Below are 144179 nucleotides of genomic sequence, written 5' to 3'. Positions count from 1 at the left end.
TTTGGGCGTGAAAAGATCATTTTTGTGGAAAAAATATGATTTTTTTTATTTTCATGGCTCTACATTATAAACTTCTGTGAAGCAGTTGGGGGTTCATAGTGCTCACCACACATCTAGATAAGCTCTTTGGGGGGTCTAGTTTCCAAAATGGGGTCACTTGTGGGGGGTTTCTACTGTTTAGGTACATCAGGAGCTCCGCAAATGCAACATGACGCCCGCAGACCATCCCAAAGTCTGCATTCCAAGCGGCGCTCCTTCCCTTCTGAGCCCCGATGGGTGCCCAAACAGTGCCCCCCCCCCCACATATGGGGTATCAGCGTACTCAGGACAAACTGGTCAACAGATTTTGGGGTCCAATGTCTCCTGTTACCCTTGAGAAAATAAAAAATTGCAGGCTAAAAAATCATTTGTGAGGGAATAAAAAGAATTTTTTATTTTCACAGCTCTACTTTATAAATTTCTGTGAAGCACTTGGGGGTTTAAAGTGCTCACCACACATCTAGATAAGTTCCTTATGGGGTCTAGTTTCCAAAACGGGGTCACTTGTGGGGGGTTTCTACTGTTTATGTACATCAGGGGCTCTCCAAACGCGACATGGTGTCCGATCTCAATTCCAGCCAATTCTACATTGAAAAAGTAAAACGGCACTCCTTCTCTTCCAAGCTCTGTGGTGCGCGCAAACAGTGGTTTACCCCCACATATGGGGTATCGACGTACTCAGGAGAAATTGCACAACAACTTTTGTGGTCTAATTCCTCCTGTTACTCTTGTCAAAATAAAAATTTGGGGGCAAAAAATCATTTTTGTAGAAAAAATGCGATTTTTTATTTTCACGGCTCTACGTTATAAACTTCCGTGAAGCACCTGGGGATTTAAAGTGCTCACCACACATCTATATTAAAGTTCCTTAAGGGGTCTAGTTTCCAAAATGGTGTCACTTGTGGGGGGTTTCTACTGTTTAGGCACATCAGGGGCTCTCCAAACGCGACATGGCATCCGATCTCAATTCCAGCCAATTCTACATTGAAAAAGTAAAACGGCGCTCCTTCTCTTCCAAGCTCTGCAGTGCGCGCAAACAGTGGTTTATCCCCACATATGGGGTATCAACGTACTCAGGAGAAATTGCACAACAAAATTTATGGTTAAATTTCTGTTTTTACACTTGTGAAAATAAAAATTTGGGGGCAAAAAGATCATTTTTGTGTAAACAAATGCGATTTTTTATTTTCACGGCTCTACTTTATAAACTTCTGTGAAGCACTTGGGGGCTCAAAGTGCTCACGGCACATCTAGTTAAGTTCCTTAAGGGGTCTAGTTTCCAAAGTGGTGTCACTTGTGGAGCGTTTCCACTGTTTAGGCACAATAGGGGCTCTCTAAACGTGACATGGCATCCGATCTCAATTCCAGCCAATTCTGCATTAAAAAAGTCAAACTGCGCTCCTTCTCTTCCAAGCTCTGCAGTGCACCCAAACAGTGGTTTACCCCCCACATATGGGGTATCGGCGTATTCAGAAGAAATTGCACAACAAAATTTATGGTTAAATTTCTGTTTTTACACTTGTGAAAATAAAAAAAAATGGTTCTGAAGTAAAATGTTTGCAAAAAAAGTTAAATGTTCATTTTTTCCTTCCACATTGTTTCAGTTCCTGTGAAGCACGTAAAGGGTTAATAAACTTCTTGAATGTGGTTTTGAGCACCTTGAGGGGTGCCGTTTTTAGAATGGTGTCACACTTGGTTACTTTCTATCATATAGACCCCTCAAAATGACTTCAAATGTGATGTGGTCCCTAAAAAAAAATGGTGTTGTAAAAATGAGAAATTGCTGGTCAACTTTTAACCCTTATAACTCCCTAACAAAAAACAATTTTGTTTCCAAAATTGTGCTGATGTAAAGTAGACATATGGGAAATGTTATTTATTAACTATTTTTTGTGACACAGCTCTCTGATTTAAGGGCATTAAAATACAAAGTTTGAAAATTGCTAAATTTTAAAAATTTTCGCCATATTTCTGCTTTTTTCATAAATAATCTCAAGTAATGTCGAAGAAATGTTACCACTAACATGAAGTACAATATGTCATGAAAAAAAATCAATCTCAGAATCAGCAGGATCTGTTAAAGCGTTCCAGAGTTATAACCTCATAAAGTGACAGTGGTCAGAATTGTAAAAATTGGCTCGGTCATTAAGTACCAAATTGGCTCTGTCACTAAGGGGTTAAACAATAAAAAAAAATGTATTGTTTAAATCAAGATTTCATTTTTTCTTTTTTACATTTTTATCAAATTTCTTTTATTTTTTATATCATTATCTATAAATAAAAAATATTCTTGCACGTTTCAGACTGGTCACTCAGCCTAATACTAGTCTCTCAGTTCTTGTTGGGGACATGGTTATGGTGGAATCTCATGCATATTGTTGTTACTGGATTCAAGATTCAAGATTCAAAGAAGCTTTATTGGCAGGACCAAATACACATCAGTTTTGCCAAAGCAAGTGTATAAAGGCAATAGGGATAGGGACTGTGGGGATGTTGGGTAGGAGTTGTAGGGGAGGTGGATGGGGGCAGATCCAGGGTGGGGGCTATAGTCCATGGCATAGGGAAGGTGGGTGGGGACAGATCCATTGTGGGGGCTATAGTCCATGGCATAGGGGAGGTGGATGGGGGCAGATCCAGGGTGGGGGCTATAGTCCATGGCATAGGGGAGGTGGATGGGGGCAGATCCAGGGTGGGGGCTATAGTCCATGGCATAGGAGAGGTGGATGGGGGCAGATCCATTGTGGGGGCTATAGTCCATGGCATAGGGGAGGTGGATGGGGGCAGATCCAGGGTGGGGGCTATAGTCCATGGCATCATAGTTCTCTTTCCCGCAGTCTATGACATTCGCTCACATACCACGCTGCTATCTCCACTGCTCTCTCTTCTTCTCCCAGCAGGATATATGTCTTCTCTTCCTCCTTCATGGTGATGAAGTCCGGGAAGAGATGTGAGAGTCTCCTGAAGTGAGTGTCCCTCACTGCTGAGTATTTGGAGCAGTGTAGCAGGAAGTGGGTTTCGTCCTCTATGGCCTCCTGATCACAGTGTTGGCACAGTCTTTCCTCCCTGGGCTTGTAGTTCTGCCTGTGTCGGCCACATTTGATGGCCAGACTGTGGGCACTGAGTCTATATCAGCTCAAGATCTTGCGATCTCTGGGGTCCGGGAGTTTCTCCAGATATGGGGCCAGTCTGTAGTCTCTCTGTAGACTCCGGTACATGATCAGTTTCTGTGAGTTGTTGATATCATTCTTCCAGTCACTGACATACCTCTCCTGGCCTTCGTCTGCCATCTTCCTGATTCCGGCTTTTGTCAGGTTGTTGTGATTGGTGTTCTGGTCTGGTTGGGTTTGGCTGGGCTGTTCCGAGGGTTCTGGTTTTTCTGTTTCACCTACATGTATCAGGGCTTTATGGTGATGGGAGCTTGGATTGCTCCTATGCAGGTGAGCCCGGAATGACAGTGCCCTCTTTAGAACTGTTAGGTGTAGAGGGAATCTGCCCAGCTCGCACTGTTGGAGGTGCTCCGATGGACCTGGAGAAGGTGCTTGCAGAATTCCAGGTGGAATATTTCTGTTGGACTGGAATCCCACCTTGACCAGTCTGGGTAGGTGTGAGGACCCCAGAAATTTCGCTGCCATACAGGAGGATTGGGGCGATGATGGAGTCGAAGATTTTAAGCCAGACCCTCACTGGTGGCTTCAGATGGTAGAGTTTCCTTTGGATGGCATAGAAGGTTTTGCAGGCCTTGTCTTTCAGGGTCTCTATGGCTTGTTTGAAGCTCCCTGACCGGTGAATCTCTAGGCCCAGGTAGGTATATTTGTCCGTTCCTGTGAGGTCGCAGTTGTTGAGGACAAATGATGGGTGCTGGTCTGATCTTCTCTTTCTCCTCTGGAACACCATGGTGTTGGTTTTCTTTAGGTTGACCGGTAGAGCCCAGGTGGAGCTGAATTTCTTTAGGATTTTCAGGTTGTCCTGGAGGCCTTTCTCGGTTGGTGACAGCAGCAGCAGGTCATCTGCATACAGCAGGAATTTCACCTGAGCGTCATGGAGGGTGAGACCTGGTGCTGAGGAGGATTCCAGGGTGGTAGCCAGCTCGTTGATGTAAATGTTGAAGAGCGTTGGACTTAGGCTGCAGCCTTGTCTGACCCCGCGGCTCTGCTGGAAATAAGCCGTTCTTCTGCCGTTCACACTCACGCTGCAGCGGTTCTCGGTGTAGGAGCTTTTGATGACATTGTAGGTCTTTCCTCCTATTCCGCTCTCCAGCAGTTTCAGGAATAAGCCTGGGTGCCACACTGAATCAAAGGCCTTTTTAAAGTCCACAAAGCAGGCGTATATCTTCCCATTCTTTGTATTGTAGACGTGTCTCTGAATGAGGCTGTGCAGAGTATAGATGTGGTCAGTGGTGCGGTGGTTCGGCATGAACCCTGCTTGGCTCTTGCTGAGGACGTTGTGCTCGGTGAGGATCCTCTTGCTCAGGATACTGTTGAACAGTTTTCCCAGGTTGCTGCTGACACATATGCCTCTGTAGTTGGCTGGGTCATACCTGTCCCCACTCTTGTGGATGGGAGTGATGAGGCCTTGGTTCCAGGTACGAGGGAAGTAGCCGGCACTCAGCACAATATTGAAGAGTTTAACCATTGCAGCCTGTATTTCTGGTGGGCTGTACTTCAGCATTTCTGGTAGGATTCCATCCAGGCCACCGGCTTTTCTACATCTTATGGAGGAGAGTCTCTCGGCTACTTCCTGTAGTGTTATAGGTGTATCCACCGGGTTTTGGAAGTTTTTGATTTTTTCCTCCATTGCTTTTAGTTTCGCCATTATGTTTTCCTGTTTTTGGCTTAGTTCTTCCTTTGGAATGTCTTTATAGAGGTCTCTGAAGTATTGGAGCCAGAGGTTGCCATTTTGGATATGGGTGTTGTTTTTCTTGTCTTTGGTGCCCATGTGGTTCCATAGTTCCCAGAAGGAGTTGTCTTGGAGGGCGTCTTGGAGTTGGTTAAGCTTGGTAGAGATGTAACTCTGCTTCTTCCTCCTGAGGATGGTTTTGTACTGCCTTTGTATGGAGTCATAGGCTTCTGTTATGTTGGGCTGGTGGTTAGGAGCACTAGAAATGACCAGATGAGCAAACTAGCAATACAGGACGAGCTCTGGGAAGTGGGAGCTCTGCTGACCGCAACCCCTAATCCTATCACAACAACTAGAAATAGCCGTGGAGCGTTCCTGACTCTGCCTAGACGCCTCTTCACAGCCTAAGAGCTAACTACCCCTAAAGATAGAAAATACAGCCTACCTTGCCTCAGAGAAATTCCCCAAAGAAATAGGCAGCCCCCACATATATTGACTGTGAGTTAAGATGGAAGTCACAAACACAGGAATGAAATAGGTTTCAGCATAGGAGGCCAGACTGAACTAAACAGACTGAGGATAGAAAAGGTATCTTTGCGGTCAGCATAAAAAACTAACAAAAACCACGCAGAGTGTGCAAAAGAAACCACCGCACCGACTCACGGCGCGGTGGTGCCACTCTGCATCCCAGCTAACAAGATTAAATATGATAGCAAGCTGGACAAAAACACAGTGGTAACAAATAAGCTAGCAGGGACTTAGCTTTTGCTGAAGTAGACAGGTCATCTGAAAGATCCAAGAGAACTGAACCAGTACTACGACATTGTCAGCTGGCATCAAGTAACGATCTGAGTGGAGTTAAATAGAGCAGCCAGCCAAGGGCTGAACGAGATCAGCTGGAGAAGGAATCTCAGAACCAGCAGCTCCACTCACAGCCACCAGAGGGAGTCCATGAACAGAACTCGCCGAAGTACCATTCATAACCACAGGAGGGAGCTCGAGAACAGAATTCACAACAGGCTTCCCTCAGACCCAGGTGGTTGGGGTCTCTGAATCACTGTAATCAGAAAAATCAGAAGCATATCCTCGCTGTTAGGGCGCAGTCAGATGACCATATAAATCAGACCAAGATCAGACTGCAATGCATGACTGGCCGGTGGCTCTCCTGACCCGAGCGTCAGAACTTCATGTATTTCTATGCCGCTGTCACGTTGAGGTCAGTAGAGCCGCCTGCCAATCAGAGCACTGCTACTTTTTCTCTTCCAGATACAATGTCACTCTTACCCACGTTGTGTTTGGTTTTGCACCATCACATGAATTGGAATAAGTTGCAATGCTGTATACATCAGCTTATTGAGAAGGCCGAACTTTTAAATTCCTATTTTGCATCTGTTTTCTCTCAAAAAGGAAATGTAACATCAACTGATCTTCACTGTCCTATTAAAGGAATATGTAACAAATGGAAACAGAGGCACTAATGTAGAAGTTCACATTCGTATTTATTAAGGTTTGATGTGGAAACACTAGACCACAGTCCGGGGGGCTCCGAAGGGGGCGTTACTGCGTGAGCCCCAGACACCCGTAGTAAGTCCCCTCCAACAGGGACAGAATGGAATGCCTGGAGGACACGGGTGCTACCTTCAGTTAGAGCCTGTACTCGTGGCGGCTGTCCCAGCGAAACAGACGGACCAGCAAGGTTAGCAGATGTTGCAGAGCTGACTGGAGGATACCGGGTGTATGAGTAGAAGCTAGCACCGGGAGTACTGGCGTGGTCCGGAAGTGAGGCTGGCGGACTGGCAGGACTAGACGGGTCCAGCGTAGATACTGCGGATGCAGTCCAGAATAACCGGGTAAATGGTAGCAGAAGATCTGTGGAGACAGACAGAATGAGCGGAGTTCCTTGCATATACTTCAGAAACAGAAGCGCATGATAACAGGAACCGGAAGTTAGCAACAGTAGATACTTGTTGCCTTGGCGCCTTCCCTATGGTGGAAGGGCTAGAAATAGTAGATAAACACATGCCATTGGTTAGAGACAACATTTGGAAAATGCACACTGTCTCTGTAAGAGACCGGGAGCGAGCGCGCGTGCGACCTAAGAACCCTGCCAGGGAACCTGCTGGCCGCACGCCAGGAAGCAGGAGAGGAAGGAGGGGTAGGGGCTGTGTCCAGACAGCGTGTAGCCGGCACAGAGCGAGAGTCCCGACGGCGACCCACTGGAGGTACAGTAAACAGACCGGGTGTAACAGAATAGAAGAATCCAGGATATTTATAAACAGAAAGATAGTGAGGAAAACTTAGCTAACATAAATGAATTCAAGTCTCCAGGTCCAGATGAATTACACCCCAGAGAACTGAAGGAGATAGCAGAAGAAATTTTTGAACCACTCTCCATACTCTTTGAAAATTCTTGGAGCACAGGAGAAGTCCCAGAAGACTGGAGAAGAGCAAATATTGTTCCTATCTTCAAAAAGGGAAAGATAGTGGGCCCAGGGAACTATAGGCCGGTGAGTCTGACTTCTATACCAGGAAAGATCTTTGACCAAATTATTAAACAACATGTATGTAAGTACCTGGATAAGAATTAAGTCATTAACCAGAATCAGCATGGGTTTGTAACTAATAAGTCATGTCAGACTAACTTAATTTCTTTCTATGACAGAATCACTGACTGGGTGGATCAGGGAAATGCTGTAGATATAGTATACTGTATATTTACTTCAGCAAAGCATTTGACAAAGTATCTCACATAATGCTTATTGAAAAAATGACTAAGTATGGAATTGACAAGGCAACTGTTAGGTGGATTCATAACTGGCTTAGTGATCGGACCCAAAGAGTCATCGTAAATGGCTGCACATCCAGTTGGAAGAATGTCACAAGTGGGGTACCACAGGGTACTGTCCTGGGTCCTGTATTGTTCAACATTTTTATCATTAATTTAGATGAAGGAATTGAGGGTATACTGATTAAATTTGCTGATGACACAAAGCTAGGGGGATAGCTAATACTAGAGAAGAGAGAGAGAGTATTCAAAAATATATAAATTAACTGGAGCAGTGGGCAGCAACTAACAGAATGGTTTTTAACAGAGAAAAATGCAAAGTACTACATCTGGGCAAAAAAAATGAAAAAAGCATATACAGAATGGATGGAATAGGCCTAAGCAACAGCACATGTGAAAAAGACTTTTTTTTCTATACTAATAGATCATAAACCGAACATGAGTCAACAGTGTGATGCAGCAGCAAAAAAGGCAAATGCAATTCTGGGATGTATTTACAGAAGCATACAGTCTAAATCACGATGTCATTATTGCCCTCTACTCCTCTCTGGTCAGACCTCATCTGGAATACTGTGTCCAGTTTTGGGCAACACATTTTAAAAAAGACATCAACAAACTTGAGCAAGTTCAGAGAAGAGCGACCAGAATGGTGACTGTTCTGCAAATCATGTCCTATCAGGAACGGTTTCAGGATTTGGGAATGTTTAGCTTGCAAAAAAGAAGACTGAGAGGAGACTTAATAGCTGTCTACAAATATCTCAAGGGCTGTCACATTGTATAAGGATCATCTTTATTTTCATTTGCACAAGGAAAGACTAGAAGCAATGGGATGAAACTGAATGGGAGGAGACACAGATTAGATATTAGAAAAATCTTTTTGACAGTTAGGGTGATCAATGAGTTAAACAGGCTGCCACAAGAGGTGGTGAGTTCTCCTTCCATGGAAGTCTTCAAACAGAGGATAGACAGACATCTGTCTGGGATGATTTAGTGAATCCTGCTTTGAGCAGGGGGTTGGACCAGATGACCCAGGAGGTCCCTTCTAACTCTACCATTCTATGATTCTATGATTCTATATCATCTGTAGAAGTTAATGGTGCTGTTTCTGGAAGACAGTCAAGAACAGAAGCTCTTAGTGACAGATATCAGGATGTACATCTGGCAGAGAGGAAATCTGTACATACTTCGGTGTGAGCCAAAAATATTTTTATACTTCATACTTTATAGCGGGGAAAAAAAAAAAATCTTTATCTCGGCGCACAACTGAAGGGCTTCCCCCTTCATTTTGGAGGAAATTAAAAGAAATCTGTCACCTCATTTTGGCCCTATAAACTGCGGCCACCGCCATCAGGGGCTTATCTACAGCTTTCTGTATTGTTGTAGATAAGCCCCCGATGTAACCTGAAAGATAATAAAAACAAGTTAGATTATTCTCTCCCGGGGGTGGTCCGGTTTGGTTTGGGTCCGATGGGAGTCACAGGTCCGGGTCCTCCCATCTTCGTAAGATGTCGTCATCCTCCTTACTTCAGGCGCCGGGCCTCTCTGACCTTTCCCGGCACCTGCCCACTGCAGTACTTTGCGCTGCCCTCAACAGGGCAGATAAGTACGCCTGCGCAGCAGCCGCGATAGGAGCAAAGAAGAGAACGTCTTCGCATGAAGATGGGAGGTCCCGGACCCTGACCTGTGGTGCCCATCGGACCGGACCGCATCGGACCGGACCGCATCGGACCGGACCGCATCGGACCGCCCCTGGGTGAGTATAATCTAACTTGTTTTTCTTATCTTTCAGGTTACATTGGAGGCTTATCTACAGCATTACAGAATTCTGTAGATAAGCCCCTGATGGCGGTGGCAGCAGTTTATAGGGCTAAAATTAGGTGACAGATTCCCTTTAGGAACAGATCACTGAATCCATTTTTTTTAAAGTTCAACATTGAAATTGTGGAACCCCAGGAGTCCAGTTGCCACGGTGGCATTGCCTTCCTCGGGGGAAGAGGGGGGGTGATGCCATGCCTGGAAGCAAGAGGGATCCCCTTAGCAGGTAATAGTCAGCGTGCAACACCTTTCCTGACTCCAGACCAGAAGGGGGAGCTCTAACCCAGTTTTCAGGGGAACTTTCCTATAAGTTCTGGTCTGGAGGTGGGGTTAGTTAACGTGTGTGTGTGTGAGAGAGCAGACAGTGAAGGAGGAAGAGGCAAGTGAGGAGAATCTGTGGGATAGGAGCTGCGACTGAGCTCACCCTGAGCGCCAAAGACCGGACACCGGAGTCCGTGGTTGTGTGGGAACTGCAGGCCAAGCAATTAAATCTGGAGGGCAGGAGATTGCAGGTCTCCTGGCCCCAGCTGACACCCGAAGGCACAGCAGCAAACTAGAGCCTGGAGTCACCACAAGGGAGTGACACCTAGAATAGGCTCAAGCTGCCTGCCATGCGGGTAGTGTTTCACTTAGTGGACAGACAGAGAGGAACTTGAGGGGAACTAAAAGTACCAAGCACCCAGAGAACAGCGCAGTAGGGAGGCCCCCAACCCCACCTGGCTAGGAGGATCCTGAATTGCTTCCAGGCTGCCCGGATCTCCATCACAGCTGTGACTTGTGCCCGGCCGGATGGCACCTGCAACCTGGGATTAAAGGTAAAGGAAACTGCAATCCTTGAGTCTTCTAGTTATTTCTGCACCCTCATTCCTGCACTCCAACGTCCAAAATCCCTCATAAACTGTTCTGGTAGCCCTGGGGCCCCGCTCCACCTGTGGGGAGCAGAACCATCCCAGCTGCTTCACCATCATCCCCAGCGTCCCTTTAAGCAGCGTCGGCCATCCCTGGCCGAGTACCACAGGTGGCGTCACAAATAATCCCCTTTTCCTATATAAACTTTATCCCTTTCCATCATCCATTGCATGCCCAGGGCCACGGCTTGGGTCACCGGTGCTGTGACCACCCCTTTAAGAACCGTCCAACCCGGTTCCAAGTACCCCACGGCCCTAGCGGGTGTTGCACACATAATCCCGCCCCCCAACACATCACCACAGATAATCCCACCCCCCACCACATTACCACACATAACCCCACCCCCACCACATCACCACACATAATCCCACCCCCCCACATCACCACACATAATCCAGCCCCCCCACCACATTACCACACATAATCCAGCCCCCCCACCACATTACCACATATAATCCAGCCCCCCCACCACATTACCACACATAATCCCGCCCCCCACCACATCACCACACATAATCCAGGCCCCCCTCCACATCACCACACATAATCCCGCCTCCCACCACATCACCACACATAATCCAGGCCCCCCTCCACATCACCACACATAATCCCGCCTCCCACCACATCACCACACATAATCCCGCCCCCCCACCCCATCACCACACATAATTCCCCACCCCATCAGCACACATAATCCCGCCCCTCACCCCATCACCACACATAATCCCGCCCCCCACCCCATCACCACACATAATCCCGCCCCCACCACATTACCACACATAATCCCGCCCTGACCACATCACCACAGATAATCCCGCCCCCCTGCCCCCCACCACATCACCACACTATTGTTATTAACTTCATTTTAAGTTAATTTACCACCTGTGTAACCGCTATTGAATGTTGTCATTATTTACTTTAGTTTAATCACCAGCAGCGTTAATTAGATAGCAATGAGCGTGCCGAGCGTTAGCTGGCTGGAAACATCTACTATATATATATGTATATATATATATATATATATATATATATATATATATATATATATATATATATATATATATATATATATATATATATATACTGTGTATATAGCAAGATTTGTCAGAGGATGCACATGAAATGTATGTGAGACGCTGGGTGACTGTGCGCGGACTCCGCAGCCTGTGTGTGACTGTGACTGACTCTCATGTCTCCTCTTTATTAAGGACAAGTGTTTGTTTCCCTTCCCTCTCGCGAGAGCTTTACTGTAAGGCGAGGAATGTAGGAGTTCACGCGAGACCACAAAAGTTCCCACGCCTGTTGTGTCTGAGACTATGAGAATCCTGCGGCCTTCCCCCACCTCTCCTCCCAGTTTGCTTGCTGCAGGCCAGCAGAGCAGTAGTGTAGACACCCGCTGTCTGTCCTCGGCTCCTCTGCAGCAACACAGCATGAAACCAATAGGTTGAACTTGATGGACACAGCCGCGTTGTGCAGACATAGCCGTGTTATCCACACATAGCCGTGTTATCCAGGCACAGCCTTGTTATCCAGACATAGCCGTGTTATCCAGGCATAGCCGTGTTATCCAGACATAGCCGTGTTATCCAGACATAGCCGTGTTATCCAGACATAGCCGTGTTATCCACACATAGCCGTGTTATCCACACATAGCCGTGTTATCCAGGCACAGCCTTGTTATCCAGGCATAGCCGTGTTATCCAGACATAGCCGTGTTATCCAGACATAGCCGTGTTATCCAGACATAGCCGTGTTATCCAGACATAGCCGTGTTATCCACACATAGCCGTGTTATCCACACATAGCCGTGTTATCCAGGCATAGCCTTGTTATCCAGGCACAGCCTTGTTATCCAGGCATAGCCGTGTTATCCAGACATAGCCGTGTTATCCAGACATAGCCGTGTTATCCAGACATAGCCGTGTTATCCAGACATAGCCGTGTTATCCAGACATAGCCGTGTTATCCAGACATAGCTGGGTTGTACTAGCATAGATAATCAGCCACAGCTTAGAATAGCCAAACTGTTGCACAACTCTCAGGGTAAACAGTATATAGCAGCTAGAAGAGTTTTTCCCAATTATTAAAACATAACCTTTACTAATTAGATTAAAATGGACAAACTAAACACATACAATAAAGAAAAATAAGTGCTCATGCCGAAAACTGTGCTCTAGTAAAAAAATTTGGCTTGATCTCACCAATTATGGACGAATGGGTACCCACACTGGTTATACGGGGTTCACGGAGGGTCGAAGAAGGCAGGGTGGGGTCGAGGATACGGGAACATTTCCCTACACCCCAGTCGTGCCCCTGCAGTAGCTCCTGTCCTCACAAGGACAGGCCCCAAGTGAGCCCTACTATGGGCACCCCCAACAAGAATAAGAAATACAATCGCCTCCCTACGCGTTTCCTCTCCAATCCCGGAGATTCATCAGGGGAGTTTTCAATGGCCAGAAGGCCTAAATCTTAGCTCAAATGTCCATAAATATCGGGTATTAGCAGTGGCTAAATAGTCCCAGAAGTAAGCGATCATGTGTGACCGTGTGTCACTCTTTGTGACTACGTAGGGAGGCGTTTGTATTTCTTATTCTTGTTGGGGGTGCCCATAGTAGGGCTCACTTGGGGCCTGTCCTTGTGAGGACAGGAGCTACTGCAGGGGCACGACAGGGGTGTAGGGAAAGGTTCCCGTATCCTCGACCCCACCCTGCCTTCTTCGACCCTCTGTGGACCCCTTATAACCAGTGTGGGTACCCATTTGTCCATAATTGGTGAGATCAAGCCACATTTTTTTACTAGAGCACAGTTTTCGGCATGAGCACTTATTTTTGTTTACTGTATGTGTTTAGTTTGTCCATTTTAATCTAATTAGTAAAGGTTATGTTTTAATAATTGGGAAAAACTCTTCTAGCTGCTATATGTTGTACTAGCATAGCCACGTTCTGCAGGCATAGCTGTGTTCTCCAGACATGGCCGTATTCAGCAGACATAGCCGCATTCTGCAAACATAGCTGCGTTCTGCAGGCATAGTTCTGTTCTACTGGAATACCCACATTCTCCAGACACAGCCATGTTATCCAGGCATAGCCGTGTTGTCCAGACATAGCCGTGTTGTCCAGACATAGCCGTGTTATCCAGACATAGCCGTGTTATCCAGACATAGCCGTGTTATCCAGACATAGCCGTGTTATCCAGGCATAGCCGTGTTATCCAGGCATAGCCGTGTTATCCAGGCATAGCTGTGTTATCCAGACATAGCCGTGTTCTGATGCAGACATAGCCATGTTATCCAGACATAGCCATGTTCTGACATAGCTGTGTTATCCAGGCATAGCCGTGTTATCCAGGCATCTGTTGCTATGCCTGCAACAAAACATGGCTATGTCTGCAACAGAACATGGCTATGTCTGCAACTGTTGCAGACATAGCCATGTTAGGCTACGTTCACATTTGCGTTGTGCGCCGCAGCGTCGGTGCCGCAACGCACAACGCAAACAAAAACGCAGCAAAACGCATGCACAACGCTGCGTTTTGCGCCGCATGCGTCCTTTTTTTGATTGATTTTGGACGCAGCAAAAATGCAACTTGCTGCGTCCTCTGCGCCCGGACGCGTGCGCCGCAGTGACGCATGCGGCGCAAAACGCAAGTGCGACGCATGTCCATGCGCCCCCATGTTAAATATAGGGGCGCATGACGCATGCGGCGACGCTGCGGCGCCCGACGCTGCGGCGCAGACCGCAAATGTGAACGTAGACTTATCCAGGCATAGCCGTGTTCTGACATAGCCGTGTTCTGCAGTCATAGCCGTGTTCTGTTGCAGACATAGCCGTGTTCTGCAGGCATAGCCATGTTCTTTAGCAGACATAGCCCTGTTCTGTTGCAGGCATAGCCGTGTTCTGTTGCAGGCATAGCCGTGTTCTGTTGCAGGCATTGCCGTGTTCTGTTGCAGGCATAGCCGTGTTCTGTTGCAGACATAGCCGTGTTCTGTTGCAGACGTAGCCGTGTTCTGTTGCAGGTGCAGCGCCCCAGAGTCCTGGTCGTTGCAGTAATGTCGTTCTTCCACCAGGGGGAGTGATGTTACGTCTGAAGGCAATAAAGAAGATCTCTTTACCAGGTATCACAAACCATACAACACACTTCACACTCCAGTCCACCAGGGGGAGCTATGCTCCTATCTATTAGGGCACTCTTCACAATTAGGTAAAACTGGTGGTCTGGATAGGAAGGTAGGCAGAAGTTGACTGGGCTTCACCCAGGCAGCACCTGTCAGGCAGCCAGAGGGGAAGGAGGAACATCTAAGAGCTGCAGACAGAGAGGTCCCTGACAGGGCTGGGATCCTGTCAGAGGCCTAGCCAGAAGGCCACGGAGCTGCGCCTGCCCGACATGCAGCAGCATCCTAAGGAAGGACACAAAAGAGAATTGCATTGTAGAGGGTGAGAAATGAAGTCATAGCAAAAGGAGAGGAAACCAGAAGGAGTTCTGCCCTGCAAAAGGCTGCCTCCTTTCTGAGGCGCAGGATCCGGTAGCCGGAGCACCGAGGGAGCAATCGTCTCCAAGCCTTGCACCAAAGACCGGCAGGACAGATAATTCCACGTTACCTGCCCGACCTATACCCAGGAGGCACAGTGGCAACTTGTGGGGGCTGGGGCGTGCTAGAGTCCCTGTAAAAAGCCTCAGGCCATCAGTCATACGGGTTGTTCCTATCCATCTGGGGGACAGAGAGAAAGACATAACATCTAGAACGTCTACAACAGTTGTGAGGACCTTATGAGAGGCTCAGCAGTAAGGTACTACAACACCTACGCGCTAGAGGAAGGCTACTGATTTCCACCTGGATAAGGGGACTCTGGATTTGCCTTCAGACCGGCCGGACTCTGCCTACCCTGTGGTCTGCACTCTGGACTGTGGATGCTGAAGCCTTCAGTAAAGGTAAAGAGACTGCAACCCTGTGTCCTCGTTCTTCACTGCGCCTCACACCATCCACCATCTACACTCTGGGAAGCCCTGGGGATACACTTCACCTGTGGGAAGGTATACCATCTAGCTGCCATAACATCACCCCAGCGAACCCCTCACAGCAGCGTCGGTCACCCTGACCGAGTACCACAGGTGGCGTCACGAACATTATCCCTTTAAAGACCTTTCCCCCATTTACAACGGACGTCCCTAGGACCACAGACCGGGTCAGCCACTGTGACATCCCCCTTGAGAACCGAAGGGCCCGGTACCGAGTACCCCATAGCCCTACTGGGGGCGCTCCACAGGCATAGCCGTGTTCTGCAGGCATAGCCGTGTTCTGTTACAGATATAGCCGTGTTCTACAGGCATAGCCGTGTTCTGTTGCAGGCATAGCCGTGTTCTGTTGCAGACATAGCCGTGTTTTGTTGCAGGCATAGCCTTGTTCCGCAGGCATAGCCGTGTTCTGTTGCAGACATAGCCGTGTTCTGTTGCAGACATAGCCGTGTTCTGCAGGCATAGCCGTGTTCTGTTGCAGGCATAGCCGTGTTCTGTTGCAGGCATAGCCGTGTTCTGCAGGCATAGCCGTGTTCTACGGGCATAGCCGTGTTCTACGGGCATAGCCGTGTTCTACGGGCATAGCCGTGTTCTACGGACATAGCCGTGTTCTTCGGACATAGCCGTGTTCTGTAGGCCTATATAGCTGTGTTCTGCAGACATAGTTGGGTTGTACTAGCATACCTACGTTCTGCCGGCATAGTTGTGTTCTAAAGACATGGCCGTATTCTGCAGACATAGCCACATTCTGCAAACATAGCCGCGTTCTGCAGGCATAGCTCTGTACTACTGGAATACCCACATTCTCCAGACACAGCCATGTTCTGCAGGCATAGCCATGTTCTGTTGCAGACATAGCCGTGTTCTGCAGGCATAGCCGTGTTCTGCAGGCATAGCCGTGTTCTGCAGGCATAGCCGTGTGTTCTGTTGCAGGCATAGCCGTGTTATCCAGACATAGCCGTGTTCTGTTGCAGACATAGCCATGTTATCCAGACATAGCCGTGTTATCCAGACATAGCCGTGTTCTGTTGCAGACATAGCCATGTTATCCAGACATAGCCGTGTTCTGTTGCAGACATAGCCATGTTATCCAGGCATAGCCATGTTCTGCAGGGTTAGCCGTGTTCTGTTGCAGACATAGCCGTGTTCTGACATAGCCGTGTTATCCAGGCATAGCCGTGTCTGACATAGCCGTGTTCTGTTGCAGACATAGCCGTGTTCTGCAGGCATAGCCGTGTTCTGTTGCAGACATAGCTGTGTTCTGTTGCAGACATAGCCGTGTTCTGTTGCAGACATAGCCGTGTTCTGTTGCAGACATAGCCGTGTTCTGTTGCAGACATAGCCGTGTTCTGCAGACATAGCCGTGTTCTGTTGCAGACATAGCCATGTTATCCAGGCATAGCCATGTTCTGCAGGGTTAGCCGTGTTCTGTTGCAGACATAGCCGTGTTCTGACATAGCCGTGTTATCCAGGCATAGCCGTGTCTGACATAGCCGTGTTCTGTTGCAGACATAGCCGTGTTCTGCAGGCATAGCCGTGTTCTGTTGCAGATATAGCTGTGTTCTGTTGCAGACATAGCCGTGTTCTGTTGCAGACATAGCCGTGTTCTGTTGCAGACATAGCCGTGTTCTGTTGCAGACATAGCCGTGTTCTGCAGACATAGCCGTGTTCTGTTGCAGACATAGCTGTGTTCTGCAGGCATAGCCATGTTCTGCAGGCATAGCCGTGTTCTGTTGCAGGCATAGCCGTGTTCTGTTGCAGGCATAGCCGTGTTCTGTTGCAGGCATAGCCGTGTTCTGTTGCAGGCATAGCCGTGCTCTGTTGCAGACATAGCCGTGTTCTGCAGGAATAGCCGTGTTCTGCAGACAGCCATGTTCTGTTGCAGACATAGCCGTGTTCTGTTGCAGACATAGCCGTGTTCTGTTGCAGACATAGCCGTGTTCTGTTGCAGACATAGCCGTGTTCTGCAGGAATAGCCGTGTTCTGCAGACAGCCGTGTTCTGTTGCAGACATAGCCGTGTTCTGCAGGCATAGCCGTGTTCTGTTGCAGGCATAGCCGTGTTCTGTTGCAGGCATAGCCGTGTTCTGCAGGCATAGCCGTGTTCTACGGACATAGCCATGTTCTGTAGGCCTAGATAGCTGTGTTCTGCAGTCATAGCTGGGTTCTACTAGCATACCCACGTTCTGCAGGCATAGCCGTATTCTCCAGACATGGCCGTATTCTGCAGAAATAGCCGCATTCTGCAAGCAGAGCCGCGTTCTGCAGGCATAGCTCTGTTCTACTGGAATACCCACGTTCTCCAGACACAGCCATGTTGTGCAGACTTAGCCGCTCTGACTTCTCCAGTGGTGATTTGCATCCGGTGCATTGGCCAGAACTGTGCACACAAGAGACTTCAGCTTGGAGAAGGTTATAAAATGCTTTACAAGGACTGTACACATTCTTAGTCAGTTTTGAGGGGGTAAGAGAGAAAACGAGAGCTCTGCGGGTGATAAATCCATTCCAGGGATCACTCTGCAGAGAGGACTGGATATGTAACACATGAGCATGGCGACACTCACCTACCAGCACTCACCTGGACCCTGTGCAGGCCGCTCTGGGGCAGGAAGCAGTGATGTCACTGTCCAACCACCCTGTGATTGGCTGCCACAGTCAGATGACCTGTGCAAAGCGTCATCGGATATTTTATGATGGAGTGCTGCTCAAAGTCACCTGACCGCTGCAGCCAATCACAGGCCACATAAGTCTAACGGTTGGTGGAGCGGTGACATCGCCGCATTTTGTCTCTGCACAGACTACGGAGCAGTCGGCGCTTGATACAGGTGGATGACCGTAATTATCACCGAGTTTGTTATTTTTTACATATCCAGTCCCCTCTGGAAAGTTTTGTTTCGCCCGGACAATCCCTTTAATGCATTTGTCACTAGCCAGTGTTCTATTTTTCCCTCTCAGAGGTGACTTTGTTCTAGTTTATCAGGATTATGGATGAGATTTGCCCATTTAAATCTAAAGGTGGGCAAAAAATAACCCAGATCCCGTACAAATCAACTATTTATCATCCGATTTTTACGGATACACTGCAATTCTTACCAGAGGGAACTGTATTTGTTCTTGTAAATGTTAATAATTGCTGATGTAAAACACGGAGTGCATTCTGACCACCACATTGATGAAAATGGGCTGTTTTTTCTGGATGTGTGAACTTAGCAGAAGTTATTATTATTATTATTATTTATTGTTATAGCGCCATTTATTCCATGGCGCTTTACATGTGAGGAGGGGTATACATAATAAAAACAAGTACAATAATCTTAAACAATACAAGTCATAACTGGTACAGGAAGAGTGAGGACCCTGCCCGCGAAGGCTCACAATCTACAAGAAGTTGTAGAGCATTGGTTCCAGCCATGACCAGAGATCAGCCATGGTGGCATCACTGACATTGAAGTCAATGAGAGAACTTTCCATTTAGTGACCTCCAAGGAACAATGTCCTTCCCTTCACTTATAGAAACATTTTCCGTTTCCCTCACCAAGATTTTCCAACGGTTTGAAGAGATTTTCCAGCACGTTGCATAATCTTGACGAATTCAATATCTGCCTTGAAAATGGCTTTTCTCCATGTTCCATCTTATCACTCAGACTGGTGAAGATCTCCTGTGTTGTGCAGATGTGCCACTATAAAGGACAGAGAAAACCTTCACATTAGAGTGTGTTCCCACCAGTCCTTATTTCTTGCTGTATTCTACTGGTAACATCTAAAAAATCTAAAATCATGTACCTGCACATTTTTCTGGTGCTTTTTTGGATTTTGCAATTTGCAGAGCTTTTTTTTTACAGCCATTTTTATGTGCATTTTAGCAGGCAATTTTATAGTCTTAGGCCGGCGTCACACTCAGCGTAGGAAATACGGTCCGTATTTTACATGCGTAATACGCAGAAATGATCCCAAAATAGTGATCCATTTGTCATCCGTAGGCAAGGTGTGGCAGCGTATTTTGCGCTTGTAAACCTCCATATTTAATTCGTATCGCATCCGTACAGCGAGATTTTCTCGCTGGCTTGCAAAACGGACATACAATGGATCCATGGGCTGAAATATTCATGAAAAAATATATATAGTCTTTATATATATTTATATATATATATTTCAGTGAGACACATATATATATATATATATATATATATATATATATATATATATATATTTATATATAATACAGCGCTAGATAGCTTAAAAGCCGGTAATTCAATTGCCGGCTTTTGCTATCTCCTTCCAAAACCCGACAGGATATGAGATATGGTTTACATACAGTAAACCATCTCATATCCCTTATTTTTTTACATATTCCTCACTAATAATGTTCCAAGTGTCTGTGTGCAAAATTTAGGGGCTCTAGCTGTTAAAATAAAGGGTTAAATCACGGAAAAAAATGGCGTGGGGAGTATAATAAACTATTACAACACCCTGTGTCTTTATTTCAATAAAATATTTTTTTCCTAATGTGTGTGTTTTGTTAACCATTTACTACTATTGGATTAATAATGGATAGGTGTCATAATTGACGCCTCTCCATTATTAACCTGGCTTAATGTCACCTTACAATAGCAAGGTGACATTAGCCCTTTATTACTCCATATCCCACCGCTACAGGGGAGTGGGAAGAGAGAGGCTAAGTGCCAGAATAGGCGCATCTTACAGATGTGCCTTTTCTGGGGTGGCTGGGGGCAGATGTTTTTAGCCTGGGGGGTCCTATAACCATGGTCCGTCTCTAGGCTATTAATATCTGCCCTCAGTCACTGGCTTTCCCACTCTGGCGGAGAAAATTGCGCGGGAGCCCACACCAATTTTTTCAGTGATTTAACCCTTTATTTTAACAGCTAGAGCCCCCAAATTTTGCACACAGACACTTGGAACATTACTAATGAGGAATATGTAAAAAAATAAGGGATATGAAATGGTTTACTGTATGTAAACCATGTCTCATATCCTGTCGGGTTTAGGAAGGAGATAGCAAAAGCCGGCAATTGAATTACTGGCTTTTCTGCTATCTAGCGCTGTATGAAATATATATATATATATATATATATATATATATATATATATATATATATATATGTGTGTGTCTCACTGACATTATATATATGTCAGTGAGACACACACACACACACACATATATATATATATATATATATATACCCCTATACTATGTGTAGACATTTATTTTAGCTATTCTATTCTAACCTGTCAGTGTGATTTTACTGTACACCGCGCTGAATTGCCGGCTTTTCTATAGAACACCACTGCGTATTTCTCGCAAGTCACACTGCTGGTCCGTGTGTAATCCGTATTTTTCTCGCCCCCATAGACTTTCATTGGCGGATTTTTTGCGCAATACGCTGACAAACGCAGCATGCTGCGATTTTCTACGGCCGTACAAGACCGTATATTACGGATACGTAATATACGGCAGATAGGAGCTGCCCCATAGAGAATCATTGTACCGTGTGCAATGCGTATTTTCTGTGCCTCTCATATGTCCGTAAAACTCGCTAGTGTGACGCCGGCTTTACAGAAAAGCCTATGAGATATTGCAAACCTAAGACGCGCTGCTTTTTTTTTTTATAGAAAGATGACATTGACACAAAACAATACACCAACAGCTGTTTCATTATTGCATTTGAGCCTTTTTTTTCGTCTCCTTTTTTGGTGTTTTTCATTTGCGCTTTATTTTTCTTTTAATTTGCACCTTTGTTAAAGTCTATTTTACATGTTTTCGCCTGTTGTTTTTTTGTGTTATATTTTATGTTCATCAGTGCTCGTGGGGTTTGTGGTTTCCAGTCGTTTTTGGCTGACTTAGCAATTGTGGCTTTTAAAAAAGTTGCTTAATATGAATTTTTTGCACAAATGTACTCTGCACACCCCGGAGTGTTCACACGTTGCACTTTTGCATTGTTTTTTTTTTATTGCGGCTTTTTAATGCAAATTTTAAGCTGCCTTTCACAGTAGCGGCAAAGTCTATGAGATTTCAGAAATGTCATGCACACACATTGGTTTTAATTTCCCGACTGTTTTGTAAAACTGCTTCGTTTTTGCAAACTGCCACGTCACTTCTTTTCAGCGTATTTGCAGCGTTTTTTTCACCCATAGGAAACAATGGGTAAGTGCAAAAACGCAGCAAAAAAGCAGGTATCAGTGTTTGCTGCATTTGTGGTGCACAAACCTAAGGTAGTTAAATCAGGATTTTTTTGTGGGGGACAGTAAACTTTATCAACATGCAAAAGAGACAATAAAAACGCAGCAATAAAAATGCAGTAAAAACTAAGCAAAACCTGCTTTTTGTAAGCAGCTTAAATTTTGCAAGAAAAATATATATATACAGCAAAAACGCAACATGTGCACATAAGTCATATTGTGGAGCCTGCAGTTTTGGCGGCATACCCTTTACTACCTGCATTTATTACAGTCACCTCATGTTTGTAAGAGCCGACCAATGCAGATTGAGCAGGATCACTCTTGTACAAATAGAAAAAGCAGAGGATTTGCCGACACTTCTAAACAAGTAGCTGGTTACTAAAACCTTATCAGCTGGTTGGGATTCTCGTTTTTTGATCCCAGACTAAACAGTAGGAAGTTAGATAAGTCGTCATTGTCCATGTGACATCTCAGTGCTCATGGTCAGGTCATATAATCATGGTCCGGGCATGCACAGGAGATATATATAGAAAGGATGTGTACCAGACACCATGTGATTGTACACATGGGCGCGATTGTTACGAGGTCCCTTGAAAACTTTCTGGCTTTGAATCATTGGCCAAAATTGAAATTTGTTTTACAGTAGTCAGTTCCCTTTTTATTGAAGTAGGTCCACTGGCCGGGGGCCCAAGGTTATAATGATGTGGTCGCTACTCGGACTACCCCTTTTCAATCCCTATGTTGATCCCAGAAAAATTACAAAACTTAGGCCGGAGTCACACTGGAGAGGAATACGGACGAGTGCTATGCGAGAAAAAATCGCATAGCACTCGGACCAATGCTAATCTATGGGGCAGCTCCCATCATCCGTTGTTTTCTCGGCCGTATTATACGTGCGAGTGAAATTGCAGCATGCTGTGATTTGCAGCGTATATGGGCCGAGACTCACCAATGCAAGTCTATGGGTGTGAGAAAAACTCGCACACCACACGGACCATCAGTATGACTTGCGAGAAAAACGCACCAGTGTCCTTTAGAAAAGCCGGCAATTCAGTGCGGTGTAATGTAAAATCACACTGACAGGTTAGAATACAATAGATAAATGTCTACACATAGAATAGATATATATATATATATACAGTATATATATATGTATATGTATATCAGTGAGAGACATATATATATATATATACATATATATATATTTATATATATAAATAGGATATGAGACATGGTGTACATACAGTAAACCTTTGCATATCCATTAGATTTTTTATTTGTCCCTCACTAATAATGTTAGTAGTGTGTGTGTGTGTGTGTAAAATTTTGGAGATGTAGGTGTTAAAGGATTAATTCATGGAAAAAACTGGCGTGGGCTCCGGCGCAATTTTCTCTGCCAGAGAGGGAAAGCCTGTGAGTGAGGGCAGATATTAATAGCCTAGAGAGGGACCATGGTTATTGGCCCCCTGGCTAAAAACATCTGCCCCCAGCCACCCCAGAAAAGGCACATCTGTAAGATGCGCCTATTCCGGCACTTATCCACTCTGTTCCCATTGCCCTGTAGCATTGGAATATGGGGTAATAAGGGGTTAATGTCACCTTGCTATTGTAAGGTGACATTAAGCCCGGTTAATAATGGAGAGGTGTCAATAAGACACCTATCCATTACTAATCCTATAGTATGAATAGGTTAAAAAAATACACACATTAAGAATAAATTCTTTTAATGAAATAATTAAACACACATGTTTTCCATCTTTATTACACTCTCAATCCAAGCAAAGCCCTCGTTCTTCTGTAAAAAATCCAAAATAAAAAAGCAACAATATCCCATACCTGTCCGCCGTACAGTCAAGTTCCAAGCTGTAAATCCATCTCAAGGGGTTAAATAGTTTACAACCCGGAGCGGTGCTAATGCTACCGCCTCGACTGTAAACCACTGTTTAATGAATGAAAAGCTGCCTGCGCTGCCTCCCCGCCTGACCTGACATGAAATCTGTAGCGTGGGAAAGTTTCTGAACATTTTCCCACGCTATCACGTTCACCGCGGGTCAGGCTCCGCTGATGTCACTGAGGCTGGTTTCACACGTCAGTGATTCCGGTACGTGAGGTGACAGTTTCCTCACGTACCGGAGACACTGACACACGTAGACCCATAAAAATCAATGCATCTGTTCAGATGTCATTGATTTTTTGCGGACCGTGTCTCCGTGTGCCAAACACGGAGACATGTCAGTGTTCGTGGGAGCGCACGTTTTACACGGACCCAATAGAGTCAATGGGTCCGCGTAAAACACGGACCTCACACGGACATTCTCCGTCTGGGGTCCGTGTGCGTGCAGGAGACAGCGCTACAGTAAGCGCTGTCCCCCCCACATGGTGCTGAAGCCGCGATTCATATCTTCCCTGCAGCAGCGTTTGCTGTAGAGAAAATATGAAGAATAGTGTTAAAAATAAAGATTTAGGTGTCCGCCGCCCCCCCACCCCCTGTGCGCCCCCCCGCTGGTCAGAAAATACTTACCCGCTCCCTCGCTCCTTCCCGGTCTGGCTGCGCCTCCTACTGTATGCGGTCACGTGGGGCCGATCATTTACAATCATGAATAGTCGGCTCCGCCCCTATGGGAGGTGGAGCCACATATTCATGACTGTAAATGATCGGCCCCACGTGACTGCATGCAGGAGAAGCCGCGGCCAGACCAGGAAGGAGCGGGTAAGTATTTTCAGACCAGCGGGGGGGCGCACAGGGGGTGGGGGGGCGGCGGACACCTAAATCTTTATTTTTAACACTATTCTTCATATTTTCTCTACAGCAAACGCTGCTGCAGGGAAGATATGAATCGCAGCTTCAGCACCATGCAGAGTGGGTACCACACGCTCCGTGTGGTACCCACTCGCCATACGGGCGGCACACGTGTGCCGCACGTATGGCCTCCGTGAGTTCCCAGGCACACGGACACGGATAACTCCGGTACCGATTTATTCCGGTACCGGAATTATCTGGACGTGTGGGACAGCCCTGAGGCTGCGCAGACTCTCCGCCTGACCCACGGTGAACTTGACAGCGTGCTGGAATAGGCGCATCTTACAGATGTGCCTTTTCTGGGGTGGCTGGGGGCAGATATTTTTAGTCGGGGGGGGGGTCCAATAACCATGGTCCCTCTCTAGGCTTTTAATCCCTTTCTGCCAGCTGACAGAATAGTACGTCAGCTGGCAGATCCCCTGCTTTAAGGTGGGCTCCGGTGGTGAGCCCACCTTAAAGCCACGACATGTCAGCTGTTTTGTACAGCTGACATGTGCGCGCAATGAGCGCAAGCAGAATCGCGATCCGCCCGCGCCCATTAACTAGTTAAATGCCGCCGTCAAGCGCTGACAGCGGCATTTAACTAGCGCTCCCGGCCGCGCGGCCGGAAGTGCTCACACTGCTGACCCCCGTCACATGATCGGGGGTCAGCGGTGCATTGCCATAACAACTAGAGGTCTCCTTGAGACCTCTATGGTTGTTGATGGCCGATTGCTTTGAGCGCCACCCTGTGGTCGGCGCTCAAAGTACACCTGCCTTTCTGCTACATAGAGGTGATCTGTATTTCACCTCTATGTAGCAGAGCCGATCGAGTAGTGCATGCTTCTAGCCTCCTATGGAAGCTATTGAAGCATGCCAAAAATAAAAAAAAAGTGTTTAAAAATATAAAAAAATATATAAAAGTTCAAATCACCCCCCTTTCGCCCCAATCAAAATAAAACAATTAAAAAAAAATTAAACATACACATATTTGGTATCGCCGCGTTCAGAATCGCCCGATCTATCAATAAAAACAAAGGATTAACCTGACCGCTAAATGGCGTAGCGAGAAAAAAAATCAAAACGCCAAAATTACGTTTTTTTGGTCGCCGCAACATTGCATTAAAATGCAATAATGGGCGATCAAAAGAATGTATCTACACGAAAATGGTATCATTAAAAACGCCAGCTTGGCACGCAAAAAATAAGCCCTCACCCGACCCCAGATCATGATAATTGGAGACACTACAGGTATCGGAAAATCGCGCAATTTTTTTTTTTTTTTTTAGCAAACTTTGGAATTTTTTTTCACCACTTAGATAAAAAATAACCTAGTCATGTTAGGTGTCTATGAACTCGTAATGACCTGGAGAATCATAACGGCAGGTTAGTTTTAGCATTTGGTGAACCTAGCAAAAAAGCCAAACAAAAAACAAGTGTGAGATTGCACTTTTTTTTGCAATTTCATCACACTTGGAATTTTTTTCCCGTTTTCTGTTACACGGCATGGTAAAACCAATGATATCGTTCAAAAGTACATCTCGTCCCGCAAAAAATAAGCCCTCACATGGCCATATTGACGGACATATAAAAAAGTTATGGTTCTGGGAAGGAGGGGAGCGAAAAACGAAAACGAAAAAACGGAAAAAGCTCCGGGGGTGAAGGGGTTAATATCTGCCTCAGTCATTGGCTTTCCCTCTCTGGTGGAGAAAATTGCGCTAGAGCCCGCGCCAGTTTTTCCGTAAATTCATTCTTTAATTTAACACCTACAACTCCAAACTTTTATACACACACACGCTGCTAACATTATTAGTCAAGGACAAATAAAAATCTAACGGATATACAATGGTTTACTGTACGTAAACCATGTCTCATATCCTGTCAGGCTCTGTAATGATTTTACCAAACCCGACAACTGCATTATCGGCTATTCTGCTATCTAGCTCTGTGTGAAATATATATATATATATATATATATATATATATATATATATATATATATATATATATATATATACACTCACTGGCCACTTTATTAGGTACACCTGTCCAACTTCTTGTTAACACTTAATTTCTAATCAGCCAATCACATGGCGGCAACTCAGTGCATTTAGGCATGTAGACATGGTCAAGACAATCTCCTGCAGTTCAAACGGAGCATCAGTATGGGGAAGAAAGGTGATTTGAGTGCCTTTGAACGTGGCATGGTTGTTGGTGCCAGAAGGGATGGTCTGAGTATTTCAGAAACTGCTGATCTACTGGGATTTTCACGCACAACCATCTCTAGGGTTTACAGAGAATGGTCCGAAAAAGAAAAAAAATCCAGTGAGCGGCAGTTCTGTGGGCGGAAATGCCTTGTTGATGCCAGAGGTCAGAGGAGAATGGGCAGACTGGTTCGAGCTGATAGAAAGGCAACAGTGACTCAAATCGCCACCCGTTACAACCAAGGTAGGCCTAAGAGCATCTCTGAACGCACAGTGCGTCGAACTTTGAGGCAGATGGGCTACAGCAGCAGAAGACCACACCGGGTACCACTCCTTTCAGCTAAGAACAGGAAACTGAGGCTACAATTTGTACAAGCTCATCGAAATTGGACAGTAGAAGATTGGAAAAACGTTGCTTGGTCTGATGAGTCTCGATTTCTGCTGCGACATTCGGATGGTAGGGTCAGAATTTGGCGTAAACAACATGAAAGCATGGATCCATCCTGCCTTGTATGGAGCATCTTTGGGATGTGCAGCCGACAAATCTGCGGCAACTGTGTGATGCCATCATGTCAATATGGACCAAAATCTCTGAGGAATGCTTCCAGCACCTTGTTGAATCTATGCCAGGAAGAATTGAGGCAGTTCTGAAGGCAAAAGGGGGTCCAACCCGTTACTAGCATGGTGTACCTAATAAAGTGGCCGGTGAGTGTATATATATATATATATATATATATATATATATATATATATATATATATATATATATATATATATATATATATACACTGCTCAATAAAATAAAGGGAACACTTAAACCACATAATATAACTCCCCAAGTAAATCAAACTTCTGTGAAATCAAACTGTCCACTTAGGAAGCAACACTGGTTGACAATCAATTTCACATGCTGTTGTGTAGAGTTGAGCGACTTTTACTTTTTTCGGATCGAGTCGGGTCGGGTGAAATCGGCCAATTATTGCGAAAAGTCGGGGGCCGACTGAAACACGAAACCCAATGCAAGTTAATGGGGAATCAAAGTCAGCAGTGAGTGGAGGACAGGAAAACACCTACAGAGCCCATTTTAATGCCAGAAACATCAATTCTTATTACTTAAGCTTGTCAATCTTAATTTACTTTATAATAATAGTTAGGCATTGAAAACTGGGGGTCATTTGGCTAAAGTTGTGGGGGGTAGGGCTGGCTCAAGATTTTCGTGGGCCCAGGAAACGCGGAATACGTCACGGCGGTGGAGCAGGGAGAGGTAAGTATTTCAACTTTGCAAGTGCTGTGATCCTGAGCAAGCAGGGGGGGGCCCACTCGTTGACACTGGCACAGGGCCCCTCATAGTACGGCGGTGTGTTTGACGGCGGGTGGCGCCTCCCACTGACAGAGACACTTTTGCGTACTATGAGGGGCCCTGTGCCAGTGACGTCGCCAACGAGTATGCCCCCCCACCTGATGAAGGAACCTGCACTTTCATCTGCACCTTCCTCTTTGTCCCCGTGTAAGGTGGTATACTATGCGGGAAGGGGAACCTGACTTTCAGCAGGGTCAGATTCTGGCTGTGTAGAGTGCAAGGGGAATGTAGTGGTCTGGGTCAATGTACCAGCAGACTCATCTAGCAGTGGCTGGGCAATGGGCAGGATGAGGAGGAAACACAGATATAGGCCCAAATAATAAAGTGGGCTAAATGCAGTTCAAAATTGGTAACAGGACTAAACAGGCGGCATTGCTTTGTTCAGTGGAGGAAAACTGTAATGAGTGGCAGACACAGTTAGTAGGCCCAAATAATAAAGTAGGCTAAATGCAGTTCAAATGTGGTAACAGGACTAAACAGGCGGCTTTGCTTTGTTCAGTGGAGGAAAACTGTAATGAATGGCAGACACAGTTAGTAGGCCCAAATAATAAAGTAAGCTAAATGCAGTTCAAATGTGGTAACAGGACTAAACAGGCGGCATTGCTTTGTTCAGTGGAGGAAAACTAATGAGTGGCAGACACAGTTAGTAGGCCCAAATAATAAAGTGGGCTAAATGTCTGCCAAAAAATTGTTCATAAATAAACAGGTGGCATAGCTAGGTACAGGGGTGGGCTCCTCTGCTGAGTAGCAGACAGTGGTAGTAGGCGCAAAGTATTAACTGGTCTATATTGAGGCCAGGGCCCCTGTATATTTTAACTATCATCTATCATTTCAACAAATTTGTATTGGCAGTGCCATTGAAGGATTTAACAGCACAGACTACACAGTGGTGGAGCAGGGAGAGGTAAGTATTGCAAGTGGTAGAGCACTGTTCGAGCTGGGGGGGAACACTCTCTCGTGGGTACTGGCATAGGGCCCCTCATATTACGACGGTGTGTCTGACGTTGGTTGTGCACCACCACCGTCAGAGACACTTCATTGTACTATGAGGGACCCTGTGCCAGTGCCGTCGCCCAAGAGTGGGCCCACCCACCTGTCCAGGCAAACGGCACTCGCACGGGTGCTTGCGCCAGGTGGTGACCACGCCCCTGTGGGGGGAGTCAGCCCATTTAGGGAGGTATAAAAATGGCCTGTGAATGGCAGTGAATAGCCAGGCTTTTTTTTTTTGGGAGACTGAACCAAAACTCAGGCCCAGTGTATAAAACAACACAATGTAAGTGGCAGAAAGTGGCTGGAAGATATATGAGAAAATCCAAGGACTGTAGTACAATTTCAATCTCCCTACAATGATCTCAGGACAAGTATGGCAGCAATAAAAAGGACTGCTGCCCCCAAAAGTGCACTGTGGACAAATACACAAGATAACTGTGCAGAAAGGAGCAACAGGATTTTTGCTTTTAAAAAAGCAGTTGGTTTGCACAGCAGTGTGCAAACAGCAATGCAGCTATCAGGGAGCCTTATAAGGCAGCCTCATTAGCTACAGAGCTGATGCACAAAAAAATAGCCTCCACTGTCCCTGCAAAAAAAAGGTGGTGTTGGACAGTGGAAATCGCTACAGCACAAGCAGTTTGGGGGTTAATCTTCCCTCCCTAACTATATCCCTTCTTCTGATGAAGCTGCAGCAACCTCTCCCTATGCTAAGATCGGCAGAAGTAAGATGGCGGTCGGCGTGCACGCCCCTTTATAGCCCCTGTGACCCCGCAGAAAGCAAGCCAATCACTGTCATGCCCTTCTCTAAGATGGTGGGGACCGAGACCTATGTCATCACGCTGCCCACACTCTGCGTCCTCCTTCATTGGCTGAAAAATGGGGCTGAAAGCGTCATATGAAACGCGACTTTTGCGCGCAGGTCGCCGACCTCATGGCCGACCCCACACTAGGATCGGGTCGGGTTTCATGAAACCCGACTTTGCCGAAAGTCGGCGATTTTTTAATTTGTCCGATCCGTTTCGCTCAACCCTACTGTTGTGCAAATGGATGTTTTGGTCACTTTTGAATGCTGGTTGTGCTTTAACACTCGTGGTTGCATGAGACGGACTCTACAACCCACACAAGTGGCTCTGGTAGTGCAGCTCATCCAGGATGACACATCAATGCGGGCTGTGGCAAGAAGGTTTGCTGTGTCTGTCGGCGTAGTGTCCAGAGGCTTGAGGCGCTACCAGGAGACAGGGCAGTACACCAGGAGACGTGGAGGAGGCCGTAGGAGAGCAACAACCCAGCAGCAGGACCGCTACCTCAGCATTTGTGCAAGGAGGAACAGGAGGAGCACTGCCAGAGCCCTGCAAATTGACCTCCAGCAGGCCACAAATGTGTATGTTAGAAACTGACTCCATGAGGATGGACTGAGTGCCCGACGTCCATAGATGGGGTTTGTGCTCTCAGCCCAACACCGTGCAGGATGCTTGGCATTTGCAACAGAACACCAGGATTGGCAAATTCGCCACTGGCGCCCTCTGTGTTGTGAATTTGGTTTTTGGGCTCCCCCGGTGGTCACTGGTGGTACTGGACTTGTGTGCTTCACTTTCTCTGTTCACCTGTTTCCATCAGGATATGGGAGTATCCTATTTAGCCTTGCTGCTCAGTTATTCTAGTGCCGGCCATCAATGTAACCAGAGCCTTTCTGTTGCATGTTCCTGCTTCTAGACTACTATCAGCTAAGTTGGACTCTTAGTCCTAAGTTTGTTTTGCATTTTTGTTCCAGTTCACAGTTATGTTATTTTTCTGTAGCTGGAAGCTCTTGTGGGCCAAAATTGCCACTCCGGTGTCATGAGTTGACACATGAGTCTTAAAGTAATTTCGGGATGGTATTTTAATAGGGTTTTCAGCTGACCGTGAAGTTCCTTATTGTATCTTCTTGCTATCTAGTAAGCGGACCTCGCTTTGCTGAACCTACCTTCATACTGCGTATGTCTTTTCCTCTGAACTCACCGTCAATATATGTGGGGGGCTTCTGTCTCCTTTTTGGGGGAATTTCCCTAGAGGTAAGCCAGGTCTGTCTTTTCCTCTATTAGGGTTAGTTAGTCCTCCGGCTGGCGCTAGGCGTCTAGGGATAAAACGTAGGTACGTCACCCGGCCACTGTTAGTTGTGTGGTAGGTTTAGCTCACGGTCAGCTCGAGATTCCATCACCCAAGAGCTAGTCTGTTATTTAAGTTCTCTGACGTTCCCTTGCCATTGGGAACCATGACAGTATGGCCGGCCAAGGGTTAAAACCGTTGGCAGAAGAAAGGAGAGAAAAAGAAGTCTGCAGATTTTTTTTTTTTTTTTCCCTCTGAGCTTGCTCTATAGTTGACTTAGTTGCATTTCTGCTCTAATTGCAGCCTTTGTCTCTCTCTCTCTCTCTCTCTCTCTCTCTCTCTCTCTCTCTCCTTCTAATCCTTGAATGGCTCTGATCTCACCTGATTAAAATGGATCCTCAGAGTTTGGCTACAGGTTTGAATAATCTTGCTACGAAGGTTCAAAATTTACAGGATTTTGTTATTCATGCTCCTATATCTGAACCTAGAATTCCTATACCAGAATTTTTCTCCGGGGATAGATCTCGTTTCCTGAATTTCAAAAATAATTGTAAATTATTTCTTTCCCTGAGATCTCGCTCCGCTGGAGATCCCACACAGCAGGTTAGGATAGTAATTTCCTTGCTGCGGGGCGACCCTCAAGACTGGGCATTTGCATTGGCACCCGGGGATCCTGCGTTGCTCAATGTGGATGCGTTTTTTCTGGCTTTGGGGTTGCTTTATGAGGAACCTAACTTAGAGATTCAGGCTGAAAAAGCCTTGATGGCCCTATCTCAAGGGCAAGATGAAGCTGAAATATACTGCCAAAAATTTCGTAAATGGTCTGTGCTTACTCAGTGGAATGAGTGCGCCCTGGCGGCGAATTTCAGAGAGGGTCTCTCTGATGCCATTAAAGATGTTATGGTGGGGTTCCCTGCACCTACAGGTCTGAACGAGTCCATGACAATGGCTATTCAGATTGATCGGCATTTGCGGGAGCGCAAACCTGTGCACCATTTGGCGGTGTCTTCTGAGAAGGCTCCAGAAAATATGCAATGTGATAGAATTCTGTCCAGAAGCGAACGGCAGAATTTTAGGCGAAAAAATGGGTTGTGCTTCTATTGTGGTGATTCAACTCATGTTATATCAGCATGCTCTAAACGTACAAAAAAGGTTGATAAGTCTATTTCAATTGGCACCTTACAGTCTAAGTTTATTCTGTCTGTGACCTTGATTTGTTCATTATCGTCAATTACCGCGGATGCCTATGTCGACTCTGGCGCCGCTTAGAGTCTAATGGATTGGTCCTTTGCCAGGCGCTGTGGGTTTGATCTAGAGCCTCTGGAAGTTCCTATACCTCTGAAGGGTATTGACTCTACACCATTGGCTAGTAATAAACCACAATACTGGACACAAGTGACTATGCGTATGAATCCAGACCATCAGGAGATGATTCGCTTCCTTGTGTTGTACAATCTACATGACGTTTTGGTGCTCGGATTACCATGGTTACAATCTCATAACCCAGTCCTTGACTGGAAAGCAATGTCTGTGTTAAGCTGGGGATGTCAGGGGGCTCATGGGGACGTACCTTTGGTTTCCATTTCGTCATCTATTCCCTCTGAGATTCCGGAATTTTTATCTGATTATCGTGATGTTTTTGAGGAGCCTAAGCTTGGTTCACTACCTCCTCACAGAGATTGCGATTGTGCCATAGATCTGATTCCGGGCAGTAAATTTCCAAAGGGTCGTTTATTTAATCTATCTGTACCTGAACATGCTGCTATGCGAGAATATATTAAGGAGTCCCTGGAAAAGGGACATATTCGTCCTTCTTCATCTCCCTTAGGAGCCGGTTTTTTCTTTGTATCTAAAAAAGATGGCTCTTTGAGGCCGTGTATTGATTATCGACTCTTGAATAAAATTACAGTCAAATATCAGTATCCTCTGCCACTGCTTACTGATTTGTTTGCTCGAATAAAAGGGGCTAAGTGGTTCTCTAAGATTGATCTCCGTGGGGCGTATAATTTGGTGCGAATTAAGCAGGGGGATGAGTGGAAAACCGCATTTAATACGCCCGAGGGCCATTTTGAGTATTTAGTAATGCCTTTTGGTCTTTCAAATGCCCCTTCAGTCTTTCAGTCCTTTATGCATGACATTTTCCGTGAATATTTGGATAAATTTATGATCGTGTATCTGGATGATATTTTGATTTTTTCGGATGACTGGGATTCTCATGTCCAACAGGTCAGGAGGGTTTTTCAGGTTTTGCGGGCTAATTCCTTGTGTGTGAAGGGTTCTAAGTGTATTTTTGGGGTTCAAAAGATTTCTTTTTTGGGGTACATTTTTCCCCCTCTTCCATTGAGATGGATCCTGTCAAGGTTCGGGCTATTTGTGATTGGACGCAACCTTCTTCTCTTAAGAGCCTTCAGAAATTTTTGGGCTTTGCTAATTTTTATCGTCGATTTATAACTGGTTTTTCTGATGTTGCTAAACCTTTGACTGATTTGACCAAAAAGGGTGCTGATGTTGCTGATTGGTCCCCTGCTGCTGTGGAGGCCTTTCGGGAGCTTAAGCGCCGCTTTTCTTCCGCCCCTGTGTTGCGTCAGCCTGATGTTACTCTTCCTTTTCAGGTTGAGGTCGATGCTTCCGAGATCGGAGCTGGGGCGGTCTTGTCGCAGAAAAGTTCCGACTGCTCCGTGATGAGACCTTGTGCGTTCTTTTCTCGAAAATTTTCGCCCGCCGAGCGAAATTATGATATTGGTAATCGGGAGCTTTTGGCTATGAAGTGAGCTTTTGAGGAGTGGCGTCATTGGCTTGAGGGGGCTAGACATCAGGTGGTGGTATTGACCGATCACAAGAATTTGATTTATCTTGAGTCTGCCAGGCGCCTGAATCCTAGACAGGCGCGCTGGTCGTTGTTTTTCTCTCGGTTTAATTTTGTGGTCTCATACTTACCAGGTTCTAAAAATGTGAAGGCGGATGCCCTTTCTAGGAGTTTTGAGCCTGATTCCCCTGGTGATTCTGAACCTACAGGTATCCTTAAGGATGGGGTGATATTATCTGCTGTTTCCCCAGACCTGCGACGGGCTTTGCAGGAGTTTCAGGCGGATAGACCTGATCGTTGCCCGCCTGGTAGACTGTTTGTTCCTGATGATTGGACCAGTAGAGTCATCTCGGAGGTTCATTCTTCTGTGTTGGCAGGTCATCCCGGGATCTTTGGTACCAGGGATTTGGTGGCTAGGTCCTTCTGGTGGCCTTCCCTGTCTCGAGATGTACGAGTTTTTGTGCAGTCTTGTGATGTTTGTGCTCGGGCCAAACCTTGTTGTTCTCGGGCTAGCGGATTGTTGTTATCTTTGCCTATTCCGAAGAGGCCTTGGACTCACATCTCTATGGATTTTATTTCTGATCTCCCTGTTTCTCAGAAAATGTCTGTCATCTGGGTGGTGTGTGACCGTTTTTCAAAGATGGTTCATTTGGTGCCCTTGCCTAAGTTGCCTTCTTCATCCGAGTTGGTTCCTCTGTTTTTTCAAAATGTGGTTCGCTTGCATGGTATTCCGGAGAATATAGTTTCTGACAGGGGGACCCAGTTCGTGTCTAGATTTTGGCGGGCGTTCTGTGCTAGGATGGGCATTGATTTGTCTTTTTCGTCTGCGTTCCATCCTCAGACTAATGGCCAGACTGAGCGAACTAATCAGACCTTGGAGACTTATTTGAGGTGTTTTGTGTCTGCGGATCAGGATGACTGGGTTGCCTTTTTGCCGTTGGCGGAGTTTGCCCTCAATAATCGGGCTAGTTCTGCCACTTTGGTTTCTCCTTTCTTTTGCAATTCGGGGTTTCATCCTCGTTTTTCTTCCGGTCAGGTGGAGTCTTCGGATTGTCCTGGAGTGGATACTGTGGTGGATAGGTTGCATCGGATTTGGGGACAGGTGGTGGACAATTTGGAGTTGTCCCAGGAAAAGACTCGGCATTTTGCTAACCGCCGTCGTCGTGTTGGTCCTCGTCTTCGTGTTGGGGACTTGGTGTGGTTGTCTTCTCGTTCTGTCCCTATGAGGGTTTCTTCTCCTAAGTTTAAGCCTCGGTTCATCGGCCCGTATAAGATTTTGGAGATTCTTAACCCCGTGTCCTTTCGATTGGACCTCCCAGCATCTTTTTCTATCCATAATGTCTTCCATCGGTCATTATTGCGCAGGTATGAGGTACCGGTTGTGCCTTCCGTTGAGCCTCCCGCTCCGGTGTTGGTTGAGGGTGAATTGGTCAAGTGGAAGGGCTACGGTCAGGAGGATAATTCTTGGGTGACAGCCTCTGATGTTCATGCCTCTGATTTGGTCCGTGCCTTTCATAGGGCTCATCCTGATCGCCCTGGTGGTTCTTGTGAGGGTTCGGTGCCCCCTCCTTGAGGGGGGGGGTACTGTTGTGAATTTGGTTTTTGGGCTCCCCCGGTGGTCACTGGTGGTACTGGACTTGTGTGCTTCACTTTCTCTGTTCACCTGTTTCCATCAGGATATGGGAGTATCCTATTTAGCCTTGCTGCTCAGTTATTCTAGTGCCGGCCATCAATGTAACCAGAGCCTTTCTGTTGCATGTTCCTGCTTCTAGACTACTATCAGCTAAGTTGGACTCTTAGTCCTAAGTTTGTTTTGCATTTTTGTTCCAGTTCACAGTTATGTTATTTTTCTGTAGCTGGAAGCTCTTGTGGGCCGAAATTGCCACTCCGGTGTCATGAGTTGACACATGAGTCTTAAAGTAATTTCGGGATGGTATTTTAATAGGGTTTTCAGCTGACCGTGAAGTTCCCTATTGTATCTTCTTGCTATCTAGTAAGCGGACCTCGCTTTGCTGAACCTACCTTCATACTGCGTATGTCTTTTCCTCTGAACTCACCGTCAATATATGTGGGGGGCTTCTGTCTCCTTTTTGGGGGAATTTCCCTAGAGGTAAGCCAGGTCTGTCTTTTCCTCTATTAGGGTTAGTTAGTCCTCCGGCTGGCGCTAGGCGTCTAGGGATAAAACGTAGGTACGTCACCCGGCCACTGTTAGTTGTGTGGTAGGTTTAGCTCACGGTCAGCTCGAGATTCCATCACCCAAGAGCTAGTCTGTTATTTAAGTTCTCTGACGTTCCCTTGCCATTGGGAACCATGACACCTCTGCTCTTCACAGATGAAAGCAGGTTCACACTGAGCACATGTGACAGATGTGACAGAGTCTGGAGATGCCGTAGAGAGCGATCTGCTGCCTGCAACATCCTTCAGCATGACCGGTTTGGCAGTGGGTCAGTAATGATGTGGGGTGGCATTTCTTTGGAGGGCCGCACAGCCCTCCATGTGCTCACCAGAGGTAGCCTGACTGTCATTAGGTTCCGAGATGAGATCCTCAGACCCCTTGTGAGTCCATATGCTGGTGTAGTTGGCACTGAGTGTGTCAGCAGTTCTTGCAAGATGAAGGCATTGAAGCTATGGACTGGCCCACCCGTTCCCCAGACCTGAATCTGATTGAATTCATCTGGGACATCATGTCTCGCACCATCCAGCAACGTCACGTTGCACCACAGACTGTCCAGGAGTTGGCGGATGCTTAAGTCCAGGTCTGGGAGGAGATCCCTCGGGAGACCATCCGCCGCCTTATCTGGGGCATGCCCAGGCATTGTAAATTTGGGGGCTCTAGCTATTAAATTAAAGGTTTAAATCCCGGAGAAAATTGGCGTGGGCTCCCGCGCAATTTTCTCCGCCAGAGTGGGAAAGCCAGTGACTGAGGGCAGATATTAATAACCTAGAGAGGGACCATGGTTATAGGACCCCCCCTGGCTAAAAACATCTGCCCCCAGCCACCCCAGAAAAGGCACATCTGTAAGATGCGCCTATTCTGGCACTTAGCCTCTCTCTTCCCACTCCCGTGTAGCAGTGGGATACTCATATGAACTCGAGCCTGGGAACTTTTCAGAATATTTTCTCACGCTCGAGTTCATATGAGTTCATCCAGCAGAGGGCGCATCACCGCGAATCGAGGTAACTACAGTACATTCCCTTGCATTCCATTCATTCACCAAGTTTTACAGACAGGAGTACAGCTGCATTAGCAGAGCTCTTGGGTGTAAAATGATTTAACCCCTTCAGGTGGATTTACAGCGTGGGGCAAGACTGAATGACGGAAGGTATGGAATATTGTTGTTTGTTTTTTTTTAGCTTTGTTTCAGGTGACAAGTGTCTTCAGGTGGATTAAGAGTATAATAAAATATTAAAACACCATGTGTCTTTATTTCATTAAAATACTTTTTAATAATGTGTGTGTGTTTTATTAACCATTTCGTACTATTGGATTAATAATGGATAGGTATCATAATTGACGCCTCTCCATTATTAACCTGGCTTAATGTCACCTTACAATAGCAAGGTGACATAAACCCTTCATTACCCCATATCCCACTGCTACACGGGAGTGGGAAGAGAGAGGCTAAGTGCCAGAATAGGCGCATCTTACAGATGTGCCTTTTCTGGGGTGGCTGGGGGCAGATGTTTTTAGCCAGGGGAGGTCCTATAACCATGGTCCCTCTCTAGGCTATTAATATCTACCCTTAGTCACTGGCTTTCCCACTCTGGCGGAGAAAATTGCGCGGGAGCCCACGCCAATTTTTTCCGGGATGTAACCCTTTAATTTATTAGCTAGAGCCCTCAAATTTTACACAGAGACACTTCTTACATTAGCAAAGAGGAATATGTAATAAAAGAAGGGATATGAGATGGTTTACTGTATGTAAACCATGTCTCATATCCTGTCGGGTTTGTTAAGGAGATAGGAAAAGCCGGCAATTGAATCACCGGCTTTTCTGCTATCTAGCGCTGAATTAAATATATATATAATAATAATCTTTATTTTTATATAGCGCTAACATATTCCGCAGCGCTTTACAGTTTGCACACATTATCATCGCTGTCCCCGATGGGGCTCACAATCTAAATTCCCTATCAGTATGTCTTTGGAATGTGGGAGGAAACCGGAGTACCCGGAGGAAACCCATGCATACACGGAGAGAACATACAAACTCTTTGCAGATGTTGTCCTGAGTGGGATTAGAACCCAGGACTAGGGTTGAGCGAAACGGGTCGTTCATTTTCATAAGTCGCCGACTTTTGGCAAAGTCGGCGTCTCATGAAACCCGATCCGATCCCAGTGTGGGTCGGCCACGTGGAACGCGAACTTGGCGCCAAAGTCGCGTTTCGAATGACGCCTTCCCCGCCATTTTTTTGAGCCAATTAATTGTGGGCAGCGTGATGACATAGGTTCCGGCTCCTGTGAGAGAGAGAGAGAGAGAGAGAGAGAGAGAGAGAGAATAAAAAAAATAATTTCATTGACATACATTGGGTTTCGTGTTCCGGGTCCGGAACCCGACTTTACAGTAGAATCGGCCGATTCCATACGATCCGACATCCGAGAAGGTCGGGTTTCACAAAACCCACCTCGATCCTAAAAAAGCTAAGGTCGCTCAACCCTACCCAGGACTCCAGCGCTGCAAGGCTAACCACTGCTCCACTGTGATATATATATATATATATCTCACTGACATATATATATATATGTAGACTGTATATATGTTTGTAAGATTATTTGAGCCGATGGATCCATGATATGTCCATTTTGCAAGCCTGCGAGAAAAAAACGCCGTACGGAAGCCGTACGGATGACACACGGATAAATTTGTGCGTAAAAATCGCATCCTCGCATTGAATACAGAAGTGTTTTGGGACAATTAAGGCGTATTACGGCTGTAAAAAACGGACTGTATTTCCCTACGCTGAGTGTGACCCGGCCTAACTGTGAAAAATCTACAGACATCTACAATCTATGTAGGTGGAAAACCTGCAAAATCGGCGGCAGAGTATCACATACTTATTATCCCCACTGTATAGACCGGATGTATACAGTATACACCCCGTGTACTCCCCTGTATACAGTATACACCCCGTGCACTCCCCTGTATACATTATACACTCCGTGTACTCCCCCGGAAGAAGGCATATAGCGCCGAAACGCGCGTTGGGGACGGTGGCATCACAGATTTCCAGCACCCACTCAGGTATTATACTTTTATACTCAATACCTCTACGGTTCCAGTCTGCTTTCACTTTAGGTTTGGTTTACAGCCTCCCTTATATATTTTCACTACATGTGAACATGCACTACTACTTGGAGCTTATGAGCGTTTCTTTTTCTCTATTATAGTTTATGTCTGGCTGGGTTCTGGTTTCTGTGGTGCCATCCACTACTGGTTCACTTTGTCATATCCCTATTTTACTTCTTTGTTGTTGGTATATTGTTTTCAATAAACTTTTTGCTATTTTAATACTTATTGTGGTGTCTAGTTTCTATATGATTATCTACTAATTTCTGGCACTTTTAGTGATTTTCTCTGCATCACCATTTGACCCTCTTGGGGTGCAGGCCTTGTGTTTCTGATTAATCCCCTATATACAGTATACACCCCGTGCACTCCCCTGTATACAGTACACCCCATGTACTCCCCTGTATACAGTATACACCCCGTGTACTCCCCTGTATACAGTACACCCCATGTACTCCCCTGTATACAGTATACACCCCCGTGTACTCCCCTGTATACAGTATACACCCCGTGTACTCCCCTATATACAGTATACACCCCGTGCACTCCCCTGTATACAGTCTACACCCAGTGTACTCCCCTATATACAGTATACACCAAATGTACTAGCCCTGTATACATTATACACCCGGTGTACTCCCCTATATACAGTATAGACCCAGTGTATTCCCATGTATACAGTATACACCCGTCCTCCCCTGTATAGAGTATACACCCGGTGTACTCCCCTGTATACAGTATACACCCCATGTACTAGCCCTGTATACAGTATACACCCGGTGTACTCCCCTGTATACAGTATACACCCCATGTACTAGCCCTGTATACAGTATACACCCGGTGTACTCCCCTGTATACAGTATACACCCCATGTACTAGCCCTGAATACAGTATACTCCCAGTGTACTCCCCTGTATACAGTATACACCCCATGTACTAGCCCTGTATACACCCGGTGTACACCCCTGTATACAGTATAGACCCAGTGTATTCCCCTGTATACAGTATATACCCGTCCTCCCCTGTATACAGTATACACCCAGTGTACTCCCCTGTACACAGTATACACCCCATGTACTAGCCCTGTATACACCCGGTGTACACCCCTGTATACAGTATACACCCCATGTACTAGCCCTGTATACATTATACACCCGGTGTACTCCCCTGTATACAGTATAGACCCAGTGTATTCCCCTGTATACAGTATATACCCGTCCTCCCCTGTATACAGTATAAACCCAGTGCACTCCCCTGTATGTCGTATACACCCCACGTACTCCTGTATACACCCCGTGTATTCCCCTGTATGTCGTATACACCTGTCCTCCGCTGTATACACCCCGTGTACTCCCCTGTATGTCGTATAGACCCAGTGTATTCCCCTGTATACAGTATACACCCCATGTACTAGCCCTGTATACACCCGGTGTACACCCCTGTATACAGTATACACCCCATGTACTAGCCCTGTATACATTATACACCCGGTGTACTCCCCTGTATACAGTATAGACCCAGTGTATTCCCCTGTATACAGTATATACCCGTCCTCCCCTGTATACAGTATACACCCAGTGTACTCCCCTGTACACAGTATACACCCCATGTACTAGCCCTGTATACACCCGGTGTACACCCCTGTATACAGTATACACCCCATGTACTAGCCCTGTATACATTATACACCCGGTGTACTCCCCTGTATACAGTATAGACCCAGTGTATTCCCCTGTATACAGTATATACCCGTCCTCCCCTGTATACAGTATAAACCCAGTGCACTCCCCTGTATGTTGTATACACCCCACGTACTCCTGTATACACCCCGTGTATTCCCCTGTATGTCGTATACACCTGTCCTCCGCTGTATACACCCCGTGTACTCCCCTGTATGTCGTATAGACCCAGTGTATTCCCCTGTATACAGTATACACCCCATGTACTAGCCCTGTATACACCCGGTGTACACCCCTGTATACAGTATACACCCCATGTACTAGCCCTGTATACATTATACACCCGGTGTACTCCCCTGTATACAGTATAGACCCAGTGTATTCCCCTGTATACAGTATATACCCGTCCTCCCCTGTATACAGTATACACCCAGTGTACTCCCCTGTACACAGTATACACCCCATGTACTAGCCCTGTATACACCCGGTGTACACCCCTGTATACAGTATACACCCCATGTACTAGCCCTGTATACATTATACACCCGGTGTACTCCCCTGTATATAGACCCAGTGTATTCCCCTGTATACAGTATGTACCCGTCCTCCCCTGTATACAGTATAAACCCAGTGCACTCCCCTGTATGTCGTATACACCCCACATACTCCTGTATACACCCCGTGTATTCCCCTGTATGTCGTATACACCTGTCCTCCGCTGTATACACCCCGTGTACTCCCCTGTATGTCGTATAGACCCAGTGTATTCCCCTGTATACAGTATACACCCCATGTACTAGCCCTGTATACACCCGGTGTACACCCCTGTATACAGTATACACCCCATGTACTAGCCCTGTATACATTATACACCCGGTGTACTCCCCTGTATACAGTATAGACCCAGTGTATTCCCCTGTATACAGTATATACCCGTCCTCCCTTGTATACAGTACAAACCCAGTGCACTCCCCTGTATGTCGTATACACCCCACGTACTCCCCTGTATACACCCCGTGTACTCCCCTGTATGTCGTATAGACCCAGTGTATTCCCCTGTATACAGTATACGCCCCTTGTACTCCCCTATATACAGTATACACCCCGTGTACTCCCCTGTATACAGTATACACCCCTTGTACTCCCCTATATACAGTATACAGGTCCTTCTCAAAAAATTAGCATATAGTGTTAAATTTCATTATTTACCATAATGTAATGATTACAATTAAACTTTCATATATTATAGATTCATTATCCACCAACTGAAATTTGTCAGGTCTTTTATTGTTTTAATACTGATGATTTTGGCATACAACTCCTGATAACCCAAAAAACCTGTCTCAATAAATTAGCATATTTCACCCGTCCAATCAAATAAAAGTGTTTTTTAATAACAAACAAAAAAACCATCAAATAATAATGTTCAGTTATGCACTCAATACTTGGTCGGGAATCCTTTGGCAGAAATGACTGCTTCAATGCGGCGTGGCATGGAGGCAATCAGCCTGTGACACTGCTGAGATGTTATGGAGGCCCAGGATGCTTCAATAGCGGCCTTAAGCTCATCCAGAGTGTTGGGTCTTGCGTCTCTCAACTTTCTCTTCACAATATCCCACAGATTCTCTATGGGGTTCAGGTCAGGAGAGTTGGCAGGCCAATTGAGCACAGTAATACCATGGTCAGTAAACCATTTACCAGTGGTTTTGGCACTGTGAGCAGGTGCCAGGTCGTGCTGAAAAATGAAATCTTCATCTCCATAAAGCATTTCAGCCGATGGAAGCATGAAGTGCTCCAAAATCTCCTGATAGCTAGCTGCATTGACCCTGCCCTTGATGAAACACAGTGGACCAACACCAGCAGCTGACATGGCACCCCACACCATCACTGACTGTGGGTACTTGACACTGGACTTCAGGCATTTTGGCATTTCCTTCTCCCCAGTCTTCCTCCAGACTCTGGCACCTTGATTTCCGAATGACATGCAAAATTTGCTTTCATCAGAAAAAAGTACTTGGGACCACTTAGCAACAGTCCAGTGCTGCTTCTCTGTAGCCCAGGTCAGGCGCTTCTGCCGCTGTTTATGGTTCAAAAGTGGCTTTACCTGGGGAATGCGGCACCTGTAGCCCATTTCCTGCACACGCCTGTGCACGGTGGCTCTGGATGTTTCCACACCAGACTCAGTCCACTGCTTCCTCAGGTTCCCCAAGGTCTGGAATCGGTCCTTCTCCACAATCTTCCTCAGGGTCCGGTCACCTCTTCTCGTTGTACAGCGTTTTCTGCCACATTGTTTCCTTCCAACAGACTTACCATTGAGGTGCCTTGATACAGCACTCTGGGAACAGCCTATTTGTTGAGAAATTTCTTTCTGGGTCTTACCCTCTTGCTTGAGGGTGTCAATGATGGCCTTCTTGACATCTGTCAGGTCGCTAGTCTTACCCATGATGGGGGTTTTGAGTAATGAACCAGGCAGGGAGTTTTTAAAAGCCTCAGGTATCTTTTGCATGTGTTTAGAGTTAATTAGTTGATTCAGAAGATTAGGGTAATAGGTCGTTTAGAGAACCTTTTCTTGATATGCTAATTTATTGAGACAGATTTTTTGGGTTATCAGGAGTTGTAGGCCAAAATCATCAGTATTAAAACAATAAAAGACCTGACAAATTTCAGTTGGTGGATAATGAATCTATAATATATGAAAGTTTAATTGTAATCATTACATTATGGTAAATAATGAAATTTAACACTATATGCTAATTTTTTGAGAAGGACCTGTACACCCCGTGTACTCCCCTGTATACACCCCTGTCCTCCGCTGTACACACCCCGTGTACTCCCCTGTATACACCCCTGTCCTCCGCTGTACACACCCCGTGTATTCCCCTGTATACACCCGTCCTCCCCTGTACACACCCCGTGCACTCCCCTGTATGCAGTATACACCCCGTGTACTCCCCTGTATGCAGTATACACCCCGTGTACTCCCCTGTACACACCCCGTGTATTCCCCTGTATACACCCGTCCTCCGCTGTACACACCCCGTGTACTCGCTCTCTCCCCGCAGCACATCTCCCTCCCTCTCTCTCACACTCGGTCACACATTTTGCGCCGTGGGAACAGGGGCGGGGCGTCCTGGTAGCGGCGTCCACTGTCCTGGTAGCGGCGTCTGGTGGGCGTGGTTAGGTACATAGGGGTGGTGCTTGGGGGCGTACTACCAAACAACAGCCTGCTTCTCGCGAGGTTTGGAGTTTTGGCGAGAGTTTGTGGAAGATGGCGCCTGTTGTGACAGGGTAAGTCTGGGGAGTCGGGGCGGCTGGTAGGGGGAGTTTGTGGGCTGGAGGGAGCTGGGCTCAGGGGAAGTGTGTGCGGGCTCGGCTCGCTGGGCAGGGGGAGGCTCCGGGCCCGGGCTGCACGGCGGCGGTAGTTAGCGGCTGTAGGGGCTCCGGACCAGGGCTCGCTGGTGGCTGTGCGCTCCGTCTCCTGTGTCTGCCGGGGAAACGAGTCTTTGTCTGTCCGGCCGTGTGCGGAGAGGCCGGTGCTGCAGAGAACCCGGGTCCGGAGACATGTGGCCGGCCCTCCTGCTGGGATTTCTGCGGCCGGCGGTGCCCTGCTCGCCCTGTGCCCCCGGTGGGGGTGCCCTGCTCGCCCTGTGCCCCCGGTGGGGGTGCCCTGCTCGCCCTGTGCCCCCGGTGGGGGTGCCCTGCTCGCCCTGTGCCCCCGGTGGGGGTGCCCTGCTCGCCCTGTGCCCCCGGTGGGGGTGCCCTGCTCGCCCTGTGCCCCCGGTGGGGGTGCCCTGCTCGCCCTGTGCCCCCGGTGGGGGTGCCCTGCTCGCCCTGTGCCCCCGGTGGGGGTGCCCTGCTCGCCCTGTGCCCACCCTACAGTGCTCTGCCCTCCTGGAATCTCTGCTTCTGTCCAGTGCCCGGCTCTCCTGAGATGAGGCCGTCCAGTGCCCGGTTCGCCCGCCGTCCAGAGTCCCGGCAGGGCTGCTTGTATCGCAGTGGGGGCTATGCTCAGTGTGACCGGAGACCACCTGACCAAGGGCCACTGGAGGTTTCTTCCAGATCTGTGTGCAGAAAACACAGCGCCTCCAGCTAGTTCTGCAGGACCCCAGTGATGTAGAGGCTGAGGGTCTGTTATCCGCAAGGTGACGTTCACTTTGCGGATTTTTTTCTTGCAGACTTGTCCCTTTGGATGTGTAAGGTAACTGTAGAAGGAGACACCAGCAGAAGTTTTGAAGAGCTGGGTAATAACTGGTCGCAGATGTCTTACCGCCGGCCTCTGTGCTGAGCGCCTGAATGGGCGTTTGTTATCCCTTTTATGCCCTTTGCAGGATGGCGTGTCAGGTTGGATGCTCGACCGCTGCTGCTTCATCCACCTGCTGTACGGCTCCGGAGAAAGGTGAGAGCAGCCATAGCCATGTGCCCTGCTGCTCCTTTCTTACAGGATGAGTTCCCCATTCTGTTGATCAGTGCAGGTCACTGTTCTCGGACCCCCACGATCTGTAGGTCATCCTGTGGAAAGTTGGTAATTTGTTTTCACCAAACATGCCTTTAAAAATTAAAATAAACAAAAAAAGCAATGCTTATGGACAGAACTTACGCGTGTGTGTGCATAGAGGGCTCCTAACATAAACCTGCTCTATACATGACCGGTACCATTTAGATTGTGAGCCTCATCGGGGCCGGCGATAGTAATGTCTGCAAACTCTAAAGCGCTGCGAATATGTTAGCACTGTGTAAAAAATAAAGATTATTATTATTACCAGCTGTGTTAAACAGCCGGCATCCAGTTTTAACAGCCGCGACCTGAGCTCGGTCTGATCGCTGCTGTGTAACAACTTCATTGCCCCTCAGTCTCTGACAGCAGCAGATAAATGGCTCAGTTGCCCTTGTGCATCGGCCCTCATTCTCCCCCCTCCTTTCTTATTATGTGGGGTGTCAGAGGGTTGCTATAGGAGTCGGGGGTCTGCTACATCCCACATCCCCCTTTAGGTATCCTTTGATTTCCGGCCTGGTAATTGGACGTCCTATTTACAATGTGCAGTACAAGTGTACAAATGCTTGCAGCCTGCAGTGCCTTATGGAGACAAAATTGTTTAAAAAAATGCCTATTAAAAGAAAAAAAAAACTGCCATCCTTTTCGCAATTAAAAGGCTAAGAAATCAAATGGACTCTTATTTCCATATCCGTACTATGACCAACATGGTTTTCAAGCCTTAAAGGGAACCTGTCACCAGATTTGGCGGATATAAGATATGGCCACCACCTTTCAGGGATTACCTACAGCATTCTATAATTCTGTATATCTGCCCCCGGTCTGACCTGTAAGAGAAGAAAAATAACTTTTGGGTGTCGTAGGTCTGGGTCTGGCGCTTCCCATCTTATGATCGCCGCCCTCCTGTTGCTTCATGGTCCCTGGCATCGCACTCCTGCACAGGCGTACTTGTCTGCCATGTTGAGGGCAGAGCAAAGTACTGCGGTGCGCAGGCGCTGGGAAAGGTCCGAGAGGCCCAGTGCCTGCACACTGTGGGAATTTACTCTGCGCTCAACAGGGCAGAGAAGTACGCCTACGCAGGAGAACAATTTCAGGGAGCTATGAATCAAGCAGGAGAGCGGCGTCACAAGAAGATGGGAGGTGCCGGACACCGACCTGGGGTGGGGGGGCGTATAATAACTTATTTTTCTTATCTTGCAGGTCGGACTGGGGGCAGATTTATATACATTATAGAATGCAGAGTATCAGCCCTGAAAGGCAGTGGCCGCATCTTATGGCGGCCAAAACAGCTGACAGGTTCCCTTTAATTGGCAGGATGTGAATGTGAAATCCACAGCGCGGGTCAGTTTCTGTAATACTGTTGATGTATATGCTTACATATCTGTACAGTATACAGTGACATGTAAAAGTTTGGGCACCCCTTGTCAAAATTACTGTTATCGTGCACAGTTAAGCAAGTTGAAGATGAGCTGATCTCTGAAAGGCCTAAAGTTACAGATGACACATTTCCTTTGTATTTTAGGCAAAAAAAAATGTATTTTCATCTTTTACATTTTTAGAAATTACAAAAAGGAAAATGGGAAGATGCCAAAGTTTGTGCACCCTGCATGGTTATTACCTAGTATCAAACCTTTTGGAAAGTAGCACAGCTTGTAAACACTTTTTGTAGCCAGGCAAGAGTCTTTCAATTCTTGTTTGAGGGATTTTCTTCCATTCTTCCTTGGAAAATTCTTCCAGTTCTGTGAGATTCCTGGGTCATCTTGCTTGCACTGCTATTCTCAGGTCTAGACACAGATTTTCAATGATTTTCATATCAGGGGAGTGTGAGGGCCATTGTAAAAGCTTCAGCTTGCACCTTTTTGAGGTGGTCTATTGTGGATTTTGATGTGTTTAGGATCATTATCCATCTAGAAGCTTTTTACAGATGTTCTATGTTTACATCAAGAATTTAACATTTCATCAAATTCATTCTTCCCTCTACCCATTAAATTTTACTTAAGCAATTGACTGCAACACAACCCCAAAGCATGATTGATCCACCCCCATGCAAAATGGTTGACGAGATGTTCTTTTCCTGAAATTCTGTGCCCTGTTTTTTCTGCACTTACCTTTAATCATTGTGGCCAAAGATAATTATTTTGACCTCATTGGTCCACAGGACTTGTTTCCAAAATGTATCAAGCATGTTTAGATGTTCTTTTGCATACTTCTAATGCTGAATTTTATGGTGAGGACGCAGAATAGGTTTTCTTCTGATGACTCTAACATGAAGGCGATGTCTGTGCTGGTGTCTCTGAACAGTAGAACAAAGTACCACAGCTGCATAATCTTTCTAAAGGTATTTTGGAATCAAGCAGGGGTTTTGATTTGCCTCTCTAGCAATCCTACAAGCCGCTCTCACTGAAATCTTGCTTGGTCTTCAAGACCTTGTCTTGGCCTCCACTGTTCCTGTTAACTGCCATTTCTTAGTTGCATTTGGAACTGAGGAAACTGCAACTTGTAACCTCTTTGCAATCTTCTTTTAGCCTTCTCCAGCTTTGTGGGCCTTCACCATTTTCATTTTCAGAGTTCTAGACAGCTGCTTAGAAGAACCCATGACTGCTGTTTTTTGGTACTAGGTTAGAGGAGGCTGGTTTTTATAAAGCTGGTAAATTTGCATCACCTGGCCTTTCCTAAAGATGACCGTGAACAAGCCATAACCCTAAGGGGCTACTTAAGGTCTGAAACCTTGGTCAAAGTTATCTGAGCAGAGACCTCTCCAAGGGTTCCAACACTTTTACATCAGCACATTTTTCCTATTTGTAATTTTTAAAATGAAATTATATATATATATATATATATATATATATATATATATATATATATATATATATATATATATATATATATATATATATATATATATATATACATACACACACACACACACACACACACACACACACACACACACACACACACACACACACACACACACACACACACACACACACACACACACACACACACACTACAGACCAAAAGTTTGGACACACCTCATTTAAAGATTTTTCTGTATTTTCATGACTATGAAAATTGTACATTCACACTGGAAGGCATCAAAACTATAAATTAACACATGTGGAATTATATACTTTAACAAAAAAGTGTGAAACATCTGAAATTGTCTTGTATTCTAGGTTCCTCAAAGTAGCCACCTTTTGCTTTGGTGACTGCTTTGCACACTCTTGGCATTCTCTTGATGAGCTTCTAGAGGTAGTCACCGGAAATGGTCTTCCAACAATCTTGAAGGAGTTCCCAGAGATGCTTAGCACTTGTTGGCCCTTTTGCCTTCACTCTGCGGTCCAGCTCACCCCAAACCATCTCGATTGGGTTCAGGTCTGGTGACTGTGGAGGCCAGGTCATCTGGTGTAGCCCCCATCACTCTCCTTCTTGGTCAAATAGCCCTTACACAGCCTGGAGGTGTGTTTGGGGTCATTGTCCTGTTGAAATATAAATAATGGTCCAACTAAACGCAAACCGGATGGAATAGCATGCCACTGCAAGATGCTGTGGTAGCCATGCTGGTTCAGTATGAATAAATCCCCAGCAGTGTCACCAGCAAAGCACCCCCGCACCATCACACCTCCTCCATGCTTCACGGTGGGAACCAGGCATGTAGAGTCCATACGTTAACCTTTTCTGCGTCACACTAAGACACGGAAAGAAAGAAACCAAAGATCTCAAATTTGGACTCATCAGACCAAAGCACAGATTTCCACTGGTCTAATGTCCATTCCTTGTGTTCTTTAGCCCAAACAAGTCTCTTCTGCTAGTTGCCTGTCCTTAGCAGTGGTTTCCTAGCAGCTATTTTACCATGAAGGCCTGCTGCACAAAGTCTCCTCTTAACAGTTGTTGTAGAGATGTGTCTGCTGCTAGAACTCTGTGTGGCATTGACCTGGTCTCTAATCTGAGCTGCTGTTAGGCTAAGTGCACACGTCGCAGACTTGCCGCGGAAATTTCCACGGCAATTCTGCAACTCCTGCCACGGGTATATCGCATGCAGAATTGGCATGCATATTCCTGCTAAAAACTAGCGTATTGCAAGCATAATTAGCTTTCCAAGCGATCTGTAGCATCGCTTGGAAAACTGATTGACAGGTTGGTCACACTTGTCAAACATAGTGTTTGACAAGTGTGACCAACTTTTTACTATTGATGCTGCCTATGCAGCATCAATAGTAAAAGATATAATGTTAAAAATAATTAAAAAAAAAATTGTTATTCTCACCCTCCGAAGGCAGCCAATCTCCTCAGCGGCTTCTGTTCCTATAGATGCTTTGTGTGCAGGACCTGCGATGACGTCATGGTCACGTGATCGCGACGTCATCACGGTCACGTGACCGCGACCTCATCGCAGGTCCTTCACACAAAGCATCCATGGGAACGGAAGCGGCTGCGTGCACCGCTGAGAGGCGGGAAGACTCCGGAGGCCATCAGAAAGTGAGTATATCACTATTATTTATTTTAATTCTTTTTTTTTTTTTTTTTTTTTTTTTTAAACAATTATATGGTGCCCAGTCTGTGGAGGAGAGTCTCCTCTCCTCCACCCTGGGTACCAACCGCACATGATCTGCTTACTTCCCGCATGGTGGGCATAGCCCCATGCGGGAAGTAAGCAGATCAATGCATTCCTAGGTGTGCAGAATCCCCGTGATTCCGCAAATTTAATGAACATGCTGCGTTTTTTTCTGGAATGCGATTCCGCCCAGGAAAACAACGCATCATGTGCACAAAAAATGCGGATTGCATTCTATTAAATAGGATGCTTAATGTGAGCGGTTTTTTTCGCTGTTTTATAGCGAAAAACCGTGAAAAACCTGCAATGTGTGCACACAGCCTTAACCTGCGATTTCTGAGGCTGGTGACTCGGATAAACTTATCCTCAGAAGCAGAGGTGACTCTTGGTCTTCCTTTCCTGGGCCGGTTCTCATGTGAGCCAGTTTCTTTGTAGCGCTTGATGGTTTTTTCCACTGCACTTGGGGACACTTTCAAAGTTTTCCCAATTTTTCGGACAGACTGACCTTCATTTCTTAAAGTAATGATGGCCACTCGTTTTTCTTTACTTGGCTCCATTTTTCTTGCCATAATACAAATTCTAAGGCCGGAGTCGCACTACAGCGAGATACGTCCGAGTCTCGCAGGTTAAAACCAAGCTCTGGCACCGGCACTCCGGAGCGGAGTGTGCGGCTCCATGTATTGCTCTGCGGCTGCACGCTCCGCTCTGGAGTGCCAGTGCCAGAGCTTGGTTTTAACCTGCGAGACTCGGCCGTATCTCGCTGTGTGTGATCCCGGCCTTACAGTCTATTCAGTAGGACTATCAGCTGTGTATCCACCAGACTTCTGCACAACACAACTGATGGTCCCAACACCATTTATAAGGCAAGAAATCCCACTTATTAAACCTGACAGGGCACACCTGTGATGTGAAAACCATTCCCGGTGACTACCTCTTGAAGCTCATCAAGAGAATGCCAAGAGTGTGCAAAGCAGTCATCAAAGCAAAAGGTGGCTACTTTGAAGAACCTAGAATATAAGATATAATTTCAGATGTTTCAGTACATAATTCCACCTGTGTTAATTCATAATATATGTATAATGTATGTGTTTGTTGTTGTTGTTTTTTATTTTTTTTTTTGTGTGTGTGCCTAAAATTAAGGAACTGTCATCTATTAACTTTATTCCTTTTAGAGATCGTTTCATCTTCATGTTAATTAACTGTTCACAATAACAATGATTTTGACCAGGGGCGCCCAAACTTTACATTCCACTGTCAGTGTGGTATGAACAGAGCCCACCTTGAGTCCCATTTACACAGGCCTATTTCAGGTCGGTGTCAATTGCTGATCGACTGTTTAATGCTCTAGTGACCAAACCATATTTTTCTTATGGCATATGGCAATAATTCTGGAATGTTTCCACACATCCACCTTCTTTTTTTCTTTTATGAGACAATTATACTTTATGATGGTAATTTTAGGTCATCGTGTTCTGCGTTTTTGTCAAATGTCCTTTTATTTTGTTGATTTTTTTTTAAAACCTTTTTTTCCTCAAGGAAAATTTCCCAACTGTTTTTTTTTTTTTTCTTTTTAGGGACCTATTCAATTCTGAAGTGACTTTGGGGGATTGATATATTGGAACAACCCCCCCCCCCCCCCCCAAAAAAAAAAAAAAAAACATTTTAATAATTGACCACTTAGCATATCCAGACCTGCTGGCAGGTCAGGTGGTTTATTAACCCATCAGGTGCTTTTCATGGATCAATGCAAAGTGGCATTTGCAGGGAAAAGAAAATGGCCCACTGCCCTCACATCCTCTATGGGAGGAGGGGATTGGGCTGTACAGCAGCTTGCCACCACTTAGAATGGAAGGATGGGGCATGCTAAATCCAACATGTCCAATCCTTCTTTCCCCCTGACGTCTGCATGCATTTAGATGGTCTGCCGATATTCAGTAAATATTTTTTTTTCTTTATCCGTGTAACTAGTTAGTTTTTTTTTCTCCCCGTCACCAGATGGGTGTGATGAAGAACACAATGGTCCTTTATTCTTCTGATAATGCGGCGATCTGATGCGTGCACCTGCTTTGTGTAGTCAAAATAGCAGAAATGACGGGCGCTTTGTATGGCGATGTGATGAGCAGGTTCTGCCGTACGCTTCCTCTGATCACAGGCAGCAAAGGAAGAAGCTGCTCGCCGTCCCCGTATAATTATAGTGCGGCTGAATGCGGCTTCTGTGTAGGAGCGTCCATAAACCCCGTGTTTACTGCCGGCACAGTTATTAGCCTGGGTGGACGTCAGTTTACTGTCCAGGCTCGCAGCGTGCTGCTCTACCTCCTGCTGCTGACTTGTCTGCTGTATGGACATTACGTGTCGTGGCTGCTACATCTACTGCCTGTAACCCACAGTAAGGATGTCACTGGAGATACGTCCTGATCCTGTGCTTCAGTGTCGGCGTAAATGGGGCTTAATTTGAGCTCTGTATCCAGCCACAATGTAAGGGTGCGTTCACACTCCCATCTCTGGACACTGCCATCTCTGCTGTGCTGGCGGACCCCCACGCGGATTAGTGGCCAATTAGGTGACATGCGTTTTTGCCTTTTTTTTGGCATGTCACACTTTGTCTTTTGTTCCCTGATACTTGGCTATTGGCAAAACTTTATTGATACTATCATTTGTTGATTTTTTTTTTTTTTTCTTCTTTTTTTTACCTATTGATTTTCTGCCTCTAATACATATCTATGGGGAAAATCCAAACCCGAAACTGAGTACCCGCAAGGGAAATTAACATGTCGCGGGGTCAGAAAACACACCAGAAGTCAGTTTCCACAGTGTTTAAAAAAAAAAACCCGACAAACCTCTTGGCATTAGATTTCTATAATCTCATCAAATTATTTTTTGCTTTGTGAAAATATGCAGGATGAAATACTCATGTCGGGAGCATACCGGTATAAGGGAGGTCCACTACAACCCCTTCTCAATTGCTAGATTTCCTCATATAAATAAGAAGTGGCTATACTCGCCTCCGGCGCCCTTACAGCGATGATGGTATTGGCTTTTTTGTGCTCGCATGTTATATCTTGTGAACCCTGCAGCTAATCAGCGGCTGCTTGCTTCATGCCAAACTGACATCTGGAGGAAGTCCGAGAACAGCAGCAGAGATCTTCTAGGTGTCTGTTCTGTGTGAAGGAAGTGTGAGGCAAGCGGACACTAACTGGTCACAGGGCTCATGTAGCATAATAGTGTCATGTGAGCCCAGGGAGAGCAAGTGCTGACATCTCTGGAGCTGCATCCCCGGCGTCGGCCGGCTGGCCCCCATCCCCGGCGTTGGCCCTATTGTTATGGCTATGTCCTTTTTTAAGGATCGCTCCTTGTAGCACTGGAAGTAGTACCGGACAGTATGGCTTCCGTGGCTGTACTTGCGGCAGAAAATCACGCAACGTTCTGGTGAAGTTGTAGTAGACTTGTCGGACTGTTATTTCTACATAGAACTTGTATTTGGATGCGGGATTCCTCCACAGCTGGTGGTGATGGGCTGGACATGTAGGGTAGTCCTGTGTCAGACGCCCCGTGATGTGTGCATGCTGTACTGTACAATATTAATGGCTTCTGTTTAATGCCATGGCCACAATTGTGGGGAAAACTGCCAGACAATAAAGCCTGCTGTGCATACGTAAATCAGTAATGGTGCCATACTCTGCCTTCCCATTCCCAGCGCCTTTCTGTGGAGGTTTTGTGTGAGAGTGCAGGCATGTTCCCCTTATCAGGGCTGAGATAGGACATCTGATCAATGGTGTTGTTGTGCGGCCCACCTGCTGGATTCCCACAGTGGTAAGCCAAGCAGTGACCACGAGCTCTCGTCATTATCCCGCATGATAAAGGCTTGTGGTTTTCTGAGCATTGCACTCATTTCCAGCAATATAGTAAATGCATTAGGTGTGAGTGGCCTTACTGTGTAGGTGACTGTAACCAGACATGGTCAGGGGGTCTCGTGCTTACTCATGTGGTCTCCTGTGTACGGTGCCCCTATAGTCCGGGCAGTGCCGCCTTTCTGTGGGAAGTGTATAGAGGCCAAAGGCGGAGACCGTCAGGGTTGTCTCCTTCTTATGCCCATAGATGTCCCTGTATTCTGCTGCATTGAGGCCACCCCTAAAATCATCACACATCTAATTACTGGCATGTTCCCATGCATCATTTTTTTTCCCCCCTACACCCAAAGCCTGCTCTTTTAGCATTAAAACCGCTGCTGTATTTAAAATGCCCATTTTTCAGCATTTTTGCAGCGTCTTTAACTGTTTTTGTGTGTTTCCTTTTTTTGGGTGCTGATTACTTGTCCTTTTGCCTACAGTACATTTTAAGTTATGGTAGTTTTATTAATCTGATCTCGCAGCTTTTGCTAGTACTGTAAAAAGCAGCTTTTTAGTTTCATAACTGCAGCAAAAATCGCTGCGTGTGAACAGAATCTTAGACCTTGTTCACGTTATTTTTTTTTTTTCCCTGTGCATTTTTGCAGCAGAAGTGTTTTACAGTCATAGCGAAGTGAGTGAGGTTTCTGAAATCTTATGTACATGCTGCTTATTTTTGCTTGTTTTTTTATTTTTTTTGCAGATTTGAACCTTCAAAGCGTTTTTTTCCTGTTGACACTATAGTATTTGCAACAGGGTTTTTTTTTTTTTTTGCTGCAAATGCCAAACGTGCATGTAATCTTCCACGTTAGATCCTGCATCACTGTTCTTTTTATCGTAGCCCTTGACGCGTCTGAGCTGTCAGGCTGTGTCCTTTATTGTAGACCTGGACAAGTCTGAGCTGTCGGGCTGTGTCCTATATCGTAGGCCTGGACACGTCTGAGCTGTCGGGCTGTGTCCTATATCGTAGACCTGGACACGTCTGAGCTGTCGGGCTGTGTCCTTTATTGTAGACCTGGACACGTCTGAGCTGTCGGGCTGTGTCCTATATCGTAGGCCTGGACACGTCTGAGCTGTCGGGCTGTGTCCTTTATTGTAGACCTGGACACGTCTGAGCTGTCGGGCTGTGTCCTATATCGTAGGCCTGGACACGTCTGAGCTGTCGGGCTGTGTCCTATATCGTAGGCCTGGACACGTCTGAGCTGTCGGGCTGTGTCCTTTATTGTAGACCTGGACACGTCTGAGCTGTCGGGCTGTGTCCTATATCGTAGGCCTGGACACGTCTGAGCTGTCGGGCTGTGTCCTATATCGTAGGCCTGGACACGTCTGAGCTGTCGGGCTGTGTCCTATATCGTAGGCCTGGACACGTCTGAGCTGTCGGGCTGTGTCCTTTATTGTAGACCTGGACACGTCTGAGCTGTCGGGCTGTGTCCTTTATTGTAGACCTGGACACGTCTGAGCTCTAGGGCCGTGTCCTTTATTGTAGACCTGGGCACGTCTGAGCTATAGGGCCGTGTCCTTTATTGTAGACCTGGACACGTCTGAGCTGTCAGGCTGTGTCCTATATCATAGGCCTGGACATGTCTGAGCTGTAGGGCTGTGTCCTTTACTGTAGGCCTGTACACGTCTGAGCTGTCGGGCTGTGTCCTTTATTGTAGACCTGGACACGTCTGAGCTGTCGGGCTGTGTCCTTTATTGTAGACCTGGACACGTCTGAGCTCTAGGGCCGTGTCCTGTATTGTAGACCTGGACACGTCTGAGCTCTAGGGCCGTGTCCTTTATTGTAGACCTGGACACGTCTGAGCTGTCGGGCTGTGTCCTTTATTGTAGACCTGGACACGTCTGAGCTCTAGGGCCGTGTCCTGTATTGTAGACCTGGACACGTCTGAGCTATAGGGCCGTGTCCTTTATTGTAGACCTGGACACGTCTGAGCTCTAGGGCCGTGTCCTGTATTGTAGACCTGGACACGTCTGAGCTATAGGGCCGTGTCCTTTATTGTAGACCTGGACACGTCTGAGCTCTTGTTAATAAGCAATTGCTGCAGTTCTCCCCTAATGTCATGCTGTGCCTAGATATGTACGCACGCACGATTTGGATGTCTGTAGGAATTTTTCCCATTCATTCATAAGAGCATTTGTGAGGTCAGACACAGATGATGGAGGAGATGTCGGGCTCACAATTTATTTTGTAGATCGTCATAATGATGTAAGATGGGGTGGAGGCCCGTTCTCTGTGCTGCCCCTTTCATGCCTGTATGGACCTTGTGCACTTGGCGCAGTCATGGAGGACAGAAAAGGGCCTCCTCCAAACTGTTCCTACAAGGATGGAAGCTATAATTGTCCATAATGTCCTGTATGCTGCAGCATTAAAGGGAATCTGTCATCACGTGTGACCTCTGTAAACTATTAGTATGAGCATACGGGCTATAGACAGCTCCCTGTATGTCTCATCAGATGTCTTGTTGTGAATAAATCCTCTTTTATGACTTTATATAAATGACCTCTTTAGTCTCTGGGGAGGACACTGCCTGGAGATCACTCTGCCTCCAGAGCTTATGATACTTGAAGGGGACCTGTGTGATGGCCGCTCTCCTGATCTCACTGTACCTGACACATCTGCAGCTTCCATCTCACAGGCAGCCAATGTAGACCTAGTGTTACAATACAGCAGGGCTGAGCGGGAAGCCAGGGGCCGGAGGTTATACAGGTGGGGCTGAATGAGACATTCAATGATCAGGATGTGTATCCGAATACTTATGTCCATGTAGTGTGCGTAATATATACAAGATAATTTTTGCAAAAGGTTCTGTCTCCTGGGAGTGCAGCCTTATTTGTAGACAACAGAAGTGCAGTGTGCACCCCTGATCGATGGGGATGATTATACACAGATCCCTATTTTTTTTGTTGTTGTTGTTCATCTTACAGAATTAACATGAAAAGTTTTGTGTTTTTTTTTTTTGGTGTATTATAGCTGCAAGTATATCTAAACAAAAGCACAAAAGTAATCAGATAATGTAACAAATGTATGAAATCAAATGCAAATATAAAGACACAGAATGGGCACATGATTAACAATATCATGAACTACACGATTTGTGGAGAAAAAAGGGGGTTTCCTTATTGTCAAGAGAATCACACAGCTGAAAAGACAATAAATGAATATATTCTCGGGGACATCGTGATATGTACAATGATACAATAAAGTGCTATAATGATACAGTAAAGGCTGAAAACATAAAGTGGTGGGCACACAATAAGGTCCTGTGACCATCAGGTATCAGAAAATTGTGCAAATTGTGGTCTGCAGAGGATAAAAATCAGAGGAGTCGGGGGAGGGAGGAAAACGGAGCGGTCAGATAGCCGCCATACCTGGTTTGTGCAAGAGGGTGGAAAACAAAGATGGCATGTGGCAATAATTCTGGAATGTTTCCACACATCCACCTTCTTTTTTTCTTTTATGAGACAATTATACTTTGATGGTAATTTTAGGTCATCGTGTTCTGCGTTTTTGTCAAATGTCCTTTTATTTTGTTGATTTTTTTTTTTTTTTTTTAAACCTTTTTTTACCTCAAGGAAAACTTCCCAACTGTTTTTTTTTTTTTTTTAGGGACCTATTCAATTCTGAAGTGACTTTGGGGGATTGATATATTGGATCACCCCCCCAAAAAAATAAATAAATAAATAAAATAAAAAAAACATTTTAAAAACATGACCACTTAGCATATCCAGACCTGCTGTCAGGTCAGGTGGTTTATTAACCCATCAGTTGCTTTTCATGGATCAATTCAAAGTGGCATTTGCAGGGAAAAGAAAATGGCCCACTGCCCTCACATCCTCTATGGGAGGAGGGGATTGGGCTGTACAGCAGCTTGCTACCACTTAGAATGGAAGGCTGGGGCATGCTAAATCCAACATGTCCAATCCTTCTTTCCCCCTGACGTCTGCATGCATTCAGATGGTCTGCCGATATTCAGTAAATATTTTTTTTTTCTTTCAGTGTAACTAGTTAGTTTTTTTTTTCTCCCCGTCACCAGATGGGTGTGATGAAGAACACAATGGTCCTTTATTCTTCTGATAATGTGGCGATCTGATGCGTGCACCTGCTTTGTGTAGTCAAAATAGCAGAAATGACGGGCGCTTTGTATGGCGATGTGATGAGCAGGTTCTGCCGTACGCTTCCTCTGATCACAGGCAGCAAAGGAAGAAGCTGCTCGCCGTCCCCGTATAATTATAGTGCGGCTGAATGCGGCTTCTGTGTAGGAGCGTCCATAAACCCCGTGTTTACTGCCGGCACCGTTATTAGCCTGGGTGGACGTCAGTTTACTGTCCAGGCTCGCAGCGTGCTGAGCTACCTGCTGCTGACTTGTCTGCTGTATGGACTTTACGTGTCGTGGCTGCTACATCTACTGCCTGTAACCCACAGTAAGGATGTCACTGGAGATACGTCCTGATCCTGTGCTTCAGTGTCGGCGTAAATGGGGCTTAATTTGAGCTCTGTATCCAGCCACAATGTAAGGGTGCGTTCACACTCCCATCTCTGGACACTGCCATCTCTGCTGTGCTGGCGGACCCCCACGCGGATTAGTGGCCAATTAGGTGACATGCGTTTTTGCCTTTTTTTTTGGCATGTCACACTTTGTCTTTTGTTCCCTGATATTTGGCTATTGGCAAAACTTTATTGATACTATCATTTGTTGATTATCAGTGTTTTTTTTTCTTCTTTTTTTTTACCTATTGATTTTCTGCCTGTAATGCATATCTATGGGGAAAATCCAAACCCAAAACTGAGTACCCGCAAGGGAAATTAACATGTCACGGGGTCAGAAAACACACCAGAAGTCAGTTTTCACAGTGTTTAAAAAAAAATAAAAAACCCGACAAACCTCTTGGCATTAGATTTCTATAATCTCATCAAGTTTTTTTTTTTTTTTGGTTTGTGAAAATATGCAGGATGAAATACACATGTCGGGAACATACCGGTATAAGGGAGGTCCACTACAACCCCTTCTCAATTGCTAGATTTCCTCACATAAATAAGAAGTGGCTATACTCGCCTCCGGCGCCCTTACAGCGATGATGGTATTGGCTTTTTTGTGCTCGCATGTTATATCTTGTGAACCCTGCAGCTAATCAGCGGCTGCTTGCTTCATGCCAAACTGACATCTGGAGGAAGTCCGAGAACAGCAGCAAAGATCTTCTAGGTGTCTGTTCTGTGTGAGGCAAGCGGACACTAACTGGTCACAGGGCTCATGTAGCATAATAGTGTCATGTGAGCCCAGGGAGAGCAAGTGCTGACATCTCTGGAGCTGCATCCCCGGCGTCGGACGGCTGGCCCCCATCCCCTGCGTCGGCCCTATTCTTATGGCTATGTCCCTTTTTAAGGATCGCTCCTTGTAGCACTGGAAGTAGTACCGGACAGTATGGCTTCCGTGGCTGTACTTGCGGCAGAAAATCAGCTCTGCGGCAGCCATTCACGCAACGTTCTGGTGAAGTTGTAGTAGACTTGTCGGACTGTTATCTCTACATAGAACTTGTATTTGGATGCGGGATTCCTCCACAGCCGGTGGTGATGGGCTGGACATGTAGGGTAGTCCTGTGTCAGACGCCCCGTGATGTGTGCATGCTGTACTGTACAATATTAATGGTTTCTGTTTAATGCCATGGCCACAATTGTGGGGAAAACTGCCAGACAATAAAGCCTGCTGTGCATACGTAAATCAGTAATGGTGCCATGCTCTGCCTTCCCATTCCCAGCGCCTTTCTGTGGAGGTTTTGTGTGAGAGTGCAGGCATGTTCCCCTTATCAGGGCTGAGATAGGACATCTGATCAATGGTGTTGTTGTGCGGCCCACCTGCTGGATTCCCACAGTGGTAAGCCAAGCAGTGACCACGAGCTCTCGTCATTATCCCGCATGATAAAGGCTTGTGGTATTCTGAGCATTGCACTCATTTCCAGCAATATAGTAAATGCATTAGGTGTGAGTGGCCTTACTGTGTAGGTGACTGTAACCAGACATGGTCAGGGGGTCTCGTGCTTACTCATGTGGTCTCCTGTGTACGGTGCCCCTATAGTCCGGGCAGTGCCGCCTTTCTGTGGGAAGTGTATAGAGGCCAAAGGCGGAGACCGTCAGGGTTGTCTCCTTCTTATGCCCATAGATGTCCCTGTATTCTGCTGCATTGAGGCCACCCCTAAAATCATCACACATCTAATTACTGGCATGTTCCCATGCATCATTTTTTTTCCCCCCTACACCCAAAGCCTGCTCTTTTAGCATTAAAACCGCTGCTGTATTTAAAATGCCCATTTTTCAGCATTTTTGCAGCGTCTTTAACTGTTTTTGTGTGTTTCCTTTTTTTGGGTGCTGATTACTTGTCCTTTTGCCTACAGTACATTTTAAGTTATGGTAGTTTTATTAATCTGATCTCGCAGCTTTTGCTAGTACTGTAAAAAGCAGCTTTTTAGTTTCATAACTGCAGCAAAAATCGCTGCGTGTGAACAGAATCTTAGACCTTGTTCACGTTATTTTTTTTTTTTCCCTGTGCATTTTTGCAGCAGAAGTGTTTTACAGTCATAGCGAAGTGAGTGAGGTTTCTGAAATCTTATGTACATGCTGCTTATTTTTGCTTGTTTTTTTATTTTTTTTGCAGATTTGAACCTTCAAAGCGTTTTTTTCCTGTTGACACTATAGTATTTGCAACAGGGTTTTTTTTTTTTTTTGCTGCAAATGCCAAACGTGCATGTAATCTTCCACGTTAGATCCTGCATCACTGTTCTTTTTATCGTAGCCCTTGACGCGTCTGAGCTGTCAGGCTGTGTCCTTTATTGTAGACCTGGACAAGTCTGAGCTGTCGGGCTGTGTCCTATATCGTAGGCCTGGACACGTCTGAGCTGTCGGGCTGTGTCCTATATCGTAGACCTGGACACGTCTGAGCTGTCGGGCTGTGTCCTTTATTGTAGACCTGGACACGTCTGAGCTGTCGGGCTGTGTCCTATATCGTAGGCCTGGACACGTCTGAGCTGTCGGGCTGTGTCCTTTATTGTAGACCTGGACACGTCTGAGCTGTCGGGCTGTGTCCTATATCGTAGGCCTGGACACGTCTGAGCTGTCGGGCTGTGTCCTATATCGTAGGCCTGGACACGTCTGAGCTGTCGGGCTGTGTCCTTTATTGTAGACCTGGACACGTCTGAGCTGTCGGGCTGTGTCCTATATCGTAGGCCTGGACACGTCTGAGCTGTCGGGCTGTGTCCTATATCGTAGGCCTGGACACGTCTGAGCTGTCGGGCTGTGTCCTATATCGTAGGCCTGGACACGTCTGAGCTGTCGGGCTGTGTCCTTTATTGTAGACCTGGACACGTCTGAGCTGTCGGGCTGTGTCCTTTATTGTAGACCTGGACACGTCTGAGCTCTAGGGCCGTGTCCTTTATTGTAGACCTGGGCACGTCTGAGCTATAGGGCCGTGTCCTTTATTGTAGACCTGGACACGTCTGAGCTGTCAGGCTGTGTCCTATATCATAGGCCTGGACATGTCTGAGCTGTAGGGCTGTGTCCTTTACTGTAGGCCTGTACACGTCTGAGCTGTCGGGCTGTGTCCTTTATTGTAGACCTGGACACGTCTGAGCTGTCGGGCTGTGTCCTTTATTGTAGACCTGGACACGTCTGAGCTCTAGGGCCGTGTCCTGTATTGTAGACCTGGACACGTCTGAGCTCTAGGGCCGTGTCCTTTATTGTAGACCTGGACACGTCTGAGCTGTCGGGCTGTGTCCTTTATTGTAGACCTGGACACGTCTGAGCTCTAGGGCCGTGTCCTGTATTGTAGACCTGGACACGTCTGAGCTATAGGGCCGTGTCCTTTATTGTAGACCTGGACACGTCTGAGCTCTAGGGCCGTGTCCTGTATTGTAGACCTGGACACGTCTGAGCTATAGGGCCGTGTCCTTTATTGTAGACCTGGACACGTCTGAGCTCTTGTTAATAAGCAATTGCTGCAGTTCTCCCCTAATGTCATGCTGTGCCTAGATATGTACGCACGCACGATTTGGATGTCTGTAGGAATTTTTCCCATTCATTCATAAGAGCATTTGTGAGGTCAGACACAGATGATGGAGGAGATGTCGGGCTCACAATTTATTTTGTAGATCGTCATAATGATGTAAGATGGGGTGGAGGCCCGTTCTCTGTGCTGCCCCTTTCATGCCTGTATGGACCTTGTGCACTTGGCGCAGTCATGGAGGACAGAAAAGGGCCTCCTCCAAACTGTTCCTACAAGGATGGAAGCTATAATTGTCCATAATGTCCTGTATGCTGCAGCATTAAAGGGAATCTGTCATCACGTGTGACCTCTGTAAACTATTAGTATGAGCATACGGGCTATAGACAGCTCCCTGTATGTCTCATCAGATGTCTTGTTGTGAATAAATCCTCTTTTATGACTTTATATAAATGACCTCTTTAGTCTCTGGGGAGGACACTGCCTGGAGATCACTCTGCCTCCAGAGCTTATGATACTTGAAGGGGACCTGTGTGATGGCCGCTCTCCTGATCTCACTGTACCTGACACATCTGCAGCTTCCATCTCACAGGCAGCCAATGTAGACCTAGTGTTACAATACAGCAGGGCTGAGCGGGAAGCCAGGGGCCGGAGGTTATACAGGTGGGGCTGAATGAGACATTCAATGATCAGGATGTGTATCCGAATACTTATGTCCATGTAGTGTGCGTAATATATACAAGATAATTTTTGCAAAAGGTTCTGTCTCCTGGGAGTGCAGCCTTATTTGTAGACAACAGAAGTGCAGTGTGCACCCCTGATCGATGGGGATGATTATACACAGATCCCTATTTTTTTTGTTGTTGTTGTTCATCTTACAGAATTAACATGAAAAGTTTTGTGTTTTTTTTTTTTGGTGTATTATAGCTGCAAGTATATCTAAACAAAAGCACAAAAGTAATCAGATAATGTAACAAATGTATGAAATCAAATGCAAATATAAAGACACAGAATGGGCACATGATTAACAATATCATGAACTACACGATTTGTGGAGAAAAAAGGGGGTTTCCTTATTGTCAAGAGAATCACACAGCTGAAAAGACAATAAATGAATATATTCTCGGGGACATCGTGATATGTACAATGATACAATAAAGTGCTATAATGATACAGTAAAGGCTGAAAACATAAAGTGGTGGGCACACAATAAGGTCCTGTGACCATCAGGTATCAGAAAATTGTGCAAATTGTGGTCTGCAGAGGATAAAAATCAGAGGAGTCGGGGGAGGGAGGAAAACGGAGCGGTCAGATAGCCGCCATACCTGGTTTGTGCAAGAGGGTGGAAAACAAAGATGGTGCGACATAAAGAAAGTCTAGAGTCAGAAACGGTCACAGTATAACAGTAATTACCGCAATGCAGGAGGTGGGAACCAGGACGGCCCAGACGGTGGTGGCAGGGTGCCACGTGCTTGTACAGGGCGACTCCAATAGTAAGGACTTTGTGGCATTCAGCACAGGTGACATCATGAAGTTGTAAAGCCGTCTCTTTCTCTGAGACTTTTTCAAGGTCTCCGGACCCAACGGAAAAATTGAGCCGGTACTTTCACTTGGGCAATAATGGCATCCACCCCAGATTGACTATTCAGACATTGTGTGTAGAAAGCTATGTCTCTCCCCCCACCCCCCCCAAAAAAAAAACCCCATTAGTATATGAAAGATAAAGGGAATTGCTTTCTAAATGGTAGTGTCATCAGGAAAAAACGTAAATTCAGCTAATAAAAAAACCCGTGCCACAACATAAGATTTGCTTGGAAAACGTGCTTTTGTTTATTCAATAAGTAATTCAACGTTTCAGCCATAATTCAGCCTTTATCAAGGTTATCTAAACAAAAGCACAAAAGTAATCAGATAGTGTAACAAATGTATGAAATCAAATATAGACACAGAATTGACACATGATTAACAATATGCTCATTTTGAGCTTTGTTTTCCCATGCTTTGTTCTTACACTATGTATGCATTCTATACCTTGGTGCTTATTTTTCAGGTCTTTCTGGTGCGTAGTAGCGCTGCTGTTCTATGTCATGTACAGTCCGTCTCCTCTGTCCTGCGCTGGACACGGACTTCTCGCGCATGCGTCCGCATGGTTAGTTCCCTCTCCACCCAATATATTTAATTTGTGCATGCCCCTGGGGCACATAGACCCTTCCGCCCACCTCATCTGCTATTGCACACACAGCGCCTGCGCGGCCCCCTCACCAGAGCGTTCCTCCGCTGTCTGGCATCTCTCCCTAATGCCTTACTATTGGAGTCGCCCTGTACAAGCACGTGGCACCCTGCCACCACCGTCTGGGTCCGTCCTGGTTCCCACCCACCACTTGCATTGCGTTATTACTGTTATACTGTGACCGTTCCTGACTCTAGACTTTCTTTATGTCGCACAATCTTTGTTTTCCACCCTCTTGCACAAACCAGGTATGGCGGCTATCTGACCGGTGTGTTTTCCTCCCTCCCGGCTCCTCTGATTTTTATCCTCTGCAGACCACCTTTTACACACTTCTCTCTGATACCTGATGGTCACAGGACCTTATTGTTTGCTCACCGCTTTGTAGTTTCAGCCTTTTACAGTATCATTATTGTACAAGTCGGGATGTCCCCGAGAATATATTCATTTATTGTCTTTTCAACTGTGTGATTCACTTGACAATAAGGAAACCCCCTTTTTACTCTGCAAATCGTGTAGTTCATGATCTTCTTAATCGTATGTCGATTCTGTCTCTTTATATTTATTTGATTTCATACATTTGTTATATTATCTGATTACTTTTGGGCTTTTATTTAGATATCCTTGATAAAGGCCAAATTATGGCCGAAACGTTGTGTCCTGTTACTCATTGAATAACTAAACACACATTTTGCAAGCGAATTCTGCTTTGTGCCACAGGTTTTTTTTTATTAGCTGAATTTAGTTTTTTCCTGACTTCACTGCTATTTAGAAAGCATTCCCTGTTATCTTTCGTATATAGCTGCCGGTATGTTTGGTGCTGCAGCCACAAGGTGGCGCACCCTGATAGACCAGCGTCACCGTGCTACTTGTGATCTAGGTCCTAGGGTCGGAATAGGAATGTGTAAGAGATTAGGACATTTATGAGTTAATAGCGGGCGGCCTTCATCAGGACCACTAGCCACAAGGCCAGTGATTGCCCAGTATCTGACATGACTGTGCATTACTGGAATCCCACTGGTTTCATTGACTATTTATAAGGAAACTACACAGTAATTGCCCCCGAATCGCAGCCCACTGGCGGTAGCACCTTTACTAGGATCCATTAGAGAACCCTTGAAAAGCCAACTTTACAGGACGTGCGAGCAGGTCTGTGCATAATGTCTATATGTGGCGGGCTCTACAGCTCAGTAGTGGGAGCTGGGCCTATTAGTCCGCACGCTGTTTTGCCGGCCGCACCTCTTATTGCCCCTGTTTGATCTGTTGCGGACCCTCATGTCACAGGGAGGTGGCGTTCTGAACCCCAACACACAGGGATTTGCAGTATTTTGTTTGAGGACTATTTAAAGGTGTTTGTTTAAAACCTTACAGCTAAATGTACGGTATACATTAGTGGTCTCTTATTGTAGCACTTCCAGCATGTGTTTTTCAAGAAGCCTGTCAGATTGCTGAATACAACATTCTACATTGTTGTTTTCTGGAATAATTTGTCCTTTCTTTTTTTTATTTTTTTTGTTCGTTTTATTTTAGTACATGTGCTTTAGCCTTTCACGTTTTGCCCCATTTTTAAAGTTTTCTTTAAGGAGAACTTAAAAAAAAAAAAATGGCCACTTTTGACTTGGTGACCCTTTCACTTTAAGATGTGTTCTTTTTGTTTTGACACACAAATAAGTCATCGATTGTCACAAGACAAAGAAAAGTGACTTGATTAAAAAAAACCTTGCAAATGATGCATGGAGGCCATTGTGTGTAGTGAATGGTATGGGAGCCCCGTAAGCTGCTCTTCTAGTTAGCGGACACAGCGTCATGCGCCCTTCACCCCGGACACTGACGTCACGCGGAGACTACGGTCTATGGATGCCGGCAGGTAGGAGGTGCTGCACAGGGCTGCCATCCAGCCACCGTGAAGTACAGAAGTGGCCTCTCATCCATACAATAAGAGGAGTCCATGTACCCCTCTATATAGCTGCAGTTTGTCCATTTACACATAACCTGTAGTAAAGCACGATCTGGATGCTCTCCACCGCACACATCACTCGTATGTTTGGCAGCTGTCCAGATTCTCATGCTCAGCAAGTTGCTGTCTATTCTGTTTCAGTGGAATGTTCCTCTTTATCTGCCAGCACTATATGTACAGGAACTAGCTTGTCTCACTTCCCAGCATGCATTGCATCGGTCAGTCTCTTTGCTCCTGCAGTCATTGGATACTGCTAGATACTTGGTCATAGGAAGTGAGCTGTCAGTTAGACGAGGATCACCTAGAGGTCGGCACAATAAACCATAGGAGCACCATGTTTAATATATATGTGAGGGTAAAGCTAAGCCTTGTTAGCGCGTGTCTTCTAGGAAGCGATTCACCTACAAGCCTTAGTAATGAAGGGTCCTGGATCTGTGGATGTTGCCTACGCTGCGGGGTCCCCTGCGGATCAGAGCAGCAGGTAAATGGCCGGAGCCTGTGACGTGATGTGTAAGGTGGCAGAACTTTTTTTTTTTTTTTTTTTTTTAATACCCAAAAATAGTTTAAATGATCGTTTCTGCTGAGAATTCTTCTTTCCATGGTAGTGTAGTAAGGGTGGAAGCCTCTTATTACACCTTTAGCTGTGGATTCCTCACACCGCTGCCCTTCGTGTGGACCTACGCTTCTGGTTTCTGGTATGTTCACACCTTGTGATTGGGAACTACATGGGTTTAACGAAAAAAAAACAAAAACCACTTGGTCAATAACACGGCAGCGAATTGCACTGTTTTCTGATGTGGTTGACATCTATGATGTGGACAAGTGGCGAGTGCTGAAATCTAAATCTATCTCCTCGCACACGGAGAGGCCGTGTTACATATGGAGGAGACGTGTGGGCAGGTCTCAGCTCTTCATCAGCTGCCATTGAGAGGAGGGAACCTGTATTAGGCTATGTGCACACGTTGCGGATTAGGCTTAGGAATTTCTGGTGCGGATTCTGTCTCTCCTGGCAGAAAACGCACCTGCGGTTTTTTTGTGCGGTTCCGCAGCTTTTTTTTGTGCGTTTTTGCTGCTGTTTTCTTGCGGATTTGCTGCGGTTTTTACCCCTGCAGTTTTCTATAATGGAGTGGGTACAAAAACGCTGCAGATTCACAAAAAGAAGTGACATGCTACTTCTTTTAAACCGCAGTGTTTCCGCAGGGGATTTTCCGCAAAGTGTGCACAGCTTTTTTTTTTTTTTCTCATTGATTTACATTGTACTGTAAATCAACTGCAGATCTGCAGCGTTTCTGCACCTCAAAAAACGCTGCGGATCCGCAGCAAATCCGCAACGTGTTCACATACCCTTAGTGATGTCAGAGCCACTTAATCATGTCCGCAACCTTATTCAAATGAAGAAATGGTGGACAGTGTCTTTCAATCACAAGTCAGTTGGAGGACATCTTCACAAGGGGTTGTCCTCTACTCGGCATTCCCTTCTGAATCATGTTATAAAATAACACTTGTATTGCAGCGGTGTCGGCACTGGCTCTCCCAGGCCTCGCATGATATTATGTCACGCCATCCCTGCAGCGATCAGCACTGGCTCTCCCGGTGCTCGCATGGTATTATGTGACGCCATCCCTGCAGCCTTCAGCACTGGCTCTCCCGGGGCTCGCATGATATTATGTCACGCCATCCCTGCAGCCTTCAGCACTGGCTCTCCCAGGTCTTGCGTGGTATGATGTCACGCCATACCTGCAGCAATCAGCACTGGCTCTCCCGCGGCTTGCTTGGTATTATGTCACGCCATCCCTGCAGCCTTCAGCATCGGCTCTCCCAGGGCTTGCATGGTATGATGTCACGCCATACCTGCAGCAATCAGCACTGGCTCTCTCGGGGCTTGCTTGGTATTATGTCACGCCATCCCTGCAGCCTCCAGCACCGGCTCTCCCAGGGCTTGCATGGTATGATGTCACGCCATACCTGCAGCAATCAGCACTGGCTCTCCCAGGGCTTGCTTGGTATTATGTCACGCCATACCTGCAGCCATCAGCACTGGCTTCTCACCTCGTTCGGTCAAATCGGACGTCCGGAGGCAGTGAGAACGCCATGTCTGCTCTACCTTCACTGGATGTCTATTACATCCACAGGAGAGGTCCGTGAAACAGCTGCTGTTTGGCCGCAAGAGTCAGTGCTGACACTGCGGTTATTTTATAATGGGGAATCAATGATTGAGGTTGTCCAAGTAGCGGACAATGACTTTAAGTTTTTGGTGCAGATATTAGAAAAGGTGAAAAACTCGGAAAGAATTTACACTCTGCAGATGTTAGAAAAATAAGTTGTGTGTGCATGAGACGTCGGGAATGTCATTCATTTTGCCAGTACTATAAAATCTGCGTAATTTTTTTTTTTCTTTGCTGCAAAAATGTGACATGTGAACCTCGCCTAACAGTAATTGTCTTATCTGCTGGCACATCATATAGTAACAGGATTTGCTCCATGGCCCACTAGCCCCAGTAATGGACTGATTCAGTGCATTACTACCCCTGATTCTACTGATACTTGGGCCTCGCACGATGCTATTGCTGCTCACAAATTTCTGTCTGTGGACGTGGTGTTTGCGTTGATATTCGTAGTGAATAGCCAATTTTTATTTTTTTTTTCCCCCTCCATTTTATTTATTTTACTCACTTTTATATAGCACCATTAATTTCACAGAACGTGGAGGAAACCCACGCAAACACGGGGAGAACATACAAGCTCCTCGCAGATGTTGTCCTTGGTGGGATCTGAACCCTGGACCCCAGTGTTACAATGCTAACCACTGAGCCACCGTGCTGCCCATTTTGGTCTGTATCTGGGTGATATGATGTATCGGAGAAGGGTTAAATCCTCCACCGCCTTCCTGGGGTCTTCCTGTTATCAGTCAGAGCGGTGGAAGTTGTAGTGATGTGTGTTGGGGCTGGTTTTGTTGCGCGTGTGTTTTTTATTAGCTTCCTCTGCTTTCTCGGTTTCATTTCTCATATCAGATACCGGGACTCATCTGATATCAATGCAAAAATCCGTTTTCCATATTGTTGATACTCAAGAGTTTTGTGGGCTTTATAGTATTAGGGCATTTTTTTTTCCTTTTTTGCATTCGTTTGCAGCACATCCTTTCGTATTCCCTACATAATGTTTAACCTGCTGCAGAAGTAAGCCACATCACGGGTCCACTCGTTCCGACAAGCGGGTAAATCTGACGTGTGCTGTCTGATTGTAAACCATTTAGCACACGGACCCTTGGTCAATGGGACTGATCAGATAACAGATTTTTCAGTGTCCTTGAGAACAAAATCTTAGCATGCATTGGTCTGATTAGTCCGAAATAATGCATGTAAATGGCTAGCAGCTCTCGCATTCACCCGTTATTCGGGCGAGCACATGGAGCAGTATACGGACATGACTGTCCCGTGATTTCATGTGGCCAATGGATCCAGCCTAATACACAATATGGACAAAAATATTGGGGATATACTCCCCCAGAAGGTTTTATGACGCTCTTCTGGGAAAGGTTTCTGCTTGATTTTGAGGGTGTCGGTGGGAAGATTTGTTCCTTCGTCCAGAAGAATATTTATGAGGTGAAACACTGATGTTGGGGAGAAGCCGGGCTCACAATCCCAGCTCTAGATCATCCCAAAGTGATGGATGGATGAGGTTGAGAGCCTGACTCTGTCACGTTCTTCCACCAGACTCGCCCAACCATGACTGTATGAACCTTGTGCACTGGGCACAGTCATAGGGAACCGAAAAGGGCCTCCCCAAAAATCCGACATTCCATACAATTGTCCGGAGAATCTTTGACGTTTGATGCATTCAGGAAAGCTTTATAACGAGTCAATAGCTGTTATAGAAGATAACGCTTTCTTTCTGCTACCGATAATTGCCTTCATAATGTGAGTCACAGCTTATGTGTAGATCACTACAGTGGGGAAAGGTTCAGAGTCCGTTTTATCAGAGAATTTTCCACTCGTAAAACACACAAAGGTGTTTTGAGACTCCTAACCGTGGACAGTGCAGAATGGACGCTGCCGTATGGATAGTCTGAGATTTATAGGCTCCATGTCGGAGCTCCCACATCACAAGCAGAAGTCCTCCCATCTCCTGCTATTTTGGCCTCCAGGACCGCGTAGCTGGGAACAACTTCAATCTTCTGTTCCTCCAGAGACTTGGTATATACTGTTAATAGACCAGCTCATCCATGCGTCCCGAAATCTGTGTTTCCCTCCATATAAAACAAGCCATATGTGTTAGGCGGGCTCTAGAGCTGTTCACGTCAGAGCTTGGATTTCAGTCCAACTTCTTGTTTCCTAATTATTTTGTGATTTTATTTGTTTTTTGTGAGTAGTGATGGGAATTCTAATATAGACATCATCTCATAAAAAAGTGCCTGCCTCATACTGCCATGTCCTAATGGCTGTACTCGGGGGGATGAGGTTATCACTTTATATCCTATGGTCAGGTCGTACATGAGCCGTATGTGTGTAGCGTATAGTCCCTGATGTCGTGCGTTCTGATGTGGAATCGGATGTCTTGGACTTTCATGGAGCTTGATATTGAAGATCTATTTTCAGGGTTCTGGATTTGATGGGGTCCATTTTCTGACACCTCCACCGCTCTTGAAGGAATTCTAGCAAAGCGCCGCAGTACCAGGCTCAGCAAGTGAGAAATGTACGGAGCTGTTTCTGGGGCAAGACCCTGACTGATCACACTGTGGGTGATCGGGATATTCCCATTTAAAGGAATGGAGCCACCTCAACTGTGGAGTACAATGTCTGAGTCTGGAGGGGGCCCCAGATCAGAAGTCGTAACCCACCATTCTGTTTGAGTAAAAAGGGTATTATTAAACTTCACTGTAATTTCCATATAAATATAGAATGGAGAAATAATAGTAACTGCTTCCCTTGTGGCCGGGAGAGGAGATTAATCGTGATTCAGAAACCTTATTTCTACTTTTTAATTCATTAATTTTAGCGTTCCTGAAAACAATTGTGGTAAATTTTGGGGATCTTGAGTGCCCAGTAAGTTCCTGAAAGGCTTCACACCTTGCGTTGTTCAGGAAGTAAAAGTAAGGGCGACCCTTGGCTTCACGGCCAACTGCAGGTTGTAGCTAAAATCCTACGATTCAATGGCCACATTATCTCCAGATAGATCATAGTAATTGGTCAAATTTGAGCTATTGGGCCCGTGGGGTCATTTATCCTACCTTTTTTTTTTCACTTTTTACCCCCACGCCTTTCCCCTATTAAAAAAAAAAAAAAAAAAGTCTTCACGGTGCTTAGTGTATCATAGTTCCTTTTCACTACAGGAAATAATCAAATGACCTAATATTACTGGGCTTTTAGGAAAGTTTCAGCAATGAGGACTTTTCTGACATCACTTCCTGCTCCACGGTCACTGGATAAAGCCCCTTCCAAACTGCCAGCGTGCCCTCCACATTGGCCATCAGATTGCAGTCATAAAACTGGTTCGTTTTTGCTGATTTATTTTAGGCGAAAATGCAGGGAAAATAACTTGTGTGGGGAGCCGGAGGCCGAGCTGGAAGTCTGCAGGGTGATGCTTCATCCAATTATTGGAAGGCAGGAAGTTTTCAGAAGGGGCATAACTTTGGCATCTTGTGCAGCCATTTGTAATTTAAAACTAGTTTAAAGGGGTTTTACGCTTTAAGAAAAGTGTTTCTCGAGCAATGGATATACATGTGTATACAGAGCAGTCGCACTCCCTCCCCAGGTCCAGCCGCTGTTCTGGTCCCTGTGTTTTGGCTGCGGCAGTGATGTTCTCTCGGCAGCTTGTGAAATGTTGACATGATATCCAAAACACTGATCTCTTTATTTTAGGAATTTAGGGACTTAAATCTTCTGGTCGTTCTGCACCAAATGGAAGCCCTCTAGCGCTCGACATATCAATTTATTGCCTCATACTTGTTAGTTATTGTGTCGTTCAATGACTTTGTCTAGATATTTCCCATGACAGCAGTTACAGCACCTGGCGGCATAATTTGTTAATGTGTCATATATGTGTCATGGGTTTACCGCTACAGGGGTCAGAAGACCACAGCGTCTGATTCCACGTACTCCTGCACTGATTAAAGCGCTTCACCATCATATTAGGCAGTGCACGTTTCTGCTAGAAGTCGAGAGGTTAATCTGTTCAGTTGAGAGCTTTTGGAGCTTTCCTGATTTGATGGTCTCAGCTGTTCAGTGTTGGCCATTCCCCTCTGCTGAATACTCTCCTCTGCTATATACTCTCCTCTGGCAATCAGGTATTTCTATTGTTGGTTTCATACTGCCTGGTTCTGGATTTGGAGGTTTTGGTTGAGGCGTTTGGAGTGTTCAGAAGCCTGTTGCTTGGTGATTTTGTCTGTGTGCAAATCCTCATCCTCTCCAATTTTTTTCCTTCCTTTACATACTGTTCCACGCTGTTGTTTGTGAGTGCATATTTGTATGATTGGTATTTTCATTTATCTCTGTACGTCTTCCCGTTAGTTTGGTTTGTGTAGGGCTCTCCTAACGTTAGGGATAGGGAAGGAGTCCCTAGGCCCGGGATAGCATCTACATTTGTTGTCCTTTTTTTTTTTTTTCTCTCGAACTGGTTGCTTGCATTTTTTTTTTTTCTTTTTATTATTATTATTTTAAAGAGAATTCCCTACTGAATTGTAAAACGTGATTGGTAAAAGTGGCCGTGCAGAATTGGGGGGAGGACATCACTCGATCCAGTCTTTCAGCCACAAAGACACGTGAGAGGCTATGTTCATACATTGCGTTTTTGCTTTGTGTTTTTTTTGCATGCAAATTTTAAGCTCAGTTTTACAGTACCAACGAATTCTATGAGGTTTCAGAATTTTTTTTTTCCTGACTGAATTGTAAAGCTAGTATGTCTTTGAAAACTGCAGCATGTCCCCACTTTCCGTGTTTTTTTTCAGCATTTTTTTTTTTTCAACAATAGGAAGCAATGAGTAGGTGCAAAACCACTCAAAAAAACACAGGTATCAGGGGTCGCTGCATTTTTGGTGTAAAAACCTAAGGAAGTTGCATCAGGTTTTTTTTGGGGGGAAATGGAGATGTTCTGTCTTTCTGCACTTTTTAAATAAAGCGTATTGAACCTAATACAAAAAAAAGTACATAATTCTTGTCTGCGGTTATGATGAGTAGTGTAATAGATCTTATGATCATACTTGGATCATTTGACTTCATGTTAACCTGTACTATAGCGATGGATATGCTTGCAAGTTGGGTGGTTGACCAAGTTGTAACCGTTGAGGCCATACGGTTATACCGATCTGCAGATAAATGCGTACAGGACAAAACCTTTGACAACACAAGTATCCTACTTGTTCAGGTTTGAGCCTCTTGGTCTTGTTGTATGTCTGTGTACACGAGCAGTGTTCAGCTCTCCTGCAGCACCTCCGCAGGACAAAAGAAGCATTACCCAGTTTTCATTAAAACCAGTGGGCTTTTGTGTCCTCCAGAACAAGAGCTTCTCTTCTGTAGCTGAAAGATGAGAACTTCCAATTTTATCAGTTTTTCCAGAGTGGTCTACTAACCTCTCTTCCGACCAAACTGTTGATCTATACCATAATCTTTGAATAAGCTGAGGCCTCAGTTAAGAAGATGCAGATCTGTTATTTGGCATCTTCAACTGCAGCACCTGACAAAAGCCAGAAAAAAATCGATTACAGCAGATCAACTTCAAAATCTAGCTGCCATCGATCAGCATTTGTCATGATGGCTTGCATGTTTACTAGGTGCTGAAAGAGCTTGATAAGAGTGCAGGCATGGAGAGACGAGTCCACTGGGTGGCTCTCTGCTGCTCTGTTTGAGGAGTCTTGGACTTTTTTTTTTCTTTAGAGTGTAAATGGTTAATGAAGCTGAGCTTAGGGATGAGTAGTCAGAGGGAGCAACTGTTATGGCCAAAAGTTTTGAGACTGACGCAAAATTTATTTTCAGAATAATTTTGGAAAGTTATGAAATGACCTATAAATGTCTGTTCTGTTCCCGATCTAAGGATCTCTGCTTTTAATTGAGATGAATCTGTGCTGCTCAGTAGTGACCAGTGCTGTGGGGTCGGGGAGATTGAGGAGTCTGAAGTTGGGCTTACCGACTCCACAGCCCTACTTCTGCACCCCACCCCGGCAGCTGGCTCTCTGCCTCTGGGCCAAATGCTGACTGATGACTGCCCATTCTTACCTTATCAGTGTTTGGAGTTTATTCCATTTTCTGAATTCGTCCACCTGCTCTTTGAGGATTGACCAGGTTCCCATCGAGATCTGGGGGGTTTCCTGGTCGTAGGCCCAGAATTTCAATGTTTTGTTCACTGAACCACACATTTATCACTTTTGCCTTGTGCTATGCTGAAATAAGTATTGTGCATCAGCAAATTGTTCCTGGATCATTGGGAGAAGTTTGTCTTCAGGATGTTTAGATCTCATTTTTATTCATGGCAGTGTTCTTTGGCAAAATTGTGTGTGAGCCCACTACCATGTATGAAAAGCTCTCACACAGAAATGGTCTCCAAGATGCTTTACTGTGGCATGACCAGGACTCATGGTAGTGCTTACCTTCTCCAATCATTCTTCCAGGTGTCCCAAACAGTATGAAGGGGGGCTTCATTAGAGAAAATGGCTTTACCCCAGACCTCTGCATACCAATCCCTTTGCTTTCTGCATGATGTCAGTCTGTTCTTGATATTTTTTAGGTAAATGGCTGTTTTCCTTCCCTTCTTGAGACTAGGAAGCCTCCAAAATCCTTTGCCTTGCTGTGCGTTGCATTGACAACTGCCTTCTACCATTCCTGATCAAGCTCCGCACTTGTGTTTACGATCCCATAGCTTCAGCCCTTTAGGATTTGGTCCTGGTGTTGCTGGACTTTATTGGATGCACTGAAGCCTTCTTCAGAGCAGTTGAACTTCTTTGAAGTTCTTGAACCTATAAATGGTCAGGTTGCCCCTAAATCAACACATGGCAATGTCCTTGCCCTGATGATGCATGCACATTTCTTTGGAGGTAATCATGGTTAACAGACCTTTTCAAGCACCAGCCCTTCTCTGAAGGAGTTTGCTCTTATCATCATGACAGTAATATCAGATGCCTTGTCGACCCTTCTGAAGATAACAAGATCACTGAAATGATGCAAGCAGGCCATGTTGTCAGGGCTGAAAATGAGTGGGAGTGGGACTTTGTGATTAAAGAAGTTTTATCCTCTTAGTATGTTTAAGGGTATGTGCACACGTCTGGATTTCTTGCAGAAATTTCCTGAAGAAAACCGGAAATTTTCTGCAAGAAATCCGCAAATTTTTTTTTGCGTTTTTTTTCCGTTTTTTTCGCGTTTTTTTTTAGCATTCTGCAAGCGTAATTAGCTTGCAGAATGCTAAAGTTTTCCAAGCGATCTGTAGCATCACTTGGAAAACTGACTGACAAGTTGGTCACACTTGTCAAACATACTGTTTGACAAGTGTGACCAACTTTTTACTATAGATGCTGCTTATGCAGCATCTATAGTAAAAGATAGAATATTTAAAAATTAATAAAAAAAAATAAAAAAATGGTTATACTCACCCTCTGCAGACAGCCGATCTCCTCAGCGGCGTCCGTTCCTATAGATGCTGGTGTGGTTCAGGACCTTCGATGACGTCGCGGCTTGTGATTGGTCGCGTGAGTCACATGAGCGGTCACGCGACCAATCACAAGACAGCGACGTCATCACAGGTCCTGAACCACACCATCTATAGGAACGGAAGAGAAAGCATGCACCGGAGAGGCGGGAACACTTCGGGGGCCATCAGAGGGTGAGTATATCACTATTTTTTATTTTAATTCTTTTTTTTTTACCAATTATATGGTGCCCAGTCCGTGGAGGAGAGTCTCCTCTCCTCCACCCTGGGTACCAACCGCACATAATCTGCTTACTTCCCGCATGGTGGGCATAGCCCCATGCGGGAAGTAAGCAGATCAATGGGCTCCTAGGTGTGCGGAATCCCCGCAATTCCGCATTTTAATGAACATGTTGCTTTTTTTTCCGCGTTGCGATTTTTTCACGGAAAAAATGCAACATTTGCATTTGCACAAAAAATGCGGAATACCCTGTAAATAATAGGAGGCATATGTAAGCTTTTTTTTGCGTTTTTATCACGTTTTTATAGCGAAAAAAACGCGAAAAATCCTGAACGTGTGCACATGGCCTAAGTCCTCATATTATATAGCACTGTGTACTTACAACTGCTCATTTTGCTTTTCTACTCAGATAATTCTGTTTTCTCTGCTGTTTGTATAAACGGGTCTATTTTCCCCGTCTTCACCTCCTGATCTAGCTGCTCCTTCCTCCCGGCTGCCAGGGACTTTTGTAGTGACTCCTGCAGAGAAAGAGACCACCTGCCTCTACATAGAGCTTAGAAGGAGTCAGCTAGTCAGTTTTTAATCATGTGATGTAATAGAAAAGAGAAGAATTATCTGTGTAGAAAGGTAAAGTGAGCAATTGTAAGCGCACACATCTTCACATTTTATTTCATGGCTGACGTCGCTCTATGAAGCCATCTGTGATAGATTGCGGTCCGTGGGTTTGATCTGTTTGCTGTTGATATAAGAATATCGTCACCGTCAGTAATCTATGACTTGTTTGTTCGCTCTCGCAGCAGGACCGGTCCTGACCGACCAATCCGGCTCCTCACTATTGTACATGATAATGGTCAGGACCCCTTGTTTGTCTCTGGAAAACATGGATTTACGTCATTGGGTTACTTGTGCATAGAAACCGAGACCTAAGCAAATATTGTGATTTACTGACGAAACGTCAGCCTGGTGATATGGTCAACTTGATTCTCGTCATGTGAGGAGGCAGAACATGGGTTTTTAGTTCTTGATGGTGCAAAATCACATTGTTTTGACCCGCTAATAAAGTAGCATGTTTAATCTGATGCGGGTTATATTTAGGGTCTACTCAGACAGGCCTTTATTTTATCAAATCACCCCCAAAATGGAAGATGAGTTAAGCCCACCAGCATCAGGGGCTTATTTACAGCATTCTGTAATGCTGCAGATAAGCCCCCGATGTTACCTGAAAGATGAGAAAAAGAGGTTAGATTATACTCACCCAGGGGGGGTCCCGCTGCGGTCCGGTCCGATGGGCTTCACGGTCCGGTCCGGGGCCTCCTATCTTCATACGATGACGTCCTCTTCTTGTCTTCACGCTGGGGCTCTGGCGCAGCTGTACTTTGTCTGCCCTGTTGAGGGCAGAGCAAAGTACTGCAGTGCGCAGGCGCCGGGAAAGGTCAGAGAGGCCTGGGATTTTGGGGGTGACAGGTTCCCTTTAAATGGGAAAAAAATTTACTAGTAATTATTGACTTTTTTTTGTCTTTTGTAATCTTTTTAACTGCAAAAAAAAAGTTTTTAACCAATGAGATGTGGGTGTGGTTTAGGGGCGTGGCTTCATACACAGTCCTAATGCTCAGTACTTGTTTTCCGGCCTGTCCCGTGGACAAAGTACATTTTAATTTTGCAATGATAGTTTCCACAATTGAATATATTAGTAAAGCAATGTTCCTGCACTGAGATCTTATAAATGTGCCCCTGTTATATACTGTTTGCTGTGTTCGACCATGCAGAGCTGCTTCACTTTATGGTCAACGCACATACCACAGAGCATACAGCAGGGGCCCACATCTGCGTCTTCTTGAGGGAGCCCATTTTCCTGTCTGTTTTACCACAGGAGTGTGTGCTTCTGACATAAACATTTTGTAAACATTAAAATGATACATAAAGAGTTAGACATGCAAAATCTGCGTTAGGCCGGGGTCACGCTTGTGAGAAACTCGCCCGAGTCTCTTGCCTCAATACTTGGCACTGGCACGCGGGACCGGAGCGTTCAGCTGCATAGACATACATGAGGCCGCACACTCCGGTCCCGGCTGCCGGCGGCAGTGCCAGGTATTGCGGCAAGAGACTCGGGCGAGTTTCTCACAAGCGTGACCCCGGCCTAACGCAGATTGTGTGTCTTTAACTCTTTATGTATCTTTTTATGTTTATAACTAAACATCGTTCTTGGTATTATCTATTATCTATCATATATCTGTGTGTGTAAACATTATTCTTCAATGGAGTATGTAAATGAAGAAGAGGTTGAACAAGAAATGACATCATGAGTTTTTTTTGTTCAATAATAGATCTTTATTTAGCTTTTAAAAAACGCATACAAATCTGCATGGGGAAAAAAAAAAACCGCATCAAAAACTCATAAAATCCACCCAGATTTTTCCGTGCGTTTTCTGGCAAGAGATGCAGATTCTGTGCAGAAAATTCTGCAGGCAAATCTGCAACGTGTGCACATACCTGAATAGCGGGCTCCCAATTCAGTGTGTACAGAGGTTCCCATTACGGACATAGATGATAGTTGGTGCTTATAACGTTCTATGGAAAACTATCTGTTTCAGGATCATGTGCAGCTGAACGTCTGTGTCTAACACCGACTGCCATCTTTCTCGGTAATGGTGAAATTCGTCTGCATTTAATACATTTTATCAATGAATTGAGAATGAAGCTTCAGTCCAGGAGGACGGGTACACCTTAACATCTTCACCACATATGAATTATATTAGATATGTCGTGTCCCTGACTTTGATGCTGGCACATGATAGCTGATTTAATCGGCTGTCATGTGCCTTGAACAGTCGCGGGTGGATCGGAGCTCCACCAGCGGCTGTTAGACAGTTAAATCCCGCTGTCAATCTCTGACATTGGGATTTAACACGGATCAGCCAGAAATGCGTCACAAATCTGACCCATCGGCACCCCTGTCATATGATCCGGTGGTGCCAATGGGTTGTCATGCCAGCTGGGGGTCTGCCGGAGACCCCGTGCCTGTCATTATGATACTCCTATGCATGCCGGCTTGTGGCCGGGGTTCATAGAAGATGGTGACTTCTGCTATACATAACATAGCTGACGCCCTGCTCGGTTGAGCACAGGTGATCGGACGAGCACAGCTTCAAGTCTCCTAAGGGGACTATTACATTTTAAGTAAAGATTAGTTAAAAAAAAAAAAAAAGAAAAGTTTTAATAAAATATGAATAAAAAAACACAAGTTCAGACCACCCTTTTTGCCCCATTGAATATAACTGTAAAAAAAAAAAAAAAATCCACACTTGGTATCTCTGTATGGTGAAACACCCGATCTATCAAAATATAATTAAATTAATCTGATCAGTAAACTTCATAACGAGCAAAAAATACAGATATCAGAATTACGCTTTTTGACCGCCGCAACATTACAATAAGAGGCAATGAAAACCTCGTATCTACCACACTAAAACCTCAGCTCAGGGCGCATATAAGATGCCCTCACCCAGCCCCAGATCCCGAAAAATGAAAATGCTACAGGTCTCGGAAAATGACCACAAACTTTTTTTCATACAAATTTCTGTTTTTTTTTTTTTATTTATTTTTCACCACTTAACTAAAAAATAAGCTGTACGTGTTTGGTATCTGCATACTTGTAATCACCTGGGGAATCGTACTGCCAGGTCAGTTTTACCATACACTGAACATGGAAAATAAAAATACCCCAAAACAATAATGGAATTGCACTTTTTTTTTTCTCTGCCAATTTCATCAGTCTTGGAGTACAATATGTGGTAAAACCAATGGTGTCATTGAGAAGTACAACAAGTCCCATACAAAACACTCTCATATGGCCATATTGATGGAATAATAAAGTTGAGATTAATCTTGAAAGAAGGGGAGAAAATTAAAGAGAGGAAAACAATAAATAAAAATATGGCGTGAAGGGTTAACATTTGTGGGGCTGTAATTTGATAAATTGGTTGCAGTCTTGTGGAGAACTGCTGAAAAACACTGGTTTTATTGTGATTCAGCCCTACTACATCTCTTAACATTACATATAAACACTTTACATGGGACTGCAGGAAATCCCCACTGCCTTATCTTAAAGGGAATCTGTGACCAGTTTTTTTGGCTACCAGGTAAAAATATCTTTCAATTCAGTGCCCCCTATGCATTACACAAGTACTTCAGATACCCCATGACTCCCCACGTATGACCCATAAATACCTTTTTTATTCCTCCCGCGCTGTATGTTAATATGGTCGGTCCGATGGGCGGGGCTTAGTGTCCGGGGCTTCTACGCATTCCTTGCGGTGAATTTCAGCGATCGCGTAGAGTTTTCGCGCATGTGCACAGTATGCTTCTCCCAACATTGGGCAAAGCAGAAAAGTAGTATTGCGCATGCGCCGGCACATACGATTGCTTTCTATGTACTGGAGGTATTTCACTGCCTTTTGTGTTCCGGGCCATAGAAAGCAATTGTTTGCCGGCGCATGCGCAATACAGCTTTTCTGCTTTGCCCAATGTTTGGCGAAGCATACTGTGCACGCGCGAGATGCCTTTCGAATGCGCACATGCGAAAACTCTACTCGTTCGCCAAAATTCACCGCAAGTAATGCGTAGAAGCCCCGGACACTAAGCCCCGCCCATCGGACCGGACCGACCATATTAACATACAGCACGGGAGGAATAAAAAAGGTATTTATGGGTCATACGTGGGGAGTCAGGGGGTATCAGAAGTACTTGTGTAATGCATTGGGGGCACTGAATTGAAAGATATTTTTACCTATTAGCCCAAAAAAGTGATGACAGATTCCCTTTAACACACAGAAAGCCATTGCCAAATTGGGCACCACTACATCTGTGCTCGCAGGGATTTTACTTTGTGTGGTTTCATCTAGGACTGCACCATGTACCCCACTCTGCTACTTTTGCTCCCTCTGATTGTACTATGTAGGGTCAGTTGTTTTATATCTAGGATAAGCCACAGACAGTATTGTAAAGTTAGTGCACCGATGTAGCAGAGTTGTGAATGCTGCAATCCAAGGTCTAACCAAATCCTAGTGTGCCCAGATGTAACTGGAATGAAGCGCTCGCGGCTCTGTGCCGTGGCTCGCGGCTCTGTGCCGTGGCTCGCGGCTCTGTGCCGTGGCTCGCGGCTCTGTGCCGTGGCTCGCGGCTCTGTGCCGTGGCTCGCGGCTCTGTGCCGTGGCTCGCGGCTCTGTGCCGTGGCTCGCGGCTCTGTGCCGTGGCTCGCGGCTCTGTGCCGTGGCTCGCGGCTCTGTGCCGTGGCTCGCGGCTCTGTGCCGTGGCTCGCGGCTCTGTGCCGTGGCTCGCGGCTCTGTGCCGTGGCTCGCGGCTCTGTGCCGTGGCTCGCGGCTCTCTTGTTTGTCTTTTTATCTTGTTCCTGAGGCTCGGGGAGGAGCTGCAGTGGCCTCGGCAGCAGATGAGTCTTCACTTTTGAATGACTTTTTCCAGGGCATCAGCCACGTTCTAGTTAAACACCAACCTGCGCCTAAATACAGGAGGAGACTTGGAGCTTGTTCATATGTTGCTGCTTTTTTTTTTTTTCGTAGAAAAAAACGTCAGCGTTTTAAAGTGACTGAGCATTCTGAAACCTCATTTCACCTTTCACCGCACTTTCCACCTTTCCAAATGTTCCAAATGAAACCTCTGCTGCAGCTCCTCACCGTGTGCACATAGTAGTAATACGGATGCCTTTTTTGCGTACACCAGCCTGCGCCGGCGTCTGACGCTTGCACAGGTGTTGTTGGGGCCGGTGGCCGGGTGGTTTTGCAGATGCAGCAGCCGTTCTCCTGCACAATGTAAAGGAGCATGACGATGGCCGTGTGTGAACGCATCCTGAGAGGACGGGCTGCCACTTCAGGATGTGCTCCTATTTAGACCAGATTGGCACATCGGTGTTTCACAGCCCAACGCACGGACAGTGATGCACGCGCTGAGAAAGTGAGAGCCACGGCTGTGCCTCACCGTCCGCACTGTGATGTGTGACTGCGGCCTAGGATGGGACATGGATCGTATGTCCACATAGTGCCCCCCGCACCAGCGTTGTTTCGGTAGTTTTTTAGTTGCACCTCTTCTCTGGCTTCATTACATGAGCCGCGCACCAGCTGATTAGCCGATATATTCCAGCTGATATTGTGTGGTAGAGCGGATGCTGTGGTGGACGCTCGCTCCTGCTGCTCCGAGATCCTTTCATCCTCCTAAAAACGAGTCGATCTTGACCTTTTTACTTTCATCTCTCCGTCGTGTCTGGGTAGTTGCCTTGATTCTTAGTAAAGAGGAAACGCTTCCACCTACCGTATGTGGTTACATCTCGGAGCTCTGGTGAAGCTGAAGAGCAGAAGACGTCGTCTCTGACCTCCACAGATGAGCTGGCTGGATAGCCGGCTGGTGACCATGGACTGGAGGCTGCACTGCCTGCTCCGAAACGGCTTCAGGTAGGCGCCGGCCGCGGGCTGCTCCCCAAAGCCTCGTCTGCTCATCCTTTATATGGCCGGGGACTTGTATCATTTATTGCATCTTTACTAGGTCTGGTTTTTTTTTTACTTTTTTTTTTTTTGAGTACTTTAGCTTCTTATCTATATTGTTTTTCAGCCCCATCAGTTTTCGTTTATTTTATCTAGTAATTTATAATGTTTCTTTGACGTCTGGCAACATCTACAAATTAAAAATTGCTTTTATTTTTATTTTTTTTGTTTTTTTGTGGCAAGCTTGTTTCTCATCAAAATTAGACTTTGTAGCAGTATTTGTCTTGATGCTTTTTTTTTTTTTTTTTTTCCCCCTTTTATGGGAGTTTCTGAATAACATAAAAAAAAAAATAGGATGAAGGAAGAATCGAAAAGTTCTAAAAACTTACAATTGTTTAAAGAAAAAAAAAATTCCACCTGAATAGCAATGTTTATTTTACTTTTCTTATAATACATTTGTATGGATTGCTAGCTATCATCGAACCATTTTGTTTTTGTTTTTCTTAATGAAAACTGGCAAAAAAAAAACCCTGATAAAGGCAGCTTGTCTCACATTTTGTTACAATAAGTAAAATTATTATTATTTCTAGACTTTGATTTTTTTTGTTCCTTGAACGCCACAAACGTGGGCTCAGATGTTTCCTCCTCAGCCGCCTGACCACATACAGCAGGTGTTTGGAAATGGTGACTGTGCGATTACTATATGATTTCGGTGACTTTACGACTTCACGTCTGTGTTGCGGTATTCCGGTCGGCCCGAGTCCTGGCGTTGTTCTGCTTGAATATGGTGGTATGATTGCTGGACTGTGGGGAACGTGTGGTGTCCTTGGGTGTTACCGTCCTATAATGTCTGTCTGTATTAGACGACCTTTTCTATACAGGAGACCCCGCAAAGGAACGTGACTTCTAGGCAGCGAAGGAGAAAGGAAGTGACTAAAAAACCTGACCAAAAATAACACGGGAAGGCTTCCTTTTTATTGTCAAAGATCGGCACTTTCTCTGGACTTGGCATTTTGTAATAAACATTACCAAAGCGCTGCAGGCTGTCGGTGTATGATGGTCTGCAGCCTCTCGTGGAGGGTGCGGCATAGTCACCCGTCATGGAGGCAGTGGGCTCGAATATAGTGGCTGCCGGACACTTGTTACATAGATTATTCTCCAGGACCATCGCACTGCGGCCCCCGTCATGGCTCCACACTAACGTATGGACAAGCATCTGACACTGGTCACTTCCGTTATGGAGTGACCACTCATGTTTGGACTCTACGGCAAGTTAATTTTTTGAGTTTTTTTTTCCCCCACTTTTCCAGCAAGGGGTTAGTGAGACTTGTTAGGTTTCGTCCACTTTGCTGCTACAATAATACAGTGCAGATTTCCTGCATGATACCATGGCCGTAAATCTGCAGCTTTTTAGCGAAAACTCATTAAACTAGAAACGCACATTGAGAATTTAGTTGTTTTGACCCTTCTGATTCTTATTGACACGTTTGTTGGGCCTCACAGCTATTTTTTTTTTTTTTTTGCTGAAACCTTTTGGTTTGTGTTGTATGAATGCAAGTAAAACTTAAAAAGGGTTTCAGAAAAAAAAAAATAAAAAAAAAATAATCAGGTGAATCTCAAAATCCTTTTTCCATGTCTGCAATAGGAAAGAAACGATGTGTCCAAATAGGTGGTGTAAATGGGTGACGCTGACTCCAACACACGAGTTATTCACAATGCCAGGAACCTCGCTGCCCGATTAATGCCGCGCTGATGGATCGGTGTTTTACCCAAGGCACCGCTCTTAGGCTATGTGCACACGTAGAAAAAGAGGTGCAGAATTTTCTGCACAAAATCCGCCTCTCCTGGCAGAATCTGCAGCTGTGGATTTGCCGCGGTTTTTATGCAGATTTCGTGCGGTTTTTATGCAGAATTGATGCGGATTTTGCCACTGCGGATTTTTAACATGGAGGGGTGCAGAAACGCTGCAGATCCGCACAAAAGAAGTGACATGCACTTCTTTGAAATCCGCAGCAATTCCGCACTGATTTTTCCGCACCATCTGCACAGCTTTTTTTTAATTCCCATTGAATAGCATTGTACTGTACATCACAGTGCGGATCTGCAGCGTTTCTGCGTGGAAAAATCCGCTGCGGATCCTCATCGTGTGCACATAGCCTAACTTTAGATAGTATTGTGGGTAGACCCCAGGAGCAGTCGGGCGCAGCCGATGGCTTTAGCTGCTGATTTCCTCTTAGGCCGGAGATGTGGGATGGGGCACAAGCCTGGTTGCTGAGGGTTGGTGGTTTCTGCCACATAACCAGTCCCCTGCCTTTATAGGCTATTTGTTTATCTGACAGGTAATATAAAGGGAATTTTCATCCGATTTCTGCTGTCTGAGCAACAGGCAGCATAAATGACAGAATGGCTGTGTGATTGCTGCAGGGTTCCAGAGAATACTTGGCTTGGAAAGCTGGGGACTGTGTTTGCTGACCAGTGCGGTATGGCCGGGTGGCCCCGCTCCACTTGCCAAGAACTTGCCAGTCTTTACATACTTGCATGCACACGGTGAGACTGGTCTCTAAACTGAGAAGCCGGACTAGTCGGGCCTGTAGCCACATTTCTTAGGCGGCTTTTGAAAGTGTGTTGTCCTTGAAGAGCTGCAGCGTTTCACCATAAAACATACCTGGGTGCGAGTCCCACGGATGCTGGCAGCCGAGGAGATGGAGAAATTACTTTCTCCGTCTCCTCCACACCTGTGCTCGGATTCTCGCATGCGAATGGGACTCCGGCCTAACTCTAAAAATGACTCCCTAGCGCAGGTTTTACTAGACCTATCCCATCCATGTAACCTCCTCTGCCTGTCAAGTGTAATCCATCTCCAGCAGCAGAGACTCCAAGACTGATTGCATGGGGTGGGGGCAGGGAATTGTCTGTTCTTGCTTTACCGGCTGTCAAATGTGCATATGGGGGTTACAGTAGGAGATGGGCGTTTAGTTAAGCACAATCAAGTCCTTGGATGACGCATACATGCTGGAGAGTTTAGGGGAAGGATGTTCCAGTACCTATAGTTCTGGCAATGCTAATAAACTGAAACTACCCACTGAAAGATTGGATGGCAAATTGCAGAGCATGAGAATTTAAGTTCCTGCAAATATTTAGTATCTTCACCAAAATCGGTTTGAACTTGGGAGAAGAGGGCAGGAGGTCTGTGGTATTTGGCAAGTTCTGTGTGAAAAGACTGATGCACATGTGGCCCGAGAATCCATTCTTCAGCTAAAGGTGTCAGATGATGTCCACTTTGCTGCCTTATCTCGTCCTGTATGAGGAGGGTGGTTGTGGTCGGTGGTCCCTACTGTACATTGCGGTCTTCTGTGTAGCCCCCGGGGCAGGTCCTGTAGCCGTTGGCTAGGAGACACTACTTGGACGTCTGTGGGCACCTTCTGGTGTTCCTCAGCAGTGTTAGCATAAGTCAGACACTTTGTGCTCAATTGGTCGTTGCTTGTGTTGTATTATGTATTTCTGCCATTAATTGATCTTTCTTCTTGTTTACAGGAAGTTTGGGGAGCGGCCTCAACCCAAACACCTCACAAGGTAAACCTCACTGCAGCTTCCTATCTGTCTGATGGAGCGTCTATAAAATACTGCGCCTCCTGCCACCGTGACGAGATCGCCGGTGCTGAGGTTGTATGGTGATGCGTGCCAATAAGAGCCTTCTACTTTCACACGTCGCTGTATGGCCGCCCATGTTCTCTGCCCCATAGTCTGTGATTTGTAGTCCACCTGCCGGCTATTCGTACAGTCTGCCCACAAACTGGAACATCAAGATGGTGGCTACCTCGTGTGTCGTGCCGTAACCACAGCAGAGGGGTCTTCTTGGTGGTCATTTTCCTCTCCGGGATCTTCCCATTGTCGGAGCACTGTTGCACTTTGTGCCCGCACATGGCATAGGCTGGGCTTACACTGCCCCCAATAAGCAGCGTTTGGGATAATTTATTAGGGTCTTCACACACAGATACAAACTGTATGGGGATGGAACGATCCTTATTGCCATTGTCCGCAGCACATTCCTACATGACAACCACAGTTTTAGGCCCAGCATAAAAGATTTAATCAGCTGAAGCCATATTGTATTGCTCCTTCACTGGTTGATCATTGGGATCCTTCCCTCGGCCAGTGATCAGTAGCGATCGATCAGCCCATGGGAAGGGACCACTCCGCCAGATTCACAATGGTTTGTAAAGTAAGCTGCGGAGACACCATCACGTGTTTCTTGCTTGCGTTGAGAAACACGTGATGGTGTCTCCGCAGCTTACTTTACATGCGTTTGCATATTTCCCATAAGGGATGGGGGCAGTGTTCTGGATCACTGCGTTGAGAAACACGTGATGGTGTCTCCGCAGTGTTGGATGTTTTGGTCTCCCCGAGGTCATTCATCTGTTCCTTCACAGATTCACAATGGTGTCAGAATAACCAGACTTGAGAGCGGAGCCATACTGCGTCACGGCGTCCGGTATATCTCCAGCGCAGCTCGCCAACGTTATATTTTGTGGTTGCGCAGTGTTTTAGGCGCAACCTGCAGCATCACAAACCAAAAACTAAAAGTAGATCAGCTCCCCACTCCAAGATTTATCCAGCATAGGAGATGGTTGTGATCTTTGGGGCAAGAGCAAAAGAACAGGACCGGCTTCTGAGCAACAGGACATGCAGATTAAAAGGAGAAACCAGCGCTTTTTGTGCGAGAAAATCGTTCTTACTCATGATGAAAGACCATCCACCATGAGCAAGTTTTTATTTTTTCTGTGAAACGCGCTGGCTTTTTTGAGTGCTGGGCACTGATGTGTAGTGACTTAGGGTATGTGCACACGTATTCTTGAGGTCTGCAGATTTGTGAAAACCGCAGGTAAAAGGCACTGCTGTTTTCCTGCGGAATTACTGTGGATTTTGTGCGGATTCCTCTGCTGTCTTACAACAGCGGATTCCTTTAGAGGAGCAGGTGTAAACCGCAGCGGAATCCGCACAAAGAATTGACATGCTGCGGAATGTAAACCGCTGCGTTTCCGTGCGTTTTTTTCCACAGCATTTGCACTACGGATTGCGTTTCCCATAGGTTTACATGGTACTGTAAACGCATGGGAAACTGCTGCGGATCCGCAGCTGCGGAAACACTGCGGATCCGCAGCAAAATCCGCAGCGTGTGAACATAGCCTAACTCCACAAGATTTATAAAATGGAAGTAAAGAATCAAAGGAAACCATCATCAGATGCTGCCCGAACTATTGGCGGTATGAGTCCAACACCGGCTGCGGTATTGCAGCCATCTATGCTGTGTTCTGTAACTCTGCAACGTTTCCGAGAAAATCTACTGACAAAAAAAAAAAACTCATCTGGGATCTATGGATCTGATTAATCACTGCTGTTTTATCACTTTTCTGGAGTAAGGTGCTCCTTTTTATTGAGTTGTTTTAGTATTTGTGCTTTATTCTCTGTACGCTTTGCGCCACTTAAACTTTTTTTATTTTTTTTTCCTGGACAACTGTTGCTTATGCAGATGTGTTAGACAAATTGATGAAATGCGACTCTTACCAAATGTATATATAATTTTGTTTTGCACTTATCACTCCAGTCTCTGCCTGGAATAAGTTTTCTGGTAGAATTTAAATTGTCTGCCTTTTTAGCCACACGCGCTACATTTTAAAAGGTTTTGCCACCTTTTGGTACTTTATAAGATGCAAAATACCTGTTGAGAGGGGGGTTTTTTTCCCCTTAATTTTGTGCCAGCTTCTTGAAATGCATTCGCCATCAGCGAGTGCTAGGAGACCTAGATTGAGTGCTAGATTATGATGTGTTTTGCATGACTGAGGCCTGTCCCTGGCGGCTTCTCCCCGCACCACACTCCATGGCTGACGGGTTAAGGGAGGAGCTGCTGGGAGCCGGCCTTAGAGCAGTCCGCCAAGATGCGTAGACCCCAGACGTCAAGCTTTTCCAAGTAGATTTTCTCTGAAATGCTGCAGCTTTGCAGAGTGAAGCAGACCTGCCTGCCATATCTCAGCGAATGTCTGATTCTTGCTGCCTGTGGTTTCTGGCTTTGTCTTGTGCCCTTTTGTTGGCCATGTCCTGAACCATCTGTAGGAACGTGCAATAGCGAAGTATACCACATTATTCTATATATCCTGGACCAGTGGCCTCTAGATGTGTGGTTTTTCAAGCAACTAGTTCTTGCCGTGTCTCCTGCCAGATGTTCCTTTCATATACCCTTGTGATGACTTGGACAATAATACCGAAAGTTTGTGTGGTGAGAGTGCTTTGGCTCGATCACATGCATGTCAGACTTTCTGTAGGATACATCATTCATCAGAGAACGCCACTCATTCCTGCCCAAAAGATGAATTTTGACTTGCTTAGCACCTTTTATGATGATAGACCACCTATTTGCATCGGCAGTTGCATGATGCTCTTTAAAGCAAGCAAACCAACTTCCCAAAATGGGTATAAGAATATACTGTTTGGTTGCTATGTGTATGTGGTTGCCATTTCCTATTGATTTTTGTTTCGCAACTTGTGCCCGGTTCACAAGTGCAGTTGGCATCCTAGTACATAAGGGGAACTAGATCTTTTGCTGATATTTTAGTTATTTTTCGTGCACCATGGAGCCACATCCTTTACAAAGGGCACATAGGTCAGAGTGCCAATATTACTAGCTAGGCTTCTGCTTGGTCTTAGCACTGAATGTGTGACCAGTGTCCATATTGCTTAATCAGCTGTAAGAAGAATGAATCATAAGATACAATTATTTCCATAAATCTAGACGCCCCCTCCCTGGGATATTACCAATCCTGGAGCCAGCTCTGGAAACTCAAAAGCCACCAATGATGTAATCCTAAACTTGGTGTCCTCCCTTCAACACCTTAAGTCTTAGATTCTCGGAGCACCATATCGCTACATAGATGGTCCCAGCAAAACGGACACGATAGTTGGGTCTGACGGATGCGGAGACCCCGACAGGCTACCCAGAATAAAGGGGACACGTGAATAGGGCGGAGGTCCTGCATTGCTAGGCTATGGGGCTGACATGTCTTTGACCCTTTCATTTCTGTGATCATTCGGGGTTAGAAGGATGTTCCAAAAATTTCTGACAGCAGGAAATTGGCTAAAATAATAAAACAAATTTGTCTTGATCTCCAGTGCCACCACTTTGGTTCTTACCGGTCTTTGTATTGGTCTTTTGTATAGACCCATGTGATGGCTGCAGCCATTTGGTGGTCCTGTGCCGAACATGCAGGTTTCATGGTTTTCTGCAGTGACCACATGGTCGATAATGGCACCAAAGATTTCTTTTTTTTGTTTAATGCCTGGTATTCCCTTTCATTGTATTAAAGGGCATTAGGTGGTTGGTGAACCTTGATGTATTGTAGCATTGAGGTAACATGGGCACTGTCACTGTGCCCCCCGGATCACCAGTGGGTGGCTGGCTGTAGAACCCAGCTGCTATTCCATCACAGCTGATAATTTATCTCACAGGGTCGGATATTTCTATGATCAAGGATGGCGCAATCAGGTCTAAATGGAGCTTAGGACCCCCAACAGCATTAGTTGTAATCTTGTAACACTGTGGAAACAGAAATGTGCACCTGTAAAGGCACACTAGGGTTTATCAGTGTATGTACAAGCATGATGCAAAGTATATTGATCTGGCTGCATTAAAATCTATTTATGGGAATTAAAAAAACAAAAAAAAAACACAAAACACACACACACACACACACACACACACACACACACACACACACACACACACACACACACACACAATGCCCACAACTTTGAGATCCCGATCACCCACAGTGACGACATGTGTTAGAACTAGAGACACATACTGTGGGTCAGTGATGAAAATCGTCAGATGAAATGTTTTCATTCCCCAAAATCGAATGTAGAAATAATGTACCCCCCCGCATATGCCTCCAATGTTCACATGTCGGCACTCCCAACAACAAGTTAATTTGTGACCAAGCAATTTGTGAGCAGAAATGTTGCCGAAAACTCTGTAACCAAGAGCTGGCAGCCGGGAGTCAGCGGGTACTTTGTGGTGATACTATGTGAGAAGATCTGTAACTAGGTGAGAACTTTCTGAGCCACATATCCGAGTAGAAGCACATGAGCGCGTGCCCTGGCCGGCTCGTAGAAACCACAGGAAAGACGTACAGATTGCATCTGTTCTGTGAGCAGCTCACGAGGTACAAAAACTCCTGTGGACTCCCAAGAAAGAGGCAAATAATCTGCAGCGTGGACCTTCTCGGACGTCCTGGTGTAACGCTGACCTCTTTATTCTTGTGTTTCAGGGAAGCGATGCGAAACTATTTAAAAGAGCGAGGCGATCAGACCGTACTCATCCTCCATGCTAAAGTTGCACAGAAGTCCTACGGCAATGAGAAAAGGTTCGTGTTCTGCTTCTCCCTGTCTTATTCTGGTAGGCCATTTCCATGGAAAAAGACGATGTATGACTCGTGACCCAAAAGTGGCGCAGGGCGACCATCGAGGAGATCCAGTCATTTCTTTGCAAATCGATTGCAATCTCCTAGGCAACAGGGGAGAGAGCGGCGGTGACTGCCTTAGTTCACATAGTCCCTGAAGGGGAACGTTTCCAGTCCCCTGACTTTCCCCAATTCCTACTACAGCGCTATAGGCGCATATTGCGTTCTTCTCATGAATGAATACTGTGGTGGAACTCATCAGTGCTGCAGTCTTTTGATGAATGTAGTTTTTATTTATTATTTTCCTGTAGCTTTGCATATGGTAACGAGGCATGACTAGTCTGTTAAGGGTCTTTTCCTTCCGACTAGTCCTGCCGCGGCTCTTCTGACCCCGCATCACTGGGTGTGATTGGCTGCCAGCATTCATTTCCCTTTGTCAGGACCATGGTGCAGGCTGTCAGCCAATCACTGGTGGGTTCTCAATTAGTGGCCCCAAAGTGGTACATGTCTAGGACCCTCATTATGCTGGGAGCTACTTACTTGCTACTATTGTGGAAATAATAAGGGTATGGACCGTATCTATAATAAAATACTAGGGTTCGATCTGTTTTTGCAATTGTGCCTTCTCCTTTTTTTTTTGCTTAGATTGTCTTACGCCTTCCTTTATTTATTTATTTTCTCCGTTAGTTTTTTTTAAGTTCAGTGGGTTTTGAATTCCAGTTGTTCTTGCTTGATTCAGAATTTGCAACCTTTTAGAAAAGTCTCCCATTTTCTGTACTCCAGAAATATTTACCTAAGTTTTGACCTTTTCAAAAAATTGAAAAACAGGTTAAAGAGGTATTCTAATCTCCAATATTTTATCCCAATATGTAGTAGTAATATTATCAAATACCCCCAATTAGAAATGTATAGTTCTTCCTATTTGCTATGTTGCTTATGCCAGGCATTGCAATAGCTTGGGTATCCATGGTTACGCCCACTCCTATAGTGACAGTTAGTTGTTAGAGGTGGTATCCATGGATACCTAAGCCACAGCAATGCCCTGCACATGGGGTAAGCAACATAGCGAATCTATACTACCTTTCTAATTGGAGGTATTTGGTTATATTATTACACCTACAGAGTGGGATAGGATCTTGGAGATGAGAAAACCACTTTGATGGCAAAAATGAAAAGCAATTTGAACTGCTTGCGGCTTTTTAGAACTCGCACAAAATGTCAACGAATACCATAATGCAAAAGAGGCTTAAAAAAAACGTAACTGAATATGGATTTCATTTTATTTTTATTTTTTTTTTACTTCCAACAAAATGGATTGTTGTGCTGACCAATATAGTGATTTACAGAATAATGACAATAAGGTGCTGTGATATCTAATTTTTTCCATCAACATAGCCATATGACGGCTTGGGCTGAATTTTGAGGGTCGCGTTGCAATTTTGGCTGACCGTTTATTTTATCATATCTTGTACTGAAAATTGGAAAAGAAATGTAAGTGTTGGGACATCGCAGGAAAAAAAATCAGCAAATGCTTTAGTCTTTGTTTTTGGGCCTTTTTTTGTTTGTTTTCTTCCCGTGGGGGTAAAGTTAAGTTTTCAATGGCTTACAAAATGCTGAATTTCTTTTTCATCAGCATCTTCCTAGACTAATAACTTTTTCATCTCCTTGTTGATGGGGCAGTGTGAGCTCTTGTTGGCTGAGTTGTAGTTTTTTTTGGTAACATTATGGTTATATTTGGAGATTTGTTTGCTTTGGCAAGCCTTTTTTTTTTTTTTTTTAGCAGGTGCTGTAACCGTAAAAATAGCAATCGCATTGCGGCTCCTCGCTGTTGTTCGAGGTAGATGCTGGCTGTATTACCCAGCTGGACACAGCCATGTTACAGCCGCCCCATACACTTCATCCTGGGGGGAGAATGTGTTAAGCCTAATTGTTTATTTGGACGACCCCTTTAGTCCTCATGTTGTGGACCATATTGCATTTATGCCTATGTGCAGCATGAATGTACAAGTGCTTCTCACTAAATTAGAATAGCATCAAAAAGTGAATTGATTTCAGTTCTTCAATACAACAATTGAAACTCGTATATTATATAGTCATTAGACTGGGCCCCGACGACTCAGTTTTCATGACACCGACTCCACGACTCCGACTCCCTCATACATGGCTCATGTTTAAGTGATACGTTTACTGTAGTAAAATGCTAACATCAGGCTTTGAAATCATTATTCTGATACAATAATCAAGCCTCTTAGATAGAACATAAAATATATTTATTGGAATAAAACTTTAGAACAAAAATTGTAAATATGCAAAAGTTTTTATTATAGAGTATTCAGTAAGTGGAAAAAAAACGTTTTCAACAAAATCGTACCGAATAGCATTTGTGCAGTCTATGAATTTGTTCTGAGAAATGGTATCGCCTCCATCAGATTCTCCTTTATAGATGACCTCACATCTGACATAATTATTTTCAGGCTAGAGAACAACCTCTCTACACTAACTTGGGTTGGTGGCAAAGCAGTAACCACATGGGCAACATCTCTAACAATTTCAGGGTATAAAGGAATTGCCTCAGTCAGTTTTGATGAACAATTGAACTTTTCTTCTTTGAGAACAAGTGAATAATTGTGCTGAAATATGGTCAATCTGTTTTCTATGGGAGTGGAATATTTTTTTTTTTTCCCCCCCCTGCGGCAACTCTTTGCCTGCTCCATGTCATCGAAATACTTGTCGAAATCAAACTCCTCATTTGAGGATGAAGAAACGGTGGCAGCCGCAGCACTGGCAGCCGGACCCGAGTCCTCTTGCTCTTGGCCTTCCTTTTGTAAGCTGTTAATCATCCAGCAATATACTATGACTCGGGTCCACATAAACAGCTGCCAGAAGAATTTTATTTTCTAATAGCAGTGTCTCTCTCCGTTTCATTGAAGCAGCAATGCCATCTGCGATTAACCTCCTCTTTGGGACAGGCAAAACAACAAGTTCTTCGACTCCTTTGTAAAAATGCCCAGAGTTATAACCTTGGCTTGTAACTTTTTAGTCACTGTAAATGGGTGACAAAGCAATTCCTTCAATTCAGCCACCTGTGTCCATTGACCTTCATGTAGTGTACCTGAGGGTTGGCCATATCTAAAAGGAAGGGTTTCAGCTCAAGCAATTGCTCAATCATTAAATAGGTGCTTGATCCACAATTGCCCCTTTTCCAGCACGTCTCTTCAAGATGGAATCAATTTTAGGGGTTCTGGCAGCAATAGCCAATTTCCTCACTATGCTAATTAGAGTTCCAGCATGTCCCTCTTGCAGACTATCTCTTATTGCCAGCTGCAGCGTGTGCACAACACAGCGCATGTGATGAATAGGAAAGAGGTGTGAAGCAGCTTCAACAAGATCATATAATTGTAAAGAATCATTTTGCTGTTATTCTGTAGTAATATCTGTTTGTTCCTCCGTTATGGTAACAGGACTGTGGCCTTCCATCTCCAACATACTGAATGTGAAATGTTCTTCTAGCTGCTGTTCACCTTAATTATTCTCATTCATCAGTTTAATTGTACTTATCATGTTTGAAGCATTATCCGTTACAATAGCAAGAACCTGTTCTTTTTTTAGTTCATAATCTTGCAGAACTTTTTCCACTAAGGTCGGGAGAAACTGGCTGCTGTGATGAGCTTTAGTATCTTTTACTGCCAGCGTCTTGGCAACAATTTTTTTGCTGTCACAAACATATCAAATGTTGATAGCAACATAGTTCACTCTGTGTGGCGTGTGCAGGCATCCATTTTAAGAAACAAAGTGTCTTTTGAGTCCTTTTAAGGTCTTCCTTTTGATTAAGGGCTTCTTCAGTCACTAATTTTCTAATACTTTATCTTTCCAGAGAAACCAAGTTTGAGGGCCATTTCTCCATTAAGAGCTGTAAAAGCTGGTCGTGCAAATAATGATAATGGTACACTGTCCTTCATAACAAGCTCGATGAGCTGTCTTTTAAACACATCTACTGTCATTGTTACAGTAACTTTGTCACATACAAAATATCTTGTAACTGAGGTTTGAGAAGCTCTCCTCCTCTTTTGCCTGGCAGGAAGTGCTGGACTCTGGTTTCTTGGTGCTGCTGTGATCTTTTTCAATCACAGCTTTGTAAACATCTGGGTGGCAGCGTTGTAAATGTCTTCTTAGATTGGAAGCTCTTGGAGCATTTGTATCACTGCCTGAATATACACTGATTTTGGCATCACAGTATTTGTTTTCATCTGGATCACTTAAGGCTGAGTCACACATAACGGTATCGTTAACGATATCGTTGCAACGTGACGCTTTTGGTGACGTAGCAACGATCCCGCTAACGATCTCGTTATGTGTGACAGCGACCAGCGATCAGGCCCCTGCTGGGAGATCGTTGGTCGATGGGAATGATCAGGACCCTTTTTTTTGGTCGCTGATCACCCGCTGTCATCGCTGGATCGGCGTGTGTGACACCGATCCCGCGATGTGTTCACTTGTAACCAGGGTAAATATCGGGTTACTAAGCGCAGGGCCGCGCTTAGTAACCCGATATTTACCCTGGTTACCATTGTAAAAATTTAAAAAAAAAACAGTACATACTCACATTCTGATGTGTCACGTCCCCCGGCGTCCACAGGGTTAAAACTGCTTTCGGCAGGAGCGCTGCAAATATGAACGCGCTGCCCCCGAGAGCTTCCCTGCACTGAATGTCTCAGCGCCGGCCGTAAAGCAGCACAGCGGTGACGTCACCGCTGTTACTGCCGGCGCTGAGACCTTCAGTGCAGGGAAGCTCTCGGCAGCAGCGCGTGCATATTACCAGCGCTCCTGACGAAAGCAGTTTTAACCCTGTGGACGCCGGGGGACGTGACAGACATCAGAATGTGAGTATGTAGTAGTTTTTTTATTTTTTTATTTTACAATGGTAAACAGGGTAAATATCGGGTTACTAAGCGCGGCCCTGCACTTAGTAACCCGATGTTTACCCTGGTTACCCGGGTGCTGCAGGGGGACTTCGGCATCGTTGAAGACAGTTTAAACGATGCCGAAGTCGTTCCCCTGATCGTTGGTCGCTGGAGAGAGCTGTCTGTGCTGAGAGAGCTCCCCAGCGACCACACAGCGACTTACCAACGATCACGGCCAGCTCGTATCGCTGGTCGTGATCGTTGGTAAGTCGTTTAGTGTAACGGTACCTTTACACACTGACAAACAAAATGTTTTTTTTCTTTAGTCGCTGTAAAATGCTCAAATACAGCTGACTTCATAAGATGCTTCTCAGACGTTTTGTAATTATGTAAATTCGCTCTCAAAATTTGTCCTGTAAAAAAAAAAAAAAGTTATTGTAATTCTTGCAAGAATATGGAATCATGCACTGTATACTTTAGGATAGAAATAAAACACTTTCCATAAATCAATTGGACAGATAAGTCTAAAGTCTGTGAAATATGTTGTTATATAGCTTTACTCTGAACTTTCAATGTTAGGCTTGTCTCAGGGTACAGCTCACTAAATGCTACACATCATATTTCTTAACAGTATATGAAGAGGGGAAGAGGGAGGGAGCATTTTTGTGCTGAATCCTATTCCAGAACACACACACAAATAAATATATATGTCTTCATTCATCCAGTTACTGTATTTCCAAATTTGAGATGTTAGAAAACTGTTTTTCCCCTTATTTTCTATGTATAGTGTATATAAGTCATCAGAGCAGCTAATTTCTCCTAACATGAGCTAAGAGGAAAAACAAACTAAAACATCAAGCATATAGAGACAACATATACTGGACTATTGATTTATGCACAGTTTATTGAAAGTTTACATATGCTTTAAAAAGTACTTGCCTTAATCCTGCTTTCCTGTTCACTCCAGAAGTTCTGAGATGAATGCAGGCATTCCTTCCCTGTGTCTTTGTTATTTTTTTTGCCCCTTATCTGTAGAGGAGGAGCGTCACTACTTAGCATGAACATAAACTGCAGCACAGATTCATCTCCGCTAAAAGTCTACACCTTTGTTCAGGAATAGAACAGACATTTATAGGACATTTAATAACTTTCCCAAATGGAAAAAAATATTCCCCACAAACTGCATTCAACTACTGTACCCAATTTATTATATTTTTTCGGAGTTGGTCCATTTTATTCTGACTCCACCAAAATGGCCTCCGACTCTACAGCCCTGATTACAAACAGTGATCTATTTCAAGTGTTTTTTCTATTAATGTTGATGATTATGGTGTACAACCAATGAAAACCCAAAAGTCATTTTCTGAGTAAATTATAATAATTAACAAAACACCTGCAAAGGCTTCCTAAGTCTTTAAAAAGGTCCATTAGTCTGTTTCAGTAGGCTCCACAATCATGGGGAAGACTGCTGACTTGACAGATGTCCAGAAGGCAGTCACTGACACACTCCACAAGGAGGGTAAGCCTCTAAACGTCATTGCTAAAGAAGCTGGCTGTTCAGAGTGCTGTATCCAAGCGTATTAATGGAAAGTTGAGTGGAAGGAAAAAGTGTGGTAGAAAAAGGTGCACAAGTAACCAGGATAACCGCAGTCTTGAAAGGATTGTTAAACAAAGGCCATTCAAAAATATGGGGGAGATTCACAAGGAGTGGACTGCTGCTGGAGTCATTGCTTCAAGAGCCACCACACACAGATGTATTCAGGACATGGGCTACAAGTGTCACATTCCCTGTGTGAAGCCACTCATGACCAATAGACAACATCAGAAGCATCTTACCTGGGCCAAGGAGAAAAAGAACTGGACTGTTGCTCAGTGGTCCAAGGTGGTGTTTTCAGATGAAAGTAAATATGGCATTTCATTTGGAAATAAAGGTCCCAGAGTCTGGAGGAAGAGTGGAGAGGCCACAATCCAAGCTGCTGGAGGTCTAGTGTAAAGTTTCCACAAAGTAGTGATGGTTTAGGGAGCCATGTCATCTGCTGGTTTAGGTCCACTGTGTTTTATCAAGACCAAAGTTAGCGCGGCTGTCTCCTAGGAAATTTTAGACCACTGAATGCATACCTCTGCCTACAAGCTTTTTGGAGATGGAAATTTCATTCTCCAGCAGGACTTGGCACCTGTTCACACTGCCAAAAGTACCAATACCTGGTTTAAAAACAACCGTATCACTGTGCTTGCTTGGCCAGCAAATTTGCATGACCTTAGCCCCATAGAGAATCTATGGAGTATTGTCAAGAGGAAGATGAGACACCAAACCCAACAATGCAGACAAGCTGAAGGCTGCTATCAAAGCTACCTGGGCTTCCATAACACCTCAGCAGTGCTACAGGCTGATCGCCTTCATGCCATGCCGCATTGATGCAGTAATTGATGCTAAAGGAGCTCTGACAAAGTATTGAGTGCATTTACTGAACATACATTTCTGTAGGCCAACATTTCAGATTTTAAAATCCTTTTTTAAGCTGATGTTACAAACTATTCTAATTTACAGAGATAAAGACTTTTGGGTTTTCAATGGCTGTAAGCCATAATCATCAACATTAAAAGGAATAAACACTTGAAATAGATCACTCTGTTTGTAATGACTCTATAGGAGTTTTACTTTTTGTATTGGAAGATCTGAAATTAACTTTTTGATATTCTAATTTAGTTTGAAGCACTTGTGGTACATGATCCCCTCTCCTGCTTCTTGGGTGGTCTCTAGTGATGAGCGAATATACTTGTTACTCGAGATTTCTCGAGCATGCTTGGTTTTTAGTGCTCGGAGGTTTAGTTTTTAGCGCCGCAGCTGAATGATTTACATCTGTTAGCCAGCATAAGGAGGTCACCCGAGCATGCTCGAGAAATCTCGAGTAACGAGTATATCCGCTCATCACTAGTGGTCTCACATATCGGCATTGCATAGGCTGGGTATGAACTGCAATTTCAGGACCACTCAGTAGTCTCCTGAACTAAGGCTCATAGGCGTTTATGAAGCCGTTAGTTTGGGTCAGATCTGAAGATGGTCCGGAAGTTGCTACAAATGCATGGACCACCGGATGTGGACACGTGAAGCCGCCTTACACTTGTGAAAAAGACTCCAAAATGTTGTCATCTGCCTAGTTTACAGGTTACATGTGCGATCTTGTTGCTCAACTCGGCCTGCCCAGGACTTATTTCCACAAACTCCTCATTCACCTGACAGATACCGACTCAAGCCTCAGTTTCATTTCTGGAAATGACTTTGCAAAGCAAACGCCTTCCTACATCCATTGTGAAGCGTTTCTACCCTCCGGCTCCTGTAGATGCTTACCTCCCAACGTTTATAACTCTGCAGACCCATGCTGTGGTCCATGCTGCCAGCCTTTATACTTACAGGCTACTTCCTTGGGTCTTGCATCTGATCGATTGTTTTTCCAAGCGATCTCTCTAGAAGTGGATTGAAGAAAAAATAGAAAAACACTCTATAGCAGCTGCTCCTCCCAGGCTAGCCATGGCATCATGTACCACAATGACTGGACTGGAATGGGGAACCCCTAAAGACACTTACTATTAAGTGTGGTTTTCATCAGATTGTTATGTTATTTGCCATCTTTGGAAGAGAGAACACAAAGAATAACCTCCTCCTCACACTTGTTTTTTTTTTCCATCTTCAGTTTAACTTTTAAGCTTTTTTTTTTTTTTTTTTTCATGCATTTTTTTTTTGTCATTTTGTGGAGATTAAGCCAATTTTTGTTTTTTAATAGAAATTGCTATCTGTTCAAGAAGCCCTCCTCCTCCAATCAAAGTCTTTATCCTCTTAATATATTGCAGTCATCATATAGCACTGTGTACTTACCATTGCTCATTTTGCATTTCTATCCCACTAATGCTAATGTTTTGTTTTGTTTTGTTTTTTTTCCCTCTGCTCTTTGTAAAAATGGGAAGTCTCTATTTCTCTGCATAAATAATTCCCAACTTCAGCCCCTGACCCGGCTGTTCCCTCCTCCACCTGTCAGGGGCTTTTGCAGTGATGACTCCTACAGGGATAATTGACCTCCTGTTTCTACATAGAGCTTAGAAGGATTCAGCTAGTCAGATTTTATTCACGTGATGTCCTAAATCTGCTGGAAAAAGAGAAGAATTATCTGGGTAGAAAGAGAAAATGAGCAATTGGAAGTACACAGTGCTGTATAATATTACTATTACTGCAATGTAGTAAGAGGATATACGTTACTTATTTTTGACTTGCAGATTACGTGCAGAAAATATTCTGCAGCATGTCGGTGCGTTTTTGCCTTGTGTTTTTCACCATAGGCTTCACTCGAATCGGGCAAAAACCTGCGTTTTTGCAGCTGTTTTTTTTTACTGCCAAGAGATGCAGAAATTTTACTGAACGTGTGGACATACCCTTAGACTCGGACTTCATGTTTCAAGTGACGCATGTACGTTAGCCACAATGAACACACGCACACAAGCACGCACACAAGCGCACACACACACAAGCGCGCGCACACACACACACACTGTGATAGGAAATATTACAAATCTTTGAGGTCCCTCATATCCCCTCTCTCCTTTTCTTTCATTTATCAGTTGTCTTAGAAATGATTGATGCCTTTCCGTAAAATGGCAGTGACAGATGTTAAGCAGATTACGGTAATTAAAATGCGAGGATTCCTCTTTATGTCCAGGTGACTGAAGATGATGTTTATTGTCTACAGAGAGACAGGAAAGGTCTCATTAGGGTCAGAAATGGATCAGAGAAGATCTCACCCTTTACAACTAGCAATGGCCACGGCAGTAGAATGAGAGCAGACAGTATGTTGCCGGGAGAAAATATGGAATATTAGATTTTCTATACATCCCATATTAAGGAGACATACATTGTTGGCATCGAGATAATTAGGCAAAAATATGAAAAATATTGAAAGATGACATCAGTCTCGATCTTCTGTGATCGCACGATGAGGAGTTACTGCATAAATTGGGATTTCCTAAAATCCTGAAGGACTGAGACCAGCGCACAACAGGGACCTTGTGAGGTCAGTACAGGGGTGTGTAGGTGGGACTCCCAATTATCATCAGCGTTCGTGCAGAGAGCTATGTATCGTGTGTGTACGCCGGGGCCCTATTTATCTACAGCCAGATTGAAGCGCTCGCCTTCAGCTAAACCTGAATCGTCTCTGTGATCGGTGTAGTAAGTGCTCCTGTTAATCCCTTTTATTTAATGTAAATGTTTTTGCTGTATTTTTATCCCACTTGTAAAATCTTTGGTATATTTTTCACAAACACGGCCTCCCTTTGCATTAAATATAAAATTTAATAGTTCTGTTCCTTCTGTTCTGTAGCCATAAGGTACTGTAAACGGTGTCTATTCGACCGAAACAGTAGTGGTGGCGGTGAGTAGTCTGGGGTTGTTTAGAGTTAGCTGTGATTGTACTGGGGTGTGTACACATATTCCATGTGTTGGAATCCGGAGGTGTATATACCGTGTTCTCACTGTTTAATTTTCCGTTAACTGGCCTAGTGGTGCAAACAGGCTGCGGCCTTCTCCGTTCATCGTCGGCCAATCGGCTAATTGTCCAGACGATAGGGGGCAGCAGAGAGCAGTTTGCTCCAAAGATCACAGCGGGTGGTGCTTGTGACCATCCCGGCCTGTGATATCAGGGATTTGTGGGATTAAGAAAGTCCTGATAAATATAATATTGTATCCCTGACACACATGCTATTTTTTCTATTGATGTGTCTAATGCGCGTGCGCAAATGTCATTGTGGCAGGAGGAGGGGTGACTGCCTATTGGGATTGCTGGATCCTCAGATGTTACCAGTCACGGTATCTTGCCTCTGCTGGTAAGGAAGCTGATGTAAGATACTCCTGAAATGACAGGAAGTAGGAGTGTTAGGCCGGGGTCACACTTACGTGCAATGCGAGAAACTTGCGCCAATACTCGGCACTGCCGCCGGCATTCGGGAGCAGAGCATTCGCTTGCATAGAAATACATGCAGCCGCACGCTCCGGTCCCGAGTGCCGGCGGCAGTGCCGAGTATTGGCGCAAGTTTCTCGCATTGCACGTAAGTGTGACCCCGGCCTTAAAGTCAGTGTGAACATTGTAAGATGATTTTTTATTTTTTTAAATAAGGTTAAGAAGAATACATTAAATCAGATTATGGTTAATCGATAGGTTATTTTCTGATCTCTCCCCTTTAAACAGTGATCTAGGTAGATTGTGGTGACCATTAGAGTGAAATTGCCTAACTTGGTCCAGTGATGATCCTGCATGGAAGGACATCCAGGTGCTGAAGCGGTTAACCTGTCCGCTCCATTTTCTGTAGAGCATTTGTTAATGGGGCCAAGAGGGACTTCCGCCATCTCCGGCTGTAAATTCCCAAGCCTGGTTTATGAGTGTCTCCTTGAATGTTAGTTTTGTGAGTGCAGACGAGCAGAGAGCTCTCCTCTTATTCTATATTTTATTTTAAATTACAGAAAAATAATAAAAATAAATTACAATTACTGCCACATTGTACTAAGTGTCATGTGTTCCTGGGGAGAATAGATGTCCCCCACTGAGGCATTGGCCCCGTTGGTGCAGCACGTCATGCAGGACTCGTATGTTGTGTGCGCCGATGGAAACTTGTGGCGTACGTCTTAAACGGTTTTCAGGGTAACTTACAGATTTTGCATCCATGATCTCAAAATTACAAACATGGTCTTTATTTATTTATTTTTTTTTGTTCCCAATCTTTTTTTTCTTTTTTTCCTTCAGTTTCCAGCCACTAAATGTTTTCACTGTTTTGTTGCCAGGAGATTTTTGACATTTTGCATTTCTGGTAGCAAGGATAATAATAATTATTATTATTTATTTTTTTGTATGTACTAATAAAACCTAAATTACAGAGGGAAATAATATTAATCCACGTTACAACTATATTTTCTGAAAGGAGACACTGGGCACATTAAAAAGGCCACTTGGCACTTTATACATTTGGGCACATCCATGCACATTTGTTCTAAAGTTATGTGCACACAATGTCTTCTTCAGGGGGTTTCCAGGCAGAATCCGCCTGAAGAAGCTCTGCGAAACAGCCACACAAAAAAAGAAAGTAATGCACAGCAGTTTAAAACCGACATTTCAGTCGTCAGAAGTGGTTAAAAGTAGCACCATGTTTATTCATCAGGTGACTTCTGTTAGATATAGATTAAACTGGAGAAAAAAGTCCGGCATAAACGCCAGCGAAGCTGCTGCAGGTAAAGACTGCCACCTTTTTACTGAAGTTACTTTGCGTAGTAAAACCTTATATGAAGTATGTATTAGGCTATGTGGACACGTCCGGATTATTTGCTGAAATTTCCTAAACAAAACCGGACTTTTTCCGCATGCGTTTTTTGTGCAGATTTTTCGCGTTTTTTCCGGAGCTTCCTAATACATTAAATAGCGGGAAATCAACGAAAAATCCGCAAATGAATGAACATGCTGCTTTTTTTTTTTTTTTTTTTTCACAATGCATTTTTTCGCAGAAAAAAACGCAACATGTGCACAAAAATTGCGGATTGCATTCTATTAATAGGATGCTTAATGGATGTGTGTGTTTTGCGGTTTTATTGTGTTTTTATAGCGGAAAAAAAAACGTGAAAAATCCGGAACGTGTGCACACAGCCTTAAAGGCATTGTGTGGACACACCCAAAGTGATTTTTTATTTTTTTTGCCCTCGATGCATAAAACTTAGTAGCTAAAAGTGTGACCCAAACATAAAGCTGGCACCACTCCTCCTTTAACCCCTTCCAGACAGCCAGTTTCCATAGTTTTAAAATTTACCCTCTCCCTTTTCCAAAAGCCATAACTTTTTTTTTTTTTAGTTCTCTGGCCAGTCATATGATGGCTTGTTTTTTTTTCTTTTCAGGATGAGTTGTACTTTTAACACCGTTCATTTTACCATAAAACAGGGAGAAAGAAAGAAATATATATATATATATATATATATAATTTTTTCTTATTTTTTTACAGCGTACATCATGTAGTAAAAATTAACTGGCTATTTGATTTTCCTCAGTAAGATTAGGGCGATACCAAACATCTTGAGTTTTTTTTTTTTTTTGTTAAGTGGTAAAAAGTAAAATAAAATCGGAAAATGGCAATAAAAAATATTTATTTTTTCTTCAAACTTCTAAGACCTTAATGCTTTAATTTTTTGATCAATGGTGCTGTGTAAGGGTGTTTTTTTTTGTTTTGTTTTTTTTTGTGATTTTACTGATACAATTTCGGGATAGATATGACATTTTGTACACTTCTTACAACATTTTTGCGGTTTTGCAGTGACCAAAATAAAACACAATTTTGGCGTTTTGATTTTTTTTTGTGTTTACTTATCAGGTTATGTCTGTATTTTGTATGGACTTTTCTGAAAGCGGCGATACCAGATGTGCGTACTTCTTATTTTTAATGGTGGGTGAATTAACTTTTGTGTGTGTTTATCTTTTTCAGATATTTTAAAACTTTTTTTTTTTTCTTCATTAAAACAATCCCTGTATTTTACTAGTGTTTTTTTGGGGGGGAACTTGAAGCTACGACCGTCTGATCACTTCTACTAAATGCTTTTTCTCTTTTAATCACTTAATTTCATCTTTTGTGAGACTTGACCGAGATAGTGATTCTACCATTTTTTTGTTACAAGTGACATAAACTGTGATAAATGGCTTTTATTCATTTTATAGTTTTGGTCATTATTGAAGCAGTGTTAATAAATGTGTAACTGATTTATACATTTTGTTCTCCCCGTTAAAATCCCATTTAATAAAAAAAAGAGAATACATCGTCTTTATGTTCTCAGCAACAGGTTGTGTATGCGGGATTATTTTTTCCAGGAGGACCTACGATTTTAAGTGGCATGATGGTACAATGCCAAATATGTGAACTTTTCCTCCTCCATCCCATAATAAAGGACTTGATAATCATGTAACCTCAGGAATGGCTCTTTTATATCTAAATACATTCAACTTTTGCAGATGTTGCATAAAACCTATTGTTACGCAGGAGATCAGACATAATCTCTCCCATCACGTCTGCCTGTCCGCTCCCCTTTCTGCCTTCACACTGGCTGAAATCAGGGTTGGAGGCGTTTTATTGGCTTAATTCAGATATCATTGTGAGGTTAGGCTCACACAAGCGTATAAAAGGAAGTAAAATGTATTTAGTTTTATCCAGCAAAAAAATCACTTGTCATCCATATGCAGTCTGGTTTTATACAACAGCAGTTTATCAAGAATTAAAATCAGGACTATGGTCACTGCCTGGTAATGGCCCGTGTGTAACCTGCTCAGGACTGTGGTCACTGCCCGGTAATGGCCCGTGTGTAACCTGCTCAGGACTATGGTCACTGCCTGGTAATGGCCCGTGTGTATCCTGCTCAGGACTATGGTCACTGCCTGGTAATGGCCCGTGTGTATCCTGCTCAGGATTATGGTCACTACCTGGTAATGGCCCGTGTGTAACCTGCTCAGGACTATGGTCACTGCCTGGTAATGGCCCGTGTGTAACCTGCTCAGGACTGTGGTCACTGCCCGGTAATGGCCCGTGTGTAACCTGCTCAGGACTATGGTCACTGCCTGGTAATGGCCCGTGTGTATCCTGCTCAGGACTATGGTCACTGCCCGGTAATGGCCCGTGTGTATCCTGCTCAGGACTATGGTCACTGCCTGGTAATGGCCCGTGTGTATCCTGCTCAGGACTATGGTCACTGCCTGGTAATGGCCCGTGTGTATCCTGCTCAGGACTATGGTCACTGCCTGGTAATGGCCCGTGTGTAACCTGCTCAGGACTATGGTCACTGCCTGGTAATGGCCTGTGTGTATCCTGCTCAGGACTATGGTCACTGCCTGGTAATGGCCCGTGTGTAACCTGCTCAGGACTGTGGTCACTGCCCGGTAATGGCCCGTGTGTATCCTGCTCAGGACTATGGTCACTGCCTGGTAATGGCCTGTGTGTATCCTGCTCAGGACTATGGTCACTGCCTGGTAATGGCCCGTGTGTAACCTGCTCAGGACTGTGGTCACTGCCCGGTAATGGCCCGTGTGTAACCTGCTCAGGATTATGGTCACTACCTGGTAATGGCCCGTGTGTAACCTGCTCAGGACTATGGTCACTGCCTGGTAATGGCCCGTGTGTAACCTGCTCAGGACTATGGTTACTGCCCGGTAATGGCCCGTGTGTAACCTGCTCAGGACTATGGTCACTACCTGGTAATGGCCCGTGTGTAACCTGCTCAGGACTATGGTTACTGCCCGGTAATGGCCCGTGTGTAACCTGCTCAGGATTATGGTCACTGCCTGGTAATGGCCCGTGTGTATCCTGCTCAGGATTATGGTCACTGCCCGGTAATGGCCCGTGTGTAACCTGCTCAGGACTATGGTCACTACCTGGTAATGGCCCGTGTGTAACCTGCTCAGGACTATGGTCACTACCTGGTAATGGCCCGTGTGTAACCTGCTCAGGACTATGGTTACTGCCCGGTAATGGCCCGTGTGTAACCTGCTCAGGATTATGGTCACTACCTGGTAATGGCCCGTGTGTAACCTGCTCAGGACTATGGTCACTGCCTGGTAATGGCCCGTGTGTAACCTGCTCAGGACTATGGTCACTGCCTGGTAATGGCCCGTGTGTATCCTGCTCAGGACTATGGTCACTGCCTGGTAATGGCCCGTGTGTATCCTGCTCAGGACTATGGTCACTGCCTGGTAATGGCCCGTGTGTAACCTGCTCAGGACTATGGTCACTACCTGGTAATGGCCCGTGTGTAACCTGCTCGGGGTTATAGTCACTCTCCGGTAATGTCCCGTATGTCGCCTGCTCAGGATTATGGTCACTGCCCGGTAATGGCCCGTGTGTAACCTGCTCAGGACTATGGTCACTGCCTGGTAGTGGCCCGTGTGTATCCTGCTCAGGACTATGGTCACTGCCTTGTAATGGCCCGTGTGTATCCTGCTCAGGACTATGGTCACTACCTGGTAATGGCCCGTGTGTAACCTGCTCAGGACTATGGTCACTACCTGGTAATGGCCCGTGTGTAACCTGCTCAGGACTATGGTCACTACCTGGTAATGGCCCGTGTGTATCCTGCTCAGGACTATGGTCACTGCCCGGTAATGGCCCGTGTGTATCCTGCTCAGGATTATGGTCACTACCTGGTAATGGCCCGTGTGTAACCTGCTCAGGACTATGGTCACTACCTGGTAATGGCCCGTGTGTATCCTGCTCAGGACTATGGTCACTGCCCGGTAATGGCCCTTGTGTAACCTGCTCAGGGGTTTTGTCACTGCCCGGTAATGGCCCGCGTGTAACCTGCTCGGGGTTATAGTCACTCTCCGGTAATGTCCCGTATGTCGCCTGCTCAGGATTATGGTCACTGCCCGGTAATGGCCTGTGTGTATCCTGCTCAGGACTATGGTCACTGCCTGGTAATGGCCCGTGTGTAACCTGCTCAGGACTATGGTCACTGCCTGGTAATGGCCCGTGTGTATCCTGCTCAGGACTATGGTCACTGCCTGGTAATGGCCCGTGTGTAACCTGCTCAGGACTATGGTCACTGCCTGGTAATGGCCCGTGTGTAACCTGCTCAGGACTATGGTCACTGCCTGGTAATGGCCCGTGTGTAACCTGCTCAGGACTATGGTCACTACCCGGTAATGGCCCGTGTGTAACCTGCTCAGGACTATGGTCACTGCCTGGTAATGGCCCGTGTGTAACCTGCTCAGGACTATGGTCACTACCTGGTAATGGCCCGTGTGTATCCTGCTCAGGACTATGGTCACTGCCCGGTAATGGCCCTTGTGTAACCTGCTCAGGGGTTTTGTCACTGCCCGGTAATGGCCCGCGTGTAACCTGCTCGGGGTTATAGTCACTCTCCGGTAATGTCCCGTATGTCGCCTGCTCAGGATTATGGTCACTGCCCGGTAATGGCCTGTGTGTATCCTGCTCAGGACTATGGTCACTGCCTGGTAATGGCCCGTGTGTAACCTGCTCAGGACTATGGTCACTGCCTGGTAATGGCCCGTGTGTATCCTGCTCAGGACTATGGTCACTGCCTGGTAATGGCCCGTGTGTAACCTGCTCAGGACTATGGTCACTGCCTGGTAATGGCCCGTGTGTAACCTGCTCAGGACTATGGTCACTGCCTGGTAATGGCCCGTGTGTAACCTGCTCAGGACTATGGTCACTGCCTGGTAATGGCCCGTGTGTAACCTGCTCAGGACTATGGTCACTGCCTGGTAATGGCCCGTGTGTATCCTGCTCAGGACTATGGTCACTGCCTGGTAATGGCCCGTGTGTAACCTGCTCAGAGGTGCAGTCACTGCCCGGTAATGGCCCGTGTGTATCCTGCTCAGGACTATGGTCACTGCCTTGTAATGGCCCGTGTGTAACCTGCTCAGAGGTGCAGTCACTGCCCGGTAATGGCCCGTGTGTAACCTGCTCAGGACTATGGTCACTGCCTTGTAATGGCCCGTGTGTAACCTGCTCAGGACTATGGTCACTGCCTGGTAATGGCCCGTGTGTATCCTGCTCAGGACTATGGTCACTGCCTGGTAATGGCCCGTGTGTAACCTGCTCAGAGGTGTAGTCACTGCCCGGTAATGGCCCGTGTGTATCCTGCTCAGGACTATGGTCACACTACCTGGTAATGGCCCGTGTGTATCCTGCTCAGGACTATGGTCACTGCCTGGTAATGGCCCGCGTGTATCCTGCTCAGGACTATGGTCACTGCCTTGTAATGGCCTGTGTGTAACCTGCTCAGGACTATGGTCACTGCCTTGTAATGGCCCGTGTGTAACCTGCTCAGGACTATGGTCACTGCCTGGTAATGGCCCGTGTGTATCCTGCTCAGGACTATGGTCACTGCCTGGTAATGGCCCGTGTGTAACCTGCTCAGAGGTGTAGTCACTGCCCGGTAATGGCCCGTGTGTAACCTGCTCAGGACTATGGTCACTGCCTTGTAATGGCCCGTGTGTAACCTGCTCAGGACTATGGTCACTGCCTGGTAATGGCCCGTGTGTATCCTGCTCAGGACTATGGTCACTGCCTGGTAATGGCCCGTGTGTATCCTGCTCAGGACTATGGTCACTGCCTTGTAATGGCCCGTGTGTAACCTGCTCAGAGGTGTAGTCACTGCCTGGTAATGGCCCGTGTGTATCCTGCTCAGGACTATGGTCACACTACCTGGTAATGGCCCGTGTGTATCCTGCTCAGGACTATGGTCACTGCCTGGTAATGGCCCGTGTGTATCCTGCTCAGGACTATGGTCACTGCCTGGTAATGGCCCGTGTGTATCCTGCTCAGGACTATGGTCACTGCCTGGTAATGGCCCGTGTGTATCCTGCTCAGGACTATGGTCACTGCCTGGTAATGGCCCGTGTGTATCCTGCTCAGGACTATGGTCACTGCCTGGTAATGGCCCGTGTGTATCCTGTTCAGGACTATGGTCACTGCCTTGTAATGGCCCGTGTGTAACCTGCTCAGGATTATAGTCACTACCCGGTAATGGCCCGTGTGTAACCTGCTCAGGACTATGGTCACTGCCTGGTAATGGCCCGTGTGTAACCTGCTCAGGACTAAGGTCACTGCCTTGTAATGGCCCGTGTGTATCCTGCTCAGGACTATGGTCACTACCCGGTAATGGCCCGTGTGTAACCTGCTCAGGACTATGGTCACTGCCCGGTAATGGCCCGTGTGTAACCTGCTCAGGACTATGGTCACTGCCCGGTAATGGCCCGTGTGTAACCTGCTCAGGATTATGGTCACTGCCCGGTAATGGCCCGTGTGTAACCTGCTCAGGACTATGGTCACTGCCTGGTAATGGCCCGTGTGTAACCTGCTCAGGACTATGGTCACTGCCTGGTAATGGCCCGTGTGTATCCTGCTCAGGACTATGGTCACTGCCTGGTAATGGCCCGTGTGTAACCTGCTCAGGACTATGGTCACTGCCTGGTAATGGCCCGTGTGTATCCTGCTCAGGACTATGGTCACTGCCTGGTAATGGCCCGTGTGTAACCTGCTCAGGACTATGGTCACTGCCCGGTAATGGCCCGTGTGTATCCTGCTCAGGACTATGGTCACTGCCTGGTAATGGCCCGTGTGTATCCTGCTCAGGACTATGGTCACTGCCCGGTAATGGCCCGTGTGTAACCTGCTCAGGGTTATGGTCACTACCTGGTAATGACCCATGTGTCACCTGCTCATGCTTATGGTCACTGCCCGGTAATGGTCGGTGTGTATCCTGCTCAGGATTATGGTCACTGCCCAGTAATGGCTCGTATGTCGCCTGCTCCAGGGATATTGTCACTGCCTTGTAATGACCCGTATGTCACCTTCTCAGGATTATGGTCACTGCCCGGTAATGGCCCGTGTCACCTGCTCAGGGGTATTGTCACTGCCTGGTAATGGCCTGTGGGTCACCTCAGGATTATGGTCACTGCCCTGTGCTAATGGTCAGTGGGTCACCTGCTGAGGGTCATGGTCACTGCCCGGTAATGGCCTGTGGGTCACCTGCTGAGGGTCATGGTCACTGCCCGGTGGTAATGGCCAGTGGGTCACCTGCTGAGGGTCATGGTCACTGCCCGGTGGTAATGGCCAGTGGGTCACCTGCTGAGGGTCATGGTCACTGCCCGGTGGTAATGGCCAGTGGGTCACCTGCTGAGGGTCATGGTCACTGCCCGGTGGTAATGGCCAGTGGGTCACCTGCTGAGGGTCATGGTCACTGCCCGGTGGTAATGGCCAGTGGGTCACCTGCTGAGGGTCATGGTCACTGCCCGGTCGTAATGGTCAGTGGGTCACCTGCTGAGGGTCATGGTCACTGCCCGGTGGTAATGGCCAGTGGGTCACCTGCTGAGGGTCATGGTCACTGCCCGGTGGTAATGGCCAGTGTGTCACCCGCTCCTCTTGTTTCCAGTATTTCTAGAGCCATGTTTCTCATCAGAATAAAGTTTCCTTATGGTTAATGAAACAAGTGCGCCACCTAGTGGTCATGTGCTCACCAGATCAGTAATCTTTTTCTGAGTGTAATCAAGCATTGTGGGGCCACGACTTATTTCTTCCCCCTCAAGAATAAGTGGGCTTCAGAATGGTCTTTTTCCTCTAGTTGTGACAACCTAGGAGACGTTCTACCTGAAATGTAGCCTGTTTTTTATTTTCTGGAACACACAGACCAAAGATGAGCCAAATGTTTAGAGATCTGATCCTTCCTCTTAGAGGTGGGGCGCTTCGGGTTTAGACTTGGGGTGCTTGCCAAAAACAAATATTTTTTTTTGTCCAGCTTTCTTTATATTTTATATTATTTTGGAAAGCCGGGGTTTTGAGCCTCTGTGAGCCCCCTGCAGAGGTTTACACTGAGCGTTTCTAGAATATTGAGTGTAAAATCCATCTGGTACCAAAGATTGGATGTGGCGGAACGATTAATACGAGTCTACCATTTAACCTCTTGCAGGTTTTTTTGCCCTCCCCCTTGTGTCTATCTTATGGGAAGTGGATGGAAGAAAAAGAAGGATCAGATGGAACGAGACGGCTGCTCGGAGCAGGAGTCTCAGCCTTGTGCCTTCATTGGCATCGGGAACAGTGAGCAAGAAATGCAGCAGCTCAACCTGGAAGGAAAGGTGGGTGTTGTAATAGTCCACGACCCAAGCTTGCCTTAAAAAGACCGTCTCTTGGCTGCAGTTCGTTAATTTATTTATTTATTTATTTTTTTTAAAGCTTTATTCCTCCTCCCCAGGTCCAGCGCCAAGTCTCACACCGCTGCTCTCAGCGTCATTTGATGTCCATGGCGCTTATGTCACGTCTGCAGCGCTGGTGGCAATCAGTAGCTCAGTCACTTTGCCCCAGGTGACTCTTCAAGCTGCTGAGCTCAATAATTGTCTGCAGCGCTGCAGGCACTGGGAGCAGCAGTGGAGACTCTGCACCGGACTTGGGGAGGGTGAGTAAAGCATGCTTTCTTTTACCCCTCTGAGACTGACGGTGTGGGGGGGGACCACAGTTATCAGATTACTAATCTATTTCCAGACCAACAGAGTAAGGGTATGTGCACACGTCAGGATTTCTTGCAGAAATTTTCCTGACAAAATCCGGACATTTCTGCGAGAAATCCGCATGCATTTTTTTTTTGCGCGTTTTTTGTGCCTTTTTTTTTTTTTTTGCGGATTTTATGCGGAATTTTCGCGTTTTTTCCCTGACACTCCAATTTAATGGGAAATCCGCAAAAATAATGAACATGTTACTTCTTTTTCCGGAACATTTGCACAAAAAATGCGTAATGCATTCTAAATGATAGGATGCATAATGTATGCGTTTTTTATGCGGTATTATAGCGTTTTTATTGGGGAAATCCGCAAAAAAAACGCAAAAAAATCCTGAAGAAATCCTGACGTGTGCACATACTCTTAAAGACGAAAACTTCTCCAATGTTTTCCAAGATCTTACTAAGATGGAGAAGTGTGGAGCAGCAGCAGGTCGTCCTATAGTCAGCGCCACCATCCTTTATGTAAAATATTAGGAGAGCCTTCCGATATATTCACAAGCGCTTTCTGGCTTCGGATGACCCTCTCTTGTGCTGTAGCGTTGTTTCCCAACCTGCGGCTCTCCGGCTTTTCCAAACCTACAACTCCAGTGATTCCCCAACGGTAAGAAACCGTCACGTAATGATGGGATCTGTGGAGCCACCAGTTGAGCACTGTGGGAGACAACCATCCGAGCCTTTCACATTGCAGTGGCATGCGGCCCTCCGGTGGGTGAATATTGGTCAGGGGGGGCAGTTATCTAAAATAATTTTCTGATGAGCCAAATACACAGGGATGGAGGAGGACTTGAGTAGTCGGTCCTGTAAAAGAAACCTGGGGTGCCATCAACTTCCCAAAGATGAAGGGACAAAGCTGTCAGGATTAGTTGGGAGCACTCGCGTAAAGGATGCGAAATGTTGGCTTGGACTGGAGAACATATTGCAGTCTACTTTTATTTATTTTTTTTAATACAGAATTTTCTGATTTCTCCCTCTAGAACTATTGCACTGCCAAAACCCTGTACATATCGGACTCTGACAAGAGAAAGCACTTCATGTTATCAGTGAAAATGTTTTATGGAAATAGTGACGACATTGGCGTGTTCCTCAGCAAACGTATCAAGGTCATCTCTAAGCCATCGAAGAAGAAGCAGTCACTAAAAAATGCCGACTGTAAGTGCGAGCGGCTCGCCCTCCTGTCTCCACCATCGGCCTCACCCAGCGAAGCACAGTCCCGAATATTTCTAGTATTGCCGCCTTAGCTTCTGAGGGCCTGGGGTTTAAGGCTTAATGGAAGTTTTTGTATTGCATCTTCTGATGATCTTTCGGTCTGCCCGTCTTATGAAGGGATGATACAACAGTAGGAGATTTCATCACCGTAATAAGTGGGGTTAGCCCTACGGGACCCTTTTACCCTCACAATGAAGTGACTGCTATAAGTTTCTCCGGCTCAGTTGGTGCTCTTGACCACCCAACCGTGCAGAAAACTGCTGCAGCAAGTGGGTGAGATGATGCCGCAGTGTCTGATTGTGCTGCTGGTTTGGGCAGTCTGGTTCCCTGTAATAAAGCCCTAGTTTATCGGCAGTGATTTTTTTTTTTTCTCCATGTTTTTCTTGCATGACCTGAAATCCTCACCTCTGGGGGATAAGCCTGGTATTTAGTGATTTTGTTCTGTGATGAGGAATTTGCTAGCTCTTCTATGGGGTATAATATTTCATGGTTGATGTTGTATTTTCTAAGTCCCGCTCTCTCCCGCAGTGTGTATTGCATCAGGGACAAAAGTGGCACTATTCAACCGGCTGCGATCACAGACGGTCAGTACAAGATATTTGCACGTCGAAGGTGGAAACTTCCATGCCAGTTCGCAGCAGTGGGGAGCGTTTTACATCCATCTCTGTGAGTACCAGTATTGTATGAGGCTTTATATAGGTAATTACAGCAGACAATGGATGACCACTTCAGGACTAGTACAGCTCCAGGGACTGTGCTGCAGGTACAGGTCACCCACCGTGTAACGTGCGGGCCTGAGCTTTGCTAGCATTGTCTGGATCACTGTGTGCACATGGAGGGACGCGGCTTCTCCGGCTTGAAATGTAGTAAAATAATTTAGAAACTGATGATCCACAGGAAGAATATCTAGTCATACCTACAGATAACGTACATGTCACAATGGTCAGGCCGGTAATATTTCTGTCTGATTTCTCCAGTGGACGATGAAGAGTCGGAAGGAGAGGAATTCACCGTGCGGGATGGTTACATTCATTATGGCCAGACAGTAAAGCTTGTATGTTCGGTTACTGGCATGGCACTCCCTAGGCTGGTAAGTAGTCCTCAATTACTGCAGACATTAACACCTTCCATGTGACAGTCTTGTCAGCACCACTGCATTTTTCAGAACAGCCACGGTGCCTTGAGAAAGTATTCGACCCCCTGGAACTTTTCAACCTTTTCCCACATACAGTATCATGCTTCAAACCTAAAGATACCAAATGTAAATTTTTGGTGAAGAATCAACAAGTGGAACACAATTGTGAAGTTGAACGAAATGTATTGGTTATTTTAAATTTTTGTGGAAATTCGAAATCTGAAAAGTGGGGCATGCAATATTATTCTGCCCCTTTACTTTCAGTGCAGCAAACTCACTCCAGAAGTTCATTGTGGATCTCTGAATGATCCAATGTTGTCCTAAATGCCTAATGATGATAAATATAATCCACCTGTGTGTAATCAAGTCTCCGTATAAATGCACCTGCTCTGTGATAGTCTCAGGGTTCTGTTTGAAGCACAGAGAGCATCATGAAGACCAAGGAACACAGCAGGCAGGTCCGTGATACTGTTGTGGAGAAGTTTAAAGCTGGATTTGGATACAAAATGATTTCCAAAACTTTAAACATCCCAAGGAGCATTGTGCAAGCGATCATATTGAAATGGAAGGAGTATCATACCACTACAAATCTACCAAGACCCGGCCATCCCTCTAAGCGTTCATCTCAGACAAGGAGAAGACTGATCAGAGATGCAGCCAAGAGGCCCATGATCACTCTGGATGAACTGCAGAGATCTACAGCTGAGGTGGGACAGTATGTCCGTAGGACAACAGTCAGTCGTACACTGCACAAATCTGGCCTTTATTGAAGAGTGGCAAGAAGAAAGCCGTTTCTCAAAGATATCCATAAAAAGTGTTGTTTAAAGTTTGCAACAAGCCACCTGGGAGACACACCAAACATGTGGAAGAAGGTGCTCTGGTCAGATTAAACCAAAATCAAACTTTTTGGCAACAATGCCAAACGATATGTATGATATGGCGTAAAGGCCACACAGCTCATCACCCTGAACACACCATCCCCACTGTCAAACATGGTGGTGGCAGTGTCATGGTTTGGGCCTGCTTTTCTTCAGCAGGGACAGGGAAGATGGTTAAAATTGATGGGAAGATGGATGGAGCTAAATACAGGACCATTCTTGAAGAAAACCTGTTGGAGTCTGCAAAAGACCTGAGACTGGGACGGAGATTTGTCTTCCAACAAGACAATGATCCCAAAGATAAAGCAAAATCTACAATGGAATGGTTCACAAATAAACGTATCCAGGTGTTAGAATGGCCAAGTCCAGACCTCAATCCAATCGGGAATCTGTGGAAAGAGCTGAAAACTGCTGTTCACAAACGATCTCCATCAAACCTCACTGAGCTCGAGCTGTTTGCCAAGGAAGAATGGGCAAGAATTTGTCTCTCGATGTACAAAACTGATAGAGACATACCCCAAGAGACTTGCAGCTGTAATAGCAGCAAAAGGTGGCGCAAAAAAGTATTAAATTAAAGGGGCCGAATAATATTGCACGCCCCACTTTTCAGTTTTTGAATTTCCACAAAAATTTAAAATAACCAATAAATTTTGTTCAACTTCACAATTGTGTTCCACTTGTTGATTCTTCACCAAAAATTTACATTTGGTATCTTTGAAGCATGATATGTGGGAACAGGTTGAAAAGTTCCAGGGAGCCGAATACTTTCGCAAAGCACTGTATTTTACAGTTTTGGCACTGAAAAGGCTGTGATTCTTCAAAATTATATGGCTACTAGTGATGAGCAAGTATACTCGTTGCTCGGGTGATCTTCGAGTATTTATTAGTGCTCGGAGATTGTTTTCGTTGCCTCAGCTGCATGATTTGCGACTGCTAGACAGATTGAATACATGTGGGGGTTGCCCGTTTGTTAGGGAATTCCCACATGTATTCGGCCTGTCTACAAGTCGCAAATCATGCAGCTGAGACGAGGGAAACTAAATCTCCGCGCACATCCGAACACTCCGAGATCACTCGAGCGACAATCCTACTCGCCCATCACTAATGCCTACCTGACAACACAGGCAACCAGCCACCGTGGCTTTGAGCTGTTCTGAATGACCAAGGCTTGTTTCACAAATCCTACATTCATAGTCCTAACATGGCCGCTGGACTCCGGCCTCCACAGCATTGTAGGCATATATTGAAGCAGTTGAGTTTGGCTCACAGGGGCTGTAATCTGTACATGTCGGATGTTTGAAGTCTGCCTCACCCCGAAACCAATATGTATAAACCTATAACGTGGCCCTCATGACGACACTGAGGCACCCTTCCTTTATTACTACGTATGTCTTCTGTTCTGTGCAGATTATCAGGAAGGTGGATAAACAGACGGCCTTGTTAGACGCAGATGATCCCGTTTCTCAGCTCCACAAATGTGCGTTCTACCTGAAGGACACGGAGAGAATGTACTTGTGCCTTTCTCAGGAACGAATCATTCAGTTTCAAGTGAGTGCTTGCCTTGTGATCCCTCCCAGCACTTTACTTATATCTGCCCTATACTGCTAATAGAGGAGTGCACAACCCAAGCTAAAGACTGGTAATAATGTCCGGAGGCCTTCAGCACGCAGTTTCCCGATTTTCTTTTTTTTTTCCTATGAGATTCTTCTAGTGTTGGCGCTGTGCATTGTCTGTACCATGGGACAGTGTACCTAGTAAGCCAATATTTAAATTTCCCTACTAAGTTTTTTTTTTTTTTTTTTTTCAATACATTATATGCAGTTTTTTTCTGAGTTTCTTGTGCCATTGTTTTTTTTTTTTTTTCTCTTGTCCTTCTAAAAAAAAAACAAAACAATTTTCCATAAAAAAAAAAACCTTTTTTTTTTTTTCAGGGTGTAAAAGTAAAATTTGGTAAAGGCTAAACATTTATACTTTAAATGAAATGATGGGGAAGTAAACATTTTTATTTTTACCAAAATACTCTGATTCTCCAGCCGCTGCAGTGATGACGTCCATCCATAGGGGATCTCCGCAGCAAATAACTGACTGTAGCACAGAGGTGCACAACCTTTTCTGGTCCAAGGGCCCCATTGTCATGTTAAGTCACACACACAATAGCGTGGATGGGTATCGCCGTCTGAGACATTTGTAGCATATTGACATTATATGCCTGAGATGTCAGACTGTAGCAGAGACAGTGGGATCTGCACTTCTGCCATGATGAAGGACATCTTTACCCCCAGCGAGCACATGGGATAAGGGAAGGCCATGCATGTATGTGGCTCTCCCCATTGTAAACTTATATGCTGCAAACTACAATGTACAGCGCCACAAGCACAGCTCACCATTTACATTTTTCTGGAGGTGTCATGGGACCCCATTCTTCTAAAACTTTATGGGGGGGACACAGAGGGCTATGTGCTACCCATCTTATTCTTTGCATGTAGTTTCCATAACAAACAGCCACACAAGCAAGCATTTCTGAGTACAGATTGAGTGGCACAGTATTGCATAGCAGGCCACGTGTGGCCCCCAGACTGTAGGTTGTGTACCCCTTTATGCGGTGGATCGATGTCATCACTGCAGCAGCATCTGGGAGTCGCCAAAGTGAGCGTGGATTTTTTTTTTTTTTTTTTTAAGCTTTCGGTAACCTCCTTTTATTAGTGATGAGCGAATGTACTCAGATAAGGTGTAATCTGTGTGTGCGGGTGTAATCTGAGTGTGCGGGCATTATCTTCGCCGTGCTCAAATATGTTCAAGTCCTCGCGGCTGCATGATTCGCCTCTGTTAGACAGTTACAACACATGCAGGAATGATTGCCTCTTTGTTAGGGATTCCCTGCATGTGTTGTCTATCTAACAGCCATGAGACATGCAGCCGCGGGGACTCGAACATATTATCGAGCACGCCAAAGATACTCGAATAACACCCGAGCATGATCAGATAACACCTTATATGATCACGTTCGCTCATCTCTACTCTTTGACAAACCTTTCTGCATGTCCCACACAAGATAAAGCCATGACCCTTCTCTGCAGATCTGATCTACATACACACAGTCTGTAATGTTTTTGCAGAAAATTCATCCGTGTCCGTTTGCAGTGATGTGCAATTTCACCAATTTCTCATCAGCACGGTACCTGTCAGGTCCCCTACCATGGACCGAGGATCTAGACGATGCCATGTCTTGTTTTCACCTTATGACTCTCCACCATTTTAGCATTTTGTTTCTTTCCCCCCAAACAAAAGGCCACTCCATGCCCCAAAGAGCCAAACAAAGAGATGATTAATGATGGCGCTTCATGGACAATCATTAGCACAGATAAGGCAGAATACACGTTCTATGAAGGTATGGGACCCGTACACGCACCTGTGACCCCTGTGCCTGTCGTGGAAAGTCTTCAGGTAAGGCCTTGCCGAGTCTGCAGTTGAAGGATACTGCGTTAAGACCTCCAAATGTTTATAGGGTGTGTGCTCCAGTGACGCCATTAGCAATGACAGTCACTTGTCAGGGATAAGCTGGGATAGAAAATAACCCATCCGCACCTGACAGTAGCCCTGCAGGAGAAGTGTCATCTGTAGAACACAGCCGGCACCTGACAGCCCTGCAGGAGAAGTGTCATCTGTGGAACACAGTCGGCACCTGACAGTAGTCCTGCGGGAGAAGTGTCATGTGTAGAACACAGCCGGCACCTGACAGTAGCCCTACAGGAGAAGTGTCATCTGTAGAACACAGCCGGCACCTGACAGTAGCCCTACAGGAGAAGTGTCATCTGTAGAACACAGCCGGCACCTGACAGTAGCCCTACAGGAGAAGTGTCATCTGTAGAACACAGCCGGCACCTGACAGTAGTCCTGCAGGAGAAGTGTCATCTGTAGAACACAGCCGGCACCTGACAGTAGCCCTACAGGAGAAGTGTCATCTGTAGAACACAGCCGGCACCTGACAGTAGTCCTGCAGGAGAAGTGTCATCTGTAGAACACAGCCGGCCCCTGACCGTAGTCCTGCAGGAGAAGTGTCATCTGTAGAACACAGCTGGCACCTGACGGTAGTCCTGCAGGAGAAGTGTCATCTGTAGGACACAGCCGGCACCTGACAGCCCTGCAGGAGAAGTGTCATCTGTGGAACACAGTCGGCACCTGACAGTAGTCCTGCGGGAGAAGTGTCATCTGTAGAACACAGCCGGCACCTGACAGTAGCCCTGCAGGAGAAGTGTCATCTGTAGGACACAGCCGGCACCTGACAGCCCTGCAGGAGAAGTGTCATCTGTGGAACACAGTCGGCACCTGACAGTAGTCCTGCGGGAGAAGTGTCATCTGTAGAACACAGCCGGTACCTGACAGTAGCCCTGCGGGAGAAGTGTCATCTGTAGAACACAGCTGGTGCCTGACAGTAGCCCTGCGGGAGAAGTGTCATCTGTAGGACACAACCGGCACCTGACAGTAGCCATGCAGGAGAAGTGTCATCTGTAGAACACAGCCGACACCTGACAGTAGCCCTGCAGGAGAAGTGTCATCTGTAGGACACAGCCGGCACCTGACAGCCCTGCAGGAGAAGTGTCATCTGTAGAACACAGCCGACACCTGACAGTAGCCCTGCAGGAGAAGTGTCATCTGTAGGACACAGCCGGCAGCTGACAGTAGCCCTGCAGGAGAAGTGTCATCTGTAGGACACAGCCGGCACCTGACAGCCCTGCAGGAGAAGTGTCATCTGTAGAACACAGCCGACACCTGACAGTAGCCCTGCGGGAGAAGTGTCATCTGTAGAACACAGCCGGCACCTGACAGTAGCCCTGCGGGAGAAGTGTCATCTGTAGGACACAACCGGCACCTGACAGTAGCCATGCAGGAGAAGTGTCATCTGTAGGACACAGCCGGCACCTGACAGCCCTGCAGGAGAAGTGTCATCTGTAGAACACAGCCGACACCTGACAGTAGCCCTGCAGGAGAAGTGTCATCTGTAGAACACAGCCGACACCTGACAGTAGCCCTGCAGGAGAAGTGTCATCTGTAGGACACAGCCGGCAGCTGACAGTAGCCCTGCAGGAGAAGTGTCATCTGTAGGACACAGCCGGCACCTGACAGCCCTGCAGGAGAAGTGTCATCTGTAGAACACAGCCGACACCTGACAGTAGCCCTGCGGGAGAAGTGTCATCTGTAGAACACAGCCGGCACCTGACAGTAGCCCTGCGGGAGAAGTGTCATCTGTAGGACACAACCGGCACCTGACAGTAGCCATGCAGGAGAAGTGTCATCTGTAGGACACAGCCGGCAGCTGACAGTAGCCCTGCAGGAGAAGTGTCATCTGTAGGACACAGCCGGCACCTGACAGCCCTGCAGGAGAAGTGTCATCTGTAGAACACAGCCGACACCTGACAGTAGCCCTGCGGGAGAAGTGTCATCTGTAGAACACAGCCGGCACCTGACAGTAGCCCTGCGGGAGAAGTGTCATCTGTAGAACACAGCTGGTGCCTGACAGTAGCCCTGCGGGAGAAGTGTCATCTGTAGGACACAACCGGCACCTGACAGTAGCCATGCAGGAGAAGTGTCATCTGTAGAACACAGCCGACACCTGACAGTAGCCCTGCAGGAGAAGTGTCATCTGTAGGACACAGCCGGCACCTGACAGCCCTGCAGGAGAAGTGTCATCTGTGGAACACAGTCGGCACCTGACAGTAGCCCTGCGGGAGAAGTGTCATCTGTAGAACACAGCTGGTGCCTGACAGTAGCCCTGCGGGAGAAGTGTCATCTGTAGGACACAACCGGCACCTGACAGTAGCCATGCAGGAGAAGTGTCATCTGTAGAACACAGCCGACACCTGACAGTAGCCCTGCAGGAGAAGTGTCATCTGTAGGACACAGCCGGCAGCTGACAGTAGCCCTGCAGGAGAAGTGTCATCTGTAGGACACAGCCGGCACCTGACAGCCCTGCAGGAGAAGTGTCATCTGTAGAACACAGCCGACACCTGACAGTAGCCCTGCGGGAGAAGTGTCATCTGTAGAACACAGCCGGCGCCTGACAGTAGCCCTGCGGGAGAAGTGTCATCTGTAGAACACAGCCGGCTTTTTATCATTTATTACTTTTGACAATGGCGGAGAAGTGTTACAATTAAATCCACAATATGCTTTTTATTTTAGATTCAAGTCTGTGAGAAACTGTTTGAGACATAGAAATATGGCTATCGCTATACATAATATGACTTTTTTGTTCTTTTTTCTTTATGAAGTTCAGTAGGATGCCACATTGAAGGCACATATTTTAATCCAATGGTTTTGGGTGTGTAGTGAATCGCTGTTATCAGCACATCTCCTCCTGTTTACAAGGACTGCGTGCTGCCGAGTGATAATTTTAATGTCTGAATGATTCAGTCACCCGGTGTTAGTTTCCCCAGACTAGTCAGCCCCCTTTCCATGTTATCACGCCCCTGTGGGCTCGATTACATCATTTGCACGACCGGCGTCACCGCAAACTCATGCTAATCTGCGCATGCGCACCACTCATTCTGGGAGCATCACTGAAGCTGGGTGTCCATTTCCCGACTTCAGAGGCGCAAGACCAGAAGCTATCTTCTAAACCTCCGGACATGCTCATTCCAGCTTCAGTGATGCGACCAGAATGAGTGGCACGCATGCGCTAGATTTGCATAAGTGGTGAAGACGCCGCTCATATAAATGATCACGCCCTCAAGGGGCATGATAACATGGAAAGAGGAATGACTAGTCTGGGGAGCTATAGACAGCCCCTGCCCCTCTTATCTACATAGAATCTCATCAGCAGTGACTGCCATCTCCGATCTCAATGGAAGCGTCTGTCTTCACTGTACACGGATTTTGCCCAGGAATTGAGGGCGAGATCCGTTCAGGAGAAAGAAGCAGACTTCTCTGATGAGATATATTACAAACTTGCCTCTTTTCATGGGTGCTTTTGATTTGTGACAGAGTACCCATCGTTTTAATTTTTAGGTGTTTTATCTTTGCTTTCAGCAGCACAACAGAACTATCATTAAACGCTCATTCAGACGCCTGTGCAAATGTGTTCGATCTAGGCCCACAATGCACGGAGTGGCCGCGGTCTCCCCATCAGAGTGTGGCGGTCTCCCCATCAGAGTGTGACGGCCTCATAGAAATACATGAAGCTGGCTGCTCTGGGAAGGAGATGCACAATTGTGGTCCGAGATCAGAGTGATTTGCACAGACGTCTGAATGAACCCGTACTGTACCCCAACCTACACTGCAAAGCTGTGGCTACTTTCACACTTGCGTCAGTACGGGTCCGTCGCTAAGCGTCGGGCCGCCGTACCGACGCAAATTGTGAAATGTGTGCACAATGTGGGCAGCGGATGCAGTTTTTCAACGCGTCCGCTGCCCATTCTATGTCCCGGGGAGGAGGCGGAGTTCCGGCCGCGCATGCGCTGTAGAAAACGTTCCCTTGAACTTTTTTTGTGATGACTGTCTGCCAAAACGCGACGGACCCGTTGCACGACGGACGCGATGTGTGGCCATCCGTCGCGATCTGTCGCTAATACAAGTCTATGGGAAAAAAACGCATCCTGCGAGCACATTTGCACTATCCGTTTTTTTTTTCCCAAAGTGACGGATGCCAAACGACGCAAGTGTGAAAGAAGCCTGACACATGAGAAATGCATCAATCTGTACTTATTAGAGTTTAGTCGTTTATTTGTGCTGCCTATCTGCAATGAATGAAGAATTACATCTTTCTGTCCATATTTTCCAGCTGAACGGAGGGGGAGATGTAGCGATGTTGGAGTTAACAGGTCAGAACTTTACACCAAATTTGAGAGTTTGGTTTGGGGATGTGGAGGCAGAGACTATGTATAGGTAAGTGTTCCTTTTATTTCATGCATCACTGTGCTGTTTTTGTATATTTTTGTTTTTATTCAAATGTTTCTTTTCCAAACCACTAAGAAGGATCATGGGATGCACCTGCAACTCTTTCCAGGCCCCCACGCTGGTTTGCACTTGGGGTGCAGGCTTTAGTGGGTGAAAATAACCCACTTCTTTAATTTCACTGGCATCTCGCTTGGATGTCCTTTATTTACTTGTCTGCCTTGGCAAATCAGGGTCATGTTTAATACTGTTGAGTATATTGTGGAATTTTTGACACAAAAAAAAAAACCCTGTTTCCCCTGACAATGAACCGTCCTTTTGTTTAGTTTCTGATGAGATTGGAACAATTTGTAACAAATTAGATTTTAGCAGCAAGTGATGAACACACTGATCTCGCCGGAGGCAGGGCGGGAAGAACGTACAATGCAGAATATAAGTATTTGATACTCTGCCGATTTTGCAACTTTTCCCACCTACAAAGAATGGAGAGGTCTGTAATTTTTCTTGTAGGTGTAGTTCAACTGAGACCGATTCTTAAGAAAATACAGAAAATCACATTGTGTTTTTTAAATAATAAAGTTGCATTTTATGACATGAAATAAGTATTTGATCACCTACCAACCAGCAAAAATTCTGGATCTCACAGACCTGTTAGTTTTGCTTGAAGAAGTGCATTTGTTTGAACTTTAACCTTTTTATAAAAGACACCTGTCCACACACTCAATCCATCACACTCCAACCTCGCCACCATGGCCAAGACCAAAGAGCAGTCTAAGGACAACAGGGACAAAATTGTAGACCTGCACAAGGCTAGGATGGGTTTCAGGACAACAGGAAAGCAGCTTGGTTAGACGGCAACAACTGTTGGTGCAATGGAAGAAACACAAGATGTCTGTCAATCTTTCTCTGGGGCTCCATGCAAGATCTCGCCTTGTGGGGTCAGGATGATTCTGAGCAGGGTCCGGAATCAGCCCAAAACTACACAGGAGGACTTAGTCAGTGACCTGAAGAGCGCTAGGACCACTGTTTAAAACATTACCGTTAGTAACACGCTATGCCGTCATGGATTAAAATTCTGCAGAGCACCGCAAGTTCCCCCTGCTCATGCCAGCCCATGTCCAGTCCCTTTTGAAGTTCACCCATGAACATCTGGATGATCAAGAGGAGGCATGAGATAACATCTTGTGGTCAGATATGATCAAAATTAAACTTACTTAAGTAAAAAAAAAAAAAAAAAGAGGTTTTTAGTAAGTATAATATCACAACAATACAGGCATTTTTGATTTTTCCCAGCAACAACCCCCAGCATTACCAACCCCCTCCTCCCCATTTAGACAGCTCACGCTCTTCCCTTAACATATCCTATACCAGTATATACATTTGTATTATATGATGATTCCTGCTATGTCGGTGTAGACAATCATCCCCACAGGAAAATACCCCCCAGGCCGTTCTTCACTTATCCATCTCCTAACCCAATTCCAGCCAAGGCGTGTACAGTTTGTCATCCTGCTCCATTTTCCCTCTTTTCTGGTAAGCTCCCTTTTCCAAGGTGATAACATGCTTCACATATTTAATATATTCTCCTCTCGAAGGTGGATCCTCTTTTATCCAGTTCCTTGCTATGACCTTCCAAGCCATGTATAGTAATCTAGTACTTGCCATCTTCAAATTGTTATCCACTATTATCTCCTCTACGTACCCCAGAAAGCAAACCACTGGTTCCCTTGGGACCATGCATCTATAAGCCCCCTCTACTCCGCTGAGAATCACCAACCAGAAAGCAGCCAACCTCCGACACGTCCAGAGCATGTGGAGCAGTCCAGCATTGTTATTCCTACACCTAGGGCATTCAGAGTCAGACCACAATACGGCCCTATACAAAACATCTGGAGACCTATACACTCTATGTAGGATATAAAGCTGAGACAGTCTATACGGTTCATTCAATGACAGTTTTGGTATCCACTCTAGCACAAACAAGCTACATTTGACTTCAAATTAGCCCTCACCTCCGCTAAACAGACCTATTTCACTAACCTTGTATCTTCACTATCCTACAACCCAAAACAACTGTTCAGCACATTTACCTCCCTCCTCCGCCCACCACTGCCACCTCAAACTCCCCTCATCTCTTCCGAGGACTTTGCCACCTACTTCAAAAACAAGATCGACCAAACAAGGCAAACCCTAACTGTTCCACGACCCCAATTACTCCATATACCAGACCTCTGCCCTTCCCTAAAAACCTCCCTCTCCAACATCACTGAAGGAGAGCTTACTCGCCTCTTTTCCAAATCGCACCTCACCACCTGTGCACTTGGCCCCATCCCCTCCCACCTGCTCCCCAACCTCACTAACATGCTCATTCCAGCACTAACCCATCTCTTCAACCTATCGCTATCTTCTGGTACCTTCCCCTCTGTTTTCAACATGCCACCATCACACCCATCCTCAAAAAAACTAACCTTGACCCAACTGCTATGCCCAGCTACCGCCCCATATCACTGCTCCTGTTTGCTTCAAAACTCCTTGAGCAGCATGTCCATGCTCTAATATCCTCCCACCTCTCATCTAACTCTCTCCTTGACCACCTCCAATCTGGCTTCCGCCCCCACCACTCCACCAAAACTGCCCTGACAAAAATTACTAATGACTTACAGCCAAAGCTAACAGACTGTTCTCCATCCTCCTCCTTCTTGACCTGTCCTCTGCTTTCGACGCAGTCGATCACTGCCTACTGCTACAGATTCTTTCTTCCCGTGGCATCAAAGACCTCGCCCTGTCCTGGATTGCCTCATACCTTTCCGACCGCACATTTAGCGTTTCCCACTCCCACACCACCTCCTCATCCCGCCCTCTCTCTGTTGGAGTCCCTCAAGGCTCTGTCCTAGGGCCCCTACTTTTTTCCATCTATACCTTTGGCCTAGGACAACTCATAAAGTCCCATGGCTTCCAGTACCACCTGTATGGGAACGACACGCAGATCTACCTCTCTGGCCCAGATGTCACCTCTCTGCTTTCCATAATCCCGAAGTGTCTGTCAGCCATATCCTCCTTCTTCACCTCTCGCTTCCTAAAACTCAATGTGGACAAAACCGAACCCATCATCTTTCCCCAATCTCACGTATCCCCCCTACCTGACCTATCTATTATGGTAAACGGCATCACGCTCTCTCCCGCATCTGAAATCCGCTGTCTCGGGGTAACTCTCGACTCTGCCCTGTCCTTCAAACCGCACGTCCAAACTCTCGCCACCTCCTGTCGCCTCCAACTCAAAAATATTGCCAGAATCCGTTCCTTCCTCAGCCCACAATCTACCAAAACTCTTGTGCATGCCCTCGTCATCTCCCGCCTCGACTACTGCAACACCCTCCTCTGTGGCCTCCCCGCTAACTCTTGCACCACTCCAGTCTGTCCTCAACTCTGCTGCCCGGCTAATCCACCTACCTCCTCGCTACTCCCCTGCTTCTCCCCTCTGCAAATCCCTCCACTGGCTCCCAATTACCCAACGAATCCAGTTCAAACTACTAACACTGATCTACAAAGCCATCCACAACCTGTACCCTCCCTATATCTCTGAACTAATCTCCCAATATCTTCCCTCACATAATTTCCGATCCTCCCAGGACCTCCTACTCTCCTCCACACTTATTCGTTCCTCACACAACCGCCTCCAAGATTTCTCCCAGATTTCTCCCTAATATCCCCCATCCTCTGGAATTCCATGCCTCAACACATCCGACTATCCACCACCCTCGGATCCTTCAGACGGAACCTGAAAACCCATCTCTTCAAGAAAGCCTACAGCCTGCAATAACCATTCTGCCACCTCCCCATCGCCAGAGCCGCCACCTCGCTATCGCCAGAGCCGCCGCCTCGCCCCTACCTTCTGCCTCTTCCCCACTATCCCATAGAATGTAAGTCCGCAAGGACAGGGTCCTCTCCCCTCTGTACCAGTCTGTCACTGTAAACTTCTTTACTGTAAACGATATCTATAACTCTGTATGTAACCCCTTTCTCATGTACAGCACCATGGAATCAATGGTGCTATATAAATAAATTATTATTAATAATAATAATAATAATAGCACAGATTCCCATGTGTCATCCTCTAAGTGGCCCAACTCTTTCCCATTTAGCCCTCGCACGAATCGGAAATCCCAGTAAATGAGTATGTAATAGGTCTCTGTAGAAGGAGGAGATGAACCCCCTCATTGTCCCTTCTCCACATACATACTCCAACACTAAGTCGCCTTGAATTTTAAAACAGTCTCCCCTGTTCTGGGCATTAAACGCATGTCTCATCTGTGCATATTGATACCCCCAGATGCCTTAATACCATACTCCGATTGCGGCTGGGAGAAGGATTTCAGCTCCCGTTGCTCTAGAACCTGATAGACATCGTATCCCCCTGGCTTGCCATTCTGACAGACATCCCATTGCCATAACCTCCAGTAAAACCACAGTGGAGAAAACCTGGTTAGACAGCTGACTCCACGAATTTAACTCTCCTCCATAGTTTATATATCAGAAACATTGTTGGAAAGATTTTCCCAAGCGCCCCCAGGGAGCCATCTTCTAAGCACTGTACCACAGGACATCTTATGGTCACCCTCTCTATCAGATGTTGTACAACACTGGAAGACCCCTCATGCGCCCAGCCCTTTAAGTGTTGGCATTGGGCCACCAGAAAGTATATTTCAGGGTTAGGCAAAGCCAAACCTCCATCATCCTTGGGTCGCTGAAGCTTCTCCATCCTGATAAGAGGATGCTGTTTCCCCCACACCAAACTCCTAAATAAGGAGTTGATCTGTTTAAATTTCCCATGCGGTATCCAAATAGTTGCGTTGTGGAGAACATACATTATCTTAGGCATCAGAATCATTTTAATAAGATTGACTCGGCCCACCACTGGCAAGTGCAATTTCGACCAAGCCCCTACCTTTGCCTTAAGGTACCTTCACATTAAGCGACGCTGCAGCGATAGCGACAACGATGCCGATCGCTGCAGCGTCGCTGTTTGATCGCTGGAGAGCTGTCACACAGACCAGTCTCCAGCGACCAACGATGCCGAGGTCCCTGGGTAACCAGGGTAAACATCGGGTTACTAAGCGCAGGGCCGCGCTTAGTAACCCGATGTTTACCCTGGTTACCAGCGTAAAATGTAAAAAAAACAAACAGCACATACTTACATTCGCGTCCCCCGGCGTCCGCTTCCGGCACTGACTGAGCGCCGGCCCTAACAGCAGAGCGGTGACGTCACCGCTGTGCTGTACTTTCACTTTCACTTTACGGCGCTCAGTCAGTGTGGGAAGCGGAAGCCGGGGGACGCGAAGGTGAGTATATACTGTTTGTTTTTTTTTTACATTTTACACTGGTAACCAGGGTAAACATCGGGTTACTAAGCGCGGCCCTGCGCTTAGTAACCCGATGTTTACCCTGGTTACCAGTGTAAAACATCACTGGTATCGTTGCTTTTGGTGTCAAACACGACGATAAACGCCGGTCTGACGACCAAATAAAGTTCTGAACTTTAATCAACGACCAGCGATATCACAGCAGGATCCTGATCGCTGCTGCGTGTCAAACTAAACGATATCGCTTAGCCAGGACGCTGCAACGTCACGGATCGCTAGCGATATCGTTTAGTGTGAAGGTACCTTAAAGATCCCCCAGCACAGGAGTCAGATTCTTATGCAAATAGTCTGTAATCGGCATAGAGATCCATATCCCCAAATACTTAAATTGATCTGCCACTTTAAGTCTACACCCATCCGCGGCATCTCCCACCTCATCCCCATCCACATCAGTGTTCCCCAACTCTGGTCCTCAAGAGCCACCAACAGGTCATGTTTTCAGGATTTCCTTAGTATTGCACAGGTGATAATTGCATCACCTGCGCAGGCAATAATTCCAACACCTGTGCAATACTAAGGAAATCCTGAAAACATGACCTGTTGGTGGCTCTTGAGGACTGGAGTTGGGGAACACTGCCCTACATCATCCACCTTGAACAAAGTTGATTTATTCCAGTTTATCATCAACCCCGACAAAGCTCCAAATCTCTCAAGAAGCCGAATAGCATTTCCCAATGAGACATGTGGATCGCCCAAGAGCAGCAGTATATCGTCCGCGTATAGCGCTATCTTTTCTTCTATTGAGCCATACTTAAACCCAGACACTTCGGCAGACTGTTTATTCTTGGCGGCCAACGGTTCCACAGCCGAAGCAAACAAAAGAGGGGAGAGCGGACACCCCTGTCTCGTCCCTCTATGTAACTTTATCAACCGAGAAAGCTCTCCATTCACCCTAGCTAATGGTTGCGCATACAGCAGTTGAACCCAAGACACGAATTGTGGACCAAAGCCTAAACAGTGTAAAACCTGCCACGAATACCCCCCATTCTACACTGTCAAATGCCTTATGGGCGTCTAAGGATGCGATAACTCTCTGACCACAGTTGTCGACCCCCAGCTGTACATTCATAAAAAGCCTTCTCAAATTAACTGCCGTAGACCTGTCCGTCATAAAGCCGGACTGATCCGGATGTATCAACTTACAGATAACACCCGTCAGCCGGGACGCTAACACCTTGGCCAGAAGCTTGACACCCGTTGTGAGCAAAGAAATCGGGCGATATGATTCAGGCTGTTGTAGATCTTTATCTTCCTTCGGGATTACCACTAATATGGCTTCTCTCATGGAAGCTGGCAAGATTCCACTACTCTTCGCCTCCTCCAAGACCACTCTTAATCTGGGCATCAACACTTCCTCCATATCTTTATAAATTTCGGCTGGTAATCCATCTGCTCCTGGCACCTTACCCCTTGTCATTGACCTTAGTGCATGACTCAGTTCCTCATCCGTAATAGGTGCCTCCAAACTTTCCCTGTCATCCTCACTCAGCTTAGGCAACCCAAGTCCCTCTAGAAATGCCACAGTGTCTCCCACCGATGCATCCACCCGAGAGGAGTACAAATCCGCGTAAAAATCTGTAAAGACCTTTAAGATCTCTGATGTCTCCGACACTTTTGTATAATTTTCTAAAACCAATGAATGCACAAATGATGTACTCCTCTGGGCAGAAGCCACCAGCGACAGCATGTGACCCACTGCCTCCCCCTCCTGGTAAAAAGCTAGTCTCTGAAACTTTCTTCCTCTCCGCCCTCTCTAAAAGAATTTTATCCCTATTATTCTGAGCTTCTTTTAGGCAAGTTTCCTATTGGCGTTTAGCCAGGCTGCGGAGGGATGTGGACTTCCTCCATGAAGCCCCGCCCACTTCAGCGCCTCTTCATTCAGCTCCGCCTATGGTCTGCATGCGGCGTGCGCACCCTATCATTAACATTGGGGACGCAGGCTTTGCCGCTGTATCCGCGGATGCCTCCGCATGCGTCGTTTTGACGGTGCAGCATCTGCACGAAATTGCAACTTGTTGCGTTCGGCGCAGGTCGTCGCACCATCAAAACGACGCATGCGTAGGCATCTGCATACAGCGGCATGGCCTGCGTACCCAATGTTAAAGATGGGGTCCGCATGCAGCCATAGGCGGAGCTGAATGAAGAGGCATGGCAGTGGGTGGGGCTTCATGGAGGAAGTCCGCAGCCCGGCTAAACGCTAGTGTGAAACTAGTCTTAGCTGTTTCCCAGCCTCAGGGGTACCCAGCGAAGCCATCTCATCTTCTTCTGCTCTCAGCCTTTCCCCCGCTGCTTTCTCCGCCTGTTTTGCCCGCCCAAAATAAAACTTTTTGGTATCAAGTCAACTTGCTTTATTTGGAGGAGGAAGATGAGGACAACCTCAAGAGCACCATCCCAACCATGAAGCATGGTGAGGGAAACCTCATACTTTGGGTTTGCTTTTCTGCGAAGGTGACTGGACGACTGCACCGTATGGAAGAGAGGATGGATGAGGTCATGTATCCCGAGATTTTGTCCCAACAATCTCCTTCCCTCAGAGCATTGAAGATGGGTCGTGGCTGGGTCCAACTAAGGAGTGGCTCCATAAGAAGCATTTCATTTCCTGGAGTGGCCTAGCCAGTCTCCTGACTTGAACCCAATAGAAAATCTTTGGAGGGAGCTGAAACTCAATGTAGCCTAGCGTCAACCCAGAAACCTGAATGATCTGGAGAAGATCTGTATGGAGGAGTGGGCTAAAATCCCTGCTGAAGTTTGTTTGGTGCCTCCCATCTTCTTGCGATGCCGCCCTCCTGTTGCTTCATCGCTCCCCGACATGGCAGATAATGTACGCCTGCGCAGGAGAATGCTGTAGATAAGCCCTGAAACTGCTGACAGGTTCCCTTTAAGTTCTGTTTTTCTATTATATCAAATACTTATTTCATGCAATAAAATGCAAATTAATTATGTAAAAATCATACAATGTGATTTTTCTGGATTTTATTTTAAGATTCTGTCTCTCACAAGTGAAGTGTACCTACAATAAAAATTACAGACTTCTCCATTCTTTGTAGGTGGTTAAACTGGCAGTGTATCAAACATTTCTTTTCTCCACTGTACGAACTTTGTTTTATGCTCCGGCCCTGCGCTCTGTCTAGAGTTCCTCCAACAAATGAAATTGCTTCTTTGATCCCCCTTCTAGAGCTACTAGGGTCTGAACTTTTTTTTATTTTGTTTCGTGAATGTGAAAGTTTTTTTTCCTTTCAGTTTTACTCTGAAGCCCTCAGCATTTAGGAGTCAAACCTACCTAGCTGCAGTAATGTAGTTTAGACTTTGGTTCACGCTGCGCGTGGGTTGAGCAGCATGAATGGGATATTGGGATCCCTTTCGCTCACACACCATAAGTGCGGGAATGATTTTGATATTTTTCTCTTTTTTCCTGTTTGGCCCATTTGGCATTCTCTGACCTTAGGCTACAAGTCTTAAGTCACTCTGTAGCTGAAGACTTGTGGACACTTACATCGCACTCACTACGTGGATTCTACGGTGCTGGCGGCGAGCGAGAGCTCGCAAGTATGTGATTTGCATACATGCGGTCACATGCCAACTAGATGGGCCCAGCTTCGCTCAATACACTTGCAACTGAGTGAGACCAGACAAGTCTAGTCGGAATGTGGCCCGGATTATGCATATTATGTATTTGCAGTCACATGGAGAACCTTCACCACATGCAGTGTGTTCCACATAAGGGTTCACACGTCTGCAGTCAAATAGTGACTACAGACTTGTAGCCTAAGGTCAGACAACCCCTTTTTAATTGTTTATAAGTCTATTTATTTAGAAGTCTTGCCCAAAAAAAGTTGTTCAGTAATAGGGGAAAAACGCCCTCTTACAACTTTTGTTGTAATTCCCAATTCTTTACTGTAAATTTGCTCAATCTTTCTTGTAATCCAAACAATGTTTTGTTTTCCCCAATAGGTGCGCAGAAAGTATGTTATGTGTCGTCCCTGACATTTCCGCTTTCCGAGAGGGCTGGAGATGGGTCCGCCAGCCAGTGCAGGTGCCAGTAACATTGGTCCGGAATGATGGCATAATATATTCAACTAGCCTTACTTTCACGTACACCCCAGAGCCTGGACCTCGGCCTCATTGTAGCGCAGCCGGAGCCATCCTGCGAGCCAACTCGAGCCTCCTGGCTTCTACCGATTCAAGCACGAACAGCGAGGGAAGTTACACAGGCGTCAGCACAAATTCCACCAATGTCACGTCGTCCGCAGCAGCGCTAGTGTCGTAACCACAAACTTTTCTACCAGGACTTCGGCTAAATTAAAATTTTTACATGGAAGGACATGTATAATAACTTTTTTGTTTTTCTCCTATTTTTTATGGTTTTTCTGTTGTTTTTACATAATTTTGAGCTTTCATGGGAAATGTTTCTCCATAATTGTTCATATCGCCTGAACCTTTTGAACTGTAAGTGCTGAGCAAACATGTTAAGCCACGATAACAAATGGGTAAATTATGTAGATATAAATCGCCACTGAAAAAAAAAAAAAAAAGAATCTATTTTTTATCCATATTGTCGTTTTTGGAAGGAAAAAAAGTGGCCAGAAATGGTGAATGTGGCTTGGAGGTAAAACCTTCACCTAGAATGCATGAATCTAATTATTATGGACCAAGAAACTTGTATAAGCTTTAGTAAAAGGTACATTTTCATTTTTTCACTATGCCCTCTTTATTTTTTAACTTTTTTTTTTTTTTTTAATGACGCATAGTAGACTTCCTTTTGTTACCAAATTGTTTTTGGTTTTTTTCCTCAAAAGTATAGTCTGGTTCCACGCTTGAACATAATCATGTAATCTATTATCATAATCTTCCAGTTGCAAAAAGGAAAAAAATAATTATATATATTTTTGGTCAATGGCTGGAATTTTATTTTTTTTATTAGTTTTTTTAGTTTTTTTCCGGCTTGTCAAACTTTGGAAAAAAAACAGCATTTTCTATTTCTTGTTTTTTTTTTTGTTTTTTTTTTATTATATGAAGTTTGTGCAAAAGCTTTAAAAAAAACAAAACAAAAAAAGCAAAAAAAAAAAAAAAATGCCTCTACCTTGCCTGCAATACAAACTTATGTATATGGGATAGTACGTTGTGTTCAATCATTGTCGGATACACCCATTTATAAACGTAGTTCAGGAGTGGGAAACCTGTGGTTTTTCCAGTCGCCGCTAAACAGGACCTCCTCGTATTGCTAATGCCTAATGTTCGTAGAGCAGCGACTGAAGACCCCCCCCCACCTAGGGTAGTCACCCCCTAATGTATGTAAATGTATATATGACTTTCTTTCTTGTAGCTTTTTTTTATTGATGAGAGTTAATATCAACTCCCATCAATGAAGAGGCTGGTGTATTTATAGAGACTATTTATGGTCCAGAATACCCCTTTTCCCTCCCCCCCCCCCCCCCCCCAAAAAAAAAAAAAAAAATCATGCAAAATACACATGGCATTTAAACAATCACTTTCATATCTTTCAACTCCATTCAGCAGATATGAATATTTTTTATTTAATACTTAAGTAAAAAAAAAACTTTTTTAAGTTTTTCTTTGTACATAACTTGTATTAAATGTAAAGTGTCTTATTACTTTTTTTTTTTACTTCCCTATTTTTTGTTTCTATTTTTCTTATTTTTCTTTCCTTCCCTTTTGCTATTTTGCCTTACTGGCAGTAGGCTCTGGGACTTAACCCTGTACAGTAAATGTATGGAGCTGAAAAATGAGCAGTTACCAAATATTTTTCTGCACTGGTTAGAAAGTAGTGGTTGCCCCTTAGATTTGGGGGTCATGTTGTGGCTTAATTTGAGCTAGGTCATCGATTTTGATTGTGAACTACCTTACCATGTTTTGTCCCTTATTTCGGGGGACCTGATGAGATGCAATGGTGCAGCCCCCCCATATTCTTACTGGCACATATTGGATACAGCCGCAAAGCGAGGACTGACTGCCGGTCTCTCAACCTGAGCGTGACTAGTTCATAGAAATGTATGAGAGACCCGCAGCAAGTCTGTACATTGCGGTCCGGTCTTGGACCGAATTGTAAGGATGTCTGAATGTGTCGTTAGGCTGTATCTGCTTGGCCAAGTGGGGCTTTTTCTGACCTGTGCCGAAGGCCTCCATTTACCAGGCGGAAGCCAACAGAACATACCGTACTTCTGCAGCGGCTAAACAGGCTAAATATCAGCGTCCTTATCAGGATCTAGTAGTTGGTGCATTCTGTCTCCACTCCGAGGCGCATTTTTGTTTTTAAAGCACTTAAATATAGGTTAGTAAATCGCTTTCCTCCCCACCCCTGGTCCAGTCAGGAGTACAGACGGACTGTGTGATGACTAGGTCCTGGGTGCTTAGAAGAAACCAAAACGCTGCCATGCTTGGTCTCTAAATATCCTTTAATAAAGGGTTTCTCTGTTTTAATTCTCCCAAAACTCCCCCAATGCGTGATGTATGTAATAATGGGGCATCTGTGGCCACTACTAACTGTTATTATGCGGTAACACGGAGGCTGTATGGGGTCCTTTCCTTGGTAGCCCCCTATATGAGCTGTCGGCAACCATTTAAATGACCGCTATGTAATGCACATTTCTGCTACAGTGGAAATGCAGATGCCACATCCTTCCGGTACTGGCATGTTGGCTCCTTGACCTATTGGGGTTTGCTGGGGACAAGATTTGAGAAACCTTACCCAGGACAGTGGGTGATCAGTTGGTGTTGGAGGGGAGTATTTTACAGATTATCATAACTATTGGAACATGGTTACCTTTTTAATAATGATGCAAAATATATTCTTACTGGTTTACATGTAATTCAAGTCCCGCTTTTGTAATGATTTGGTTTGAACTCAGTCAGATAAAAGGAAGGTAAATCACCAGACGATATTTCAGGCAGAGGCTTATATCCTCCAGCAAGCCAAAATACGTGCACATTCTGCCAAAATGAGCATGCATGTGAATGAGGTTGGACCTGAGGTCGGAGGGGAGGAATTGCTGTCACTTGGAATAGTTGGCTGATGGCAAATAAGGTTTAAGGGCAACTTTAAGTGAAAAAAGGACAAATTAACATTGTTACGAAATTAGGAAGATGACTGATTCCTACTGGTGCCATTGTTGCACTCTATGGGCTAAGCGTGGCTGTCAGTCATGCAGTCCTTTTAATCCTATAGATCCCCTTTAAGAACAGTATGTGGGAGAGTTCATAAGAGAAAAGATCCACATGGCTGTGCGAATAAAAATGTACAAATCTTAATTTCACATGATAAAAAAAGGTTGTCCAGACAGGTAATATAAAACCGTGCCCATCTGACGCGTTTATGGTCGAAGTCAAGAGTCCTAGAATGGGCTTCAGCCATAAACGCCTCCGAATGGGCACGGTTTTTTAAGATTTGTACGTTTTTATTCGCACAGCCATGTGGATCTTTATTCCCTTTTCTTATGAATTTTCTCCTGTGGTGAAAAGACTTGGATCCATGCTGTATTATTTAGGAGCAACCACCTACACATTACACAGTGAGGCTTGTTTCCACCTTTTTTTTTTTTTTTTTTTTTTTCCCTCTGTGAGAGGATGGTACATTGATGTAAAAGGGGTTGATCAGTGAAAACAACATGTCACCTAATCGCTGGCACCATTAGGAACCCGCACTGATCAGCAAATAAGGGAATTTTTATTCCTGTTCCAAAACAAAGCAGCAGCAGCTCAGACCTCGGATACGAGTTCATTCATTCTTTATGGAGCTGCTGGAGAAAGCCAAGCGTAGTACTCCACATTCCCATAGGGAAAGACTGAAGCGCCTGTCAGAAGTGGACCGTTCTGCAGGTCCCAGCTCTGATCAGTCCTGTGGATTAGTGATAACTTGTTTTCGCCGTACAACCCCATTTTTAGGGTTTTTAATACTTTTCTATGTTCCATTTGATTATATTCAATAGGTCAAACCATTTACTGACTTCTTGATTGTGCAGAATAGTCCTAGTAAGCTCAGCCTGACTTTTTTTTTTTTTTCTCCTATGCCTTTTTTTTTTTTACTTTTTTTGACCTATCTATTTGTCTTGTAGGCAGTGGAAGACTGCATATGTGCCACAGACCTCGTGTGGAGCATTTGTGGTCTCTGTGCCGGTGGGCCTTGTGGTTCTTTACCCCCCTTATCTTAATGCAACACGTTAGATTGCATTACTTATCACTGTGCCTGTCACACAAAATCCCATTATAAGAAGCATTTTTATAAGGTCACTAATTTGACCAAGCCTATTTTTTTTTTTTTTTTTTGTGCTATTTTCCGTAGCATCACGTGCCTTCTTGGTGTGCTTCTTATCGACATTAACCAGCAAAAAAAAAGAGAAAAAAAATCCCGTGTTCTTAGCAGCATTCTAATCCGTTGTCCTCTTTCGTGCGTCCCCTATATGTGGTGAAAATGAAGTAAAACTACATTCACAGCTGAGAAAATTCTGCGGGAATAGATCTTGGCATTCACCTTTCTTGTATTTTTCTAGGCTGTTTTTTTTTTGTCTGTTTTCTTAGTGCTTGTTGCTTCTAGAAAGAAACTGCCTTGCACTCATCTCTCCTGTCAGTGACCAAGAACTGAATCCATTGTGGCCTTATCTCTTGGCTTTTCCTTTCCTCGGAGATGGTTTTACTGGAATTCATGTTGTGCGGTGTCTTCGTTTTCCTTTCCACTAGTAACGTGATGGAGTCTGATGGTGGCGGGATTGTTTGTGTCTTCGCTCTTCGCCTGCGATCTCAGTGCAGCATTGCAATTTTAAAAGATTTTTTTTGATTAACAGATGTATCATAATTACCAAAGGATTGTGTTTTGTTTTTTTAAATTTTGTGTGGCTTAGCGGAAGGCTCAACCATTAGACCAGCAGTGATGTCACTTTGTGCCGTATTCAGTCTCTTGTATAGATCACCTGCAGATACGACCCAAACACTACAAGACATTGACGTGTAATGTTGTTCCTGCCTAGATGACGACGCTGTCTCTCTCGGGTTGTCTTCCATAGTTTGTGTCCCCTTCCTATCTCACATGTATGACCCGTGCTCCATAATGGTAAATGTTCCTGACACCTGTACTTTCGATGGTCTGCTGCGCCGTAATTGTGTCTGATCCCATCTATGTAGAATCTGTGAGTCCGTCAGCAAACGAAAACCTGTCTCTTTTGTTTGTTTTTTTACGCCATGTTGTACTCCGCTACTGGACGATTTGTGTTCAATGTTCTTCAATATCTCCCTTTTTTAACGCCTCTAATCAATAACCCTTCGATCTTCAAGCAGCAGTTGTCTGTGTACGTTTTGCCAATCACTCCAACGCCAAGGGTAATAATAATGTTTTTGCTTTTTCTTGTTTTTATTATGATAGGGTTGCAGGTCTCCAGTAATAAACTTGAGCGGTTGCGTTGTGGAAGCTTGATATATACCAAATAATTCATGTTTTTATGACTACATTTTGTATTGATTTTTTTTTCTTTGTGTGCCTTTTTATGTATTGAAGAATTGTATGATTGTTTTTTTTTTTCTTCCCCTAATATTTCATTTGTTAAAATGAATCGCCTTAGAGTTAGGTTAGCCATCAAGTGACATGTATATGAGCGTATAACCGGACAGTTTACTAGGAGCGTCTCCGTGTAATAAATCTCTGTCCAAAATAAGCGGTGACCGGTCTGTACAATGGCTGTATCTGTTACATGAGAGCAGTAGGGGTTAATTACATGGCCAAATCACTGTTTCTTTTCTCCTTTACGTACAGGCATGTGAATAAAGCTTTAAAGGGATCTGTGACTTGCAGTGGAGCCTTTAAGAGTACAAATGGTCCTATTATAGAAAAACCCAATTGAGGGGGTTTACTGGCTCCTCTCATTTTCCCATGGGGAGTTGGGCATGGCTGGTGGCGTCACGTCTTCTGATATCTGCCGACACAGTTCATTGTCTTATTCACCCCTTAACCCCCCGGCCATTTTGCGTTTTTGTTTTTTGCTCCCCATCTGCCTAGAGGCATAACTTATGTTATTTTATTTTCAAATTGGCCATGACAAGGCTTGTTTTTTGCCGGACAAGTTATACTTTTCAATGACACTTTTGGTTTTAACATATCATGTACTGCAAAATGGGAATAATATTCTAAGTGCAATTCCCCTTTTTGTTTTTATTTTTTTTTACCATGTTCACTAAATGCTAAAACTGACCTGCTACTATGATTCTCCAGGTCATTTCGAGTTCATAGACACCAAACATGTCTTGGTTCTTTTTTATTTAAGTGGTGAAAAAAAAAAATCCAAACTTTGGTTAAAAAAAAAAAAAAAATCACCATTTTCCAAGACCTGTAGTGTCTCCATTTTTCATGATCTGGGGCTTATTTTTTGCACGCCGAGCTAGAGCTTTTGATACCATTTTGGTGTAGATACAATCTCTTGATCGCCCGTTACTACATTTTATTACAATGTAGCGGCGACCAACAAAAACGTAATTCTGCGTTTTTACTTTTTTTTCTCTAAGTTTAGCGATCCTGTTAATTATTTTTTATTGATAGATCGGGCGATTCTGAATGAAGCGATACCAAATATGTGTAGGTTTGATTTTGAGGTGGCGCTCATAGCAATCCAGCAGTGACAACCATAGAGGTCTGCTGGAGACCTGGTTGTCATGCCAACCTATTGGTGACCCACGATCACGTGACTGGTCACCGGTGGGCGGCATTTCCAGCGCGCTTCTCGGGAGCGCAAGTTAAATGCTACGGTCAGAGATTGACAGCGGCATTTAACGGGTTAACAGCCGCAGGTGGATCACTATTCCACCCACGGCTGTTAGAGGCACATGTCAGCTGTTCAAAACTTCTGACACATGCCTGGAAAGGTGTGGGCTCAGCGTTGGGGCCCACATCAAAGGGAGGGAGTTCGACGATTATGTCCAACGTCGGAAAGGGGTTAAAATAGGTCCTTGACACCTGTTGCGCGTGTATGCGCTCTGGCAGATATCGGTAGAGGTTACGTCACTACTAGTGAGTGAACGTTCTTGGATAAGGTGTTAGCTGAACATGCTCACTTGCAAACAGAGTGTTTTCTGCTTGTTCGAAAAATACATTAGAGTCCCCATGGCTGTTCGACAGCTGCAGCACATGCAGGGATTGCCTGTTTGTTACGTATTCCTTCCATGTGTTGTGGTTGTCGAACAGCCGCAAGACATGCAGCCACGGGGACTCGGACATAGTATTCGAGAACGCTGGAGACACTTGGTTAGCACCCTAGCATGCTCAGATAACATCTCATCTGAGGATGTTTGCTCATCACTAGTCACTGCCTATGCGGAAGTAAGTGAAGCCAGAATACCCAGTATGGCCCATAGAAGTGTATGGGTGCCCTATTACTCCTCCATAAAACCCATGTCCAAGTCAATATTTGGAAACTCACAAGTTGCTAGTTCCTGGAGAATTATGATTCTTGTGAATATTGTATGAACGCCTTCACTGTACAGAAGTCAGATCCACTTTAAATCCCAAATCTGCAAACGGGATTAAAATCCTCCCACATATTCTTATATTCTGATGGGGTTGCTGGGTGACCCCCCCCCCCCCCCCCTTTTTTTTTTTTTTTTTTTTTTTTTAATTTGCGGAAATTAAATGTGTCCTGTCCCTTTCCGCCTGGCTCTGTGCGTTATCTAGGTGGCTAACTAGTCTGCTACAATGTCTGTAAATGTCTTCTAAGGAAGCCATCTTTTATTTCCAGTCTGAGGACTTGCGTTGTACAACTGTGCGCCTGTTTTTTTTTGTTTGGGTTTTTTTTTTTAGCAATAAAATAGTTCAATGATTTTTATTTTTTTTAAATAATGAAAAAAGTCTTTCCCTGTTATATGGGTAGCCTCAATAAATGTTAAATGCGAACACCAAGTGTTACTTCCTATGTTTTCTCCTGATGTCTCGCTATTACATAAAGCACAGCCACATAATGCAGAGTAACGAACAGCTTGTCGTCATTAGTTTTGCTTAATGTGAGCCAGATCTGTACTCTGGATGCAAGGTGCACTGTTCTTCTTCTCCTCCTAGGCCTTGGCAGCAAGGTTACATTTTTATACCATTGTGTCTAATCCTTGTAACTGTTTTATTTGTGTATATATTTTTGACAATTTTACACATTAAATTTTGTTAATGCTCTATTTCCACAGACACGTGTGTCATATTCCTTTTTATGAAGGTTGTTCAGCTTTACATTGTTGGTGAATTACTGGTTTTCACATTCTATAATGTTCACACCAGCCTGAAGGAAAATGCTCGTTTATATCCAAAACTTTGCCCGCTCACAGCTTGGAGTATCATGAGATATCTTTTGGTTGGAGCTGAGCTGCCACGTCTAGTGTTAACACATTACAGGTAGCAGAACCTGTCGATTTCAGCTGGACTGTTTGACTAACGTGTATGGGCACCTCCTAACGCTTCCCCCACCTCCACCCCAAAATGTCCGAAAGAGGAGGTTCGGGTAAAATGAACCCAATCCTTTTGTTGAACCACCACCAGAGATTTTGGCAACAGCTTGAGATCCATTTACACTGCACAATTGTGAATTAGAGTTGTTACAACCGTGTGCTGTATCAGTACCGATGCCTGAGAAGCAACGGTACTCTTGGCGCTGTTCCCTGGCCGGGTGCTAAAAAAGGCTCTCGTCCTTCTCCTCTGCTCTGCTGGCGATCTGCATGAGCAGGGGAGAATGATGAGTTATATTCAGCTTATAATAGCGACAGCAGGCGGTGGCTGTGGGGACTATTACTCCCATCTGCCTACACCTGCTGCCGCTAATAACCGTGAGAGCAGGCGACTGATGGGAGTATTTGTCACCCATCACCTGCACTATAAATATTAAAAAAAAAAAAAAAAGCGTGGGTTACCCTGTATTTTTGATAACCAGCCAAGCAAAACTCACAGCTGGGGGTTGCAACTCTCAGCTGTCATCATTAGCAAGTCTGGTTATCAATAATAGGCCCCCACACTGTTAATTTTTTTTATTTAAAGAATTAAAAAAAAAAAAGTGTTGGGTCCCCCCATTTTTTGACAACCAGCCAAGCTGAAGCAGACAGCTGGGGGCTGGTATTCTCAAGCTAGTATGGGGTCAAGGATATTGGGGCCCCCCAGCCTACAAATAAATGCCCAGAAAGGGTGCATCTATTAATGTTGCAATTCTGCCACTTTGCCCGGCGCTTCCTACTTGCCCTATAGCGGTGGCAAGTGGGGTTCGTATTTGTGGGGTTGTCACCTTTGTATTGTCCGGTGACATGAAGCCCACGGCTTAGTAATGAAGAGGTGATCTATAAGACTCATATCAAATACTAATCATATAGTTATAAGGTAAATAAAGACACAGCCAGAATTAAGTCCTTTATTAGAAATAAATCACACTTTAACTGTATTTGTGATTTTTAAATAAAAATGGTACACTCAGCTAACGCCCATACCGCTGAAGCCCTCGTCTTCTGTAAAAATGCAAAATAAGAAAGCACACTATCCCTCACCTGTCCGATGTTCTGTCCCACGCTGTAATCCATGTCTGGGGATTAATAGATTTTAATCTGGACGGTGCCAAGATGCGACTGTCCAGGCTGAGAAACTGGTGAATGAGTTGCTGCGAGCAGTGACGTGATTGAGGTTACTGCCTGTCAGTAAGGCTGCATTCCCGGCCGGGCCAATGAACTGCGGTGACCTCAGCACCGTGAGATAGTCGCTGAATTCACAGCAGATCACTGAGTTTTGCCTGAAAAATACAGGGGGACCCATGCCGTTATTTAAATTTATAGCGCAGGCGGCGGGTGGTGAATACTACCAATCAGCCGCTCCTGCTATCCCTGTTATTAGCAGCAGCAGTTGTAGGCTGTTGTGTGTAATAGTCCCATCAGCCATCGCATGCTGTCACTCTAATCAGTGGAATAGACCTCTCTTCACTCTCCCCTGCTCTGCTGACAATCAGGCGCAGGTACGTGTCACATGGATGACATCACGACACACAGAAACACATTGGTATGTGCACAGACCCATTCACTTGAATTAGTCTACATGTGTAAGTGTCTCCGGTACGTGTGAAATCTGTCACCACATGTATTTACCTTGCAACTCTAGGAATAGTAATGGATAGGTGACTTATAGTCGCCTCTCCTTTATTAAGCCAAGGGCTGATGTCACCAGACAATACAAAGGTGACATCAACCCCACAAATATGAACCCCACTTGTCACTGCTATAGGGCAAGTGGGAAGAGCTGGGCAAGGTGCCAGAATTGGCACATTTACTAGATATGCCTTTTCTGGGTGGCTGTGGGCTACTGTTTTTAGGCTTTGGGGGGGGGGGGGGGGGGGAGGAGAAATGTCCATGGTCCCTTACCAGCCTGAGAATACCAGCCCCTGGCTCTCTGCTGTAACTGGACTTGTCAAAAATGGAGGGGACCCAATAACGTTCTTTTAACCCCTTCACCCCCGGAGCTGTTTTCGTTTTTCGCTCCCCTCCTTCCCAGAGCCATAACTTTTTTATTTTTCCGTCAATATGGCCATGTGAGGGCTTATTTTTTGCGGCACGAGATGTACTTTTGAACGGTACCATTGGTTTTTCCATGCCGTGTAACAGAAAACAGGAAAAAAATTCCAAGTGTGATGAAATTGCAAAAAAAGTGCAATCTCACACTTGTTTTTTGATTGCCTATTTTGCTAGGTTCACCAAATGCTAAAACTGACCTGCCATTATGATTCTCCAGCTCATTACGAGTTCATAGACACCTAACATGTCTAGGTTATTTTTTATCTAAGTGGTGAAAAAAAATTCCAAAGTTTGCTTAAAAAAAAAAAAAAAAAAAAAATGTGCGATTTTCCGATACCCGTAGCGTCTCCAATTTTCATGATCTGGGGTCAGGTGAGGGCTTATTTTTTGCGTGCCGAGCTGGCGTTTTTAATGATAGCATTTTGGTGTAGATACGTTCTTTTGATCGCCCGTTATTACATTTTAATGCAATGTCGCGGCGACCAAAAAACGTAATTTTGGCGTTTTGATTTTTTTTCTCGCTACGCCATTTAGCAGTCAGGTTAATCCTTTGTTTTTATTGATAGATCGGGCGATTCTGAACGCGGCGATACCAAATATGTGTAGGTTTGATTTTTTTTTAATTATTTTATTTTGATTGGGGCGAAAGGGGGGTGATTTGAACTTTTATATATTTTTTTATTTTTTTAATATTTTTAAACACTTTTTTTTTCTTAATTTTGGCATGCTTCAATAGCCTCCATAGGAGGCTAGAAGCATGCACAACTCGATCGGCTCTGCTACATCGAGGTGAAATACAGATCACCTCTATGTAGCAGAAATGGTCGTGTACTTTGAGCGCCGACCACAGGGTGGCGCTCAAAGCATTCGGCCATCAACAACCATAGAGGTCTCAAGGAGACCTCTGGTTATGGCGATGTACTGCTGACCCCCGATCATGTGACGGGGGTCAGCAGTGCGAGCAATTCCGGCCGCGCGGCCGGGAGCGCTAGTTAAATGCCGCTGTCAGCGCTTGACGGCGGCATTTAACTAGTTAATGGGCGCGGGCGGATCGCGATTCCGCTCGCGCTCATTGCGCGCACATGTCAGCTGTACAAAACAGCTGACATGTCGCGGCTTTAAGGTGGGCTCAGCGCCGGAGCCCACCTTTAAAGCAGGGGATCTGCCAGCTGACGTACTATTCCGTCAGCTGGCAGAAAGGGGTTAAATAAGCCCACAGCTGTCAGTTTTGCCTGGCTGGTTATCAAAAATACAGGGGAATCTATGCTGTTTTTTAACATTTATAGCACAGGCTGTGGGGTATAAATACTCTAATCAGCTCTCTTTATTAGCGGCAGCAGGTGTGGGCATGTGGGAGTAGAAGTCCCATCAACCACCATCTACTCTCGCTGTTAGGGCTCATTTCCACATGCGAGTCACACGTCCGTATCTCGCATGTGGAAACCAAGCTCTGGCGCCGGCACTCAGGAGCGGAGCGTGCAG

At 45.5% G+C, this 144179-nt stretch overlaps 1 protein-coding gene across 2 annotated transcripts; it reads left to right on the top strand.

Moving 5' to 3' along the window:
- The first annotated feature begins 43878 nt into the window (after nt 1-43878).
- On the top strand, nt 43879-133621 carry RBPJ (recombination signal binding protein for immunoglobulin kappa J region). 2 transcript variants are annotated; one of them, XM_077279940.1, is made up of 11 exons: nt 43879-44072; nt 85766-85804; nt 90553-90648; nt 111073-111238; nt 112632-112806; nt 113392-113529; nt 113841-113953; nt 116284-116424; nt 118165-118320; nt 122651-122754; nt 132135-133621. In XM_077279940.1, the coding sequence occupies exons 1-11, from the start codon at nt 44053-44055 to the stop codon at nt 132448-132450; spliced, it is 1464 nt and encodes a 487-aa protein (XP_077136055.1). In that variant the 5' UTR covers nt 43879-44052; the 3' UTR covers nt 132451-133621. The 2 variants fall into 2 exon arrangements, with proteins under 2 accessions (XP_077136055.1, XP_077136056.1); XM_077279941.1 differs by lacking the exons at nt 43879-44072; nt 85766-85804; nt 90553-90648 and adding an exon at nt 91723-91737 and having other exon boundaries at nt 132135-133215.
- The last annotated feature ends 10558 nt before the right edge of the window (nt 133622-144179 follow it).

Source organism: Ranitomeya variabilis, chromosome 1, assembly GCF_051348905.1.
Source record: "Ranitomeya variabilis isolate aRanVar5 chromosome 1, aRanVar5.hap1, whole genome shotgun sequence".
NCBI classification, from domain to species: Eukaryota; Metazoa; Chordata; class Amphibia; order Anura; family Dendrobatidae; genus Ranitomeya; species Ranitomeya variabilis.
The sequence above is the reverse complement of the archived record's forward strand: the minus strand, read 5'-3'. Positions and strand labels throughout refer to the sequence as shown.

Excerpts from the sequence above, each read along its gene's own strand:
- RBPJ (XM_077279940.1), top strand. The coding sequence starts at position 44,053 with ATGGCGCCTGTTGTGACAGG. Across the intron at positions 85,805-90,552 it reads CAACCCAAACACCTCACAAG|GGAAGCGATGCGAAACTATT; the intron begins GTAAACCTCACT and ends CTTGTGTTTCAG. Across the intron at positions 118,321-122,650 it reads CTGTCGTGGAAAGTCTTCAG|CTGAACGGAGGGGGAGATGT; the intron begins GTAAGGCCTTGC and ends CATATTTTCCAG.